The sequence below is a fragment of the Armigeres subalbatus genome, chromosome 2, assembly GCF_024139115.2.
Source record: "Armigeres subalbatus isolate Guangzhou_Male chromosome 2, GZ_Asu_2, whole genome shotgun sequence".
Lineage (NCBI taxonomy): Eukaryota > Metazoa > Arthropoda > Insecta > Diptera > Culicidae > Armigeres > Armigeres subalbatus.
This window is the reverse complement of record NC_085140.1, coordinates 236,943,987-237,070,577: the sequence shown is the minus strand read 5'-3', so window position 1 is coordinate 237,070,577 and position 126,591 is coordinate 236,943,987. Positions and strand designations below refer to the sequence as shown.

The 126,591-nt window shown below is 40.0% G+C and overlaps 3 protein-coding genes and 1 long non-coding RNA gene across 4 annotated transcripts; 1 reads left to right on the top strand and 3 right to left on the bottom strand.

Annotated features, from left to right (window-relative positions):
• Positions 1-20,778: 20,778 nt before the first annotated feature.
• LOC134211938 (ubiquitin-conjugating enzyme E2 R2-like) lies at positions 20,779-80,770 on the bottom strand. Its single transcript, XM_062689352.1, has 6 exons — positions 80,398-80,770; positions 57,409-57,709; positions 48,664-48,750; positions 48,373-48,605; positions 48,192-48,306; positions 20,779-22,161 (listed from the first exon to the last, which is right to left on the bottom strand). Exons 2-6 carry the CDS (start codon positions 57,583-57,585, stop codon positions 22,048-22,050), a joined length of 726 nt encoding a protein of 241 aa, XP_062545336.1. The 5' UTR covers positions 57,586-57,709; positions 80,398-80,770; the 3' UTR covers positions 20,779-22,047.
• On the top strand, positions 24,538-25,467 carry LOC134215840 (uncharacterized). Its single transcript, XM_062694946.1, has 2 exons — positions 24,538-24,727; positions 24,790-25,467. The coding sequence occupies exons 1-2, from the start codon at positions 24,569-24,571 to the stop codon at positions 25,465-25,467; spliced, it is 837 nt and encodes a 278-aa protein (XP_062550930.1). The 5' UTR covers positions 24,538-24,568.
• Positions 80,771-93,304: 12,534 nt separating the features above from the next.
• Positions 93,305-115,614, bottom strand: LOC134211949 (titin-like). Its single transcript, XM_062689361.1, is given in 18 exon segments — positions 93,305-95,931; positions 95,933-96,022; positions 96,025-96,143; positions 96,146-97,106; positions 97,193-97,267; positions 97,269-98,324; positions 98,326-98,480; positions 98,483-98,842; positions 98,845-99,090; positions 99,093-99,255; positions 99,257-99,506; positions 99,508-103,241; positions 103,243-103,270; positions 103,272-103,293; positions 103,351-103,448; positions 112,788-112,888; positions 112,957-113,109; positions 113,176-115,614. Coding segments are annotated over 18 exon segments (11,946 nt in total). The 5' UTR covers positions 115,084-115,614; the 3' UTR covers positions 93,305-93,504.
• Positions 115,615-117,815: 2,201 nt separating this feature from the next.
• Positions 117,816-118,648, bottom strand: LOC134216053 (uncharacterized). The gene is made up of 3 exons (XR_009980457.1): positions 118,548-118,648; positions 118,288-118,472; positions 117,816-118,226 (listed from the first exon to the last, which is right to left on the bottom strand). It is a non-coding gene; the product is annotated as an uncharacterized LOC134216053 (long non-coding RNA).
• Positions 118,649-126,591: the final 7,943 nt, after the last annotated feature.

The window sequence follows — 126,591 nt, the reverse complement described above, 5'->3', positions numbered from 1 at the left end:
ACTGATAATTGGAGTGATAAATCGAAGAAGTTGAAAAATTCACAAATTGACTAAAAGACTGCTCGAATGTTGACTACATGCATGAGTCATTCAAATAATGTTTATGTTTATTTTAAAGAAAACATTTTTTTCTTTAATCAGTAACGGAAACGGTCGTGATCCTCATGAGACAGCGAGCAAAACATATTATGATCAGACAGCAAACAAAAATATGATCATTTTAGTATAAAAACAGTCAGATAAATTAATCTCGTTTTTTTCTTATTGGCATATCCCTCATTGAGACATAAGCGCCTCAGAGCTTCATTCGACTCCGTTTATTCAGTATTTCTACATTTATTACAGCGAGGATTCTAAGCCAAGTTACCGTTTTTGTATTCGTATATCACGAGGCTAACACGATGAAACTTTTATGCCCAAGGAAGTCGAGAAAATTGCCAACCCGTAAATTTCCAACTACTTTGCCGAAGACAGCAAAGCTCTATGGCAGAAAATTGTAAAAAAGTTTGTATCGCAGCGCAACTTATGCAGGGATAATTCTAAATAATATACACCACTGAGTTTATTTTTTTTAACACGATACTTAGCACCGAACTCCCTCCCCCCTCCCCCCCATCCTTAGCCGTGCGGTAAAACGCGCGGCTACAAAGCAAGACCATGCTGAGGGTGGCTGGGCTCGATTCCCGGTGCCGATCTAGGCAATTTTCGGATTGGAAATTGTCTCGACTTCCCCGGGCATAACAGTATCATCGTGTTAGCCTCATGATATACGATTGCAGAAATGGTTACTTGGATTAGAAACCTCGCAGTTAATAACTGTGGAAGTGCTTAATGAACAATAAGCTGCGAGGCGGCAATTTCCCAGTGTGGTAATGTAATACCAATAAGAAGAAGAAGAGGACTTTTCCAAAAACACGAACTTCAAATTATGCATCACTTAGAGCAGAAATCATTTTAGCTGGCAGGAAAACAGGCTTGATATCGTTTTCATTGATTTTCCGTACATAGTTAGTTACTTTTGAATGTTTTCTGAAAATATAAATTAAAATAGATCACTCTTTCATAAAAAGTTAAAAATATATATAAAATAATATAAAACAATTATACTTAGTAGGGTATTGCAGGAACTATGCCCTTTAAATAGATGTCAATAAAAATTCTGCTGACAAAACCGCCATTATGTCGTCAAAGTCTATTCCCTTTTATCGTGCCTGTCATTTAATGGTTTGATTAATTTCCAATCCTGTCTACAAACATTGTTGACCCTAATCTCAAAGTTTCGTCCTTCTATTCAATGTCAACAGTGTAGCATGCGTATCACGTATGTCACCGACCCTAGTTCAATTCCATAAAATCGCATTCCTTGCGGCATGCCGTATATAATTCTAGACTCCATAATCCAGCGACTCATCAAGTCGATGCCTTTTGCAATGCTTATGCACTTCGTTTTGGAAGTGTCGTTTTACAGAGTCATCGCTTTATGGTTGTTCCCAGGGCAAGCTGTTCCCATGCTACCCGTCGCACGCTAGTGCCGACGGTGTGATTTATATAATGACTTCAGGTACCTCCAAATGGGAGCTCAAGTTAAGTTAAGAATTTTAATTAATAAACAGTCTAGTTTGAACGTTCGACGAGTGTGTAACGTTTTTAAAGATATCACCCGCCGAACAGTTAACCTGTTACATGGCGACCAGTGAACAAGTGGCCGAATCCGGCAATTAATAAAGTGATAAAGACTGGTGAGCCGGCAGGAACCGTCACCCTGCCGGCTGAAGAAAATGTACATAGTTGAGTGGCTAAAATGGATTAAAATGATGCCCAGTATGTCCCCAATTGCGGTTATCACACCATGTGTGTAATTTAGTTCTCGGGTCGAGATTTGCTGACGCAGGACACACAGAATACACAAGTGCATTCGCTACATAATATGTTGGACAAAACTTATTTTCAAAGCTAATGGAAATTTGAACGTGAGTGAACAGAGCAATTGAACCAAAGTTTGTGTACAAGTCGATACGTTTGATCTATAAGATTGAATCAGAAGCAACAATAACAAAAACCTACGATCATCGCCTCAGTAGGAGATCGGATTCATCAATCAAAATGCCTCGTGAGTCAACGCTTGGAAACACGAGACCAAACGTGGAGCTGCAGGTGGATCTAATTATCGAGTACAGCACAAATCGCGCAACATAATACATGCAGTTGGCGTGCCTCAATGAAGAGCAGAAGGACGTCATAGAATATAGGAAAAATTGTTTATCAGCTATAATAATTTTGTCATGGATAGCGACAACGTTGAAAAAAAAATCAAGAATGTTCAAATATATATATTTAATACTTTATTGATTTTGGATCTGTCCTTAATTATATGATTTTTTTTTCTATGCAGCATTAATTTTTCTACTATATATTTCGTAAGACGTAACGAATTATACAGAAGAAATAAAAACTGCTTTAGCAAAATTCATATTGAGACCTTTTCGCCTAAATTGATTAAATTACCAGTTCCATTTCTTAAAAACAAGAAAATGTTATTCATTGCAACATTCAAACACAGAAGCCTGATCAACTTCATGTGTACGAAGCAGTTACAAATGAAGAAGCATTTCTCTTACCTAAACTCGGTTTTGTATATTAAAACGTAGATTTCACAAAATTATCAGTTCGTTAGAAGAAAACTAAAAGGTATTTGAATGAATGTCTACCGATCTTCAGTAAATAATCCAAAGCATATTGGACAAAAGCATTATTATTATTTGTATAACACTACTTCAACTACAATTTAATTATTTAAAAATATTAGAGTTTTTTAGTGGAATGTACACTGAAAAGTGGAGATTATTATTGCACACCTTTCGAATTGATATTTTAAAAATTAAAATGATAGCATATTCTTAAATACTAATGAAACTTATCCTTTATTTTGAATCACACGAAATTGAGAATGCAATTCACCCATTATCAGATAGAATTATGGAAAACAACCACCAACAAAATATCATAACAAACATATTGCCATTGCCATTGTACCATGTGAAATCATTCTTTTTCGAAAGGAGGGATGAGCTTAAAATGTAAGAAAGAAAAATTTACTGAAGGAACAGGATTATAATCATTGTAATTTGTGAGAGGTATTTGAAGTCAAAATTAAAATGATCTTCAATCATTTTTCAGTAAAGGGTGGTGGTGTAGCATGCGTATCACGTATGTCACCGACCCTAGTTCAATTCCATAAAATCGCATTCCTTGCGGCATGCCGTATATAATTCTAGACTCCATAATCCAGCGACTCATCAAGTCGATGCCTTTTGTAATGCTTATGCACTTCGTTTTGGAAGTGTCGTTTTACAGAGTCATCGCTTTATGGTTGTTCCCAGGGCAAGCTGTTCCCATGCTACCCGTCGCACGCTAGTGCCGACGGTGTGATTTATATAATGACTTCAGGTACCTCCAAATGGGAGCTCAAGTTAAGTTAAGAATTTGAATTAATAAACAGTCTAGTTTGAACGTTCGACGAGTGTGTAACGTTTTTAAAAGATATCACCCGCCGAACAGTTAACCTGTTACAACAGGAGCGACAGCCAACCACGCGGAGGGGTCCTGAGCATGTATTAAAGGAAATCAACCTAATCAACCAATAAGCCTCGCTGCTCACAGACGTTGTTGTTTTTACCCTTTGTGCTTGCCCTGTCTGCTGATGCTGGTGGATAAGCTACCCTTTTGAGTGGCTTGATGCGAACCGTAATACAGCTCGTATTGAACTGCCATCGCTTGCATGTCCTTTCCACCCCGTCCGAACAGTGTCCCCTGATGTGTGCAGAGCTCAGGACGCCATACGTATACGTAATTGAGTGGTGAAACAATGCTCATAAAATCTATTATGCGAAATATCTCTTCCAGTTATATGTGGCATATCGTCTTTCCTCATTATGGTTCTTGATGACGTTTTAAGAGGTCTGCGCCATGCTTCGTGTAGAGGGCGGTAACCTAAGGCTATCCAGGGGTTGGACACCAGAAGGGTTGATAACGACGACTACGACAAGAGCGTGCTCGTACCTTATATTCGTTCTTGTTGATTTTTTTCTTTCTATTATAAACACAGTGTGCTTAGTTTGCATATATGTAAAAAATAAACTAACAAAAATGAAAAAGCATCCTGTAGCCGTATGTAAACGTAGCAAATTTTCATATATATATATATATATATATATATATATATATATATATATATATATATATATATAAGTTGGTGTAACAAAAGCACTACTTGCGATGAACAGAACATTATCATGTATGTAGTTTGTTATTATTTTTTTCATCCCAAAACGTAAACATAAAATTAGTATTTCCGTTAGTTCCGTTAGGATACGGCAGGCATGAAGAATGTTTTTTATAGAAGTCGATTTGAAAGCGAGCGGGGGTAATATTTGTGATGGTATAAATCGCACGACCTTCCTTCTGCCAAACAAGCGTATGAAGGGGGAATTTCTTCCCTCTCTGGTTCCCCCAGGGAAGTGGTCACATTTTGAGTGGTTCTAAAACCCAGGTTGCGACACATAAAACTTCATAATTTGGAATTTAATAAAATAAAATTCATTTGAAGAGCCTCTTGGCACATTGACCACTTCCAAAGGTTCCTTGGGACACATCCCTGGGGGAATCAGGTTTCCGGAATAATTACACCCAGATTTTGGAGGTCCAAACGTTCAGTTTTCTTATTCCAATATTTCAAAATAATGAATAAAAACGATTGCATCATTACTGGGAACCAGGGAATCAATATTCGGGCAACGCCTAACAATATACTCTTTGTCGTCAACAGAGTTTGTTACTGACAAACGCACCTCGCAACAAGCCTTTGTCAGAACCCGAACACAATATGACAAGAATCATTTAGCTTGCATGTTATGATTTTTCCGAGAATACGATGCTATTTTTTTTTTAGGGCCCTCCTTAGCCGTGAGGTAAGACGCGCGGCTACAAAGCAAGACCATGCTGAGGGTGGCTGGGTTCGATTCCCGGTGCCGGTCTAGGCAATTTTCGGATTGGAAATTATCTCGACTTCCCTGGGCATAAAAGTATCATCGTGTTAGCCTCATGATATACGAATGCAAAAATGGTAACCTGGCTTAGAAACCTCGCAGTTAATAACTGTGGAAGTGCTTAATGAACACTAAGCTGCGAGGCGGCTATGTCCCAGTGTGGGGATGTAATGCCAATAAGAAGAAGAAGAAGAAGAAGAAGAAGACGATGCTAATTTTGTAATCAGAGTTAGATTCTCGAATATTTCCATAAAACCAAAAACTATGACAGCCTAAAACCGAGATTTGCTGTAGAGATAATGCAAAATAACGGGTTTAAAAGTTATTATTATCTCCGACAAAAACAAAGCCCGGGCTGAAATGAGGTGGACAAAAAAGCTTTTTTTTTGTGAGTTTATCCCGTAGAAAGTACCTACTACCTACGGATGTTTAGTGTATTTCTAATTACTTACTTACTTGTGGGTCCTGTCCCCCTCCGGTGGTGCAAAGGGCCGACTTGAAAGATCTCCATCCTGAGCGATGTCCAGCTATCGCTTTGACCTGTTGCCAGGTTAGATTCCGGTCGACTTCTTTTATTTCTTTATTGAGACATTCGCCACCACCTGGGTCTGTGGTCTGTGTGTGTCTCTGGTGACAACGACGATAGAGCACGATGTTTGAGATCCAGTTTTGAGGCCACCAGGCCTGAATTATATACCGCAGGCATATGTAGAGTATTGACAAACACCTGCAGTCGTTGAGCGTTCTCCACTGATACACACCACGTTTCGCTAGCGTATAGCAGTACAGATTTCACGTTAGAGTTGAAAATTCGTATTTTGGTTCGTTCACTTATCTGCCTGTTTTTCCAGATATTTCTTAAACTCGCAAAGGCAGCCCTTGCTTTCTTGATCGCGCCATTTGGCCATTTGGCTACCAAGATATAGGAAGCTTTCAACATTCTCCACTGATTGCCTGGCTACTGTGAAACTGGAAAAGGTCACCGTGTTTACATCCAACGATTTGATTTTGTTGACGTTGATGACTGAACCTGCCGAAGAGGAGCGATCAGCAAGGTCGTTGTTACTCTGCATATCAGAACGTGCAACGTCATCAGCCAATTCGAAGTTGTTCAGGTGTTTAGGCTGCCATAGCAGCCCGTGGTTTATTTCACGGCCAATCGCACCTACCAGAATCTCGTCGATTACGATGAGGAACAGTAACGGTGATAGAATACACCAGCTACGACCGGGATGCACAAGACCACATTGTGCAGCATTCTACACGAGAAGGCCTCGTACTATACCTCGATGAGGCCGACGATTTTCTCAGGAACCCTCTTGCGTCTAAGGGCGCCTCACATATTCTCGTGATTGAGACGGTCGAATGCTTTTTCGTAGTCAATGAATACCAAGTAAAGGGACTCTTGAAATTCGTTGACCTGCTCCAGAATTGTACGGAGCGTGACAATTTGGTCTACACATGATCTTCCGGTACGGAATCCGGCCTGCTGCCGCCGGAGAGTCGCATAGATCTTCTTTTGATTCCAGCCTAAGATAACTTTGCATACAACTTTGAGAACGGTACACAGCAACATAATGCCTCGCCAGTTATCGCATACAGTCAGGTCACCCTTTTTGGGCACCTTCACTAAGATACCTTGCATCCAGTCGACCGGGAAAGTTGCAGTGTCCCAAATATTACGAAATAAACGATGCAGTAGTTGAGCGGATGTCATGGGCCCAACTTTGAGCATCTCGGCTGATATGCGATCGAACCATGGGGATTTATTCGATTTCATGCTTTGGCCATAGCCCGTCATGTGCAACGACCAACAAGGGAATTTGTTGACAGATAAAACCGAAGTTGCCAGGTAGAAGCGACACTTCGAGACTTTGTTGAATAGTGGAAGTGGCGGTGCATCGGTGAACAGAATAAATACGGCCGTCCAACGGTGTTGAACCGTCGCCCAACTCTCTCCTCCTGCCGACGAATCCGCGAAATGCGCAGGCGTATATTGCCGATAAGGAGGTTATTATCAGTCGTGATATCGGCATCGGTACTACGTTTATTCCGTACATCCCGAAGGTTCCGTTTCTAATTTCGGCTGATGCACATGTGGTCGATTTGATTTTCTGTAAAGCCGTCACGGGAAACCCACGTGACCTTGTGAACCGGTCGATGAGAGACGAGCGATCCCCCGATCACCATGCCGTTATTACCACAGAATTCTGCGAAAAGTTCTCCGTTTTCGCTCATTTATGTCATTTATGAGACTATGGCGTACCATAATGCGCTCATGGTTCGAGTTGGCGCATAACATTGGATTATAGTAAGGTTTCGGACTCGTGTTCTAAATCTGGCAGAGCAGAACTTGTCCCAACGGCGTTCTGTGTTCTCAGTCGAAGGATCTCAAGCTTCATGTAGCGTGCCTCATTGACAAGTTGTCCCAATTTACCCTGCTGGGCTAGGGTTAAAACGTTCCATGTTCCTATTCGTGTCCGCGCTAATAGTCGTCGCCGTAAAATCAGTCCGTATTCTTTCATTATCGGATTCTCGAACAAATTGATGTTTCGTGAGGTTGTTGGCCCAAGGGTCCCTATACACCGGGATGGGGCTGCCATCTTAGGTATAGCTTCCGGGGAAAAGCATTTCATACTCAGCCACTGGATGCCAGAACATACGCTGTTGGAGTCGTACCTCCTTGGTGAACAGACGCTCGATCATTAGGGCCAAATTTCTTTAAAGTCCCACCCAACACCAGGACTAGGCTAGTGCGCTTTGAGCGGCACACGGTCGCTTTGATAGGGCCTGCTTGCGGACACATGCAGCTTTTCATAGAAGTTCAACAGAGCCCACTGTCAAATTCCAGCACATCCTAGGCAGACCCCATAGGAGGCACCCTGATGTTAAAAGGACAACAGTTCCCAGTAGGGTGCCAATGAAAATGACATTTCCGAATTTCAAAATACGACATTGCTTACAAGTTTCATTACCCCAAAATATGACCCCATGCAAAATTTGAGCTCAATCGGACATTTAGGGGTGCCTAAAATTCATCAAAAATTAGAAATTTTTAAGTATGAAAATATTTCCAAGGGAGACCAAAGGAAGAGTGGAAAATCGAATTTTGTTGTTAATGCCAAATGACTTGAAAAGTATGAAACGTCTAGATCTGATGTTTAAAAAAAAATCTGGGGAAAATGGATTTTTTTCTCTTAAAACATTTTTGGGACTTTCACTTTCAGATGATGAAAATTTTTTTCATCGAATTTTAACACCGGACGACACGCAAACGTTTTCGTAGCCAAAAATATCCCCCTATGCAAAATTTGAGCTAAATCGGACATGATTTAGGGGTGCTCAAAATTAATCAAAACTCAATTTTTTTCTCGCAAGGGGAATTTTTTTTTTGTTTTTTTGATGCCAAAGGACTCAAAATGCATGAAATATTGAGAATTATTTTTTTTGAAAAAAAAATCAACTGTTTTGAGACTTTGAAAAAAAATTCTTATGACGAAAACAATTTTTCATCGAATTTAAAAACCAAAATTTCGACTACGTACGATGACAGAAAAAAATTATGTGAAATTCAAAAAATTCAAATGATTTATGTTCGTCAACTTTAAACTTGGTTTCTTGACAATCGCGTCTTGATCGTTTCTTTTTCTAGCCTGTAATTTTGGAATGTAGTGTCGCATGACCATCGTACAGTTTACCACAATTCGGACACTCAAAAAAATAGGCTAAAAATGGTACCTAAACGTATATTATTTATTTATTAAATTATACTCCTAGATTTTTTTTACTAAAGACACCGTGTGCTGTCGGTCGTGTTTCTACTCTCAAATACCCAACTTCCACACACAATCACGTTTTGTGCGATCTTCATTGAGCACATGACGATGACGATGATGGGGACGACGTTGAAAGTAGGGTTCTAGTGACTTCAGGAAAGCTACAAAAACTCTGAAATGTGTGGGAATGGGCGATTATTATGCTTATGAAGAGGATTTTTTCATCTCCACATTTTCCTGGCATATAGACCACCGCATCCGTTCTACCTGTCTCTCTTGAAACGGTAATAGTGCTTGAAATCTGTGCTTCTGCTCCCATTTTCCCATTTTTAAATCCGTATCCGAACCAGCGACTGGCGATGCACACTCCCAAGTGCTTCGGGTTATATTCTATCTTTCAGCCTTCACAGAGGCAAAGTTGCTTCTCTGTTTCAACAAGCCATTGTTAACCAGATAAAGAGCAGCAGGGAAAAAAAGCATGATGCTTATATTAGCTGGATTAAAAGAGATTTTTTCCTCCTTCCTGTTTCAGGATAAAGAGTGTTAGAGCGGGTTACTTCCGCAAGCATGCAAAAGACTAATTAGACAGAATGAACAAGACATTAATTAGTTGAAATCAACTTCAATTGTGATGCTGTTCATGGGTACTCTCGGAATAATTTGAATCCCATTAAAACATTTAATCAAAGTTTGGACAAATAGGTATTTGTTGACAGACCATTGTAGAATGGAGTATAATACAATCATCCTGTATCACACCAAACAATTAAATCATCGACAAACTAGCGCAATTCTGTACAATAATAAAAAGAAAACATCGACGAAGAGAAATCGATCTATACAGTTACGCCCCTATGAAACTAAGAGCGAGATTTCTCGCTTAACTTTTCAAAAGGACCTAAGTAACATTTTTCTCATGAATTAATTTGAGTACTGCAATCGAAAGCTTTCATGTTTTTCTATTGATTGCAATGCAAATTAATTCATGAAAAATGTTACTTAGGACCTTTTGAAAAGTTAAGCGAGATTTCTTTATAAATATAGGGGAGACTGGGTAGACTTGATCCCCTTTTCTGATTTCCGATGTATCACTGCCAAAAATAAATAAACATACGCGATTTCCACACATACTCTCTAAGGAATATAGTATTTAACTTTACTGATGTATGACAGTCCTTAAATATTTGTTGTTATTGATACACAATCGATTTTTAGAGTGATGTCAAAAATTCACTTTTAAAATATTCGGGGGAAATTGATCTCTCTCCAAGAACTTGCTTTGATAAAATTAGAAAGGTGCTCTCAGATTTCTTAAATATTTTTCCTTCAAAATACGCGCAATTTTCGAATTGCTGTGCGTATACATGAACGATTTTTGTTATTCAATTCGACAGCACATGCAATTTTAAAATTTGGGGAGACTTGATCCCCTTTCTATGATATCTACGCAAGAAATAATTTTTCCAGCCAACCCTTCATCAAATCTGTCAAATCTACAAAAAATTAGAAGCCTGAGAACAGATTTATATATTTTTTTAATTTTTTCGCCGAATTTTTGTATGGATGGTCTAATGGGGGATCAAATGTCCCCATATTGAGGCAATAACTTCAAATTCAAATATCCTAAAACTTTGATAGAATGTTGACATTTTCATCAGTACAAATCATTAAGCACATTGATGGCTTTGTGCTGTGAAAAAACGAAAGCATTTGGTCATTGTTATGAAAAGTTATTCAAATTTTGCATGGCCAATAAAAAAAATCTTTAGGAAGGTCAAAACATACAAACCGCCCTGCAGAATAAATAAGGTTGTCAATCCAAAAAATAACTCACCACATAAAGGTCATTTGTCTAGAGGATCTATACTAAAAAATACGCTAGAACAAAACTACTTTAGTTCTCGATGAAACAGGGGGTGATCAAGTCTCCCCGGGGATCAAGTCTACCCACCTTCCCCTACAATAACTTTACTATACGTCTTCTTATAGGCGGCAATAAAAAATTTGGGGTACGCATTTGGGTATTTTTCCCTACTTCAGCAATATTCAAAGGTGCAGTTGTTGTCATCGGAAAAAAATGGAGGTACTATCCACATGACGGAAATTACTTTGGAAGTCCGGAACCTTCAAAAAATCATGCAGGAAAATGTAATGCCATGCAAACAGAGCGATGTTTGTTGAACCATATCGATATTTTTAATAATTATTTGACAATAACAATTTAATAAAAAAAAAAGGCAAACTGTTTCCCATATAGCCTCTGGCAATGAGCATAAGGAAACGTCGGCAATTTCTTACATTACATTGGAACAAATAACGAATGAATATCTTCTTCTTCTTATTGGCATTACATCCCCACACTGAGACAGAGCCGCCTCGCAGCTTAGTGTTCATTAAGCACTTCCACAGTTATTGTGGGCCCTCCTTAGCCGTGCGGTAAGACGCGTGGCTACAAAGCAAGACCATGCTGAGGGTGGCTGGGTTCGATTCCCGGTGCCAGTCTAGGCAATTTTCGGATTGGAAATTGTCTCGACTTCCCTGGGCATAAAAGTATCATCGTGCTAGCCTCATGATATACGAATGCAAAAATGGTAACCTGGCTTAGAAACATCGCAGTTAATAACTGTGGAAGTGCTTAATGAACAATAAGCTGCGAGGCGGCTCCGTCCCAGTGTGGGAATGTAATGCCAATAAGAAGAAGAAGAAGACAGTTATTAACTGCAAGGTTTCAGTTATATTTATCGAGGATTCAATAGCAACACTATATTTGAGTGAATATCGTTGTGGAGTTAATTTAAAGTAGAAAATAATTTCCTTCACAAATCTCATTAGAAATAATGGGGACTGAATATCCTAAATTCGGTATCAGCCAAAAAGATCTTTCGGTCTTTCATTGCACTGAATCATTTATAAATCATTTTTTTACCAAATTGTACTATAATGGGATGTGCGAATCGCATATTAGGTAGGTACAAATAATAATGCAAGAAAAAAATATTTATTTTTAATTTATGAAGAAGAGTTTTTTAAGTGGGTCAAGTTGTATAGTCGACTCTCTACATCTCGATGTTCTATATCTCGATATCTCTCTCTCTCTCTCTCTCTCTCTCTCTCTCTCTATGTCGATGGTTTCATTGGTCTCTTCAATCTACATACATTTTGGCATTTTACATCTCGATAACCTCCCTATCTCGATATCTATCTATCTCGATGTGTTCTGATCATATTTTGTTCTGCATTTACTCTCCTTATTTCGATATGTTCAAAATTTTGGGTTACTAGACCATCTTTGGACCATAACAAACAGATCAACAACATGAAATGACATTTGTTTTGTTGTCGTTTTTCATAGCAACGACATTTTTTGGATCTAGTATACATTTCAATTTTCCTTCCATTCCTCAATCTCTCCCTATCTCGATGGTCCCTTCAATATCGAGATGTGGAGAGGCGACTGTAGTATGTTCCCGGACAGTGCCTACAGTTCTGTTCAGTCAACTACAGCATCAAATCGGGACAGTTCTGTGATCAAATGCTGGGACGGAACTTGCAAAGAAGAATAAATGTATGACAAAATATGACAGATCCATAGGTAGACTCTAATTCATGGCTACTAAGATAAATCACCGGATATTGTTATATATTAGGCCAATACAAATATTTAAAAACAATTATGTATCCCCCCTCTGATTTTTTTGCCCAAAAAAAAAATATTTTGGGGGTGCAACAAAATGAAATTAAGATTATTTTGAAAATTTTCAATACATTCTTTAACAAATCCGAGGCTGTTTTTTTTTATTTTAAAATTTACTTTTGATTATCCCGGCGTGAGCTTCCGGAGACCAGTAGGACATAATTTTAATTAAATTGCAACGGCCTTATTTAGACAGTAATGTCAAATTCGATTCACCCCTTGTTGATTTATAGATAACGTAAAAAGCAGGACAAGTAAAGTATCGTCATTTCACACGCTTTGAAGACAAAGAAGATCAGATCACGTGGACCCTCTCATAAGACGATTTAATACTATTCATTTGAACTACGAACATGGTAACCTTTAAGATACGTATTTCAATCTCAACAGTAAGAGCGTCTTAGAATAGTCAAATACGAGAATCTGTGTCCATTCAGAATCAATTATTAGATTCCCGGATTTTTTCCGGTTGAAGGGACGGACACTAAAATTATCAGATTTTATTAGAAAATAATCTTTAAGTTATTTTTATACATTGCATGACGGGAGGGCTAAATGAATTATCCATATCTGTCATATCTGAAACCGACAAGATAAAATTTAACAATTAATTCTTTCGATAGTTATTTGGTAATTTGGCTGGAATTTGCCATGGATTTCAAGTCGGTCCTTTACACCACCATGAGTGCTACGAATTGCTTCTGGTAGGTATCTACGAATTGCTCCTGGAACTCCTTCAGAATACTGAGATGATGTGATTACCTTGTATAATATATGTCGTGGCTAAGACTTTTTGAAACTCTCGAATAAAAACATCTCAAAACGAAGACAACACATGCAAGATTCATAATATCACAAACCATCAACTTTGGTATGGCTTAGAAGCTGTGCCATTCTAGCATTTCGGTATTTAAAAACCCAGATTAATCCACCTAGCGTGGGTGGTGCCTTTCTCGCATTTAGTTAAGACACCAACCTTATACGGGGTTTCTATGGTCCGATGTACCATTTTCTTCATAACTTTTAAACGCAATGACCGATCCTTATAAAATTCAATAGTGATCAACAAGGCTTTGTCCCCTGTCGAATGCAACTTGTTGCGAGGAAATCGGTTAAGGATTACTATATGAAAAGTGTTTATGTTTTACTTAGCTATTGTGCACACACATACACACACACACGGACAGACAGGAATGTGTTCAGTTCGTCGAGCTGAGTCGATTGATATAAAACACTACGGGTCTTCGAGTCTTCTATAAAAAGTTCGATTTTGGACTGAAATGATAGCCTTTCGGTACAACTTAGTTGTACGAGAAAGGCAAAAATCGTTCTTCCGATAAAGGCTACCGTTGTATGCATCAATCATATTGTATCAATGTACCGCTCATAAAAAAATCTACTCCTCCTTCTGGGGCTTTCATATTTTTTTTTATTTTGAGTGATAGATCTCACTTTATCCGTCTTCTTGTGAGATTTCAAACGTCACAGGAAGGTGATCAGAGTCAAAGTCAGCAAGAATTACCAATTGGTCACACAGCTGACTTGAATCTGTTAAAACTAAATCAATTGTCGAAGGATTTCGACAGGAAGATGGGTATGAAAATCATTCATCGTCGGTAAATTTTCCGAAACGAAATTTTATCTGCCAGCAGCGATGCTTGCAAAGGTAGATTTGTTTGAAAATTTTTAATTAGACGAACTGTTCGTAACCCGGTGAAAGGTAGGAGCAAAATTTGTTCGTTGAATGTGGTTGCTATGAATTGCTCGTCCGGCAAACGATTGCGGATTTTGAGCGTTTGTAATATTTTTAACCCGCGAACCTGGGTTTCTATTAGAATTTCCCGTCATCAATTTTGCACGGGAATTCAAAACTTTGTTGCGTAAAGTGGATTGATTTCGTCTGCAAAACCCTTGAGCATATGCGTGAGCTCTGCCAAGATGAAGTATATGGTTGCGTGAAGAGACTTAAGGAGATATGTTTGAAGGCGTAGAATTCTGTTTTAACTTTTAATGCTTGTAAAGACTGACTATGATGTTTCCTATGAAGTATTTTTGCTGGGAATGAGGGTTACATCCGGCTTGTGTAACCAGTTTTAGTCATAAGTTAGGTCTCGTACGGAAATCAGACGGAAACGAAATTCGCTTTTTATAATACATACCTTAGTTCTTCCTGTGGGGAAACACGGGCATGAAACGTGAAGAGGCAGACTATGATGCTTTTGGATTTTTAAGCGGAAGATGCTGCGTTAAATACTCAGTAAAAAGCTAGAAAACAGCTGTGTGAAGCTTACGCAAGAATTACAAACAAAATCATATATTTAAAGAAGAAAATATTATGAATCGTATAGAATACGGCGCACTTCAGTTGGTAAAAACTCAAATTCTCAAATCTTATCCACGATTCAAATCAAGCGTGAGGCAAACCTCACCCGACTCATGAGAGAATCGTCCATGATTAGACACGCGATTTACATCATTGCGTGATTTTTGCGTGTTCTTCTTCGTTAAATGAAAATAATGGATAACAAATCCATACCTGAAAATAAAATACGCTTCGATTATTACACTTTTTAGTGCGAAAACATTTTTCGGCGAATGAGCGAAACGATGCGATTCTGCGTGAAAAACTCATGCGCGATGCTCTCTCCTATATAAGAGAGCATGAGAGTAAATCGTCGATTTCCCCTCTTGGGAAAAAATGTAGCAAAAGGCAGTTTTTTTGAAAACCAAAGCGAAATACAGCCAAATGAAGCATCCGCCGGATATAATTATGTTTTCGCTATTGGATGATGTAGTTTTGAAACAAAAATACTTCTCCCATCCAGCTGGAAACTGCTTTTTCTCCTCGGTGGGTGGTTTTATTACTGAGGGGTGGTACGAGCACGTGGCTGTCTTTCTCGTCAATGACTGGATGACGGTAATTTGAGCCTTAAATACAGTCGACTCTCTACAACTCGATATCCTATATCTCGATATCTCTCCGAATATCGTTAGTTTTCTCGGTCCATTCAATCTACATGCAATTGGGCTTTCTCCATCTCGATATTCTCCCTATCTCGATATCTCACTATCTCGATATGGTGTGGTCATATTTTGCTCAGAATTCTCTCTCCCTATGTCTATGTGTTAAAAATTTCTAGGCTACTAGGCCGATGTGCTTTACTACAGGTGTGGTCCAAACCATAAAGTAGTATTTGTTCAACGAACATTCGCTCTTTTGAGAGAGAAACTCTCAGCTGGATTGCCGAAGATGGCCGATGGAGTAGAAGCATAAGTACTAGAACGCTAGTAGCGCTGTAGTCATTGAAAGCATTTTGCCAAAATATGCTCCCACAAGCCTAACTTCCCTAGTAGCACAGTTCAGATAGATTTGGTTGCAGCAACTCCAATATGACTGGATTTAGTCGCATATGAGTCACAGTGACTGATATGTGACAAATGTGCTACTTGGGTTGGCCGTTTATTATGCATCATGCTGTAGTACATGTTTGGTTTCATCATCAACATTGGCTTGAAACTTGTAGTACCGGTACTTTGGCTGCCAGATCAAAGTGACCTAGATGTTAGTCACGCGAACAGGAACGACATTAGCAATCGAATACTTATGCATCTACTGCCGATGGCGATCGAATGTGACGTCACGTCTAGCATACTCAGAACATTTTTCATATCAGGCGTGACGTTTCACTCGGCCCACCCGCTGTGGGTGGCAATGTTTACGTTATTTTTTCGACTAATACTTGCGGTACCTTTACTGAAGCACATCACTACTAGGCCATCTTTGGACAGTAACAAACACATCAAATTTACATATGGGAATATCCATAAAGTACGTCACGCAAAAATTGGAGATTTTTGCCCCCCCCCCTTCGTCACACTTTTTGTATTAAACCTCTAAAATTTTTGTATAAGTCGTCACGCTGCTCGGAACCCCCCCTCCCCCCTAGGAGCGTGACGTACTTTGTGGGTGGCCCCTATTCACATATGAGTTTTCAGAACATTATAAATTTTGTCCAAGATTGATTGTACCGAAACACACAAAAAATAGCAAATGACATTTTGTTTTAGTGTCGTTTTTCACGGAAATGAGCTTTTTTAAATCTAGTACCCATTTCAAATTTCCTTCCATTCCTCGATCTCTTCTTATCTCGATGGTCCCTTCAATATCGAGATGAAGAGAGGCGACTGCAGCATAACGAAAGGTGAACAAATCTAACAAAATAAAAGAACCTTAGAGATGAGCTAGGGTAAAGTGTCCAATAGTGGATCCCCGACCAACAGTGGACCCTTCAGCTATTTTTGCATTATTCAAGCACAATGTAAACATTTTGTTATGAAATTCCATCGGGAGAACCTACCCTACAGTCCTATGATTTGATTACATGCATTGGAAATGCTAGGGAAAGTAAAATTAGATGATTTTTTACAATTCTATAAAAAATAAACACGAAAGTGTCCATTATAGGAATATTTTGGGGGTCCATAATAGGGAAGAAGAACGTCCCGAAACGGAACATGAAAATCGAATGAAGTGTCGACTATAGGGAAGCAATTTCCTATTATGGACTCCCAGGGGGTCTACTATAGGGCGAATTGAGTTAGACATTGAAATGTTAAGGCCTCTTACGGTGTCATTCAGAATGGCTACCCTGCGGCTCACCAACACAATCTTACAATTACCCACCTCCTCACTGAGAATAGCACCGATCAAATTAGTTTTATTATAAAAAACCAAACCTGACCACCATTTAACAAGAAAAAGTATCAGAACTAAGTTTGAACCTAAACCTACTTATTGACAAAATAATCGAATCATTTGGTGCACATTTGGCGTCGATTCAATGAAAATAAAACTGAGCTTGAGCTTGAGCTTGATTGACTGCTCGTAGTTGCTACTCCATTATGACCAGATCAGCTGTTCTTGCATAGGGAACCAACAGATGTTTGCTTGGGACTAGCACACATCTTCAATGTACAAGTACTGGTGATCTCATTTGTTAGGTCATACTGGCGCCTGCCACGTCAGAATGCAAGTCAATGTAGGGAAAGGGGAGGAAATGATGATGCAATCACTCGTCCACTGCAAGCCGAATATACCTCTGCACTTGCCACGAGTTCATGCGGAATTTGTTGGATTTTTTGGGTTAGGCTCGAGAGGCAGAGGTCCGTCTTGGTTAACGAGCTGCCAATGTGATAGATAGGAGAAATCAACTGATGGAATTTCTAATTGGATGTAGGAAATGAGTTCTATAGTTCATTTCCAATTCTAGCAGATTACTGTTAGAATACTCAAGTTGAAGGTGTAGGAATAGTAATGGAAACGGTATGGTAGTCCATTTCCAGTTTTAGCGATTGCTAGAACATGAGAAATATAGAGAAAGATACAAAGTAGGAAAATGGAACGGACCTGCGTATGAGGCAAAAGCAGTAGCCATATGACTACCAAGCCCGTCATCGATTCAATGAAAATAAAACTGAGGGAAAAATTTTCCTCTTTCCACCGCACATGCCAACGACGTCGTCGGTTGCTCGTCGTCGGCAGCGTCGTATGCAAGCAGTCATTGATCATTACCTATCGCAGCAGGCAGTGATGTCAACATGAAATTCTGTGAAATCATAGTGAAAACATGTAAAATATCGAAAAAATAATAAATCTCCCTCCAACATGTTATCTATTAATGTCATAAATATATCATCATTATTATATTTTGGAACGTCTTGGAACGTCTTAAAAAGAAAACGCAATAAATTTCAATTTAAATAATTTTCAATTTTAATAAATTTCAATTATGCTATTGGTGTGTTTGAACAGCTGGCAACAATGTCACGAGATGTGAACATAAACAGCTAGCATCATGAAAAATTAAAACATAAATATCAACGTAAATCAAAGCTAATCTGTTGGTTTTCGGACACATTTCGTTAGTTTATGTCATAGTTAAACCGTATTGAGTAATCCTGCGTACAACTCAGACTGAACGAAAGGGGCAGCGAAGAAAGAGGGGAAAAAAGATTTAATCAAGGGGTCAGTGGGAGAGAGTTGACGCGAGCGGTTGTAAACGTGTAAGTTCTCGATATTCAACCTCAGCTCCGTGATGAAACGTGCTTGCAAACCCGTCGGACCACAACCAAGCCAATACCAAGTCTGCGAGTCCAACATCCGCTCCGGGAAACGGGCCAGCGAACCCGTCGGACGACAATCTAGCCTTCATACGACTGCGTGTCCAACCTTTCCTTCGAGAAACGGGCCTACGAACCCGTCGGACGCTTCCAAGCCACGTGTAAGTTGTCGATATCTAACCTCAGCTCCGTGGTGAAACGTGCCGGCAAACCCGTAGGAACCCTACCAAGTCTGCGAGACCCACATCCGCTCCGGAAAACGGGCCAGCGAACCCGTCACGCCAAGCAAGCCACCATATTTCTGCGTGTCCAACCTTTCCTTCGGGAAACGGGCCTACGAACCCGTCGTACGCCTACCAGCCACGTGCCAATTGACACGACCAACATCTGCTCCGGGAAACGGGCCAGCGAACCCGTCGGACGCCGACCAAGCCAACAGACCCGTCGAAAGAACCCAGCCACTTAACGAGTCTACGAACCCATTGAACGCCTCCGGCGACCTACTAGGTGTCGCCACATCCTCGCCGTCGCATGCATCCTGCCCCTTGTTCCGAGACAGCCAACTCTACAAACGCTTTCGGCGAACAACCAAGCGACGCCACGTGTTCACCGTCGGCTTCATCTTGGCCCTCCTTCCGGGCCAGCCAACCCATTGAACCCATTCCATCGTTCCGGGCGTATGAACCCGTGGAACGCCACCCAAGGTATGTCACCAGCGCATCTCCTTAGTCGCATGAATACACCATCAGGTACCCAACGTCAGTAAACGGCCGCACCGAATTCTAATCCTGCAGTGATGAACTCTTTAGATATTAAGAAAATCACTTAAATAAAGACTAAAAGAATTCTAATCCTTCCCAAAACTAACCCTACCAAATGAACCTACAATAAACAAAGTAAAATGTATTTAAAAAAATCTTTTAAATTAACCACTCAGCCCTAGGTAGCATGCCAGTCCGTTGACTTTCTTGTCGAGTCCGCTTCTGCAAGGTTTATGTGTCGTGTGTTCCCCCAAGCAGGTGTCGTGCCGACCCTGAGAAGTTATGAGCAAAGAGAGCTAGTGAGGGAGACGTAAGGACGTCCACTCCGCAGGCGTACGGACGTCATAGGAGAATAGTTACACACTATTGGGCATTTTACCCTATTATCAGGGAATCAATATTCGAGCAACGCCTAACAATATACCCTTTGTCATCAACAGAGTTTGTTACCGACAAACGCACTTCACAACAAGCCTTTATCAGAACCCGAACAAAATATGACAAGAATCATTTCCCTTGCATACTCTGATATTTCCGAGAATACGATGCTATTTTCGTAATCAAAGTTAGATATCGAATATTTTTTCTATAAAAGCAGAAACTGTGATAGAACAAAACCGAGATTTGTTGTAAAGATAATGCAAAATAACAGGATGAAAAGTTAGCAAAAAGATTGTCTTCTTTTTTGTCTCTGTCAAAAAAATCGGATCTTTGTCATTATTATCTCCGACAAAAACAAAGCTTTGTCGTTGGTCCTCTTTTATCGCTTGTTTCGCACCCGAGCAAAGTTTAAAATCAAAATTTGCACTTATGATGTCAATTTTTTGATTACTTTAGTTGATCTCGTTTTGTATGTATTAACGGTTAACACAGCAGAAATGAGAGCATATTTTTACTGTGAAATCATACTGAAAACAAATTTTGCTGTTAATGAAATCAACATGATTACTAAATTTGATATAATAAGATTCTTAATTTGATAACAAAATGAGTATTCAGTTAGATTATTTATATGAGCATTCATGTCAACAACATCATATTTTGTTTGCAGATTGCTTTTAATGTTTGCAAATAACACACTTTAGATATTCTACAGCATAATTTGATGTAAAGCTGCTACCATTATGAAACTGAGGAATGCATGCTGAGAACATGTTTCGATATCAATTTGTACTGAATAACAATTCAATTGACATCAAATTTTGTTTTCAATATAATCTCAACAGCAGAGCTAATAATCAATTTGCTCTCATTATGTTAACCAACTTTGCTCGGTTACGTACGTGCATTCAAGAAAAATTGATTCCCTGGATATTATATCATATTAATGTTCAAGCAGTGGAAAGTTCGGATTGTTTAGAACTAATTGATAGTTCCGAGCGTATGTAAAAATAAAATAATTTCTTGTATTTCTGGTTATGTAAAATCAATAAATCTAATCTAACTGTTTACAAAAACAAAAAATAAAAATTAAATTAAATTAAAGTACCGCTTGAACATGTTTTTTTTTGTTTCTTCATTTAATGATGCTGTACGCGCGATGCATTTTATTTAATACTACTCACTATGAGAAAAAAAGATCGAGATAAATTGGGCTGCTTGTATTTTGTTTTTTTTTTCCTATAACTTTTTTTTATGTTTTACAGTTTAACTTTTCAATATTACACCACTATTTATATTGCTTCGAAAATTCGCTGCATTTTACAAGTGAACGAAAACTATGTTTGATGCGTTGACATGGAAGAAATGATGCACAGAATGGCATAAACATTTATTATACAAAAACTGTATGAGTCGAGTTGCGCATTTCTGGGAAACAGTCCCATTTTTTATTCATTTGGCTTAGGTGTACTGCTATTTAGATCAATCCACTCAACATGAACTGTTTGACAGGGTTGTGGTATAGAGAATGTATTGCTGAAACCCACGATAAAAAACGTTTCTTCGAAAACGTAAGCAATCGTGTGTTTTACACATTTTCCAATGATAAGCTTCTGTCGCTTGTAATCAATCGACCCAATTCTAAACTCCATAATCGTTTCGATTATGGCTATTTTGTTTTGTTTTGATATTCCAAAAATCCTCGGCTCATTAGTATAGGATACTATAGGGTAAATCTGTATGTTGCAGAAGATATTTTTGGATACTGACATCCAATTGCAAAGCATTGCGACAAGTTGAGTTTTATCGTTTTAGTTTCGTTCTAGTTTCACATTCTCTTTCACTAACAATTTTAAATTTTGATTATGTACAAAAAAGTAATGTATGCTGCAAGTGAAACGTAAATTTGGGACAAAACGTAAACTAAATCGATTTTAAGTCATAGTTTTTTTTTCGGTTATTGTGATGCATTCAATAAACATAGAGCTCTACGAATGCGTTTATTCATGTCAAATTGTCAGTCGACTTAAATCGACGCTTACAAAACTTTAATCAATTTATCCAATGTATGTATAAACACAGAAATGATAAAATCGAATCTTTTTTTCTGATAAAAACGGTCTAAGCGAGCGATTTGCATTCAATCAACTATTCCATGATTTTTCAGTTTACCTTCAGTTTGTCTTCTCGGATCAATTTAAAGCAATTACAAATATATATAGTAAATTAAACTGAACCAATGCTACACGCTAAAGGGCTTAGCTGGTCTGTTATGACTCACCGTTACCGCTGTCATCGCCGTCGGCAAATGATTCGACCGAGTCTTGATCGTCGTCCTCGGTGTCCAGATCGTAATCGTCGTCATAGAAGTCAGTCATATCGAGCTGGAACGAAAAGCCAAACATTTGATCAGAAATGTCGATTTTTTTCATGAGGAAAATATTGAATTTTAAGGATAATCGTCTAAGTGACAGAGTAAATTTCTTCATAAATCGATATCACCAGTAAAAGCAGAAGTATTAGGTTCGATGCACACGTAGCGTCTTTTCAACCCAACGAACGCGCGTAATTGATGCTGAGGAGCAACATAATCTACATCATAGCAACATTTCCGTAGAGCGATGTAAAAAAGTCACCTTGTTATGTTGAATAAATAAAATTCTCATTCTTTAATCTCACGTCCTTGAAACAAGACGCGTTTCATTTTCGTCTTCCTGTATAACTCTATCAGGTTATGGGCCCAGAGTAGCAAGAAAAACCACTTGGAGTATTATACAAAGTGAGAATCCTTTTAGCGAAACATAAGATGTAGTGTGATCAGGTATTGAATCCTAAAGCAAAAGAAAAAGTCTCTCACTTATCATATCTGTATACATATACGATATGTAGCATACCGCGAGAGACTTGTTTCGCAAGCTGTCATGATAGAGAACTGATTCGGGATGCTATACCCCATGATAAATTTCTTTTATAAAGCTCCAAATGCGGGGAGCACTGGCTCTGATGATGCTTTTCAATTTGTTCTACACAGCTGTGCAGTAACCAACACGAAAGGAGCGAAAAAAAAAGCGAGAATCACCATTTTTCTGTCAGGGCTGCCTATCCGATTCTGTTTTTCCGCACTTGTATACAAGTTTGATAAATTTTTTATCATGGCTTGTTGAGATTCGGAACAGTTTTTACCTCTTATTTATCGTTGTTCGTTATATATTGAGAGCGATTTCTGCAAACCCTGAGTGTGATGAATGGGGAAACATTTTAAAAGTTTTTTTAGCTTAGCGTAGACTGACTGTACATAATATCAATGGTTGCTACTCCGTGATTGATCAGAGCTGGTGCTAATTGCCCTTCGATCTAAGTGAATAGTAGTTGGGGTTTACCATCTATTCTCGAAGTGCACGTTTCAGCAGCTCACACATTTTAATCAATAACGGCGCCGGCCAAGTCCTTACAGTTGGTTGGGAAAGGAAGGGAATGTAATGTGTGGTAATTGTTGCTACAGAATACCGAGAATACCTCTGCATCTTCACAATTACCACGGGAAGGATGTTTTGTTAGTCGGGTAGGGTAATAAGAAACATAGATCGGGATGCACCATGGAAAATGATGTGACCTATGCAACTTCTATTCTACGAATCAGTTCGGATATTTAAAATATTAGCCGTTCCTTACCTTGTTTAATTGTTCACCCTTTGCGAGGATAAACAATCTGTAGTAAGCTATGAATTATGAGAATGATCATAGAAACCCAATGCTATGAATAAAGCACTTTTGTTCTGAACACCAAGCAATCAAGTTGTGTTTTATTGAGTTCTTACATTTGGCGACGAGGACTTCAAGGAACGACTTTGCTTTGTTGGACGAACCCTGAGAAACATCAAGAGGAAATAAATTTCACCTATATATCCTTTCAAGATGTCTTCGGTAAGAAAAAAAAAGAACAGAACAGGTTCAGTGTTAGTGTATTAGCAAATCCAAATTGAGCAATTGTGATTCAGCTTCAGAATGGTTTCCTAATGCGAAAAGCCAGCTCATAATAGAAAAAAATTCATTCAGTATAGAGAACTACGAGTTCTAGTCTACTGCTATGGAAGTTTAAGCGAAACGAACTACGTATTCCAAATCGCTGTACGGGTTATAGGAAGTGCTAAGAGCTTCAGTCTAATCCTAGCAAGAAACGAAGGGAATTATAAAAAAAAAATCTAGTCCGTTTCTGATACCAAATAAAGGGGATATACGTTATCCTAGTCTATTTGGAGATACAGAGAGAAAAATTACAAACAGAAAAAGGTTACCATAGCAAAAGTAAAACAATCTCGAAGTCGGTCACAAGCTGCTCGAGATTTGTTTTTGCATAACACTTGATACGAAACCATGGAAACAGCAAAACCTGCATGGTTTGTTACACATGTGATAGACCTTCGTATATTGCAGTTAACGTATAATATCGTGCCATTCTGCGAACACGGACCCGGATCTACCAGTTCCCGTTGGGAGGAATGGCGAGATCAATTTGTGGCTTATTTGGATTTAAAGGAAGTACGTGACTGTGACGAAAAACATAAGGCACTATTATGTTTTGGTGGACCTGACATCAAGAAAATCGCCAAGTATGTCGTCGTTACTGACAATTTGATGGACAACCAATATCGTGCAACTATGGAAGCACTCGACAACTACTATTCACCACGTATGTCTCTACGCTATGAAAGGTTGAAGTTCCGACAAATGACTTTCAGTCCAAACGAGAGACTGGATCAGTTTGTAGTACGCTTGAAAACTCAAGCAGCAATGTGTAGCTTTGGTGATGAAGTAGATAGCATGGTTATGGACCAAATTGTTTATGCTACTCAAAATGACGACAAGCTGAGAGCTAAATATTTGGAATGTGACACAACACTGGACGAAATGTTGAAAATTGGGCGCACGTATGAAACTGTTAACCAACAGGTAAATTAAAAAAAAAAAATCTATGTTTATTTTACAACCTTCTTAGAAATATTTCAAAACAGGTCCACGAAATTCGATTCAAATCGCCTGATAACATTGAAGTCAATGCTATCCTGAACGCCGACAATGTACACAGAACGAAGAAATTGTCTTGCGTCAGATGTTCGGGAAATCATACGTCAGTAGATCCTTTATGCCCAGCTCGAGGATCACGATGCAACAGATGCAACAAATTAGGCCATTATGCACGCTGTTGTAGAGGGGCAAAGAAACCATTTCAAAGACAGCCCAAGTCGATTGAAGGACGGAAGCAAAGGTCAGATCAACAAAATCATGGAAGCTATGCAAATCCAAAACCGAAGTTCGTGCGGGAAGTTGATGATGTCACAAAAAGTGTGGAAATTCGAGAACTTTTTCACCTGAACGGAAAGCGTACAACAATCGCCGCAGTAGGTGGGGTCGATCTTCGACTTATCATCGATACAGGAGCCGATGAGGACGTGCTCGGCATAGACGATTGGACCACCTTGAAACGAGTTGGATTTGAAGCTTACGACATCAGAAAGGGAAGCGATAAAATATTTCAAGCCTACGGATCAAATAAACCGTTGATAGTCTTAGGAGAGGTAGACGCAATGATCGCAGTGGGAGAGCAATCCTGCCGGACAACCTTCTTTGTTATTCAAGATGGAAACATTCACTCCTCTCTGGACAAACGGCGGAACGTTTGGGAGTGGTGAAATTTCTGAGATCGCTAGGAAATGAAACGTTTCCATCTATCAAAGGTAAGGCAACATAATCAAAGTTTACTAAAAGATCTTGTTAACCACTGTTCCACAAATTGAATATTTAGGCATGTGTGCCTCTATAAAGATTGATAAATCCATACCCCCTGTAAGACAAGGCTATCGTCGTATTCCAATTCCATTGGAAGAGATCACCATACTAAAACTTAAAGAGTTAATGAGCCAAGATGTAATCGAGCGGGTGAATGAGGCGTGCGAATGGGTTTCCCCCATGCTCGTTAAACGCAAAAGTTCAAACGAGGTAAGGATCATTATTGATCTGCGTGAAGCTAATAAGGCCATAGTTCGGGAAGTACATCCGTTACCTACTATGGAACAGATGACTGCCAGGTTACGAGGCAGTAAGGTGTTTTCGAAATTCGACATTAAGCACGCATTCTATCAACTTATGTTGCGGGAAGATTGCCGCTATATAACTACATTTATTTCGCCATTAGGTAAGATTTGAATTATAACGGAATAATCCGAACAAATTTAAAGCACAACATTTTAATAGGTCTAATGCGATATAAACGGTTAGTTTTTGGTCTATCGGCAGCCCGGAGTTGTTTCAAAAGTGCATGGAAACCATTTTAGGAGATTTTCCATGGCTCATAATTTTCATCGACGATGTATTGATCCATGCTCCAGACGCTGAGACATTATCAGTCAGGGAAGCTTTGGTTAAAACCCGATTAAAAGAGCATAACGTGATTTTGAACCATGAAAAAACGATAGAATGTGCGAACGAATTAGAGTTTCTTGGATTCCATCTGTCTCCAGAGGGAGTTAAGATATCGTCAGAAAAATTGGAGGCAATCAAAAAGTTTCGTCAACCAAGATCCACCGAGGAAGTTCGAAGCTTCTTGGGACTTGCAACATTTGTAAATCGACACATACCACATTTTTCTTCTCTATCGAGTCCGCTTAACGCATTGACTCGAAAAGGAGTTCCTTTTATATGGACAAAGGAACACGAGAATGCATTCAACCAGCTGAAGAATTTGCTGAGCCGGTCTGATACACTAGCATTTTTTGATCCTACATTAGAGACATTTGTTGAAACCGACGCAAGTCCCGTAGGATTAGGTGCGGTTCTCTATCAGAAAACTGCAAATGGTTTGTTTAAAATAATCTGCTATGCCTCGAAGACACTTTCTGAAGTAGAGAGACGTTATGCACAGACGGAGAAAGAAGCACTAGCGCTGGTTTGGGCTCCGGAGAAATTTCATCATTATCTTTATGGGATGCCATTATGGATAATAACTGATCATAAGCCCCTGGTTTCAATTTTGGTGATAGAGTTAAGCCATCCGCAAGAATTGAGCGCTGGAAGCTTCGGCTGATGTCGTACAACTACAAAGTTCTGTACCGACCAGGGAAGTCAAACATTGCGGACACTCTTTCTCGATTGTGCCAAGATACCGGAACCGCTGACAAAAAGCTATGATGAGGAATGTGAAAGAGAAGTTCGTTTAATTTCAACAGACATTTGCCCTATAGCTATCTCGCTTGACGAAATTATCAAAGTTACTAAACATGACGTAGAGCTAACAGAGCTTCTGCAGTGGATGCCATACCCATCTCGCAGATGGCCGAAAACTCTAGCACGTTACAAATTAATCGCAAATGATCTGTCAACGGATGGAGACATTATCCTTAAAAATAAGAAATAAAATTATTCCACGTAGTCTGCAGATGAAGGTTTTGAATCTCGGACATGAACCTCATTTAGGAAGCTCAGCAATGAAGAAACGATTAAGAGAAAAAGTATGGTGGGTAAGGATTGACACTATGGTAGAGGAATACGTAAATTCATGTCAAGGTTGTCTTTTGGTTTCGGAACCGACTACTGAACCCATGGTTAGATCACCCTTACCGGATAGTCCTTGGAAAAAGTTAGCAATAGATTTCACAGAAGTGACAAACGGGGTGCATCTGCTAGTAGTAGTGGATTATTTTTCAAGATATCCTGAAATTGAAATTTTGACTTCAACAACCGCTAAAACAACGATTTTCAAACTAAGAACAATCTTTGCAAGATTTGGCTACCCTGATGAACTAGTGTGTGATAATGGGCCTCCTTTCGCATCTGAGGATTTCGCCAATTTCTGTAAAACTTTTGGAATAACTCTGACCCACTCAATTCCATATGCGCCGTTTCAAAATGGATTAGTAGAACGCCACAACAGAACCTTACTCAAAACTGTGAAAATCAGCATTGCAATGGGCAGGGATTGGAAAAATGATCTGTACGATTTTCTGTTAGCTTACCGCAACACACCACATACGATCACTAAACTATCACCAGCAAAACTTCTATTTGGACGGAATTTGAGGGATAAAGTACCTGATATTTTATTCAACGAAAGGCACGATATCAGGAAAGAAGTTACAGATGTGGATAGGAAAGAGAAGGAGAAAGGGAAGATTTATGGAGATCAGAGGAGGAAAGCAAAAAGTTCTACTGTCGATGTCGGCGATCATGTGGTAGTCAAGAATGTAATCAAACGAAATAAGCTCACTCCCACTTTCGATCCACAACCTCATGTTTTACTGAAGAAAACGGAACTCGTCTAACATTAAAAATCTTTCCACTGGGGTGGAATTCGACAGACACGTTAACCATGTAAAGAATTTCCAGCAGTCCATTCAACGATTTGAAACATGAAGACCATTTAGTAGATGCAAAGCAGGAACCTTCTACTTCAAATCAAGATACGCACGGACCTTCTACTTCGAATCAAGATACGCACGGATCTGAAAACCCTACCGAGTCCAAGAGTGGCCCGATACGCAACCGTATTACAAGAAAGCATCGACAACCAGAATATCTAAAAGATTATGTTACTAAATTAAATTGAATAATTTCATAAAATACTTTATATTGATTAGGGGAGGGATGTAGTAAGCTATGAATTATGAGAATGATCATAGAAACCCAATGCTATGAATAAAGCACTTTTGTTCTGAACGCCAAGCAATCAAGTTGTGTTTTATTGAGTTCTTACACAATCAATAGCTCAAAGTGAGCGATTGTGCATTTGAGTTTTGAGTAGAGCCCGCAACATATTTTTTTCAACGCGATGAAAATAGAAAAAGAATGGGCATGAAATTGAAAATAAGGAGAAAATTACGGCTGTTCAACCACATTGATAATTATCTGAAAGCCAATGTCAATCAGCAACCCTTATTAAATCTCAACTTGAGGGTAAATAAGAATGCACAGCCAGAAGTATTTTGATAATCTACATTTATTTTGATGTTTATTTTACATGTCGTGTGTGGGTTATGAGTATGTTTTTATTTAGTTTTTTTTAAACATTTATACCCTGTATGTATTATATTAATGCATTTGTAATAAATTGTTCAAAACCATGGCCAACAAATGTTGCCGTACTATCCAATTTAATTCCACTACTTGATTATAACTTTACATAAACGAATTATCAACAGTAAGGCTGTCATCAGTGTCTCGTACTTGAGTCGAATTGTGGTGAGCGGTAGTATAGTTTTCACGTACACTTAGTAAATAATAATAAGAAATACAAGATCAGCAATGAATTTTAAAACTTAACACCAAAACGGGTTTGCCATTTTTCCCTTTACTGTTTAAGATATTTTTAATATTTCTGTCCAATGTGATGCAGATTTTAAAAGCAAAAACTCAACAAAGTGATGACAAACCATCAGTTCATAAACAAACCGATTACCACAAGTGACATATGATGCGTGAAAATACAATTTGTACAACTTATTATTTCCCGACTTTTTACGATCCTGCGAAAGATTGTACCGCAAGAATGGGATAACAAATCGGGATCCATATAACTTCTTTACGCGGCAATGTGAGTTGTGTGCGAAAGTGCCATTTTCCGCTCCAGCCCCGTTCCGAACCGACACAATCGGGCAATAATGTTTCTGTCGGTGGTAAACAGTTTCTTGATGCCGACTGCAGTTCCCATGGGAGTCATTTCTCTTCGCATGATGCAAGCCCAGTCACGGTAAACATTATTCTTCGTTAACATGACTCCCTTCCATCATCGGCGACGACGATCGCAGCGGAGACCCTCGCGGCGTGTGCCATATGCCTCATTTATGGTTGCATTATTTGTAACTTGTTTCCGACTGATTCTTTCTTCCATTCTCTCCAGACGCTATACGAATGGAGGCGGATTGATGAAAGGCAGAAACTTATGATGATTACTCACATGTGTAACGTAAATGACATCAACATCAAAGATATCGAAAATACTCACAAGGTAGGTATTTCAAGTCTATGTTCGGACACATCAATGGAAACGGGAAAAAAAGACGAGTCAACATAATTTCATGAACCTAAACATGAACACTGAAAATAATATATCATGAACATATCTAAGATGCCTTATATTTATCTTCTCAATAGAGTCGCATTGTAAGGGAAAGAAGTTACATTTGATCGCTTGTTTTGTTTAGGATAGATATTGTCTATAAAAAGAGAACTATGTAGAGTATATTTATGGCTCAAACCCTGGCCTAATATACTGCGGTTGAACACATTTATCATTATAAAGCTCCATATATTGAAGTTCTAACCAAAATTATGCCACCAGACGGCTTGCTTACTTTTGTTCATTGCGTCAAGTAGTAAACAATAATTATCCACGATCTTCAGCGAAATAAATAACATATTGGCAAATTTTCACAAACATTCAGGTGGATGCCATTTCTTCCCATCAGGGACAGGTGATTGGTAATTTCAAACATTGGAAAGATAAAGATGAGTTACCACGGTGTCTCTACGGCGATTTTTTGTTTAAATCAGTATCTCTATAACACCCACCACACGAAAGTATATGTTCACCTCTTTCATGTACTGCCGTTCTACGCATAATTGTCCCATGTTACCTTTGATGAAAAAATCCAAACTCGAGTCAATTTGTCCCACCAATTCAAGAATCGATTCGATCATGAAATTGAACAAATAATTTTGGGATGTTATGAGCGTAGGCAACACTTTTCCAGGACATTAAATGAATCCCTACTTATATGAACGGTTTTTAGCCTCTATTATCATCAGACAACAACTTCATTTTTTCAGTGGGACAAATTGACTCGAGTTTGAAATTTTTCATCAAGGGTAACATGGGACAATTATGCGTAGAAGGGCAGTGTAGTGGGTAAACAAAAATCTTCTATCGGAGGATCTAGAACAATTTTATTTTTTTAAATTTTGTTAGTGCAAACTCCATATAAATATTTCCCAAGTAACATTGTCCACGCTTCTTGGATTTATTTAATTCTTATTGAGGATTTATGACAGCAATCATCATAGCTAGTTGCTCAGTCTTATTAGCGCTCTTATTGCTATCAATAAACCTCTCATAAATATGCTGAAAAAGCTTCAAACGTCAAATGCCTATTCAATTCATAAGCAGATACATGGTTGTGCTGAAGAGCGTAATAAATCCAATTTTCAACGCTCGAATAAAGCCACAATTTTTGGTCATAATGTGGTCAAATGAATTACCCCAATAAGTATATTTGCATTGCAAAGAGTTTATAATGGTGTTCAATAAACGCAACATTTTTCTCATAGAAATCAATGATAGCCATATTGGAAACGGAGAAGAGTTTCCAAATCAGTGAAATTTATCACTGAAGTTCCTTTTTGGAATATATTTTCGACGTTTACCACACCTTTTCGGATACCATTAACAAATTACAAATAATTTGGGCTAAGTTCCAATCGATTTAGTGGACATTTACGATACTGTGGCAATAACTATTTCCAATGTATTTCCCAGAACTACATTGTTTTGCCGGCGCATGTTTTTAATCTTAGTTTTTCACTAACTTTCACCACAAAATCCAACGCGCACCTCATTTCGATGGCAGTACATCGAAAAAACACCTGAAAAAATATAATATTTTCATATGTCATCCTCATCGTAATTCTAATGAACAATCCATTTTGTTATTATTTGCTTGCAAAGTTTTTTCTCTTTTTCTTTAAAGCAGCAACTGTCAATGCCGCAGCCAAATTCCCCTTTTTGCGGGTACCTTAAAAAGGTTTTCTAAATACTCTTATTATAGCTGTATAGTAGTTTTCGAGAATGGGCCACTTGGTCAAATTTTACTCTTATAGCAGTCATCAAAAGGCTATCATGTAATAGTGGGTTTTATTGATTATTTTTGTAATTTGATCTTGAAAACCAAATCTAGAGTGAAATAAAACTGGAAATGTTACTTGGGTTATTTATCACCACCCCCGATAGAACATTTTATAATTGCACTTACATAAAAGAGGAAAGCCTGTGCTAGTGCGTGTTTCAGAGATACTAATTTTTTTTAATGAAAATAACCCTCTTTAAGCAAATACACCTCGTTGCAGTATGGATCACACGCAATTTTATTTGCTTTGAACAAAGGCAGCATGCAAACGAAAGCAGAAAATCAGAACATCTCATTAAGCGTGGATGGTGATTATAGAATGAAGCATTCACCACACGTTTATCTACATACATTTATAAAAACCCGGGGGTCTGATGTTTTGGTTGTGTTTTCGTAGTGTAGATGCAGTCTCGTTTCTTCTGCTTGTCGTTTATGGAACTGTCAGTGTGGAACGCACCTATCTCTTTCTTTCCCATGATTCTTCTTATGGCTATCAATGCGGAATTTTCTATGTTGGCTACGAAATGAACTGTGGTGGAGGTATACAAGTGTCAGTACTCTGGCGTAATAGTTTTCGTACAGTGCCGAAACTCAAATTATGATTATTCAGCATAACTAAGCAAACGATCTACCATTATTTCAGCCCTATACGCGTTATGGTTCTTTCATCTCGTGCACTTGAAAAAACACGTGGTTTACAAAATGGCAGATTTCTGGCTTCATTGTATAATCACCTTAACACTAGCTTAGCTTAGACTGACTGTACCTACACTCAGAAATAAAGAAAACTGATGTTAGAATACAATTTAACCGATGTTGGCATTTTTTAAATTTAAACTATCAATAGATTGAAATTTATACTATTTAACATTGAAAGTTAACCTGTGAATGATTTATGTACACGCAAAGTATTATTTGTGATTGGCACCGAAATTTATTTGTACAAACGTGAACTGTTCCGGGAGAAATCGCGAAAAAAGATGATTAATTGCTCATTCGTACCTCCTAATATTGCCGGATAGATAAAATAAATAGTGTCAAACAGCTGAAAACCACATTTTCGAAGCCCATTACGGAAGTTGCGTGACAATGCTGACATATTCTGAATACGCCGAATTTTTCGCCGAAGATGGCAGTCAGACGCTGTACTACTTCACGGACATTGTAATGGAAATTCCTTCCTAAATTGGAAAGTTACCATATTCCTGAGGTAGTATGTTCTCTATTTCATAAAAAGGAATGAAATATGATTTATAAAATTTGATTACGTTTCAGAGAGATTGATGATTGTGAAAATCAAGGCATGAACACTACAGGATACGAGCACCTCGACGAGCACAAAGGACCGAGAGTTAATACGATGTTCAGAGTGGACATCAGTTTATCATCAAATTATGAAGCAAAGGAATTTACCAGGAAGAAATGCAAATACCCACCAAAAAAGTCATCAGCTGTTATAATTGTGGTTATGTGGTACAGTTTGGACTCTTTAGAGCCGAAAGATGGTTTTTTGAAACTTGCTTATATTATCGCCAATTAATCACCGGTATCCATACCGATATGATGATGATTGCTTTCTTAGAATTAGTATTATAATAAAATATATACATCTTTTTATTTTCGTGATTTTCCTTTTTCTTTGAAGCAAAACAAAACATACAACTGCAGAATCCATCTACAAGAGAAAAAAAACTGTCGCCTCATTAGTATACTTTGTCATAATAAATCAAAGTTATACTAAGCTCGTTTATATGGCAGTTATACGAAGTCGGGGTCAACCAGGCGAATAGCCAGTTAGAATGACTTTTAATCTATTTAGTATAGATTTTTCTCAGAGTGTACAGTGGTAGCTACATCTTATTCAGGATCGGATTTAGCCGGAAGGGGGCCCCGGGCCCGACAGTTTGTGAGGGTCCCAAAATGTACAAAAAAACTCAAAGGAGCAGCCCAATCGGGTTGTACGCAAAGGTGACGTAGGACTACGTAGCTATTCGAAATTGATGGTATATGCCATGATTATTTGTGTCTTTTTATTAACACTGAGCAAACTGCTCGGGGGACAACTGAATCAAGAAGTCGAATAGTTTCCTCCCAGTTAGATAGACTTTGAGTCTCCAACCGTGGAACTAACATGACTCATCGGTCTCATCGCTGCTGAAGCCACTCGACTGGTTTTCATTGGAGGATATCACAACCCTAGAAAACACCATCCTCCAAAATGTCCGGAATAAAGGAGAAATAAATAAAATCAAAAGTAGCGTCAAACCAAACCCAAATATATTTATTTGAAACGTTTGGTTTTCGCCCGCAATGGAATCGTACGTGGCAAAGCGAGGAGAATTTCAAGAATTAATTACAGGCAGTCCTCGATGATTTTTTGCAAAGCCTCCACCACTTGGAATAAATTTTCAGCATTGCCACTACTACCCACGCCTTCATACTGCTGTGTCTGCTCCGCTGCATCAAATTTTGTCGAACCGCTCTTTGCGAAATCCCGACCAAAATGGCTCGCGCGCGCCGGAAAGCAGCTTTCTTGTATTCTGTAAATTAAGCTCGTTAGCCTCGCCCCTTTGTGATCTGATATGGGTGTAAATATAATGTGCACTCATAACGATTAGAGTAGAGTGCAAGAGTGCGCGTGGGGTAAGGTAAGAGTACGTTTTCGATTTTTATCATGTATAATTGTGAACGATTTGAATAAACAACAAGGGAGATATGAAGTTAGATATTTTTTTGGTCATTTTGCTAAAAAAAATTGTGTTTCCGCAACTATTTTATTACCATATATACGTTCAATTAGGTGAACATTATACCATTTCCACAGATAAACAGACATAACACATTGAACATCCCCTCATCAAATTCATCGTCGTACATACACTAACGGCATCTGTTGTTTTCACTGAGTTGGACAAATCACGAATCAGATGGCGATAGTGAGCAAACGTCAAACTTGAGCAAATCCGATGCGCGCGCCACGAGTGATCGATTGGCCAACTAGAGATTGTTTGAATTGACCTGTAAATCAATAAACGATTAGAATTTCACAAGTGTTATGTCTGTTTGTCTGTGCCATTTCGATAACCTATTGTATAGAGTACTTTATGGTGCAGAACACCAATCGGGTTGGTTTTCCAAGAAGTCAAAACCATTACTTGAATAAATTTTTGGGACTGTGGGGTAAAAGTACGCAGGAACGGGTGGGGCAAGAGGACGCATGTGAATCTTCAAGTTTTGATGTCCAACCCGTATCTCCGGCCGAAATAAGACTACTTCCAAAGCGTAAAGATCCTCAACTAAGAAAAAAGGCACAGAAATCTATAATTATCACAAGTTCTCTTTTTAAAGATAAGTTATTTGGTGTTAGAAAAGACTTGGTGTTAGAAAGCGAACAAAGCACTGAAGCGAAAAAATAAAATTGTATTTGGACTTGTTGTACACCTAAACATAATATGAAAACACAATTTCATCTAAATGATAATTTCATTCGATCAAAAAAAGCATCCATTAATTACGCAACGCTTAGCTGGGATGGGTTGAGAGATGTATGACGATCCATATAATTTATACAAAAAGTGTAAGATAGGAGGGAGGGGTGATGAAATAGCAAAATTTCACGTTACGTGATTGGTGGTCTTTCTTTAAGGAAAATTCCTTTGTTTACGCTACGCGAAACTTGATACATTTTCATCTAGGTCTGTAGTTTTTTGTATATAAAAATAAACAATGGTTTTTCGTATGAAAGTGCACATTTCTAGGACCCCTCCCCCTTTAAGAGTTACGTAACCTTTAAACATTCCCTAATAAATGTTCATGTTCTTATTTGTGTTAATATATACTTAAAGCACATGATTGGATAAATGCGTACTCTTACCCCACCCGATGCGCACTTTAACCCCACCGGTGGGGTAAGAGTGCATTTTTCACTTGTCTTACAATAATGGTTCTACTAAACCGAATATCAATAATTTCAATATTTTTCCGCTGGGTAACATAAAGGAAGAGTATATAAATCATCGACATTGATTTGATATGCAGAAGCTTACTTCATAAGGGCCACATGATCGATTGAAAACTAAGTGCGTACTCTTGCCCCACTCTACTCTAATGAAAGGGCGGGGCTTATGGAATTACTTCATTAGATATAAGAAAGCTGCTTTTCGGCGCGCGTGACCCATTTTGATCGGGATTCCGCAGACAACGGACCGTTCGGAGAATGACAAATTCTAAGAATCCTATGAAATTTACTCGCAAGATTCTGAATTTGGTTATGAGATATTGGTTATCTAAGATCCGTATTTCTGCGAAGAATAACAACAGAAATTTGACTCAAGACGAAGTTTCTTCATATTACCAAAGATTATCTCTCGGCATCTGTCTGTCCGAGCGACGTTCACCGATGAGTGGTTGCTGTAGATAGTTTCCACTAAGGTGGCGTCTTCATTGATTATATACAAAAGCCACCATTTTATACAAAAGAAGGTTGATCCGACTATCCGAAATAAACTTACTTCAAAGTGCAAAACTCAATCGTAAATAGCGAATTTGATAGGTGACGCCAAACGCCGATGCCACCGAAACATTAGCATTAGCATTGTTACGGTGTAATTCGTAGATTGGACACTAGTGATACTCATGTTTTACTTTTGAGATCCTTATCTAGAATGCTATCAAGAAGAGGAGTGGTCCTTGATTCCAGTCTTAAGCAAAAATAACAAAAGCATGAGGATTACTACTCCTGGCCACGCCCATCTTCACCGTAACTGGGGAGAGGAAGGAAGTGTTGATGTGGTAGTTACTTAACGAGAGCCCACCGACTTAGCGACGCCCTCATACATGCCACGGAGTTGGATAATGAGAAAGGTATTCGTTGGGTCAGGATTTGCCTGTAGCTGGCAATGCAACCGTGGTAGATCTTACCCCGTAACACACCACGTAAAGGACCCAGCGTTACGGGTCCAAACGCCGATGCCACTGAAACAGTCCATTTTCGCAATTAAACCTTTCTTTTCAGAAAATGCTGGTAGAATCAATTTTCTTTCCCCAATGCGCCTTTCCAACTAACTGACACCACAATTTGTAATAAATTTTCAGCATTGCCGCTGGCGGAGCGGGATCGCCATAGTACTATTTTTATAGTCAACCCTTTCTTCATATGAAATGCTGATTCGTTGAGGTTGAATTATCTGCAGCAGGGTTGTTAACGTTAATCAACGATTAACGCCGTTGTCGATAAATTCCTCTTGGTTCGAAGTGACCGGCGTTTCGTTAAACTACTTGGATTGTAACGTTAACGTTAACGGGATGCGTTGAATCAACGTCAACGGACATCGATAACCTGCTCGTTAGTTTTTCTCCTAGGTCCTGCCCAAAAAACAATCAGACCGTTTCTAAACCAATGCGGTTTCCATGGGTCAAAGATTTTTTCATTATCAATCAAAGTTCACCACCAAAAAATCCAATGACAGTCATATTAATATTTCCATTCAGGACAGATCAAGTTTTGTCATGGAAAAACAATTTGCAATTGGAGCTAATGAGATGACGACTTGTACGTTTTCAGGTGGTCATTTAATATGTGCTCATCAAAAACAGCGGGTGCAGGGTGTAAGATGCATACATGGATAACAGAATTGACATTTCAGAGAAATGAAAACTCTATATTCAATATTACAGTTCTGCGAAATACATGAATACGAAAAAAGTGTATATAAACTGATACATTCATTGAAAATACTGAGTGAAAAAAATCTTTCACTGGGCATTTCGTTGTCATAAATACAATTTGATAGCTACATCTTTCATTAAATACAAAATCCGGATTTACTTATTAATGTTATGTTTTCAATCTAATTTAATAAAGTCCCATTGTTATCTTCTGTCATATTACCGTCATCATAGCTGAGTAATGATAGCTGTGGCAAATTGTTATATTATTGGCAATCAAATTTTATTTTTATGATCCTAAATCTATTTGTAAAATTCTTTTGCATATCAAAGCGCCTTATGTCAAAATTTTATATATATTGACAAACAAAAGCTCTTGCCAATAAAAGAACATCTGCAAAAGTTGCAGGTTAAAAACATGGATTTCGACAATTCATTAACGTGAAAAATAACGCAGCCGTTAACGTTGAATCAACGGAGAGCGTTAACGTTACCGTTGATTAACGTTTTATGAAGATTAACGAAAAAATCGTTAGTCGTTGAAATTAACGTTAACGGTTTAACGAAACGGCGTTAATCGTTAATTAACGTTAACAATCCTGATCTGCAGCAACACACTGAGGACCACCACCAATGTGTCCGTTTCCAGGATGTTATCGATCATTTAGTAATTTGCGTTCGATCGTCTAGCAGTTTGTCAATGATTCTTTCCAGAAGCTGAATTTCAAAATGTGTTGTATGGTGGACTTCTAGTGCGAAGGTTTTTCTACAACTCTGCCCAAGGGTTCGTTGATAGAATTCAACTAATAACGGAGTTATAGCGCTAGTTGCAGTAACTTAGACTAAATGATTGGAATTTTGTAATCATTTAGTCTAAGTTACTGAAACTATAGCTATAACTCCGTTACGAGTGGCATTCAAACAACGAACCATGAGGCAGAGTTGTAGAAAACCTTCGCACTAGAAGTCCACCATACAAAACATTTTGAAATTCAGCTTTTGGAATGAGTTATTGACAAACTACTAAATGATCGAATGCGAATTACTAAATGATCGATAACATCCTTGGTCCGCTCCGTTGCGATCGCTTTGATGCGTCCGCTGTACGTGAAATCTTGTTCAAACTCAGGATTAGATCAAAACTCGCAAGTGATTGATTCTTAATGTCTGTGCTAGTGATGCATGTACGCGATTGGTTGGTTAATTTCTAAACTTTTTATCAATTATCGATAATAAATAGTTAAAAATCGGTATTTTCATATAAATACAAAGAAGCGTTGACTCATCCTTGATCGAATGGTCCAAAAAAAATCAAAATCCATTGAGAAAAACGGCTGAGATATTAAAGTTCAAAGTCTATCATATTTTCGTGACGGTCCCCGATTTTCGCAATCGTAAAATGTACACCAATATAGAAAAGACAGACGTAGTTCTACGTCAAAAGGTTGGTTTTGGTTTATAAAATTTGTGGTTGTACCGAGGCCACGGCCCTCCGGACCTCCCTTACATCCGGCCCTCATCTCATTGAGCGTAAGCAACGGAGCGTTTGACATCAAATTCGCATGGTACACTGTGAAAATGTGAAAAAAAAACTTAATCGAAATGACCCAACCGTGCCTGCACTCATCTATGGAATCTATTGTCTATAGTTCCAACCAGCTCCCTGAAACGGCTGTCATCTGTTTACAATTTGATTGGTGCTAAAGTTGGTGCTCGCCGACCAACTGTTGCTTTAACTGCTGTGAATCGCAGAATTGTCCCATAGTAATAGGAAACCCAGCAAAGATGGGATAGATATGCGTTTCACGGCAGTTAAGCACTGAACACAGTGGCGCACGGGACAGTATTTTTTTTTATTTCAGGACATTTTAAACCTTCCGGGACTCGCATTGTTGTAAAAAGTAAAACACATTGTGGGATATCTGTGAAGTCAGTTGACCAATTTGCACCAAACCCATTGACGTAACTACAGGGGGGCTAGGGGGGGCTATAGCCCCACCTAGGATCTGGCTAGCCCTTCCTAGAAAATTTGTTACTTTGTATAAGTATTGCACATATCTAGTCCACTGATTATATACGGGGGTAAATGCAGAGAAAGGATTGTCTTCATTATCAAATCCCTCTCTTCGAAACACTACAGAAAGTTGAATCTATTCACTCAAGCTTTTGAACTTCGAGCAGTTGTTATAAGGCTTGCTCACGACAAAATCTGGACCCCTCAAAACACGTTATAACTTATGAAATACCAAAGGAAATACCTTATCATCAAGTAGTTTAAAAAATATATAAAAATATAGATTTTCAAGTTTTTCCAGGTTTTGTGAGTAATTGTTATTCAAATCGAGCGTATGATCTTAACCTTTCTAACTAATACCAATCCTAAAAGCTGCAGCGCGTTTTATTTATCACTGTAGGGTTCTTGAGAAAGGTTCGGTAAAACTTTCAGATTTCAAGTAGAGGTAACTAAAAGTTTAATAAGAAAGAACTTTGTATTCTTTCGGATAGATTTTAAAAACTTCCCCATACTATTTAATGCTCTGCAGCAATGAAACCAGTGAAAATGTCTCAGTAGGCATGAAACAGACCTACTGAGAGAAAAGATGTGTTAAATGTTCTTATGTGTAAACAAATGCCTCTATAAGTTAATTTGTTGTAATTTTTTTTAACTAAATTGAAGATTAACGACCAATAAGTTGTATTAGGATGTGAAACTGATTTTTTTAAATCATCCTAGAAGTTATTCTATCAGAAAAGAGAGGTTAGTTTCTTGTGGTCAGATCGCCGTTTGAAAGCTCGTAAGAATTGTCAGGCCACTGAATTGAAAGCTGGGGCAAAGAGTTTAACCAACTAATTTATCCAATATTTAATTTATAATGTATTCTAGGTTCGAATCAAATCAAAAAATCCTTTAAAAATCAGGATCGTAATTCACATTCTATTGAAGGCGAGCGAACCTACCAAGGATTTTGGAAATCCTACGAGATTTCTAGATTTTTGTAACAGGGCTGAGCGTTGATGAACATCATTTGAAATATTTAAGTCGTCTATTGATATCTGGTTGACCAACAATATACATCAGTTGAATCGAGCGAAAATGGTAAACTTTCTGTGTTATGAGTGTTAAAGGAAAAGTTTAAAAAGTTAGCCCCCTAGACTTTTTCATTAGTTACGCCAATGACAAACCACCATGTATTCCTCAAAAATTTAGGTCTTTATTAATTGAAACTTACTTGAAACTTGATTGGCTACAGCTCTTCGATGAACCTACGCCGAATGAAATATCCTTCGCCACTGGACTTCTGGCTTCCAGTCGCCCTGAACATTGAGCGCCGTCAGGTCCTCTTCAACTGCAAAAAGCCATCGTGTACGCGGCCTTCTGCGGAGCTTGCAGCCTCTTCCGGGTTCTCTACTAAATATTATCTTCGATTGACGATCTTCCGCCATACGAACAACGTGTCCAGCCCACCGTAGTCTGCCGTGTTATATAAGCTTAATAATATCCAGCCCTTTATACACCTGTTACAATTCGTGATTCATGCGACGCCGACAGATACCGTTCTTCTGTTTATCGCCGAATACTGTCCGCAGCACCTTACGCTCAAACACTCCGTTTCATGGCCGTATAAAGCCACCGGAAGAATCAGAGTAGTATACAGCGCAAAATTTGTCTTCGTTTGCAGACTACGGAACTTAAGCTGGTCACGAAGTCCGTAATAAGCCTCATTCGCAGCTGCAATACGCCTTTCAACCTCGCGGGTAACATCATTATCGCACGTCACCAATGCATTGATACACAAATTCTTCTATCACTTCAAATTTTTCACCATCCAGCACCATTTCACCACCACCACCACTAATGAACCCACGTTGATTGCCAGCGGCCATATACTTCATTCTGCCTATTGATCGTGAGTCCAATCCTCGCTGTCTCCCTCTTAAAAGGCACAAAAGCCTCTTCTACGGCACGGCGATCAATCCCGATAATATCGATATGCGATCTTGTGATAATGGTACCGCTTCTTTGCACACCAGCTCTCCTAATCGCTCCCTCGAGCGCTGTATTGAACAGTAGATTCGAGAGTACATCACCTTGTTTTAATCCATCTATGGTAACGAATGATGTCAATATTTCATCCCTACCCTTACACTTGATTTCGATCCGTCCAACGTTATACGAATCAGCCGTATGAGTTTCACCGGAAAATAATGTTCAAGCATAATTTGCCATAATTCATTTCATTTTTCTGAATCGTACGCTGCCTTGAAATCAATAAACAGATGATGTGTCTGCAAGATGTACTCCCGGAATTTATCTGCATCAATTCCGTACATTGATTTAAATTGACATAGGCTCGAAAAATTCTTACGATTTTTGTACTGCGATGCTGCTCCATCAGACATGAAATATATCTTTTTGACTTCTTTATGCTTATCAACGCGTAAAAAGTTAATCATTTTTTCAATGAACAAGTTTACGGATACTGAATCGTGTCTTAAATCTTCGGAAATCATAATAAAACTTAAGTGTTCAATTTGCGTACTTCCATTAAAATAAATAACGAATGGATGAATTGTAGCTTGTTGTACGTTCCAGTGATGGGACTGCACTTCATCTTGCAATACAAAGCTGTAATTTTCAGAAAATCACAAATGACTAAAAATTCACCATTTTGTAATGTATTTTTCGTATTTTTAAAAAGCTGGATTGTTCTGTGAAATCGTGAGGGATTAAACTTTCTAATTTCAACCAAAAATATGACACAAACTCATCTACAGGTTTTACAATAGTTTCTATGTCACACCTATCCGTGGTCACCCATTGCTCAAATGATAACTGATCAATATATTTTTCTTCAAACTCAGCGAATAAAGTATTTTCCAATGATGAAGAATCTGGACAATCCGAACAAGATCGTAGATAGCAATTTGATGTTGTATTTTCACACAAAAGACTACCAGTTAACATTTTAATATCCTTTGTTAAATTGATTCTTTTCAAACTATGTAAAATAAGATTAATATTCTCATGGGTTGTGCACACACACACATTATGTGTTCCTGAATTGGAAAGAAGCTTACATTGCCTTGGCCGAAGGCTTGCAAATGAGGAAAAACCTATTTCAATATTATCGTGAATTTCCTTGAAGCGTGTGTACGCTTCTTTCAAAGTCGTCATCATTAATCGTTTTTGGATTGCTTGACGCTTTCCATCTTTTTTACTGATACATAATCTTTTTGACCAGGCATAGCTCGACTTACTTCATCATCTTCAAAATATTGACTACTATTTCTTTTGTTAATGCAGTACTAGACCTAGTATTTTTGGTTGAAAGACAGTTATTCTTCAATTGTTTTGCCTCTTTTACTGTATTTCTATTGGTTTTGAACTCATCAATGGCATCCTGAATAGACCACGAACTTGTCAGCATCGACAAAATCAATAATTTTTCTTTCCTTGTCGTGGCTGCATTCGAGAACCTTTCCTTCATATTTATAATTACCTCATCGTAGTCTGTATTTTCCACATCATCAGGTCCTAATTTGAAGAGGTTTCTTCGTACAGCTTCGTTTATTTCACGGTATTTTTTCTCCGGGTAATAAACGTAGTCCATCTTACTCCATTTAATCGGAGTCACTTTTATCCCAGCTATGCCCTCGTTAAAGCGTTCGATGTTGACCTTTTGGATACACTCATCTTCCGATTGATTTGTTGAAACAGATTTCGCTGATGGTACGGTGGCAAGGCTCTCAGCACTTAATACTTCTGGTAATTCCTCAGTTGTTGTCGATACATCTGGCAATTCCTCAGTTGCTGTCGTTTTCGAACTTCCTGCGCTCTGCTCAACCGATGATATACAGATTGCTCTTTTGTCAACGTTTAGACGGCAGGACGTGCAAATGCGTAAATTTGTATTCAATGTGGACATTTCAGTTTATCTATGGTGCTTTCGGTGAGATTTCGTAACTCTTTTGAACACTTTTTTTCCATCAAACGGCCTACAACAGTTGAGAAAGCGGCTACTCATGTTGTTCGTAATATTTCAATAAACAAAATCACTTTTAAGTTTTTACTGACTAGTTTGGTGTCATTTGCTTGACTGAAGAAAAAATTACTATAAGATCTTTTAGCAACCTTAGTAGTAGTAATTTTTTGCTTTTTCGTGAGCATTGTCATGGTATGTACCTATCATGCATTTGTTGTTGTTGAAGATACCCGTTTCCTCCCGATCATAAAGTCTATTCTCTAAGAGGTATATTTTTGCAGGTAAACTATAGACGTACACGTGTATATAAATCTTTGATTTTGCAGCTTTTGTCTTAAAAATAACATTTCTGATATGTTTCTATCAACGTTATTATCAACAGGTTTCAACACTATTAAAAGAATTTTTCGCCAGTCACGTGCAATGAAAATTATGACACTATTAATACTTTTGATCACAACACTGGATCGTGTCTAAGTTTCTTATAGATGCTATGAATAATTAAATCAAAATATCATGAAAACAACTTGTTTAAATCACGTCCCTTAACAATAAAATCTGCATCAAACTGCAATTCTCGAAATAACTTACACAGAAAAAAATTTTTTTTTACTAAATGTGAAAATTGTGAAATGTTTGAAATGTCATAACTTTTTTGTTTATTAGTTTACCATCACCAAATTTTTATGGTAGATAGCTAATATAATGGACCGTTTTCCCTAAAAAAATTACGTTCGAAAAAAGATAGGGTTTTGAGATATTTGAGTTTTTGTGACAAAAATGATATTTTTAAAGGCAAAAATTTTTTTTTTTTTTACTGTGCACATTTTCTTAAGAATCACCATTTAGTTGTCTAACTTTGCTGAAAAAATCATAACAATCGAACATTCCGTTTTTGCTGTGCAGCTTTTTAAATATTTTTGAACCATTTTTACATACACCCTTTTGAAAAGTTAGTCGTGACTCAATATGAAGATTTGATATCGAAAAATGACGATTTAGATGAAATTGAAAAACTGTGCAGAGTTTCAAATATTTTCGAAATGGTCGCTCAGGATCGACTGACATGCCCCCGTGGAATGCCTCTCTATAAGAATTCCTGTGAAATTGTTGGGGGTTGGTTTATACTCCAAGTTTTTTTAATTCTCTTCTCATCTAGGAGTTTTAGGGATTCCCTTATCCAGAAGTTAAGAATGAATAATAAGTATCTCAGAATTTCTGGATGAGAAACTCCTAGAAAATTTCCTTTATCAGAGCAGGAATTCTCTGATATGATCTTTTTTGTTGGCAAATTGCTGTATCGCAGCTTGGTGTTTATCAAGCACTTCTATAGTTTTAAACTGCGAGGTTCCTAAATAGATTCACTATTTTCGCATAACATAACTAACACGATGATGCTCATAGGCATATGGAAGTACAACAAACTTACACCGTACCATGAAATGGATCTATTCCACATGGCCTCGCTAAGAGAGGAATAATTCAGGATTTTTGATAGCTTTTTCGCTAGCTATTACAAACCCCTCCAAATTCATTAGAATTCCTGGATAACCCCACCCCAGTACCTGTCGATGACACGTAAGATGATTCAGCAGAATTTTAATTATTTATTATGTATCTTAGTGTGGAAGCTTTTCAAACCGGGTCTTCCACGAAAGGCTGAATCACATAAGGCTGAAAACTCGTAAGGCTGAACACGAAAGGCTGAAAAGTAAAAATCTCACATAAGGCTGAAATAACAAAAGGCTGAAACTCGAAAGGCTGAAAAATCGTGAGAAAAAAATATTAGTGGAAGAATTCACATTTGACGTTAAAAGGAGCACAAACTAAAATGATCCGCAACCTTCTTGTGACTTTTTGTTGTCTTTCAATTTATATACAGAATTCTTATATTGTAGTCTATACAGCTCATAAAATTTTGAGGTACTGTCGTCGGGGGTGACAATGGGTCAAATGGGGGTGAGAATGGGTCACTGAATGAATGCTTGTAGAATGCATTGAATGTATCTGAGGGCAAGAAGACTAAAATATAAGAGACCTTTTTGAACGATTTTTCTCTACGACCTCCAGACTGCCGGTGAGAGCGATGACCCATTCTCACCCCCAGACCCATTGTCACTCCTGATGGCGGTAACATAGAAGGGAACAAGACTTAATTGTTCTTGGTTCTTGTATTTAGTTTTTGATTCTTGCTAGATTGCTTTCTATTTTTTTCTTTATTCTTCTCTCTTCTTCCTTCTTCTTTTTCCTTTTTTATTCTTCCTTCTTTCTTGCAACTCCTGTTTTCTTCTTCCTCCATTTTCCTTCCTTTTTCCTTCTTCTTTCTTTTTTTCTTCATTCTTGTTTTTTCTTCTTTCTTCCTTCTTCATTCTTCCATCTTTATCCTTCCTTCTTCCTTGTTTCTTCTTGCATCACCGTTATTTCTTCTTTCATCTTTATCTTACTTTTTCCTTCTTCTTTCTTCTATGTTCTTTCTTCAATCTTTCATCTTTTTTCCTTCTCCCTTCTTTCGTCTTCTTTCTCTCTCCTTCCGTCTTCTGCCTTCTGCTTTCCTCCTTCCTTCGTCTCTGTGAAATTTTTATTCTTTATTCTTTATTCCTCATTCTTTATTCTTTATACTTTATTCTTTATTCTTTATTCTTTATTCTTTATTCTTTATTTTTTATTCTTTATTCTTTATTCTTTATTCTTTATTCTTTATTCTTTATTCTTTATTCTTTATTCTTTATTCTTTATTCTTTATTCTTTATTTTTTATTCTTTATTCTTTATTCTTTATTCTTTATTCTTTATTCTTTATTCTTTATTCTTTATTCTTTATTCTTTATTCTTTGTTCTTTATTCTTATTTATTCATTATTCTCTATTCTTTATCAATTATTCACTATCCAACCACTCAACATAGTTGGTACAACATATCGTATGGTTGGGATTCATTTCATCCCATCAATTTCAGCCTTTCGATACGTTTCAGCCTTCTGATACTTTCAGCCTTTTGAGACTTTTAGCCTTTCAGGATTTCAGCCTTTTGAGTTCAGCCTTATGAGCATTCAGCCTTATGTGTTTCAGCCTTTCGTAGGACACCCTTTCAAACCACATATAAGTAAGCTTGAGGAGGTAACCGAAGAGTATATTCGTCCAAATCAAATAGATAATTTATAACAATCGTTGACAATTAATTCTTGGCCAAGTAAATCAAAATTATTTGAAGCTCTGAACGAGCTAGCACTTCCTAAAGAAAACTTTGATATACCGTCAGTGGGGGTGAGATTGGGCAAAAAAAGAAAAATATCCAATAATAATAAAAAGTGTGAGTAAGAAGAATGCATTATATACTCATTTGGCTTATTCCACGCTAATGCGTTACTCGGCATTGAACTTAATCTAAAAATAAACTGATTGATCTGTTTGTGCCCAATTTTTCAAAAAAAAAAAAATGGTCGTTATTAAATTATATTTTTTAACGTTTGCTTATTTGGTAGACTAATTTGCCATAAGGCGTAACGGAACTGAACACATATTTTCCAATACATGTTTCTTGAACCGAAAGAGTTGCGGTTTTACTTATCTTGTCTTCAGTACATTCAAAGTTAATTGCCTATATGCCGGGTATTAACCCTTTCCTTCCCATGGTAGCTGTAGAGCTCCATCAAATTTTACACCTTCCAACATTCATCGAATTATTTCAACAACAAAAAGCAGTAATTGACACAACTTTATAGTTTTATTAGGCTACAAATAGAATCAATTTTGTGTAAAAATAGTGAAACTATTGAAAACAATCAAGTAACTATTGATTTACAATCAAAAACTATTTTTTTCGTTTTCCTCTAATTTTAGCTATGGCAAACAACTTTTGTTCTAGCATTTTTTTCATAGGCGATTCCTTCCTATTGAAATCTTTGGAAAAAGTCGTGGGAAAGAGAGGGTTAAGCCACCCGGAGTGGAAATTAATTACTATATGTCTGAAACTCGATTATGCATATGCAGAACATGTGATAGAGTTAGTTCGGAAAAGGTATTGGAGGGTAACCGCTCCTTCAGTGGGTTTGATCCCCATACGCTAGACAGGTGCTTTTCCCGACTAAGTTACGAAGGACCTCCGTCGTCCTCCGTAGCTTAGGGGTACTGATGAAACCAAATTCCCAGCATTGGTTTCATCAGTACCCGCTAAGCTGCGGAGGTCGACGGAGGTCTTTCGTAGCTTAGTAGGGAAAAGCACCTGTCTAGCGTACTAGGTCGTGGATTAAAGCACACCGAAAGGGCGATTACCTCCAATACCTTTTCCGAAGTAAATCTATCACATGTTGTACATATACATAATCGAGTTTCAGTCATAGTAATTAATTTCCACTCCGGGTGACCTAATACCCGGCATATAGTCAATTAACTTTGAATGTAGTGAACTCGAGTGGCGATCTCTCTTCGCTTATGTGATCGGGTCGGGATCTGACGACCAACTGGCACAACCTCACACAATCCTACTTCATTGAGCAAGTGTGTAGGAGCTGGACAATACGAAATACTCATCCTACTTGGGTGGCATGTGTACAAAATACATATGAGAGAGTTAGTTCTGACAATTTATTGCAAGAGTTCGCCTGGTGGCCCGGTACTGGGAATTTGGTTTTACCAGTACCCGCTAAGCTGCGGAGGACGACGGAGGTCCTTCGTAGCTTAGTAGGGAAAGGGCGGTGGTAGCGAAGGGGCGGTTACCCTCCAATACCTTTTCCGAACTAAATCTGTCACATGTTGTGCATATGCATAATCGAGTTTCAGACATATATTGTCTTGCCCACCATCTACAAATTTACTCGAAAAGCCGCTTTCACTTGAAATTCTGTCTTAAGAATCGATTACGTTTTTTTACTTACCTGGGGTTCTTGACTGCTAGGTTTCGTTTTGGATTTGATACAATATTCTTCTAATGTGGTAGGTACGATGATACCTTCTTTTTCTGCCTCAGCCTTAGCGGCTTGGGCTTGTTTCCTAAAATAATAAATGTCAACATGTTAATAAAACTCTGTTTTTGGAGATCTCGAAGATTTGACATACCTAATTATATTGGGATACTCATTGTCTTTGCCCTGTGAGTCCCGCCATCTCCGGTACATGACCGAGGCATCTACATTAGCTGGAGAGAAGGTGTTTGGCTCGTTGAGCAGTGAGATCACGGAGAGCAGGATGGTTCTAACGTTTTGAGTGGGGTTCCACCTTTCACAAGGTAGTTCGCCGCTTTGTGGATCATCGACCGGCGGATGTAGGATGGAGATGCAGAGGTCACCATTCTGGGTCGAATGCAGAACATGAGATTCAATGTGGTGACAGAATAAATATTATAATTACCTCATATACATTCGGATGCCATACTTTTGTCAAAAAACGTATTGATGGAGGAGAATACGGATAATCGGGGGGAAATTTCATGTGAGCCTGCGAAAAGACAAGAAAAAATAATGATTAATACTTATAATATCAGACACGCATTCCAACTGGAATTTGCCCTGCTTTTCAACCTAGTATTCTATTAGTATTTCCTCAATCATTAATTGAAAGCTTTCTTAGCCCGCCATTGCATAAGTATGAATCTTGTGTGGCAAGTACAATGGATACACTATTCCCCAGGGTGTCGAGAAAGTTTCCAACCCGAAAACATCCTAGACCGGACCGAGAATCGAACTCGCCATCTCCGGATTGGCAATCCTACGCTTTTGCTCGCATGATACGAATAGGTTCAAGGGAAAACATCATGAATCATCCGCAACAACATTATATTAAGGACTTCCGGCATTAATAACAGTACAAAACATGGAGCTGCGTCGTGACTGGAAATCACAAATACTTTACTTCTTCTAAAGCTTTTTAGGGAAAAGGGAAAATTGCCACATGTTTTGAGCAAGTGTTAGTGACACTACTCAGTGTTGTACTACCACAGTTATAATTTTTACGGTGGACGAAAAGAAAAACAAACGACACGCTATCGGTGGTATTTGATCTTGCATCTTAATTGTCATTGTTGCGGTAGCTCTTAACTTCAATAAGTTCTGGCCATTTGAAATGGGCGTCCACAATGACAAGAACAACTGTCTCTTCACCAGCTCAGCATAATCTAATCTTCAGTTCATGATATGGACGGGATTGGCCATGACGAAAGAGTTCTTCCACATAGTCTTCATTATCTGAATCAATATTTGGACAATTCACAAATCATTTTCAGCGAATGATACTAGGGAAAATACCTATTCTTGGCAGTCTAAGACATTCGCCAAATTGAATGATAAAATAATGAATAATTACACTAAAACACAGGTATAGTTCAACTGGTATACATTCGTATGCTCTTCCTTTGATGATTGGTGTTCACTTAATATAATATCTTTTACCACAAACTTAGTAAATTTAGTATAAAGTAACAGGTCAACGTTTCTTCTATTGGCATAGCAATTTCTATTATCAGCAATGATTTTGCTCCCTTCAGCAACTAGACATGGAAGTAGAAAACTAGTAATGTATTGGTGCCAGATGCTGGTTGTTTATATCCTCTAGTAGTAAAATTCATTTTTAATAATCGGCTGCACGCTCATCTCGCTTCACTCAATTTTGGAAGAAATTTTATTAATTATCAAACTGGCTTAAAACAAAAACATGAATTTTAGCCTTGGCATCAATTTTATGTCACGTGAAATATAGGCAAAACATTTAAACACATTGTAAACAAATTTTACCCTTATGCGGCAACAAAAAACAGACGTGAATGGCAGATAGGGTACCCGTGTACCCAGATATTGACAATTTCATAACTTTTACCATTTTAACCTATTTGAATAATGTTGGCCATTTTGGAGAAGGGAACTTACATACTTTTCGTCCACTGCCAAGATTTAAATCTTTTTTTGTCTTTGTAATGCCTTAGAGTCTTCACGCGTAAGCAAAAGTCTATCAACCAGTTTCAAATATACAACTTGCTCTTTACGGTCCTTAGATTTGAAGGTCCTTACATTATATGTTTGTTTCATCAAAATAATCATGGGGGTTGTGTACAACGACGTAAACCATGTAAAACCAAATCTATACACATAAGATTGAGCTGGAGCCACCTCATTTGTACACTACGTTTCACAGTTGAATAATAGATAATACCCTAAAAGTAGGCAATTATTTATGGTTGAAATGCGCTATGTAGGAACGGGAATGGTTATGATTTTTTTGATGAGCTTGGAAAGTATTAAAGTTGCAAAAGGAAAATGGTTATGTCAGCCACATAAGGCTTAAAATACTACGGTGTGGCTATTACTTTTGATATAATTCATGGTCTGAGTAAAAATCTGAATAGAAGCATTTGTATTCTAACACTTTTTTAAAATAAATGCCAACGCCGGATATTTTGTTCGTAGTTTTGCTAAAATAAAAAATCACATGGAATTGTGCGTGGTATTTTTTTAGCGTGTGTTTGATATGCTCACAAACACATTCTCTCGCTCTATTCCGAAGTGCGCTGCTGCCAAAGAAAACGAACAGTCCCAATTTTATTTAGTGAAACATAGAGCAAATATTGGATAAATTTGCTATTTGTGGTGATAATCAAGTGGTAATAAAGTGTAAAAAGTAGTTTACGTACCTAATTTGTCGTAACATACACGATAAAGAGAAGAAACAGGCGATCCAAAAAAGTAAGTAACAGTTTGCTTTTCGTCTGCTGCTTTCTTTGGCAATGCAATAATGGCAAGGATTTCGTAGGTGCAAATTTGTTCCGGTGATTAATTCGTCAAATCTTGCTACTTTTACACAAACAACTTATTCAAATGAAAGCCTAGACTTGAAATTGTGTGATTGAATCAAATTTATGTTCATAAATAGTGTATGTTTGCTGGAAAACGCAAATATTGTTGAGGGTGCCAACAAATGTCGCACCCTGCCAAAGCCGTATTCTACCCTACTACAGCTCAGGTGATTGTAATGAATGCGGAATGACGATTCGATTCGTAAGAATCGGACAACTAATTGATTCACAAAGTGTTTCGTGTTGTTTGTAGAATGATGCAACTTCATTGGAATGTTTCATGGAAGGCTTTACTTGGATATCAAATGGAGGACCATTTGAATATTGACACCCTTTTCAGTTTTTTACTTGATCGATTGATTGGTGATCGGAAGAACTGATACTAGTTCGGGTTTAATGCGAATATCTTGTTCAATTTGCAAACATTCAAAAACATTATCTCTATTGAATTTCAAATGTTGCCCAATTTACCAAGAAAGAACGCCAACGTAACCAAAACTTCCAGTCTTTAGGAATTCATTGCTTTGCCGAAATGGCCGAAATTCAGGTTGATTTGCCGAAATGGTCGTTTGACCGAATAAGTCAGCCGGCTGAAAATGGCGTTTGATCGTTATGGTTGTTTGACACAAAGGCCCATTTGGCCGAATGGATCATGGCCTTTCAGCCAGACGGCCATTTCGGTCAAATGACCTTTTCGGCTGAAGGACCATTTCGGCGTACGATATTTTCGGTCAAATGACCAATTTGGCCAAACGACTTTCTCGGTCGTATGTCCAATTTCGACATTTTCGGCCAGATGGGTTTTGGTCTAATGATTTATTCGACCAAATACTTTTTGGACAAATAGCCCTTCCCATCGTTTGGTAATTCGGCGAAAAGCCATTTGTTCGAATGCCGTTTGGCATAATAACATAACACAGTAAGCCCCATTGGGAATTGAACAGAACGTTTGTCCAAAACGATTGTTGGGTCAAAAATGGTTTAACCAAAAATTTAATTTGGGTGAAAGCAATATACAGCTGAAAGGGACAATCAGCCCATCTAGTTATGTGGCTAACAAAAATGTTTGCCCTAGTAGGCTGAAACAGCTGTTTGATCGTTTGGCCAAAAATGTGACTCTGCCAAATAAATCATTTAGTCAAAAATGCCGTTGCCGGAATGGTTGTTTTGCAGAAACAGACTTTTGGCACGAAAATGACCTTTTTGCAAAACACCTGACTCCGCAGGTTGAGGGGTTCTGAGTCTCCAAGACACGTGGATTCCTTTTCGAAAATGTCATATCAGTTTGTCCATTTCGAAATATGCACATATGCACAGCCAAGATATTTAACAAAAAAATATTTTCGTACGGCCGAGTTGCCGAATAATATGAAATTAACTGTGGCTCTATCTGCCAAACAACCATTTCGGCCAATTGATCTATTCAGCCAACGTTTTTTTTTCAGCCGAAGGAATTGTTCAGTATGTACCTGTATGTACCTTTCGACCAAATGACATTTTCGGTGAAAAATCTTTAGGCTAGATGGGCTTCGGCAAAACGGTTTGTTCGGTCAAAGGACATATTCGGCCGAACAACATTTGGCTTTCGGCCAAATGACTCTTCTCCGTTCAAATATTCTATTTGTTGGAGCCTCCTTCAGGCCTCGAGTAGGTCTTCCACTATAACTTCACGGACTGTACTGCACTGGGGTTTCTTCCTGGATGGAATGCCGAAAGGACTTCTGGTTGCCCTCAGTAAATGAAAACTGGAACACTTTACTGTCACTAAATATCTATTCGGATGATATTACTACTAGCTTATACAATTCAAAACTAAAACATTCGATGCAAATGCACTGCTTTTATAGTAAAGTTAATGTTCTAGAAAGTTAATTAAGTTGAACAGAAATACGCGCTGGCTGTTGCTAGATGTTGCAGCCATGGTAACGACGTGCGTGCTGCGATGTGCTGCTCCCTGGGTTTCGACTTTTCGTTTCAATGAGACCAAACCAATCATTTTTCGGGCCATTCATTGTTTATGTTGAGAATCATCTTTCACCTTTTAATATTGTCTCTAGAATTATCCTTGGAAGATGAACGAAAATCTTGCCCATTAGATGAAAATCCTTTTTCGTTTCATCATTTTTATCACTCACTCACTTTTAGCGAGAATTATCGCAAAACAATTACAAAATTGTATGGCCGCGCCGGGATTCGAACCCAGAATAGTAACAATAATAGCCGTAGGGATGCGCTAGCTGTAGCCCCACCACCACGATATTTGTATGAAAGCAATAAGTTATTTGTTCCTAACTACCATTTGTATTGATGATACCACGAGAAGACTCGTATATGAAAGCAAGAGAGCAAACCAACGTTTGTCGGTAATCCATTTGAGAGAAAAATGGTTATCATTCTCCAGGCTGTTTTTCTTTCCCGAAAAGCGATTTCTCCCCGAAAATGTTCGTGAGGGAGCATCCTGTGCTCCTGAGATTAATAGAGCATTACGAACCTTGGTTGCTCCCGTTGCTGTCTTCTCTGATGGTTTTACGATATCGCATATCCGGTGAACAAGATTGGTTCCGATGTTGTTCATTGTGGTTTTACCAATGTGCAGCAGCGTTATCAGTAAGCAGGTAATGCTTCGTTCTAAACACTATTTCAACGAGAAATTCTTTGGGTTTCAACAGTAAATCTTTCGGAATTTGCACTCGAAGTTCTTCTTAGTTTTTTCGAGTAAATCATTGATATATTCACGAAAAATTCAGTGGATTTTCAACGCGATGAGTTGGGGATATATATCGACAAGTTTTGAGGACTTCTTTGAATTTAAATCGGCGTGGAAATTTATAGATCAGCGGCGTGACAAATATGAAAACGGCGGCGTGCCGATGAAAAATTGTCGGCGGCGGCGGCGTGGCGTGGCGGCGCACATCTCTATCCGTGACTCGCCCGATGTAAAAAGTACAACACCTTTGAAAAAAGCACGCTTGTAGTTCTAAAGAGCGGCGGGACTCCGTAAGTGAACCAGGACCATGCGGATCATGGAAGGTTAAGAAAGGATCTCATATATATATATTCCTTATTCTGGTCGAATTGGCCTACAAGAAAATAAGAGATCACATTCATTCTTATAGCGGACACACACCTGTTGCCCAAAAGGGAAACTCATTCGCCTTTGCGTTACTTCGAGCTTCTGAAGAAGAGACGAAATCTACGATTTCCTTACTTCGTGAAAATGCCTTTTTTTAAAGAATGAATTGTCTGTGTCTGTGCGCTTGTTGACTCAACACACAGAACACAGTGAACAAGCGCACAAACACAGACAACCTCAGCATTACGAATGCCAGCATACTTCACACATCCAAAAACAATAAGTGTAGAGCCTACAGACAGACACAAACGCCATCACAACACAGTTCGATACAAACAGAATAGAAGTGGTGCCAAAAAGTACTACAGTTCCTGGTGTCCGGATAAATTCAAATTCCGCAGCCCCTACCGAACATTACTAGATTGCTTTGAGAATAGGTCGTATGTACAAAAGAGAGACTCTCTTTGTTCACGCTCTCTTTCGCTAATAGATCGGCAAGTTTAGCATTTTCTGCAACATTTTCACTTTAGCACGCTAGACAAAGCTATTGTCTTTAGATATCTGCCAAAAAATCCAACGTAAATTTGTACATAGCTTTGTAATAATCGAAAGAGAATGGAACCGAAGAGAGGCTCTCTTTTGCACATACGACCTATTCTCAAAGCACTCTAGATTAGAGGGGGCGATGTAAGTAAAATTTTACATAAAGTTGTGACAAAACGTTCTATGCTAAGCCAATGTAACAATAAAACGGGACTTTAAGTTAGTAAGTAATCCTGAACATACACAACATACAACATAAACCATTACCAGTCCTTGATAAAGGTACAATATATGTAACCGAAACGTCGGATAAAATTGTTAAACCCGTTTTTGAGCATAAGAAGACTGAAAGCCAACCTCAAATAAATCAAAATTTGTATCAGTTTGCAATACGTTTTGCCTTTCTATAATAGGTACCGTCAAATGGGGGGAAGATGATCATTGAGGTGAAGATGATCATTTGATGTGTCAGTCAAAAGTGCCAAATTTTTTTATGAAACAACAATATTCTCCGTTTAAGTAATGTTACCGATGTCGATTATAATCATGAAAATGTATTTTGTGGAAGAGAGAGATAGTCATAAATGACGCTATTTTCGTTTCAAATATTGTCTTCGTAGACTTCTTTACGTAGTAAATTCAACATGCATACAAACATATAACCTAGTGCAGAGGTTCCCAAACTGTGGGTCGCTGTTCAGTGGTGGGTCGCGAAAGACAAATCTTAATTCATAATTTTGTTGCTATTTTGACCCACAAATCTATTCCATATTCTGAATTAGGGTCTAAGTAATGATTGGTTGATTAAAGAACAACAAACCTGACGAGGTCAAGGGCCTTTTTTTGTTATACGATATTTGGGCAAGTAGTAAGAAGTCCTATACAATCCAAATTTAAGCTCCGAATCCAATCCAAAACCAACCCTAATCCAATTCGAATCCAATCCAAATCGAAATCTATTTAAAATCCAATCCAAATCTAATTCAAATCCAATTCTAATCAAATCGAAATCCAATTCAAATCCAATCTGAATAAATTTCAAATCCCATCCAAATCCAACCCAAATTTAATTCAAATCCCATCTTAATCCAATCCACATATAATTAAAAAAATTGACAAAATTTTGACAAATACAATGATGGGATGAAAAGCAATTTATTATTATTTGTCCAATCCTACGCGAACTCATTTTTATCTAATTTCAAAAAATCAATGCATTTAATTACCTGGTGGGTCGCAAGCAATATGGGATTCTGATAGGTGGGTCGCATATCTATAAGTTTGGGAACCTCTGACCTAGTGTATTTTAACTACTACTGCATAATTATTTTAGTAGAGCTGTCTTGATCAACTTCACCCCAAACCAGATTACTCAAAAATGTGTGATAATTTAATTTATTTTAATAAATGCGAAAGCATTTCAGAAAACTAAAGTTGTTGATTATTGCAACGTATAGCAGTACATGTTTTGAAAATATTTGTTTCGATTTAAAATGTAAACACACATTGTTATTGCATGTTTTGTCTTAAAAATGATCATCTTCCCCGAGGTTGACGGTACTAAGTATTTTTTTTATATTTCAGCACTTGTGAGCGGACTATTTCTGTTATCTTGTATCGTCACTCATTATGATACGTGCACATAAAAAATGGGAAGCACACTTAATTGGTGACAGCGTCTAAATTTGAATGAATCCGCGGAAATGGAATTCGCGCCGTTTGTGGACTGGGACATACATATGTGACAACAGCCTGAAAATTCATATAACAAAATTATAGTAATTATGCAAGTCCAGTTTGCAGTATATGTATCGTATTCAGGAAGTCATAAAACATGTGCAAAACCATAAAGTTCATGGACTAATTGTTCGAAGGAAACAAGTGCAAATTATAAATTCCTGTCTTAAGACTAGCGAGAAATTCAGTATATCATTGCAAATAAATATCGACAAAATTGATGTACCTACTATTGACTTATAAAACTTCTATCGACATGATATACCACCGCTGAACACGCAACAGAAAAAGCAGCGATTCACGACCGGAGAGGAAGCATGAATGGCTACAGCAACGTCGACAAGGTTATCTGTCCTGTACAATTTTCGCTTCCAAATGCTGAATAGACAAGTTTGCCAACAGAACGTGAGAGTGAGAGAGTGTGTAATAGACAAACATGTTCCAACATACAGCAACAGCAGTCTGAATGTGCCCAACCAAGTGTGAATGCAAGCCGACCTAGGCACGGAGAGCTATATCTCATTGAATTGTCAATACATATTAACTAACAGCAGTCAGAAATTGATGGTGCGATTGGCTCGCTACGCTGACCAATTATACAAATCGGAAGTTGAAACAACTGAATGAACCAATCACTAATGTAATATCTATTCGTCTGGGATTATTTTTAGGACTAATATGTAGTAGTTACGAGATAGCGGTTGATTACCCTCTCTGTTGCATTGCCAAGCGCCACTAATCGACTTTTCTGCATCATCTCGTGCTGCACGATGTTTGACGGCACTCGAAGTTCAAGGAACAAGGAAGAAAATTTTCACCGAACGACACATAATAGTTTGATTGGTATTTTAAAACTATTTCACATAACGAAACCCTTTCTAAGTTTGGCCAAAAACCAAATTGAACCGATTGACAAAAAATAGTCATTGGCTAAATTAGTGGAGAATAGAAATAGTACCTTGAAATATCCGCCTTGGTATAGGGTGTCTGGTGGACCGAAGATTGCAACCTCCCACTCGAACAAATTGTCCTCATTCAGCAATTTGACTCGGAAACCCTCGACCGGTTCTTCCTGGAGGCTTTTGTACTCCAACGATAAAGCCCGAACTGCTGAACTGGACGGCTGCGAAGACATGTTTCTCTGGATCGGGCGTTCCTGCTCCTCCTCGCTGCCTCGCCTTGGTTCGCGATTCTTCACTCAGTCACGCTGTTGTCGCCGAGCTGAGCTTGAACAGCAGCGATGAGTCGGTATACGGTATCTGCGAAATAAAAAGTACAAACAAAAATTGCACATCATCAGCAGGAACAAAAGAATCTTTCGAGCTGTTATTCGCTAACTAGGATGAGAACGATTTTGGCCCGATTTGCATCAAATAAAAACAAAGAAAGGAAAGCCTTGTCACAAATATTTTTGCTCGGCATTGAAAATGGAAAAACAGCAAAAGAGGATTGTGCGAACGATGTGATTTTGTCTGAGATTCAACCTGTTTTACATTCTAATTTCCAACGCACTTTTGTTACGTTTGGAATTGGGACGTAAAACTGTATATAGTTAGATTGTAGTTATTTTGAAGTTCACATTAATATGTGGTCCAAGGCTACAGCAATTCAAGTATTCCGTTGGCCGGATATGCACCTAATCAACACAAAGCCAACGCTGATAAGATACATAAATTGGCACGCGCGTATGTTTGATCAGGTATACTCTTGACTACTGGGCAATTTCGAAATACAAATGTGTAGTTCAACTAAATAACTTAAAATAATACTATTGTATCCATATGGTTTCATTTTCTTTTTGAAAACCTTTTCAGTCAGATATTATAGGAGTTAATTAATAACTATAATTGGCTATTGAGTTGTAATATATTTATCTTAATAATACTCTTTAATACCTTTTGTTACTTAATATTCCATTCATCTGAACCAGAGTTGTTAATCGTTAATATTTATTATTAACGCCGATAAAGCTGATTGTGTTTAACGTTATCAGTTGCAACGATAACGATGAAGCAACTCAATAGTGCTGTCCAATGAGCAGCTCGAAGTAGCTAGAAGTTGTTCCCGTCCTGCTTGTTCTTTTTTGTCAACAAATGGGCATGAGCAGGACAGGGAGAAACTTCCGAGCTGCTTCAAGCTCTCATTGGACAGCACTAATAATAATTATCGGATTTCGATAATTTAACGTAAGCGAATAAAGCTGGTGTATAATGTTGATAGAAATCGAGAATTGTACAAACAAGCAGCAGCTGGTTTCTTACCCACAGCCACTGCCAGCATACGGATGCTAACGTAGCATGTAGTTAATCGTCTTAAATTAGCATGGCGAAAGACATCTAACGCGGGTGTTCTCAAATGTTTTTTTTTTTTTTTTTTCGAGAGTTTACCAGCTGTAGTCTTAATAGACTGGTATCTCGGCTGGGCTCTCCATGTGATACACAATACTAGCAGACGACTCAAGCTATGTTGCTCACTAGGTCACTGCGGCCTGGGTTTGTATTGTGATCATACCGATACATTATTCTTTCTATCTACAGTCTGTCAATTATAAACCGAACAAATAATGGAAGCTCAACATGTACATAGATGTTTTCTGAATAAGTAGTTAACATGTAAATTTAATTATTAGTTACTTGGAGCCGACATTCAATACCTAATAGTAGTCTATGTTGACAACGGGTGGTACTGTTGCCATTTCCAAGTAACAATTTCGAATAAAGATGTAATGATATCATTCTGGTAGGGTAGTTTCAAAATAGATTAATTTAAGTACTATTGTAATAAATGGACACATTGAAGAGCTTCCCTTATTTTAACACGGTTGAGTATCGGATGTTTGTCAATACGTCGTCGAGTTAATTGTATCCTATCAGTCACAGTAATGTCATATGTTAAAGTTTCAGTAGTCTAATAGTGATCATTATACAAAATTTCTGTCCAGTTGTTCCGTAATTGCTTTTTTGGTCAAGTTCTATTCCCTTTTCTAATATTCAAACCTTTATTATTTATTAAAATAATGAGGTCTAAAATTCAGTTATTCAGATTCAGGGTATACAATATTCAACGCATCATATGGTCTATCCTCATTTCCGTAAGTGGTCAAGTTATTAGTCTTGTAGCAATAATAGTGGTACTAGTTATTCTCTATCTTGTGAGTGCAATGGTCTCAATTAACTATTCTAAACAGAACTCTGTCTCTTGTCTTTCTGTCCACCGATGGTCATGTATTTATTTTCGTTTTCTATTGTTTATTTGATATCTTTAAATTTCAGTCATTTATTTTACTATCGGTCATTTATTTTATTATAAGGTAAAGGTCAGCGAATTTGTCTTAATACGAGAAACACTAAGTCATGTCCCCTATATATCCGCTAATTTTTCTAACTAACCTAATAGAAGGAAAAGAGAAACAGTTTTTTTTTGCGTTGATCCATGCAGCTAGAGACACTAAAAAAAAAGATTATCGAGAAGATATAATAGATACATTCACTATCTCCAATGCCAAATTAGTAAATCTACAAATTCTACTTTTCACTACTAAAATTCTACTTCAGCTATACGGGTACAAAATGAATTATTGTTAGCTACTACTACAAGTATAAATAGATGTATGCTATTTGGATAAGCGTTTGTTTCAGGGTCTTGTTAGTATTAGAGTTATGTTAGTTAGACCCCTACTAAGCCCTGCCGGCACCTCCAAATTTAATAATAGGCAGTTGTTGTTAGATCGTGCGACACTAACTATTAGTTAACTTGGAGGCATGGTACCTCAAGTGTTTGGTATAACTGTTGACCTTATTTAAGTAAGATGTGATAAAAGTTTCTCTACGGAGCTTATTTTCAAACCATTACCATTAAAATAACGATATTCTTGTGAAGGAGATATAAAAATGGAAAAATATCCTATTTTTTTTTTAATTTGGTGTTGAACTTAACCTTTGTTTGAAAAAGCACTCTATTAAACAACAAAAATAAAAATAAAATAAAAATCTTTTTAAGACACTTGAAATATCAACGTCAAGCCCCTTATCCATGGACAGGGAACGCGGGTGTTCTCAAATGTAGGATTTTTTCACGAAAAAATATTTGGTACCAGTCATGTAGGAAGAAGTTTGCTACTACCCCTATTTGGGAGGCGTTGGTTAGTTTTCAATGAAGGTGCTAAATTTCAGCTTAATAACCTTCTATAACCCAAATTTTTGTTTTCGTTCAAAATCTATATTTTCTCAATTTTTAGACGATTCATCCCAAGGGCAACTGCGAGTTGTGGTGCCTACCTAGGATGTGGTGAGGTTTGACAGTGGGTTGTTAGTTGAACTTCTATAAAAAGCAGGCTCCACCAAAGCGACCGTGTGCCGCTCAAAGCGCACAAGCCCAAGTCCTGGTGTTAGGTGGGACGCTAAACAGACTTGACACGACGATTCTTTGACGAGACAAGAGGTTTGCGCAGGCCCAATAAGCCACACATTACGAACGTAATAATACGACTCGATATAATCGGCAAAGACCCAGGCGGCAAATAAAGGATCACGATTGGAAGCTTGGAACATGAACTGAACAAACTGCTAGGTTTCGCAGGTTGCGGCAGGATAATTTAAGATCAGCGCCGTAGCGTGAGGTTGGCCGGGTTGGCCCCCGCCAAGGGCGCCAGGCTTTAGGGGGGCGCCAAAATCCAGAATTTCATTATGGGAAATTATGGAAAAATATTCTCAAATTCACTGGTTCAAAGTAATTCAGTTTAACCCTTTATAAGGCAGTGGCAACTATATTATATGTTTTTCTATTTATTAACAAGAGCTCTAATTATCATTTTCTATGTAGTGGCTTTATTGGCTACCTAGTAATCCCCCAGATGAATTTGAGCCATAAAAAAAATTAAAGGTCAATTTGAGAACAGTTTTTTACGAACAGATCGTAAGCTTCGAGTGGAAGAAGGATTTCCATTTATAATTCGACAAAGACAAAGATATATGTTTTCTCGTTGGTATTAATTATTTTGAATCCCCTGTGTTAGATTATGGCGTAATTAGCGTGAAAAAAGTTTTGCCTTTCTGTATATTTGGTTTTTACATGTTTGACGAAATTGTGTCTTTTCCCCAAGGGTCCCCCCTTGGGAACAAAAGTGCAAAAAAAAATTTTCACTTATAATGCGTTTTCCGACTCGGACTCTTCATTAAGAAATTTAACGTGCATTGATTTGACTGGTTTTACGTAAAATCTAATTTTTAAAAATCTTTTATTTATTTTTGTTGTTGGCTGTTTTCCCGCTTGCCGGGCAGTGGCAACTATATTGCCACCAATTTTTCAATGTTTCTGAACTGTTTAATGTATAACAAACATACATTTGAGTTTAATACCATGTCAGCATTATGTCCTATTGTTGTTTTTGTTAATTTATTGTTTAGATTCGTCTGCCTTATAAAGGGTTGAAGCTTTTATCAAACTATTTCCATCAGGGACTACATCCGTAAGTAACCGTTGGAATTATTTCCGGAAGGCCCTTTTATGTTAATATCTGATACAAGTATCACATCGTCGGCCCAGAGTGCATGATCACCTTAATTTGGGAGATTTGTATCATCGCCTTCACTGTATTATTCATCATTTACCTGATAGAAAAGGAAGTTAAATTGAAAGATAGAAAAGGCCATTGGAAAAATACATGGAATAAACTTCTGGGAAGGAGCTCTAGATTAGGACTGCAATACGCTAAAAGAGAAACACAGAGTTGACTGTAAAAACGCGTAAATTAAATTCATATGCCTATATATTTTTTGTTCGCGATTGAGAAATATGATCCGTTTTCCAATGATAGATATACGGAAGTAGTGATAAGGAGTTAGTGTGAATTTGGGATACAATCTCCCATTTGATGCAGACAAACTATTAAGGTTCGAAAACGGACCATTGCGATCGCATTTGATCTAGTGACTTTGACGATTCCATTAGAACAGAAATTTGTATGAGTTCAATGGTAAAAAAAACAAACAAAGTCGTTAAATATTCGATGAGCAGTGATTATTTGAATCTGAGTTTTTCTCGTGGGTCAATATAAACTAGTAAAACTTTAAACAAGGATGAGTATTTGAAATGACGACACACATCAAACGGCATGATAAATACGAGGATCGGAATCTAGGAATTTCAGTAATGAAGATAACTGACCAAATTCAACGTTGAAATTTATTGGTCCAACAAAATCAACCAGTGCCACCAAACCGATAGACCCATTCCAGAAATCTATATATCTTGGTCAGAATAGGCCCAGAGTTGGTTTTTTCTTGATACGGTTTTGTCCAATCGCTATTAATACCTTCTACCAATTCACTCCAAAGTTGAATTTTATTGAAAGGTCAGTAGTTCTTTCAAACCACCGACCAAGCCACTCTACAGTTGGAGTTCATCAATAGGTCTAATGGCGATTCCGAAGGTCCTTTAATCCACTCCAATGTATAGTTCTTTCTGATGCGACTGGGTCCGATAGCGACCCAGCCACCAACCGGCAGTTGGATTTTATTGGCCTAGCTTGATCCACTGCAAGTGCGTACATTCACGACAAAAATATAACCGATTTTTATTTTGCCATGGATCCACGCAATAATGGATCTAATGGATCTAGTCTTTTTATTAGCGTCGTTGAAATCGTAAAATTCATAGAAAATAGATTTCTAAAAACGTTCTGGCCTTTTACTAAACCTTACCTTTGGAATAATGCACTATGCAGATTAAAGAGGCTTAAGGAATTAATGACGTAAAAGTTCATCAAGTCTACATTGCAGAAAAAAATCTTTGTTTTAAACATGCGAGAAAGAAAGGGGCGCTCAATAACAGTTTCGCCAAGGGCGCTGGGAGTTCACGCTACGGCTCTGTTTAAGATGAATTTCATCCCCGCTACTTCGACGTCGCGGCGCTGCAGGAAGTTTGCTGGATATAGAAAGTGTGGAAAGCGTGCATCGAGCGGCTATTTTCTACAAAAGCTGTGGCACCACCAACGAGCTGGGAATTGGCTTCATAGTGCTTGGCAAGATGCGGCACCGCAAGGATGTACAAGCTGAGAATAAAAGGCCGTTTCATCAACTATATCATCAACACCGTGCACTGCCCACACGAAGGGAGACCCAACGTCCAGAAAGAAGCGTTCTATGCACAGCTGGAGCGAACACACGATGGATGCCCACTGCGGGACGTCAAAATCGTCATCGGCGACATGAACGCTCAGGTAGGAAGGGAGGAAATGTATAGGCCGGTCATCGGACCCGATAGTCTGCATACCGTATCGAACAACAACGGCCAACGATACATAAACTTTGCAGCATCCCGCGGAATGGTAGTTCGGAACACTTTCTTCCCCCGCAAGAACTTCCACAAGACCACATGGAAATCACCTAATCAAGAAACGAACAACAAATCGACCACGTTCTAATCGACGGCAAATTCTTCTCCGACATCACGAACGTCCGCACTTATCTTAGTGCGAATATTGAATCCGACCACTACCTCGTTGCAGTATGTCTGCGCTCAAAACTTTCGACGATATATAACGGGTGGTCACTAAAAAACGGGAATTTCAATACTTCAATACTTTTCTATGAGAGCATTAATGCTTTCAGAGAAATATTTCATTATGTAAATGAATCCTTAGAACATTCAGAAAATTGTCACTCACACACTTTTACTCCAACATGTTCAGTTGTTTTAAACATGCCGTCAAAACATGGAGGATGCGCGCCGCATTCTACAATTTAATCAAGCGATTAAAGATCGTAGTAAAAGTACACAGTGGACAGTTGTGAAAGTGAAAATGTTTCGAAAACTGATACAGGATTGTAAGTATACCGAGCTCCATTTTATTCAAAGGAGATTTGAAGGCCAAAGACACGAAGCAACTCATCAATAGGATCAGAAGCATCAGCCGGAGATGGCCGCCGTCCAACGGTCATGTGATACCTGTAAGATTAAACAACGCCACATGGCGGACCACGGACCATATGCTTTTATTAATTAATCTAAGGGCCGATTTCTACACCTCCGCTTAGTGCTTAAACCAGGTTTAAACGTATGGGTAAGCACCGCTTAAGAGTTAAACGGAGGTGAAGAAAACGGCCCTAAGTTTAAAGACTAAGGCCAACTCTTTATATAACGTATATCAGATTGAACTGTACTTCTTTGTAGTGTTGGTATAATTGTAACGAAGAAGTATGTCCTTACAACCGTTCAGCAGCTTAAGCGCCACTCCCAGTACTAGGGAGGCTGCTGACGTACGTTTGAGTCCGGCTGAGACACTTATCCTTAGGCGAGTTAAGTGGTTCAAACACTCTCGTTCACTTCAACTACCCAAACCCGAAGCAAGTAAATTGGGAACCCTTCGGACCAAATGAAAAATATCATTCATCAAACCGATCAAATATTAAAAAAAACTTACACCATCTAAACAAAGCATCTAGAAGTAACAAACTCAAAACCAGGTATATTAATTGTGCATCTCATTTTAGGGGTTTACAATTGCCGGATGGGCGATCTTACTATCTATCCTACCTCGATTCTATTCTAAACGTGGCTCTGGTTGAGAACCTCCCACGACGCGTCGAAATGGTGTGGTGATTTCGTTGGCGTACGCATGAAATTCAATTCGGTTGGAGCCGATCTTGCCGTCACACGGTCGAGCAGTGAGTCGCTAAGCCCCAGAAAAGACGCGCGTAGCGATTTCGAGCTCACGAGTACTCCCGTAGTTCAAATGGTTCGCCAATGAACGCGTGAACCGCACCGAAAGTGTCTTCCGACTTGATACGACAGCACGTGTGGTCAGTCCCTTCGCTGAGTACACATAGGCACCCCACGTTGAGTAGGGATTCCTATTCAACGGGATAATTAGGCCGATATTCACAAAAGGGTAATCGTTCTAGTTTACCTAAGCTGATTGGGATATTATCTACCAATCCCTTACTAGGTTTTCACAACTATCTAACTAGTATTAGAATTAAATGCTGCGAACTGGTTGATAACAATTTACCGAATTCGCTTCACTCAGCTTTCAAATTGCACGTTAAAGTACGTCTGCATTGAACTAAGCACTCTGGCCAAATGGCGCAATAATCCGATACAGGATTCTATTGTATCCCTATGAGTATAGAATTTCCAATCATTGTTTGGATTAAAGAAAATCTACTCGGGTGATTTCCAGGTAGGTACAAAAGACTTAAAATTTAGATAATACATTCGATTACTCAGTGCAAACCATATCGCTAGAGTCCCATCGGATGAACATAAAATCGTCGTACTTTTTGTTTCTATGAGACGAAATCAAAGGTGAAAAATATCTTTTGGAAGATCTATTAATTACGTAACGCAAAATTTTACTTTTTCAACCCCTTACTTCGTACTTTTTGCCAGAAGGATTCAGACTATATAAAAATCTCATTTTGACCAAAAATGTTACAAACAAACGGTTCATTTGAATGGCGCTGAGAGTACAGGCAGTGAAAGTCAAGGCAGCGGAGGAGATGACTACGCCAGTTCAGCGGACGATGGAAGCCAACTAGCCCCCACCTTGAGGGAAGTATCCATCCAACAGCTAAAGACCAATAAAGCAGTTGGTAAGGATGGTATCGGAGCTGAGCTCATCAAGATGGGCCCGGAAAAGCTAGCCACTTGCCTGCACAAACTGAACAGCTACCGGAGGAGTGGAAGGAAGGGGTTATATGCCCGAGCGATCACCATCCTTAATGCCGCCTACAAAGTGATATCCCAGATCATCTTCCGACGTATGTCACCATTAGTGAAGATGCTGGGTTATTAGGCTGAAGGTCATTAGGCCGAATGGGCATTAGGCCGAACGGTCATTAGGCCGAATGGCCATTAGGCCGAATGAGAACTGGGGAGTGAGAAGTGAGTAGTGCGATGTGAGGATGAAGTCGAACGGAAGAAGAACGGAAGAAGAAAAAAGGAAAAAGGAGGAAAAAGGAAGAAGAGAGTAGGAAGAAGGAAGAAAGAAGAAGGAAGAAGGAATAAGGAAGAAAGATGAAAGAAAGAAGAAGAATGCAGGAAAACGGGAGAAAGAAGGAAGAAGGAAGAAGGAAAAAGGAAGAAGGAAGGCGGAAGAAAAAAGAAAGAAGAAAGAAGAAGGAAGACGGAAGAAAAAAGAAAGAAGGAAGAAGAAATAATGAAGAAGGAAGAAGGAACAAGGAAGCGAAAAGAAGAAAAAATGAAGAAGGAAAAAAAGAAGAAGGAAGAAGAAAGAAAGAAGAAAGAAGAAGGAAGACGGAAGAAAAAAGAAAGAAGGAAGAAGAAATAATGAAGAAGGAAGAAGGAACAAGGAAGCGAAAAGAAGAAAAAAGGAAGAAGGAAAAAAAGAAGAAGGAAGAAGAAAGAAAGAAGAAAGAAGAAGGAAGAAAGAAGAAATAAAAAGGAAGGAGGAAGAAAGAAGAAGAATGAAGGATGAAGGAAGAAGAAAGAAGGAAGAAAGAAGAAGGAAGAAGGAAGAAAGAAGAAGGAAGAAGCAAAAAGGAAGAAGGAAGAGAAAAGAAGAAAGAAGGAAGTAGGAAAAAATAAGAAAGAAGAAGGAAAAAGGAAGAAGGGAAAAGGAATGAGGAAAAAAAAAAGGAAGAAAGAAGGAAGAAAGAAGAAAGGATAATGAAGAAGGAAGATGGAAGAAGGGAGAAGGAAGAAGGGTGAGGAAAGAACTTCTCATTTTTCACTTTTTGCTTCTTTTTGCTAATTCGGCCTAATGAGGAGTTCAGTGCGTGATCTCTCTTGTTCCGGACAGCAGAACGATCGAGCGGTCGGTCGAATTATTGTGTTCTGCATTGCGCGGCCGGTAATAAAATTAATCAGTTCAGTGCGTGTTCTATCATGTTTCGGACAGCAGAACGATCGAGCGGTCCGCCGAATTATTGTGTTCTGCATTGCGCGGCCGGTAATAAAATTAATCAGTTCAGTGCGTGATCTCTCTTGTTCCGGACAGCAGAACGATCGAGCGGTCGGCCGAATTATTGTGTTCTGCATTGCGCGGCCGGTAATAAAATTAATCAGTTCAGTGCGTGATCTCTCTTATTCCGGACAGCAGAACGATCGAGCGGTCCGCCGAATTATTGTGTTCTGCATTGCGCGGCCGGTAATAAAATTAATCAGTGCAGTGCGTGATCTCTCTTGTTCCGGACAGCAGAACGATCGAGCGGTCGGTCGAATTATTGTGTTCTGCATTGCGCGGCCGGTAATAAAATTAATCAGTTCAGTGCGTGATCTCTCTTGTTCCGGACAGCAGAACGATCGAGCGGTCGGTCGAATTATTGTGTTCTGCATTGCGCGGCCGGTAATAAAATTAATCAGTTCAGTGCGTGATCTCTCTTGTTTCGAGGCGGGCTTGGTAGTCATAAGGCTACTACTTCTGCCTCAAACTCAGGAGGTCGTGGGTTCAATCCCAGGTCCGTTCCATTCTCCTACTTTGTATCTTTCTCTCTATTTCTCATGTTCTAGCAATCGCTAGAACTGGAAATGGACTTCCATACCGTTTCCATTACAATTCCTATACCTTCAACTTGAGTATTCTATCAGTAATCTGCTAGAATTGGAAATGAACTATAGAGTTCGTTTCCTACATCCAATTAGAAATTCCATCAGTTACCTTCTCCTATCTATCACATTGGCAGCTCGTTAACAAGACGGACCTCTGCCTCTCCAACCTAACCCAGAAATTCCAACAAATTCCGCATGAACTCGTGGCAAGTGCAGAGGTATATTCGGCTTGCAGTGGGCGAGTGATTGCATCATCATTTCCTCCCCTTCCCTACATTGACTTGCATTCTGACGTGGCAGGCGCCAGTATGACCTAACAAATGAGATCACCAGTACTTGTACATTGAAGATGTGTGCTAGTCCCAAGCAAACATCTGTTGGTTCCCTGTGCAAGAACAGCTGATCTGGTCATAATGGAGTAGCAACTACGAGCAGTCAATCAAGCTCAAGCTCAAGCTCAAGCTTTTTGCTAATTCGGCCTAATGACCTTCGGCTAAATGGCCTGACACCATTAGTGAATGAGTTCGTGGGAAGTTATCAAGCCGGCTTCGTTGACGGCCGCTCGACAACGGACCAGATCTTTACTGTACGGCAAATCCTTCAAAAATGCCGTGAACGCACCATCTGTTTGTTGATTTCAAGGCGGCATACGACAGTATAGACCGCGTAGAGCTATGGAAAATTATGGACGAGAACAGCTTCCCTGGGAAGCTTACCAAACTGATCAAAGCAACGATGGATGGTGTACAAAACTGTGTGAAGATTTCGGGCGAACACTCCAGTTCGTTCGAATCGCGCCGGGGACTAAGACAAGGTGATGGACTTTCCGGTTCATGGTTCATGGTTATGGAAGCCGGTTTTTTTCGGTTCTATCTGATTCCCGATTAATTCCCGGTTCTCCCGGTTTTCCCGGTTCAGTGGCCACCTTGGGCTATCAGTTTGAGTCGTTGTAGCAATCATCGGATGTACTTCTTCTTCTACGTTGGCATTAAATCCCTCACTGAGACAGAGCCACCTCGCCGCTTAGTGTTCATTAAGCACTTCCACAGTTATTAACTGCGAGGTTTCTAAGCCAGGTTACCATTTTTGCATTCGTATATCATGAGGCTAACACGATGATACTTTTATGCCCAGGGAAGTTGAGACAATTTCCAATCCGAAAATTGTCTAGACCGGCACCGGGAATCGAACCCAGCCACCCTTAGCATGGTCTTGCTTTGTAGCCGCGCATCTTACCGCACGGCTAAGGAGGGCCCCCACCCGATAATGCATAACATAATTATAACAAGGGTAGTTATTTATTTCAGAAAAATATTGTTTTATTTTATTTTATTGGTGTATAAGGGGGCCAGGGGCCAAGTCACCGATGTGAATTTGGAATTCATATAGTCCATGAAACACCAGGAACTCAAGGATAGTGCTTCACAACATCTTTACCCATGGGGGTTTTAAGTTTTGCGGGATATATTCATAGTATATCGCTGTCTAAAGAGTTGGGGATAGTTTTATAATGAATATTTAAGCTGTGGAGAAATGTCAGTTATTATATATGATTATATGTTTTACCTTTAGTTGTAATAAAAATCAGTAGCGTTTGAATCATTAGAACCTTTCACCAAGCAATCATCAAAAATTTTTTACTCACAGTTTTAACCACTACATATTCTGAACTTGATTTCGAGAAAACGCCGAATACCATCATTGTGGGCTACGATAGTCCTCAGTCCTCGACAGCATCGGAATTGCCTCCAAACAAGATTCGACAGTTCATGAGCTTCAATTTGATGATGGTCTTAGGAAGTCTTATGATTGATCTCCACGTCTATGTTTCTATTGTCAATATTTTCGTATCCCCAGTCATAATTAGTTACATCGTCATATCAAATGTTTAGTCATATCGTCTTACAATGTTTAATTCTCCTATCATTTTGTCTGTCTTAGTTATTACATGTTTCCTACGTTATTCAGTTTAAATCTATACTATTTGTAGATTATGTTGCGTTTACGTATAGCTGTCAGTAAATTGTCTCCATTTGTTTATCACTAAAGGTCAGCTTTGCTTAGACGAAAAACCTAGTTAAAGCGTTAAGCGAAGATGAAGAAAAAGTCCCTAAGTTGTCTAATTGTCCTAAAGCCTTAAAAGCAAGCGTAACTATAATTGTGTGCGTCGTGGTCAGAGCTATAGATTCACTTCTCGCCGGCAAAGTAAGGCTTCATCACGCCCATTCCCTATTAATTAGTAAAAATTATCGAGAATGAAGCCATTAGATTGTTTGCATACCATCGTTATAATATTACAGTATTTTTAATTATGGTTCTTCAAAGTGACCCATAACAAAATAAAAAGGCGCCACGTTCCTAGTTTTGATAAAACTTCTACTCAGTGAATCCAACAGTCAATTCTCTATCACCGTCGATAAACTTGATCACACACAATAAAAATAAGTACATATCTAGCAAGAATTAAGGACGGCTACGACTCATCATAATCAGGGAACGCTTCAGAAAAGTATTGCAGAAAACAAAAGATCTACCACCATTATCACTGAGGGATAGGGTCTGCCTGACTGCACTACCATTCAAGGCTCCAAGACTCGACGTCCGTTGGATCACATCCATAAGATCAGTGCGTAAATGCCAATTATAACGCGGCATTAAACAAAAATATTCAACATGTGATACCATCACGACAGGATATGTCTTTGGTTGCCAAACCCACCCACCGCGGCAAGGTAACATATCCAAGGAAAGGGATATTTATTTCAGAAAAATATTGAAACAAAATGTATCATGAATCTGTCTGGTTAGTTGTTGAAATAACAAAAATTATATTAGAAATCCCTCTAGCCGTAACACAATCAAATTAGAGGTAGATACCTTCATATCAACATTATAATAAACTTTGATGTAATTATCCTGTAGAAAAATCTAGTTTCAAGATAATTGCCTACATCACGTATAAAAATCTGGTACGGTCCAACGAAGCATTTCCACCCATAATCTGCCGTCGGACGCATAAATGTCACATGTTACAAACGAGAAAAATGAGAAAAACGCATTTGAAGTTTCAAAATGCATTCATCCTATTATCGCAAAATTTCGCTTTTTTATTGACTTTAACGCAATAAACTATAGAAGAATATTCATATTCGTTGGGCCGGACTGAAACATTGCCAAAAACAACTACTTTTTCCATGTTTTTTCTATCAAACCCCGAATGTGACACTTATGCCGCGAAATTCACTGGTCAGGCGAAAAATGTACGCATATTTGTCACACCGTGAACTGAGAGATAGTTGTTGTTAATTTGTTTTTACATTTAGCGAGCGGCGATTGTATTTCTTAAGTGTGATTTTTTGCTGTCGGTAGAAGTGGAACCGGAAATGGAATATCCAATACAGACAATCCAGTGGCGCGGAATCGGAAGAGGACTTCCTCGGGCTCGATTTAAAAAAAGAAACAGGTGATATTTTTCTGTTTGCGGAGCCGGCAAACGTTCCATTATCGGTCCAAGAGGTTGAACACCCGGTTTTTAGCGGCAGTGGCGTAGTTTCCTTGCCCTGGACAAGGACATGCACTACATATTCAACGTCCAAAGGAATCACGACTGTCTTATCGAGATGATGGTTACAAAGTGCTACCAGATGAAGAAGTTTTTTCTGTGGATTTGCAAAAAGTTCTCAATTATTTGTAAGTTATGAACTTATTTTCAAGGTCATACGGCTTCCACGGTTAAATTGCTTCAAGAGCATTATTTTGTCATAAAGGCTGTTGGTCTTAAATAAGCGCTTTGCGCCTGTTGGTCCCTACATACGAGCATTCCCATTGTCTGCGTGCATTTGGTCCGAGCCAGTCGCACAGCCAACGAAATCCTTAGCTGTTTCCTCAAAGTTTCCTCAAACGCTGACCTGAAGACAATTATCTTTTGGTTGGATTATTGTTGTTCGCAAAATAAGAACTGAAATTTATTCCATCACATGACCCTACTCATAAACAGTAATGAAATTCAGGTCGAGCGCATATTGTTGGAGAACTTTGAATCGGGACATACGTTGAAGGCCGCTGACTCTTTCCAAGCGGCGTTTGATTCCAAAATGCGCCATGAACGTGTCGTCAGTTATGAAAATTTCAAGTCTATGGTTGGCAATGCAAAGAACAATGTTGACGTACTTGATATGCAAGCAACTGACTTCTACAAAGCTCACCGTTTTGGAGTATGCGATAAACCACTGTAAGCCACGCCCGTACCTGGATTCCATGCGAAAAGTGGTGTTTGAAAAAAAGTCGTTATGAACAGTAAAGACCTTAAATACTGCGAGTTGTTTTCCAAGAAGCAATGTAAGTTGGTTGTAAAGGATTCATCCTCTTTTGATACAAATGTACGTTGGCAATATGCTCCTCAAGGAATTTAAGAAAAGAAAACTTCTTTAATGAAAGTAGTTCAACCTGTTGTTACCGAAGAGGAAAAATCGTTTTTCATTGATCGTCCGATGAAGCAAGAAGGTTCTGATTAATTTTTGTTCTTGTTTCATACGTTGAATAAAATTTATCGCCATAACATGTCACAATAATTGAGTTTTACAAGGAAACGGGTTTGCTGAAGGGTTCCTCTTTATCACATTTTTATGGTTCTTGAATATTTTAGTTAGATCACAGTTTGATTCTCTACTTCACGTTATACTTGGAGAGGTTCTAGACAATATAATACCTCCCCTCTTCTGCCATGGACAACCGCCCATATAAATTCTGAAAGTAGGGAAAGACCTTGCATACTTACCAGCCACCCTTCTAAACTATCCACGTGGATTGTAGATGACCCTAAAAGCATGCACTCTGAAAAAATATTCACGTCATATTTACCTGAAAACAAATGTGGTTCTCATTCACCATACTTTTCATGTGAGAGTGACCTGAATGACATGTAACCTGAACAAAACTTAGTTTCCTTAAGTTACGTGATTTTTCAGGTGAATCTGACTGGATCTTCAGTACTAATGACGTGAAGCTTGAAAGTAGTTACGTGTTTCATCAGGTGAACCTGACATGATTTCTCCGTACTAGTTACGTGAACTTTTAGTGATAGTTACATGGCAGCAGATAACCACTACATGTTTTGAAATGTATTGGGCATTGGCAATATAGTGATTTTGGAATAAATGTAAAACTGATCAGCGACTGCCCATAAATAGGAGACCTTTTCGCCCCCTCCCCCCTGCCTATTCTGCGTCTCGTATAAGGTGATCATTGGAAAGGAAATGCCGTCATTTAGTGCGCTTCGGAGTTATCGCATAAACACTGTTGAAGAAAAAATCGAATTTACCGGCGGATGTCGAATGATGTTTATCAGAATTGTTGAGAAATGATGTCAATGAGTATCGCTGAGAATTTGAAACCACTTTCTTGCTCGAAAATAGCTAATATTATTGCTGCGGATTAAACGAAAAGTTAATTTTTTCTGAACATTTTTTTAATTCGAGAATGTTTGAAAAAAAAAATTCTTCTAAAAATTTCACGTAACACTCGTCGTTTGTTCGAGACAGATCAGTTACGTGATTTTTCACGTGAATATGACGTGATGATTTTTTAGAGTGTGGTATATTTTATGGACGGTCCTCAGGACACATCACGCAGTGCTATGTGTCCTTTTATGAGATTTTTATATCTCTTTTTTTTTAGTGTGACAAGTATGCGTATATTTATCCCGGTGTGACAAGTATGCGTCCATTTGTTCGAATGTGACAAATTGACTTATGATTTTTTTCGAGTTTTCTAGAATAAAACGTATGTGTTGACAAAATATTTCAAAAATACGTATCAAATTATGACGATAAACATCAAAACCTCAAAAATGTTAAAATGTAACATGTGACATTTATGCGTCCAACGGCAGTAATGTAGGCAATTAACTTTGTATTTTTAGAAAAATAGAGAAAATAGATGAAGGGGCTATAGCCCCCTTAGCCATCTTGGCTAGTTACGCCAATGTTGAAAAGAGTCGTCTCCTTAGATGCAAAAACTAACTCGTCTTAGTTCCACTTCAACATTATACTAAACATTTCAACATTATTCAACATCTATTCATAATTCTAAGATACATTTTGTTGGAGAAGTATCTACCAAAAGATTTGAGCACTAGAATGAATCAGAGGCGCCTCGTCCATACGTTCTACCTGTTCATGGAACAGGTAACCATTTTTAGTTCAGAAGTAGGAAACTAATGTCCTTACAATTAATTTCTAAGCTATTAATTATTAGGGCAAATAATTACCCAGTAAAATTTTTAAACAAAGTTTCACGTAATACTTCCAATGATGGTTTAATATCTAACGAAACAAAATATTGCGTAGACAGATCAACTCAACGCCACATGCTTGGCGTACAGTAACAGTCGCATTGCACCTGAATAGGGTTTCTTACCCCATTCCCGGCCTAACTTGTATACGACTGCATTATTTAATTGATATTTATGACAGGAAGCAACTTTTCCTGAATTTTGTGGGCTGTATAATATTGCATTGATGTTCACTTCTGATTAAAAAATAGCTATCCGTGCTAAATATCGTTCAAAAAAGCTTTTATTTGATTTTAATTAACGAGGTGCAGCACTCATTTCAGTCATAGCGATTTAATTTCCGGCCCACTTCCAAACCAGTTCCCGGCCTAAGCAAAATTTCGCTCAATCTCTCAACATTTCACTCTCTTTCTCTCTCGGGACGGTAGAAAATGCGACGTAAACAAAAATATGCACGTTCCACGACAACAAGATGCCAGATGGTATTATTCATAATCATTTTTATTCGGTTGAGAAGATGATATTTACTCATCCAAATTTCTTCCTAATACTTAAAAACAATATTTTTTTCACCTTTTGAAATCGAGAGAATTATAAATAACATGATAGCGTCCACGTATTAGACAATTTTCCTATTAACAATGAAAGATCATTTTCATACTCCTGGGCGTTTTGGCAGCACGGTACGGCAAGAAATTCTTGGACCGAGGTGATTTTTTGTTCGGTTTGAGGATACATTTTAAAATGTATTCTAATGTGTTTAAATAAGTTCTAGTGAAACGAAAAATTATGAAGAATTGAAGCGCGTGTGTTTAGAATTATGGTGTAGTGATTAACAGCTTCAAGCAATGGTTGTATAGAGCACTGTGACGATTTTCAGGTAGGTGTTTATTTGATGATACCGTTTTGTAAAAGTGAAAAGAATCACTCCGGCTCAGTGGTGTGGCATCGGAGAGCGAAATTTTGAAATATACATTTTTGTTTTCTACAATTGGATTAATTAGGAGTAAAACAAGTGGTTGAAAAATATTGAGTATTGTGAAAAATAAATGGGAGACTTTAAAAAAATTATCAATCATGAACCTACGGCTTTCAAACAGTATAAATCATTAGTTTTCTGTGCAGTGAGCCGGGAACCGGGTCCATAGGCCCAAGTAGTGATTTACCCTAGAAAGCTTTTGCCAGTCGTACGATTCATGATAAAGAACCAACAGCAGCGCTGCCAGAAGTCAAATGTAAAGTCTTGCGCCATTACAAAAGTTTTGAAATAATTTCCTCCTTGGTATGCTCACTCGTTCACCGCGCACAGAGAACCAGCGTGAGCGTTGCCAGCTTTCTTCGTTTCCTCACATCATCCTCTTTCGAATGCGAAGCAGTGTTTGGATGCAAGTAGAGATGTCGCAAATTAATCGATTACTTCGATTAATCGATTCATCGTTGGGATAATCGATTAATTTTGAATCGATTATTACCCAACGATTAATCGATTCAATAATCGAGAGGAATCGTGAGTAATCGATTAGTTACTAATCGATTAATCAGAATTTTACGACATCATAAGGATGTCGAAAATTAATTGATTATTTCGATTAATCGATTCATCGTTGTGATAATCGATTAATTTTGAATCGATTACTATACAATGATTAATCGATTCAATAATCGACAAGAATCAAGAGTAATCGATTAGTAACTAATCGATTAATCGGGATTTTACGACATCTCTAGATGCAAGTTCTGCTATGTTGCGCAGGAGTCCAACCCGTTCGACGCGCTGCGAGAACAATCAACGACGCTACGTACCTTCGGTTAGACTCGTTAGACTCGGTCGAAGTGTCAGGCTGTGCTTTGCCGAAAGGCGCACCGCGCACGCTTTCGTTCATTATTCGATGATTGGGAACGGTTTGTTTTTCTTTTTTCTCCTGATAATTATGCATCATAAACAACTCAGCATCAAGAACAATAATAAATTAATGTTTGAGTTTTCGAAAGAGACATCAAAATTTTAATATTATAAAATATTATAAAATTGAATTATTTCGGGACCAATTTGCGATTTGGGCGTAACTTATTTTGTAAACAAACATTGGAAGGGGAATTCCTACTAAAACAAGCATATTATGAGGAAACCACAGTATGGATCCGACAGATTAAGCTTTCCTCTACCGGATAAGGGAATTAGTTTAGGATGGAAACGCTTGCATTCTCCGGAATCCATGAAGCAATGTTTGTTTTCAAAATAAGATACGCCCAAATCGCAAAGCAGTCCCGATTTAATGTTTTTTTCCCAAATAATCAAAATCAATCAAGATAGAGAAAAAGGCATAGTTTTCACAAAATTTGAAAAACTATACTCGAAAACATTTCAGTGGACTGATGTTTGGTTAGGTTGCACAAGAAAAGGTTGTAATATTAGATTAAATACACAACTTTCATTCGAAACCACTCAGCTTGATGCATATTTTTTTTAGCAGGCTGATAGAACAGGTGTACCAAAAGTTCACGAGACGCCCCTGGAATGAATTATTAACATGACCAGCCTTTATATAAAATGATTTGTTCAAGCAAAAGCGTTCAAGATGCGAGAGCGACATCGCAATAAACGACACGGGACAACTAAGCTCCACACGGCAGTGCAATAATGCACCGAATCGGGGACCTCATAAACTGTTCTATACAACGCAGAGTTTTTACCCTCTCTTGCATTATATGCCGCTGAAAATAAGCTCCTAATAATTCGATGGCAAAAAAATAAAAATCAAACAAAATTAAAATATTCAAGCTAAATTTTACTATTTTGGTCGAGCATGGGTCAACGAGTGGTAATCACTAATGATACTAAAAGATTTAAATGGAATTAGGTATTGTTCCCGCTTATCATTTTAGTACCGCCAGGGGGGACTTGGCCGGTACCCACTGCATTTTTCTTCCCTTTCCACAAACAATTACCATCCTTTGTGATATTTCAACGGAATCTTATTGGGAATTCTAAAAAAGCAGACAATCAAGTTAGATTACCATGTAATATGTGCACATTTAGCACAGGTGATGCATCACAATCGTGTATATACAGGAGTATGCACTATAAGATGTAATTGACCGGAAGATTAGATAAGCATTTCCCCCTAAATGAGAAATTCGACATTAATGAGACTAAATTGGGGTTGTCCAAAATGTGTACATTTGGGGGTTCAAAATATGTTGCACTGCCCAAAACAAAGAATATTTTTCATTTCAGAAAATTATAATTCTTAGCGATTTATCAACACTTGATATTCGATACGCCATTGGAAGCACCGCAACCGCTGCACTAGGCACGGTGCCCCCGGATCAGAGAAACGACTGGTATGACGGCGAATGTGAGCAGTTAGTTGAGGAGAAGAATGCAGCATGGGCGATATTGCTGCAACACCGCACGAGGGCGAACGAGGCACGATATAAACGGGCGCGGAACAGACAAAACTCGATTTTTCGGAGGAAAAAGCGCCAGCAGGAAGATCAAGACCGTGAAGAGACGGAGGAACTGTACCGCGCTAATAACGCACGAAAGTTCTATGAGAAGTTGAACCGTTCACGTAAGGGCCACGTGCCACAGCCCGATATGTGTAAGGACATAAACGGGAACCTTCTTAGAAACGAGCGTGAGGTGATCCAAAGGAGGCGGCAGCACTACTAAGAGCACCTGACTGGCGATATGGTAGACAACGGTGGCAATATGGTAATGAACTATGCCTATTCTGCGTCTCGTATGAGGTGAGGCGTTTCGAATGAAGTGAGAATTGTCGATACCTCCCCCTCACGTGAGACGTGTCGAAGTCGACAATTCTTGAGTCATACGAGACGCAAAATAAGCACAAATGGCTTCCGGCTCCGAATCTCCAGGAAATCCAGGAGGAGATCGGCCGGCTAAAAAACAACAAAGCCGCAGGAGTTGACCAAATACCAGGAGAGCTGTTTATATACGGTGGTGAGGCAGGAGTGGATGGAAGGTGTCGTGTAGCAACTACCTCGCAATCACATTGCTGAACGACGCCAACAAGGTACCCTCCCATATTTTGTTGACCCCGACTAACACCATTCGCAAGAGAGTTCGTGAGGCAGTACCAGGCGAGATTTATTGGTGAACGCTCTACCCCATACCAGGTGTTCGTCGTACGTCAGGTATTGCAGAAATGCCGCGAATACAACGTGTCATCTATTTATCGACTACAAAGCCGCATATGATACAACCGATCGGGATCTGCTATGGCAGCTAATGCACGAAAACAGATTTCCGGATAAACTGATACGGTTGATCAAGGCGACGATGGATCGGGTGGCGTGCGTAGTTCGAGTTCCAGGGGTGCTCTCAAGTCCCTTTGAAACGCGCAGAGGGTTACGACAAAGTGATGGTCTTTCGTGTCTGCTATTCAACATCGCTTTGGAGGGAGTAATACGAAGGGCAGGGATCAGGGTTTGAATCCAAAGGAGAATGAGCAAATCTCTCACTTATCATGTCTGTATACACTCTCGATAGGTAGCATACCGTGAGAGACGTTTTTCGGTAGCTGTTACGATAATGAACTGATTCGGGGGGCTACAACCCATTATATTTTTTTTTCAATAAGCTCCAATTGCGGGGGCACCGGTTCTGATGATGCATTTCAATTTGTTTTACACAGCTGGTCGAAAAAATATGGTCCCCAACATGACATGAGCGAGAACAAAGCGTTTCATCGAACCCCATCGTTAGGGGCCGCCTATTCGAATCAGTTTTTTCCAACTTGTATTATACAAATGCGATAGCGTCGTTTTCATGGCTTGTTACCATCTATGGTGGGGTGCAGATGGCGGACGGTTCGTGGAGGATGCGAACAAACCACGAATTGCAACATCCGGTGGGCCGGACACGTAGCCAGAATGTCGGACAAAAATCCGGTAAAAAAAAGATTCTCAACAATGATCCCACGGGAACAAGAAGGCGAGGTGCAGAGCAGGCAAGGTGGATCGATCAAGTAGAAGACGATTTGCGGACTCTTCGCAGACTGCGTGGCTGTCGACGTACAGCCATGGACCGTCCTGAATGAAGACGATAGTTATGTACTGCAGAAACCACCCCGACCTTAGGCTAAATAAATAAATAATAAACGAAAGACCCATCTCCTTGCCATAGTATTCTGCGCCATCACCATCACCTTGCCATAGTTCAGCAATGGGATCGCGCGATAGCGCAATCCAGTGTATCACTCTTTTCAATACACGACACTTGCATCCATTCCAGCAGTAAAACCTCATCCTCTCAAACCTTTGCATTGAAAAAAAAACAGTGTTCTGGTCCGGATGTAAAAGTATGAACCTGAAAGTCTTCCCTACACAAATAAAACAGTTGGAATTATTTAATCACAAATTAATTCGCCAATGAATCGACCAATATCAAGATTTTCAATTCGTTCAAATCGTCTTGGGCTTCCAGGTGTTTATTAATAGAATATCTGAACAATTTCATGAAAAAAGAAATTAGTGAACATTTCGAACTTTCATACAACGTTGAAGGTAATCTACAAGATTGAACTTGTATACTGGATACACAGAGAGCTTTCAATGTTTGCGGATGTAATCGTAATTTAATGTATATAAAGATTGACAGGCATAGTAAAACTATATGACCAAACGAGTCGGGTGAATTTTAAACCACCTTCTTCGATAGGAAGACAAATTCGCAGGTGAGTTGAGTAGTACTTCACTTGGTACTAATATTCCGTTGCCCAATAAATGAGTATGATATTATCTCTAAAACCACCCGCATAAATTCCATTGTTTATCTTTTTTTATTATTTGCCGTAAGCAAAACAGTTATATCATAAATACAAAAATGTAATATAAATTGCCTTACACAAAAACCTCTTTCAAATTACAAACCTCAAGAAGCAAGATAATAAAAAGTTACTGGTTACCAGCCCTGGTATTACAAAATTTGTTTAAAAAATGACCTAATAGTTTGTCTTTGTTGCAGCTTATGTAATTCCGCATAGAAAAATCAAGCCAAACTCTCAATTGCGTATCTAAATAAAAGTATATTGCCTAAAATACACATTTCGCAAATATTCTACGATTGGAGCACCGAAACGAATAAAAACCAGATAAAAACAATGGCGGACATCTTACCTGCTGCTGCTGCCTTGAATAACACAATAATTACTGGGTTTGTCAGGGGGAAATCCTTTCCGATATTGCTTCTATGCAGTTCGAAAGTAACCACCGACGCTTCAACTAACCAATTTGGCCTTCACCGAGCAAAATTCACAAATTTCCGCTGGTCACTGTTTCACAACACATCCGCTCAGCGAACGAGAAAAAAGAACTTGGCACTACTCTGTGGAGCACTACTTTGGCCTTCCCACTTCCAGCACGCAATCGACTCCCAACGAGAGAAATTAAATCGAACAAAATCCACTTGCAATTTGGAAACTTAACCACGGAAATTTTAGACAACTACGTCTTTCCCGAAATAAACTAATCGCACAATGGGTATGTTCAGCTATATCCCAGAAATGGATTCACAAAAGACAGCACTTCCTCACCAGAAAAGGACGACGATTGAATGTTGCGATAAAACTCGATACTTTATTTTGACAACAAAGAGATTTTCTTCCACACACGAACACTCACTGACAGCTGACACGGGCAACGATTTGCTCAAGAGCATTCGATGCAAGAGGTTACCGAAACACAACAGGAGTCACATAAGCGTTACAAGCGTTATGTGTTATGTGTTATAATGCTATTATAATATCAAGACAAAATTTTCAAAACGACTTATCTGCTTTTGTAAACAAAGATTCAAACGACGTTTTGACGAATCTGATAGCTCACCCACGCAAACCAACACCATAAACAGGTAGCGAAAACCTTCACCTACCCATTGGTGGTGTTGGTTTGCGGGAGAGCTATCAGATTCGTCAAATCGTCGTTTGAATCTTTGTTTACAAAAGCAGATAAGTCGTTTTGAAAATTTTGTCTTGATATAATATATCAATACCAAAATTTCAAATCGACTTATCTGCTTTTGTAAACAAAGATTCAAACGTCGATTTGACAAAACTGATAGCACTCATACGCACACCAACACCATTAGCACGTAGGTGAAGACTTCTGCTAACTATTGGTGGTGTTGGTTTGCGTGGGAGTGCAATGCGATTCGTCGAATCGACGTTTGAATCTTTGTTCACAAAAGCAGATAAGTTGCTTTGAAAATTTGGTATAAGCCATTTTATAGAAAGCTCAAATGACAGGAGACCAAATACTAATATTTACATTTTACAAGGAACATTTGCGAAAATGAAATGAAATGATGATGATGATGACGAAATGATGATGGTTTACGTGCAAATTTACCAAAACAAAGACCGAGCCCTCCACTCAAAATTTTGATCAGCTGTTCGAATCTGTCTCATAAAATGGCTTATTGATATATACCCAGTCTCTACACGAAAGAAATAAACTGTCCAATAGTGAGTTCAATTCACCTTATACTTACCTTAATTGCCTTACCTTAAAAGCCTTAATTGAGTATACCCCAATTGGGGTCGAAGTACCCGGATAAAAATGTACTATTGGTTCAATTAATTGAATTACCATACGGTACGGTATACAATAGGATACATTGTTTCTTGATGGTTGCACAGATTGTATTAACACTAAGGATACAATACATCAACATATTTCTCTAATATAACAATATTTGCAATTGTTTTTGAAACGTTTTCGTACATAAGGTTCATTCATTGATAACTTTTGACACGTTTCTTTACATTGCATAAAAACTATTTAACAATATTTGCCTCATAGCGCCAAATATGCATTTTTTCCCTTTAAATTGCATTGTTGAACAGTAAAGCTGTCACAACGAATTATTGGCAGTGGCTGATTTTCTACCCGCCGCTGTCACATCCAGGCGCTATAGTATATGGACAGAATAGCCAGCATGAGTTAACCGCCAGAAATTTGTATGGTGAAAGACATCTAACGCGGGTTTTCTCAAAATTAGAAACTTTTCATGAAAACTATTTGGTATACCGGTTATGAAGGATGATGTCCGCTACTACGCCTACCAAATATTTCTTTCGATTAAGGTGCTTAATTTTTAGAAATCGAACCTTAGATGCCTTTCGTCATACTGATTTCAGAAAGTTAGCTCCTAGTGTGCCGCTGTAAGCACGCTCAAAGCAGGCAATGAATCGCCTGCGTTTACCCATAAATGGGTACTTTTTTGTGCTATATCTCTCTCTCTGCAGAAAAAATTAACCCATTTTTGAAGTTCAACGGCATAACTCATTAATAAGACGATCCCCACCGATGTGTATCCAAATGAGTGTCTAGGTTAGGAACGAAATGCGTTCATATTTTATTTATGCACTTGTTCTCGCACCGGTTGTTTCTATCAAGGTTGTTGAAGTGCAGTCATGCTTCTCACCGGTGGTGAATATCCGGTTGCTATTGAGGCAAACACGGAAATAAATAAAATCAGGGAAAAATTATTATTTATTTTCAAATCTTTCAGAACGCGCTCCAACTTTTGTAATATAAATATGTGCGTAATGCATTTTGAGATTATCAGATTAGCTAGACACACATCTGCTAGATGGCGCTAGCTTATATGCAATAATTTAGTGAGGTGGATATCTCGAGATCTATAAGACGAAAGATTTTGTCTTCTACAAAGTTGATCGGGTAGCCATAACATTTATGATGGAGACTAGTTTAGTTTGGAATTTATACTCATAGCGACGCTAGTGCATGAGAAATAACCTGTTAGGTTAAATATTTCTAAATCCGTTAGAGTTGGAAAGTGGCCATCTTATACAAAGTTATCCGAATTATCTGTTAGGTTGATTATTATGTAAGATTTAAGAGGGTAGTCAAACCAGAAATTTTGTTTGAAACCACCAATACTCGTTGGCGCTCGAGCTGAGTCGAATCGAGTCAAGTACGAGACACTGAAGATGGCCTTACTGTAGAAGTCGAAATAAGTATCTGTCAAAGGCACAACCAAGGGGTGGAATTAAATGGAATTGTACGAACTCGTCTTATGGCAAGTAACTTTGTAGAATACGGCAATATTCTGAAAATTCCAGATTTTGAGATATTTAACTTATCAGTTTATTTCTTATGCACTAGCGCCACTAAGCGATTATGTTTAAAACTAAACTTGCTTGCATCATGACGGTTTTCACCACCCGAACAACTTTGTGGAATACGGCAATATTCTAAAAATTTCAGATTTCGAAATATTTATCCTAGCAGGTTATTTCTTATACACTAGCGCCACCAAGCGGTTATATCTCAATCTAAACCTGCGTTGGTCATAATGGTTTTGACCACCCGAACAACTTTGTAGAAGGCGGCAATATTCTAAAAATTACATATTTTGAGATACCTGACCTATCAGGTTATTTCCAATACACTAGCGCCGCCAAGCGGTTGTATTATTAACTAAACTTGCTTTCGTCATGTTGGTTTTAATCATCCAAACAACTTTGTAGAAGACGGCAATATTCTTAAGATTTCAACTATCGAAATATCTAACCTTTTAGGTTATTTCAATTCACTAGCGCCGCCAAGCAGTTTGTATTTCAAATTAAACTTGTTTTCGTCATGATGGTTTTGACCTCCCGAACAATTTTGTAGAAGACGCCAATATTCTAAAAATTCCAGATTTCGAGATATCTAACCTATCAGGTTATTTCATATGCACTAGCGCCGCCAATCAGTTGAAATCCAAACTAAACTGACCTCCATCACAATGGTTTTGATGATGAATAACCGAACCATTTTTCAGAAGGCGGCGCATTTTTTATTTATGCGTTTCTCTTTATTTCCGTGTGATGGTTTGGCAACGGTTGGAGCGGGTCGCCAAATTTGCCAACTCGCTATTCACCGAAGGTTGCGTTTACATTTCCCAAACCCGTTTACCAAACCAACGACCGGTGCGAGTTCGCGTCATGATAGAGGTTGCTATTTTGGCTTTATTTACGCACTGGTGGGGATCGTCTAAGTTATGCCGCCGAACTTCTGAAAATCGGTTAATTTTTCTGCAGGGAGAAATATATAGCACATAAAAGTATCCATTAATTGGTAAATTGAATATCTCCGTGTAGAGCACGGAAAAATATCTTTATCTCTTTCGTTCTTCATAAATTTTGACGTTTACTGGCCTTGTTGTTTTCTTTTTTTTGCAGCGACAAAGAGACATACAGTAATACACAATAATATTCTAGATCCAGTTGAAAACCGAACGGAGCTCTAGCGACAATAGCATTTTCTCCCATTTCCGGATGTCGCAACTGCATCGCGAGTGATGCGCATGATAGCGCACGACTATGGCATAGATGCGCACTAATCGCGATGCAGTTGCGACATCCGGAAATGTGAGAAAATGCGATTGTCGCGAGAGCTCAGTTCGGTTTTTGTATTGTGCTTCCAGTTGAAAATCGAAGTGAGCTCTCGCAACGAATGAGTTTTTCCTTATTTCCTGATGTCGCAACTGCATCGCGACTAGTGCGCATCTATACTACCGCCATGCGCCATGATGCGCACTAGTCGCGATGTAGTTGCGAGAAAAGGAAAAGGGAGAAAACTCGATTGTCGCGAGAGCTCACTTCGGTTTCAACTGGAAGTACAATATTTGGTGGTATTTGGTGTGTATTATTTTGACAGATCAAAGTGACATTTGGAAAACTCAAATATCTATTAATTGCACCAAAGTATTTAACGCACTTTTGAAATGTGTGACAGCACTCCAAAATGAAAGGAATATCACTATCCATCATAGTGATGGTAAAGTTGGACATTCAATAGATTGAACAGTTAAATTGAGCGTGTTGATTAAAAAAGAAGAAAAATAAAGCAGAAAAATTATGGAAAAGAAAGAAAGTAGAGCGAAGAAGAAAGAAGAACCAACGTAGAACAAAGAAAAGAGAAGAAAAAGAAGTAAGAAGCAAGAAAGAAGGAGGAAGAATGAAGAAGGAAAAAGAAAAAACTCTAATTTTTCACGATTTGCTTCTTACTTCTCATTCGGCCTAATGATCGTTGGGCCTAATGACCATTCGGCCTAATGGCCTGACATCGATCATCGGCAGTATAGATAAATGATATATGGTTGCAACCACACTCAGTATATCATATATTACATAGCAGAATCAGGGGCAGCAGGGACTATGTCCAAGGGCTTGACGATCCCTCCCCAGGCCATCTGCGAGTTGTGGCGCCTGCCTAGGATGTGGTGGGGTTTGACAGTGGACCCTGTTAAACCTCTATAAAAAGCTGCATGAATCCGCAAGTAGGCTCCGCCAAAGCGACCGTGTGCCGCTCAAAGCGCTGGTGTTAGGTGGGACGCTAAACAGCCCTGACACGACGGCCCTCCGACGAGACAGGAGGTTTGCGCAGGCCCAATAAGCCGCTTTTAAAAACAACTATTACGAACGACATAGAAGATAATACGACTCGATACAATCGGCAACGACCTAGGCGACGAATAAAGGATCACGATTGGAAGCTTGGAACATGGAACTGCATGTCGCTAGGCTTCGCAGGTTGCATTAGGGGCCATCCACAAAGTACGTCACGCTCCTAGGGGGGAGGGGGGGTTTCGAGCTGCGTGACGACCCATACAAAAATTTTAGTGGTTTCATACAAAAAGTGTGACGAAGGGGGGAGGGGGGGTTGAAAATCACCTATTTTTGCGTGACGTACTTTATGGATCTTCCCTTACATCCCCGCAACTTCGATGTCGTAGCGCTGCAGGAAATCTGCTGGACAGGACAGAAAGTGTGGAAAAGCGGGCATCGAGCGGCTACGTTCTACCAAAGCTGTGGCACCACCAACGAGCTGAGAACCGGCTTCATAGTGCTGGGAAAGATGCGCCAACGCGTGATTGGGTGGCAGCCAATCAACGCAAGGATGTGCAAGCTGAGGATAAAAGGCCGTTTCTTCAACTATAGCATCATCAACGTGCACTGCCCACACGAAGGGAGATCCGACGACGAGAAAGAAGCGTTCTATGTGCAGCTGGAGCAGACATACGATGGATGCCCACTGCGGGACGTCAAAATCGTCATCGGTGACATGAACGCTCAGGTAGGAAGGGATAAAATGTATAGACCGGTCATCGGACCGGATAGTCTGCATACCGTATCGAACGACAACGGCCAACGATGCATAAACTTTGCAGCCTCCCGCGGAATGGTAGTCCGAAGCACTTTCTTCCCCCGCAAGAATATCCACAAGGCCACATGGAAATCACCTAATCAAGTAACGGAAAACCAATTCGACCACGTTCTAATCGACGGTAAATTCTTCTCCGACATCACGAACGTACGCACTTACCGCAGTGCGAATATTGAATCCGACCACTACTCGTTGCAGTATGTCTGCGCTCAAAACTCTCGACGGTGATCAACACGCGTCGCAGTCGTCCGCCGCGGCTAAACATTGGGCGGCTACAAGACGGTAGACTAGCCCAAGACTACGCGCAGCAGCTGGAAGTGGCACTCCCAACGGAAGAGTAGTTAGGCGCAGCATCTCTTGAAGATGGCTGGAGAGATATTCGATCCGCCATTGGAAGCACCGCAACCGCTGCACTAGGCACGGTGGCTCCGGATCAGAGAAACGACTGGTATGACGGCGAATGTGAGCAGTTAGTTGAGGAGAAGAATGCAGCATGGGCGAGATTACTGCAACACCGCACGAGGGCGAACGAGGCACGATACAAACGGGCGCGGAACAGACAAAACTCGATTTTCCGGAGGAAAAAGCGCCAGCAGGAAGATCGAGACCGTGAAGAGACGGAGGAACTGTACCGCGCTAATAACGCACGAAAGCTCTAAGAGAAGATGAACCGTTCACGTAAGGGCCACGTGTCACAGCCCGATATGTGTAAGGACATAAACGGGAACCTTCTTACGAACGAGCGTGAGGTGATCCAAAGGTGGCGGCAGCACTACGAAGAGCATCTGAATGGCGATATGGCAGACAACGGTGGCGGTATGGTAATGAACCTAGGAGCACGCGCGCAGGACATGCGACTTCCGGCTCCGAATCTCCAGGCCGGCCGGCTGAAAACAACAAAGCCCCTGCAGTTGACCAACTACCAGGAGAGCTGTTTAAACACGGTGGTGAGGCACTAGCTAGAGCGCTGCACTGGGTGATTACCAAGGTTTGGGAAGATGAGGTTCTGCCGCAGGAGTGGATGGAAGGTGTCGTGTGTCCCATCTACAAAAAGGGCGATAAGCTGGATTGTAGCAACTACCGCGCAATCACATTGCTGAACGCCGCCTACAAGGTACTCTCCCAAATTTGATGCCGCCGACTAACACCAATTGCAAGAGAGTTCGTGGGGCAGTACCAGGTGGGATTTATGGGTGAACGCTCTACCACAGACCAGGTGTTCGCCATACGTCAGGTATTGCAGAAATGCCGCGAATACAACGTGCCCACACATCATCTATTTATCGACTTCAAAGCCGCATATGATACAATCGATCGGGACCAGCTATGGCAGCTAATGCACGAAAACGGATTTCCGGATAAACTGATACGGTTGATCAAGGCGACGATGGATCGGGTGATGTGCGTAGTTCGAGTTTCAGGGGCATTCTCGAGTCCCTTCGAAACGCGTAGAGGGTTACGGCAAGGTGATGGTCGTTCGTGTCTGCTATTCAACATCGCTTTGGAGGGAGTAATACGAAGGGCAGGGATTGACACGAGTGGTACGATTTTTACGAAGTCCGTCCAGTTATTTGGTTTCGCCGACGACATTGATATCATGGCACGTAAGGATGGAGGAAGCCTACATCAGACTGAAAAGTGAAGCTAAACGGATTGGACTAGTCATCAATACGTCGAAGACGAAGTACATGATAGGAAGAGACTCAAGAGAGGTCAATGTAAGCCACCCACCACGAGTATTTGTGTACTTGGGCTCACTGGTGACCGCCGATAACGATACCAGCAGAGAAATTCGGAGGCGCATAGTGGCTGGAAATCGTACGTACTTTGGACTCCGTAAGACGCTCCGATCGAATAGAGTTCGCCGCCGTACCAAACTAACTATCTACAAAACGCTTATAAGACCGGTTGTTCTCTACGGACACGAAACCTAGACGATGCTCGTGGAGGACCAACGCGCACTGGGAGTTTTTGAAAGGAAAGTGTTGCGTACCATCTATGGTGGGGTGCAGATGGCGGACGGTACGTGGAGGAGGCGAATGAACCACGAGTTGCATCAGCTGTTGGGAGAACCATCCATCGTTCACACCGCGAAAATTGGAAGAATGCGGTGGGCCGGGCACGTAGCCAGAATGTCGGACAGTAATCCGGTGAAAATGGTTCTCGACAACGATCCAACGGGAACAAGAAGGCAAGGTGCACAGCGGGCAAGGTGGATCGATCAGGTGGAGGACGATTTGCGGACCCTCCGCAGACTGCGTGGTTGGCGAAGTGCAGCCATGGACCGAGCTGAATGGAGAAGACTTTTATGTGCAGCACAGGCCACTCCAGCCTTAGTCTGATAATAAATAAAAATTGTTTTTATTGTGATAAAAACAAAACAACATAATTTCAGCACAATTGACGTAATATTTACGAAACTATAGTTAACGAGCATCCTATTCAACTACTACAATGTGAAAATCGACCAACAGGTAATTTTTGAAAAAAAATTGTAATCAATTTTGTTTTGACACGGTGCTTAACCCCTCCATAATAGGTCGTTTTACCCTCTTCTTCTTCTTTTCTTCTTATTGGCATTACATCCCCACACTGGGACAGAGCCGCCTCGCAGCTTAGTGTTCATTAAGCACTTCCACAGTTATTAACTGCGAGGTTTCTAAGCCAAGTTTACCATTTTTGCATTCGTATATCATGAGGCTAACACGATGATACTTTTATGCCCAGGGAAGTCGAGACAATTTCCAATTCGAAAATTGCCTAGACCGGCACCGGGAATCGAACCCAGCCACCCTCAGCATGGTATTGCTTTGTAGCCGTGCGTCTTACCGCACGGCTAAGGAGGGTCCAGGTCGTTTTACCCTAGTTACGAAATTTCTTGAGATTCAGCAGCTGATTGGAGCATGAATGTATGTAAACAATCGTTAAGTCATGTAGAGTCTAGCGCATTTGTGCGCCCTCGTGCAGCGTGGAAAGAAAAATTCGAAGAGCGGGAAATGTTTGACAGCCAAGTAACTGCAAAATAATTTTGTTTATGGGAGTGATTTCAAAATATCCCTCTACTCGCTTGAGCGCAGAAAAGCGGCTCTATCCGCAGCACCCAGGCTACTGCTAATAATTCATTACCAACAGTTTCTGCACCGACAAACAGCCGTAACTCTTCAAACAAACTGTTGGAAAAATTATCGTCATTAGCTTTTCAGAAAACACTACTGCCATCTGTTATCAGAATCGCGAGAAACACAGTCGGCCATGATTATTTCTCATTTGACGTTTGCTCCTAACGCGTACACCTATATCAATCATCATCATCATCGTCATCACCACAGAAAACATTCAGCAGCATATACACTAATCAAATGTCAAAGCGATTGAACACTATATCGTCTATAACGGTAGAGTGATCATAGCGCTACCCCATAAAACATCCTACCGACTTTTCCCCCGACTTAGTCGGTTTTCGTCGGTCGGATCGGCCTACTTTGCATCCGACTAATCGGTTGTTTGTTGCACAGACGCTTATGGGAGCTTTACAGGGGCGTTTAGTGATTAAACAATACATTAAATCGGCCGACTAAATCAATAGATTTGAAGCAATTTAGTCGGTAGACTAATCGGCTAGCATAGTCGACGGCAGAAAAGCAATCAGGCCGATAAAATCGACCGATGAAAATCTGAAGAATTGGATGATTAATGAACTGATTCAATCAAATAATGAAATGCTGCCGACGAAAAAAAGTCTCGAAAAAAAAGCAAGTAAATTGCTCGATTAGTAATTGTATTCTAATGGACAGTAGACGATTCCCGATGAAATCGGTTGTTTTTGGTCTACCAAAATAAGTTATTAATCGGATATTTAAAACCGAAAGCAAGCATAACCCGACGAAATAGGGTGATTTATTTGTATTTGTTTGATCGATATTATATGATTTAGTAAGTGATGAACTTATTTTGAAAATAAATTTATTTATTATTTATTCAGACTAAGGCCAAAGTGGCCTTTGCAGTACACATAAAAGTCGTCTATATTCGGCTCGGTCCACGGCTACACGTCGCCAACCACACAGTCTACGGAGGGTCTGCAAGTCATCTTCCTCCTGCCCGCTGCGCAACTCGCCTTCTTGTGCCCGTTGGATCGTTGTCGAGAACCATTTTCACCGGATTACTGTCCGACATTCTGGTTATGTGCCCGGCCCACCGCAGTCTTCCGATTTTTGCAGTGCGAACGATTGATGGTTCTCCCAACAGCTGTTGCAACTCGTGGTTCATTCGTCTCCTCCACGCATCGTCCCCCATTTGCATCCCACCCTAGATGGTACGCAGCACTTTCCTTTCAAAAACTCCAAATGAATATTAATCACTATGAAATAGAGTATAAAAAATTAATTTGAGAGCATTTTTCTTCAGAAAGCAAGAAAAGCCGTAGATCCCGGCCCATGTCTTGATGGGTATACGATATGTAGGGTCCAGGAGTTATCTTTCTGGAGTTGATAGCTGCCATTCGTGAGGAAATAGGCTATCGGAAAATGAAGGTAACTAGAAATACAGTCAAACCTCCATGAGTCGATATTGAAGGGACCATCGACTCATAGAAATATCGAGATGTAGAATAGAAAATCCTTGGAAAGCTCTTTGGAGGGACCATCACAGTAACCTAGAAAATATTTTTTAGTATGGAATAATTTGCTTCCATGAGTCGATATCGAGTCATAGAACATCGACTCATGGAGGTTTAACTGTAGTTGGTTTAAAATACTTGAATATTTCAAAAACGCGTTAAAAGTTTAGTTCACCTTTTAGATAATTATCCTTGCAACAGGTTGCATTTGAAGAGGATTTCTGTCCTATTTCTATTGATTATGGGTTGGATCGGAAAATGAGAAAAGCATCATTACCGCCAGGTGGATAGTTTAGAGTTTTGAAGAATTAAACTTAAAAAAAGATAGAAATCTGATCACTTTTAGCTCATTCCCACCAGACAGATTCCTGACTTAAGATTGGAAGGGCTTCGAAAATTGTTCCATTCAGCCTCCATAATCTGCCTTTATTCGTGTTTTGCTGAAATAAAAAATGTATTTGGTCATAGCTTCAGAGTTCATAATCTGATCCGATCATTTCACCATGTAGTGAAGAACCGGTTTATTACTAATTTTACAATAAAGTAATATAAAAGAATGTAGTTTGACCAAAGACTCTTAGGGCCAATTTGTTCACCTCCGGTTTAACTCTAAAGCGGTATTTACCCCGCTTAAACCTGGTTTAGTGACTAAGCGGGGGTGAAGAAATTGATCCTTAGTCAATAGTCCAGTCCGACCAATATTCAATGGAAACCAAAAATTTCCGTCGAAATTTATTGCGAGTTAACGATAAGTGCCAAAAATGAACTTTTTGCACACACACATACATACACACACTACGCATTTTGGAAATAACATGTTAGATATTCTCTTTCTAACTAATTTTAATAATTATATTTTGTGCAATGATCTCAACTGCTTCACTTGTAAACAATACACTAAACAGATGTAATTTATCAACTATTACCCCGATTAAATCGGCTATATAAACACTACTTGATCCATCGATTGATACGTCAATCTAAATAATGTCTAAGAGCCACCCGACTAAATAGGTTGTCCATGCATATGATTTGGTCAGCACCAGATTTAGTTGGCATTCATGATGGTTGATTTTCACTACACCCGATTTCGTCGGTGAATAAACAGTTGATTTCGTCGACACCTTGATTGGCACCCGATTTCGTCGGAGATAAAAACAGTTGTTTTCCTCGGCACCCGACTTCGTCGGTGTATCAGGAAATTTTCCATCTGTCAAATGTTTTATGGGGTAGTGGCAAAACTCCAACGAGGCCTGGATGCCCTGACAGAGTATCTCACCAGCTGGAAGATCTGTATCAACGCGGCGAAGACCCAGGTCATTATTTTCCCCCACTCTAAACCACATAAACATGTTTCGCCTAGGGACTGTAAAATCATCCTCAATGGCACGACTGTGGAATGGGCCAATGAGGCCGACTACCTTGGCTTGACCCTCTACAGCAAGCTTATCTTCAGGCAACAGGTTGACAAGACGGTGACAAAGTGTAACGTCTTGTTGAAACTACTGTATCCTTTGATTAACCGTCGGTCGTCATTGTCCCTGAAAAATAAGCTTGCTGTCTACAAGCAAATCATCTTCCCTATGATCGAATACGATATCCCGGTCTGGGAGAGCTGCGCTAAAACCCACCACCTCAAACTTCAACGAGTCCAAAACAAATTCCTGAGGATGATCCTCAACACCCCTCCCAGGACAAGAGCATCCGAGGTCCACCGTCTGGCTGGGATAAAAATCTCACATGAACGCTTTGATGAGTGTAAAGAAAAGTTTAGGGTCCGTTGCTTGCATTTGGATCAGGCTCCAATTAGGGCGCCAGTTCCAATCTATCATTTTTTTAATTAAATTTTTTTAATTTCATAACGCCTCCTAAAGGCCGTCATGAAATATTATATTTTAAAACTCAATATAACAATATATAAAAAAAAACTAATCAGAATTGGAGGGCCAAGCCGACCGATCACTGTATATGTAAAAAATAATTGTAGAACAAAAAAAAATGATTAAATAAAGAAGAATTTTACTACTACTGCTGCATTTCATTACGAAACAGGAACCTACGGAACCTAAAGTAAGATCTCGGTCCGACTTTATCTAAGGAGATTTTAGTGGCGTACGGACGTGTTTCCAAACAGACATAAGGCTTAATAAAGCGAACCTTCAATGAATTTTAGGAATTTGTAATTGAAATCCATTTGGATATGTATCTCGAATAAAAACACAACGGAAGTTTCATTCGTATATTTATTTTATTTCAAAAGCGAAGCCATAAAATTTGTATAACATATATTAGTTTAACAAATAAAAAAGTATCCATCAAGCACAGAATATTTTGTCATATTTATTCACTTTATCAATATAAAGTAAGCATCAACAAGCAGCTATTAATGCGTTAGGCAATTCGTCAGGATTGTCGAAATAATAACGGAATCATCTTCTATCGTGCATGTAGTATGTATGCTGCTTAGTTACTTTCGAAATCTTATGATTATCATTAATGGCATGGGCGGGGCATCGGCCGTCGTTCTGTTGAACATACTGCATCTTGTACGAACTTGTTCCGTGGAATTTGTTATCATCTCCGAACGAAATGCTGGATGCATTGGACTTCGTGGAGCTCTTCGTCGTGTTCAACGCAGCATGGTAGTCACGCAAAACTTTAGTTTGTTGCATGTTGCCTGAATGCTGTCCGATGGTGCTGCTGCTAGTGGTGACATTGGTCGACGTGTTCAACGTAGGCGGAGGACAGGGTTGCAGTTTTGCGCGAGAGTTGATCGTTCCAGATTCTATGGTTTTCAAATAGTTCTGCATTCGAGAGTCTGCAGACTCTTTTTCGCGACGGTGCAATGAACTGTAGCTGGTTCGATTCGTTGTAGAATACATGGCACTGTCGTTCAGGTTAGAGATGCTCTTCCGCTGGATGGACCCTGAAACGCTCATACTACTAGCGTTCGATGGGTGAACATTGGATTGCTGTTGTCGACATAATATAGAATTACCGGCATTTTCCGATGAAAACGTACTCTTTCGATTGTAGAGCTTCTCGTCACCATGAGTGGCGGAGTCATGAGACATAATCTGGGAGATTTGCTTCGAGTCTGTTCGCTTCGTTTCACTACTTTCTGTCTTCGATGATTTCGTCACAGATGTTGATCCGGAATGTGTTATATTATCTACAGACTTGCTATGTGCCCCATTGACTGTTGAGGCTATATTGCTGCCCTTACCCTCATTACTTGTCACATGAACCAATTTTCCCCCTATAATCTTGGACGTTGTTGAATGCTTGGAAATGCTCGAATTTTCCTCTCCGAGATGAATACTGGAACTACCACGTTGTTGGTTTCGACCCGTCTTATGCGAATTATCTGTGCTATCAGAAGAATCCTTAACATATACCAGTTTACCACCTACGAGCTTCGTACTTTGGCTGCTACTGGAATGCTGACTTATATTACTATTAGAGGAAGATTTGATGACCTGCTTGGAAACAGCACTACGTTTATCTGATTGAACATCGTGTGTATTGGAGACCTTCTCAGTTATGGTTCTAGTGACCCATTTTCCTCCCACCAGTTTCTTTACTTGCACCTGAGTGGTACCATCATCAACTACTGTTCTTCCACCTTTATCAACACCATTCCTGTACTGGTCCTGCTGAGCACTCGATCCATGTATTATATTGTTCTTCGAACGTTCTTTTCCGGTGATGGTTTTCGTGGAGTCGTAGCCTTGCAATGACACTTTTCCATCGAATCCAGACGATCGTTTCTCATTGAACGATTTATCAACCTTAACCACTCCATCCTCAACAACCTTCTCGAGTCCTGACTGATGGGCGACTGTTTTGTCCGTGACGACATTTCCATCGATAATTACACGCTGACTTGCTGAAGAAGCGCTCGATCCTGAATAATGCTCGTGCGATGTAGCACGTCCTGCAGGTGTACCATGTGAATCGTCCGATGAGAAGACAATATTCTGAATGGTAGACGACGTTTTATGGTCTGATGTCTTGCCAGATATATGTTGTTGTGACGATATCTTCTGCTGTACATCCGATTGCGGCACAACATTTTTCGATGTATGAAGTTGATGATGTCCGTGGTGTTCATGGAGTTCGCCAGAATGAATAACCTTCTGGGATGTGGTCGACGATGAATAAGCAGTTGATGTAGACGTTTTTCCACTGGTAAGATGTTGCGAGGATACATTATTATGGTGATTGTCAGTTCCTTGCCTAGTGCTTTTGATCGTTTCAGACGTAATATTTACATCATGAGGGCCATGTCCAAGAGGAACTCCAAACGTTGTGTCCGATGTATGAATAATATGCTGACCTGTAGACGATTTTGATGTTTTGTGCGTTGCATGTTGTTCCTGAATGTTCGTACCCTGAATTATATTTTTCATTGATTGAGTATGCGCTGACGAAGTTCCTCTCATCGAAGTCTTTTCAACTGTTCCAGAATGAATGCGTTCTTGAGTATCTTTAGATATAGTCTGTCCGTCAACATTCTGAATTGTTCTCGAATCGATAATGTTCTGAGCCAGATGCTGCTGATTCACATCAGCTTGGTGGATGTGCGAAGTTGAAGAAGTGATTTGTTTCTGGTGCCGTTCGGATGCAAGCGACAGACTAGTATTGTCTTTTGTTTCAGATGTAGTTATTGTTTTACCTGTAGGTTTCGGCTTGTCGCCTTTGAGAATCGTTGTCACCGTTTGAGTGGTTACCATTACAGCACCATCCAAAATACCATTCTCATGAACCTCTTTAATCTCCGCTTCTTTACGCTGTTTCTGTTCTTTGTACTGCTTCAATGAATGGAACTCGCCTTCTATATAAAGATTGTCTTGAGGTTTTCACTTGTTTTGGCCTCTCAGCTGGTTGATAGCCCGGTTTTTCCATAGGCCTTTCAAACTCACCTTCTGGTTTAAGGTTGTCTCCATGGCGTATCGGTTTTGTCTTTCTCCCGGTTGATATTTCGGCTTATCAGGTACTTGGAAGGTACCTTCCGGTTTCAAATTATCTTCAGGTCGAACCTGTTTAGGGCGGTCGGCGGGCTTGAATTGTAATTTTCAGGACGTTCAAACTCTCCTTCGGTGCGAAGGTTATCTCCATGGCGAATAGGTTTCTGTCTCTCTCCTGGTTGATACTTTGGCTTTTCCGGTGTTTCAAATGACCCCTCTGGTCTCAAGTTGTCTTCTGGGCGCACTTGTATCGGACGTTCTGCAGGTCGGAATGCAGATTTTTCAGGACGCTCGAAATTGCCTTCAGGCTTCAGGTTATCACCATGGCGAATGGGCTTTTGTCTCTCACCTGGCTGATACACCGGTTTCTCGGGAGATTCGAATGTACCTTCGGGCTTCAGATTGTCTTCTGGGCGAATTTGTTTTGGACGCTCAGCTGGCTGGTATGGTGCCTTCTCAGGACGTTCGAATGCTCCTTCTGGTTTTAGATTATCGCCGTGACGAATTGGTTTTTGACGCTCTCCAGGCTGGAATTTCGGCTTCTCAGGAGATTCAAATGAACCTTCCGGTTTCAGATTATCTTTAGGAATTACTTGCTTAGGCCGTTCTGCAGGGCGGAACTGAGTCTTTTGAGGAGTGGTAAATTCTCCTTCCGGTTTAAGGTTGTCTTCAGGCTTTATAGGTTTTGGTCGCTCACCAGCTATATAAACTGTTTTTTCCGTGCGATCAAATGTTCCTTCTAGATGTAAGTTATCTTCATGGCGAACAATTTGCGATCGCTCTACCTTACCCAGATGTACAGGCTGGGGACGTTCAAATTCACCCTCAGGTCGCAAGTTATCTAATGGACGTACTTGCTTCGGCCTTTCAGCAGGCTGGAAACCGGGTTTTGCAGGGCGTTCAAAAGACCCTTCAGGTTTCAAATTATCTTCCGGTTTAACCTGTTTTGGTCTCTCAGCTGGTCGATATTCAGTTTTCTCAGGAGTGGTAAAATCACCTTCTGGTCTGAGATTATCGTCCGGTTTAATCGGTTTCGGACGTTCACCAGCAATGTAAACAGACTTTTCAGTTCTCTCGAAAACCCTTCCATATGCAAATTATCTTCATGTTTAACTATTTGAGATCTTTCAACCTTGCCGATTGTTACATGTTGTGGTCTCTCGAATTCGCCTTCCGGTTTGAGATTATCTTCTGGGCGAACCTGTTTAGGCCGCTCAGCAGGGTCGGAATGGAGCCTTCTCAGGTCTCTCAAAATCTCCTTCAGGTCTGAGATTGTCATCATGGCGAATGGGCTTCTGTATCTCTCCTGGTTGATATTTTGGTTTGTCATGTGACTCGAATGCTCCTTCTGGTCTCAGATTATCTTCTGGTCGAATCTGTTTTGGTCGCTCAGCTGGTCTAAATGGAGCTTTTTCAGGACGTTCAAAGCCTCCTTCCGGTTTGAGATTGTCCTCTGGACGAACTTGTTTTGGACGCTCTGCTGGACGGAACGGAGCCTTTTCAGGCCGTTCGAAATCACCCTCTGTTCTGAGATTATCGTCGTGACGAATGGGCTTCTGCCTTTCACCTGGCTGATATTTTGGTTTTTCAGGCGACTCGAATGCTCCTTCAGGTTTGAGATTGTCCTCTGGTCGAATCTGCTTCGGACGCTCAGCTGGTCTAAATGGAACCTTCTCAGGGCGCTCGAAATCTCCTTCCGTTCTAAGATTGTCATCGTGGCGGATGGGTTTTTGTCTCTCACCAGGTTGATATTTTGATTTTTCTGGTGACTCAAATGCTCCTTCGGGTCTTAGATTGTCTTCCGGACGAACTTGTTTTGGACGCTCTGCTGGACGGAATGGAGCCTTTTCAGGCCGTTCGAAATCTCCCTCTGTTTTGAGATTATCGTCGTGACGAATAGGCTTCTGTCTTTCACCTGGTTGGTATTTTGGTTTTTCAGGTGACTCGAATGCTCCTTCAGGTTTGAGATTGTCCTCTGGTCGAATCTGTTTCGGGCGCTCAGCTGGTCTAAATGGAACCTTCTCAGGACGTTCGAAATCTCCTTCCGTTCTTAGGTTATCATCATGACGGATAGGTTTCTGTCTCTCACCTGGTTGGTATTTGGGCTTCTCGGGTGTTTCGAAAGCTCCTTCTGGTTTAAGATTGTCCTCTGGACGAACCTGTTTTGGTCGCTCAGCTGGTCGGAATGGTGACTTCTCGGGTCTTTCAAAATCTCCTTCTGGTTTGAGATTGTCATCATGACGTATCGGCTTCTGCCTTTCACCTGGTTCGTATTTTTGGCCTTTCAGGGAGACTCAAAGCGCCTTCTGGTCTAAGATTGTCCTCTGGTCTAATCTGTTTCGGGCGTTCAGCTGGCTTAAATGGAACCTTCACTGGACGCTCAAAATCTCCTTCCGTTCTAAGATTGTCATCGGGGCGTATGGGTTTTTGTCTTTCCCTGGTTGATATTTTGGCTTCTCAGGTGATTCAAATGCTCCTTCTGGTCTGAGGTTGTCTTCTGGACGAACTTGTTTTGGACGCTCAGCTGGTCGGAATGGTGACTTCTCCGGTCTTTCGAAGTCTCCTTCCGGTTTGAGATTGTCGTCGTGACGGATAGGTTTCTGTCTCTCGCCTGGTTGGTATTTCGGTTTCTCAGGCGTTTCGAAAGTTCCTTCAGGTTTAAGATTGTCCTCTGGACGAATCTGTTTTGGCCGCTCAGCAGGTCGGAATGGAGCCTTTTCAGGACGCTCAAAGCCGCCTTCAGGTCTCAAGTTGTCGTCGTGTTTAATTGGTTTAGAACGTTCACCAGCCACATAAATAGTTTTTCGGTTCTTTCAAAGGTTCCTTCAAGGAATAAGTTATCTTCGTGACGGATTACTTGTGATCGTTCTGCTTGATGATAAACTGATGGCTTAGGACGTTCAAAATCTCCCTCAGGTCTGAGATTGTCCTCAGGACGCACCTGTTTTGGACGCTCTGCAGGTCGGAATGGAGCTTTCTCAGGGCGTTCAAAGTCTCCTTCTGGCTTAAGGTTATCATCATGACGGATAGGTTTCTGTCTCTCTCTGGTTGATATTTCGGCTTCTCAGGAGATTCAAATGTACCTTCTGGTCGAAGATTGTCCTCCGGTCTAACCTGTTTCGGACGTTCAGCTGGTCGGAATGGAGCCTTCTCAGGGCGTTCAAATTCGCCTTCTGGTTTGAGATTGTCATCGTGACGTATAGGCTTCTGTCTCTCCTGGTTGATATTTCGGCTTCTCGGGAGATTCAAATGCTCCTTCTGTTCTCAAATTATCCTCTGGTCTGACCTGCTTTGGACGTTCAGCTGGACGGAATGGAGCCTTCTCTGGACGTTCAAAGTCGCCTTCCGGTCTTAGGTTGTCGTCGTGTTTAATAGGTTTCGAACGCTCACCAGCCACATAAACGGTTTTTTCAGTTCGCTCAAATGATCCTTCAAGGAATAGATTATCTTCGCGCCGGATAACTTGATCGCTCTGCTTGATGGTAAACTGATGGTTGAGGGCGTTCAAAATCTCCCTCAGGTCTAAGATTGTCCTCTGATCTGACCTGTTTCGGACGCTCAGCTGGTCGGAATGGAGCCTTCTCAGGACGTTCAAAGTCGCCTTCCGGTTTGAGATTATCATCGTGACGTATAGGCTTTTGTCTCTCCCCTGGTTGGTATTTCGGCTTCTCAGGAGATTCGAATGCTCCTTCTGGCCTAAGATTGTCTTCTGGTCTGATCTGTTTTGGACGTTCAGCTGGTCGAAATGGAGCCTTCTCAGGACGTTCAAAGTCGCCTTCCGGTCTGAGATTATCATCGTGACGGATAGGTTTCTGTCTCTCCCCTGGTTGGTATTTCGGCTTCTCGGGAGATTCGAACGCTCCTTCTGGTCTAAGATTGTCCTCTGGTCTGACCTGTTTCGGACGCTCAGCTGGTCGGAATGGAGCCTTCTCAGGACGTTCAAAGTCGCCTTCCGGCTTGAGATTATCATCGTGACGTATAGGCTTTTGTCTCTCCCCTGGTTGGTATTTCGGCTTCTCGGGAGATTCGAATGCTCCTTCTGGTCTAAGATTGTCTTCTGGTCTGATCTGTTTTGGACGTTCAGCTGGTCGGAATGGAGCCTTCTCTGGACGTTCGAAGTCGCCTTCCGGTCTCAAGTTGTCGTCATGTCTAATAGGTTTTGAACGTTCACCAGATACATAAATAGTTTTTTCGGTTCTCTCGAACGACCCTTCAAGGAAAAGATTATCTTCACGTCGAATAACTTGCGATCGCTCTGCTTGATGGTAAACTGATGGTTGAGGGCGTTCAAAATCCCCCTCAGGTCTCAGATTGTCCTCTGGTCGAATCTGTTTCGGACGCTCAGCTGGTCTAAATGGACTCTTCTCAGGACGTTCGAAATCTCCTTCCGGTCTGAGGTTATCATCATGACGGATGGGCTTCTGTCTCTCACCGGGTTGGTATTTTGGCTTTTCGGGCGATTCAAATGCGCCTTCTGGTCTCAGATTGTCCTCTGGTCGAATCTGTTTCGGACGCTCAGCTGGTCTAAATGGACTCTTCTCAGGACGCTCGAAATCTCCTTCCGGTCTGAGATTGTCATCATGTCTAATTGGCTTTTGTCTCTCACCTGGTTGATATTTTGGCTTTTCGGGCGATTCAAATGCGCCTTCTGGTCTCAGATTGTCCTCAGGTCGGATCTGCTTCGGACGCTCAGCTGGTCTAAATGGACTCTTCTCAGGACGCTCGAAATCTCCTTCCGGTCTGAGGTTATCATCATGACGGATGGGCTTTTGTCTCTCACCGGGTTGGTATTTTGGCTTTTCGGGAGATTCAAATGCGCCTTCTGGTCTCAGATTGTCCTCTGGTCGGATCTGCTTCGGACGCTCAGCTGGTCTAAATGGACTCTTCTCAGGACGTTCGAAATCTCCTTCCGGTCTGAGGTTATCATCATGACGGATGGGCTTCTGCCTCTCACCGGGTTGGTATTTTGGCTTGTCAGGAGACTCAAATGCGCCTTCTGGTCTCAGATTGTCCTCTGGTCGGAACTGCTTCGGACGCTCAGCTGGTCTAAATGGACTCTTTTCGGGACGCTCGAAATCTCCTTCCGGTTTGAGATTGTCATCATGTCTAATTGGTTTTTGCCTCTCGCCCGGTTGATATTTTGGCTTTTCGGGCGACTCAAAAGCGCCTTCTGGTCGTAGATTGTCCTCTGGTCGGATCTGCTTCGGACGCTCAGCTGGTCTAAATGGACTCTTCTCAGGACGCTCGAAATCTCCTTCCGGTTTGAGATTGTCATCATGTCTAATTGGCTTTTGTCTCTCACCGGGTTGATATTTTGGCTTGTCAGGAGACTCGAAGGCGCCTTCTGGTCTCAGATTGTCCTCTGGTCGGATCTGCTTCGGACGCTCAGCTGGTCTAAATGGACTCTTCTCAGGACGCTCGAAATCTCCTTCCGGTCTTAGGTTATCATCATGACGGATGGGCTTCTGCCTCTCACCGGGCTGGTATTTTGGCTTGTCAGGAGACTCAAATGCTCCTTCTGGTCTCAGATTGTCCTCTGGTCGGATCTGCTTCGGACGCTCAGCTGGTCTAAATGGACTCTTTTCAGGACGCTCGAAATCTCCTTCCGGTCTGAGATTGTCATCATGTCTAATTGGTTTTTGCCTCTCGCCCGGTTGATATTTTGGCTTTTCCGGTGACTCAAAAGCGCCTTCTGGTCTCAGATTGTCTTCTGGACGTATCTGCTTCGGACGCTCAGCTGGTCTAAATGGACTCTTCTCAGGACGCTCGAAATCTCCTTCCGGTCTGAGGTTATCATCATGACGGATGGGCTTCTGCCTCTCACCGGGCTGATATTTTGGCTTGTCAGGAGACTCAAATGCTCCTTCTGGTCTCAGGTTGTCCTCAGGTCGGATCTGCTTCGGACGCTCAGCTGGTCTAAATGGACTCTTTTCAGGACGCTCAAAATGTCCTTCCGGGTTGAGATTGTCATCATGTCTAATTGGTTTTTGCCTCTCGCCCGGTTGATATTTTGGCTTTTCCGGTGACTCAAAAGCGCCTTCTGGTCTCAGATTGTCTTCTGGACGTATCTGCTTCGGACGCTCAGCTGGTCTAAATGGACTCTTCTCAGGACGTTCGAAATCTCCTTCCGGTCTGAGGTTATCATCATGACGGATGGGCTTCTGCCTCTCACCGGGCTGGTATTTTGGCTTGTCAGGAGACTCAAATGCGCCTTCTGGTCTCAGATTGTCCTCTGGTCGAATCTGCTTCGGACGCTCAGCTGGTCTAAATGGACTCTTCTCAGGACGTTCGAAATCTCCTTCCGGTCTGAGATTGTCATCATGTCGAATTGGCTTTTGTCTCTCACCAGGTTGATATTTTGGTTTGTCGGGAGACTCGAAGGCACCTTCTGGTCTCAGATTATCTTCTGGGCGTATCTGCTTCGGACGCTCAGCTGGTCTGAATGGACTCTTCTCAGGACGCTCGAAATCTCCTTCCGGTCTGAGATTGTCATCATGTCGAATTGGCTTTTGTCTCTCACCGGGTTGGTATTTTGGCTTGTCAGGAGACTCAAAGGCGCCTTCTGGTCTCAGATTGTCTTCTGGTCGGATCTGCTTCGGACGCTCAGCTGGTCTAAATGGACTTTTCTCAGGACGCTCGAAATCTCCTTCAGGTCGGAGATTGTCATCATGTCGAATTGGTTTTTGTCTCTCGCCTGGCTGATATTTGGGCTTGTCGGGAGACTCGAATGCTCCTTCTGGTCTCAGATTGTCCTCTGGTCGAATCTGTTTCGGGCGTTCGGCTGGCCTAAATGGACTCTTCTCAGGGCGCTCAAAATCTCCTTCCGGTCGAAGGTTGTCATCATGGCGGATTGGCTTTTGTCTTTCACCAGGCTGATATTTTGGCTTTTCAGGAGTTTCAAATATTCCCTCGGTTCGTAAATTATCCTCTGGACGAATTTGTTTAGGTCTCTCTGCCGGTTGGAAAGACGTTTTCTCTGGTCTCACAAAATCACCTTCCGGTTTCAAGTTATCTTCATGACGGATGGGCTGTTGTCTTTCAATTACAACGCTGGATTGTTTCAGTCTTGCAATGTCAACATTTTCAAAATCTTCTTTGGTCCACGTGAGTCTCCGGTTGGAGACGTTCTGTTCAGTGCTGCTTCGCTCAATGGATGAAGACTCCACGCGACTTAGATAATCCTCGGCGTCTTCTTTTTGTCCAAGTCCGACGTCGAACGAACGTGCTCTTCATTAACTTGAGAGGATTCTGGAAAAAATGGTACTTGAAACACAAATTTAAATTACATGAATATTAGAGAACTACCTTGCTGATAGAAGTTTTCTGTAGTACTAACAGTAGCAAGCTTTGATGACGACGTTTTCTGAGTTGTTCCACTACCGCAGTTGAAGCAATTGTGACGACTGGAAATGCAAAAAAGCAAACATTAGTTGAATAAGCGACTCTTATTGTACACACCAAACTATAAAATTATCAAAGTGTGTGACTAGATAGATTTAATTTTCCTTGCTGAATGCTGCAAAATGCATCAACGAGGAAGTCCAATTGTAAATCTTATTGTAGGTAATTACTTATTATTTAGCATACAGCTTTAGAACTCTGCCTACTATCTGATATTATAACGTCAGCATTCATAATTACAATGATTGGATGCTTATTTTCAACGCTGCATACATTGATGCTTTTAGTCTAGTTAAAGTGCGCTGACTCCACCCCTCTGTCTATCGATCAGCTGTATTTAATCCTCTAAAAACTCATGTGTTTCAAGTTAGAAATTTAATAACCAAAAAATAATAAATAATAATTAATTGTGCAATTGGGCAGAAGTTGCGGACCAAAAACAAAATGGTGCCGACAACCGACCACCTTCCCCTATCATAATACTCCTGGAGCAGTTTTCTCGGAAATAGCCATATCTTTGCCTATTCCTGACAAATTCTCTAACTTCAGCCAGAATTGGATGATAAATTAGTTCAAGTTTCTGGCATGAAACATGATGAAAACACAAATACATGACAAGCAGATGAATACATGTATTTCAACATACTCTCGCAACACATTTCCAATGTCCGCAGTTTAATCTAGGATTAAGGTTAAGGATAACAAAAATGAAGGAATTTCTGGGCTTGATGGTTTCGGTTTCATTAAAACCAGAGTTTTTTTAACAAAATTATTAAATTAAATCAAATTCAAATCCAATACAAATCCAATTCAAATACAATTCAAATTGAATCCAAATCCTATTAAAATCCAATCCGAATACAATCCAAATCCAATCTAAACCAATCCTAATCCAAATCCATTCCAACCCCATTTAATCCAATCCAAATTTAATCAAAATACAGTCCAAGTCCAAAGTTAAGTACAAATCTAAGTACAGTCCAAATGAAATTCAAATCCAATCCAAATCGACTCCAATCTCAATGCAATTCAAATCCAATCCAAATTCAATTCAAATCAAATCCAAATCAAATCCAAATCCAATCCAAATCTAATTCAAATCCAATCCAAATAAAATTTAAATCCCATCCAAATCCTATCAAAACCAAACCAAATTCAATCCAAATTCAATCTAAATCCAGTCCAAGTCAAACCAATCCAAATCTTCTCCAAATGCAATTCAAATTTAATCCAAAGCCAATTCAAACTCAATCCAAATCCAAATCCAATCCATATCCAATCAAAATCCTACCCAAACCAATCCAAATTAAATCCAATTGTAATCCAAATTCAATATAAATCCAAACGAAGTCCAACCAATCCAAATAAAATCCAAATTCAGTACAAATCAAATTCAAATCCAATTCAAATCTACTCCAATCTCAATGCAATCCAAACAAAAATCAATCTGAGTCCAATCCAAATCAAATCCAAATCCAATTCAAATCCAATATAAATTCAAATCCACATCCAATCCAAATCCCATCAAAACCAAACCAAATTCAATCCAATCCAAATCCAAATACAATTCAAATTCAATCTAAATCCAATCTAATTATTATTATTATTTATTCAGACTAAGGCCGAAGTGGCCTGTGCGGTATATAAGAGTCTTCTCCATTCGGCTCGGTCCATGGCTGGCTACACGTCGCCAACCACGCAGTCTACGGAGGGTCCGCAAGTCATCTTCCACCTGATCGATCCACCTTGCCCGCTGCGCACCTCGCCTTCTTGTGCCCGTCGGATCGTTGTCGAGAACCATTTTCACCGGGTTACTGTCCGACATTCTGGCTACGTGCCCGGCCCATCGCAGTCGTCCGATTTTCACGGTGTGAACGATGGATGGTTCTCCCAACAGCTGATGCAATTCGTGGTTCATTCGCCTCCTCCACGTACCGTCCGCCATCTGCACCCCACCATAGATGGTACGCATCACTTTCCTTTCGAAAACTCCAAGTGCGCGTTGGTCCTCCACGAGCATCGTCCAGGTCTCGTGTCCGTAGAGGACTACCGGTCTAATGAGCGTTTTGTAGATTGTCAGTTTGGTACGGCGGCGAACTCTATTCGATCGGAGCGTCTTGCGGAGTCCAAAGTACGTACGATTTCCAGCCACTATGCGTCTCCGAATTTCTCTGCTGGTGTCATTTTCGGCAGTCACCAGTGAGCCCAAGTACACAAATTCTTCTACCTCGATTTCGTCACCACCGATGCAAATTCGCGGTGGGTGGCTCAGATTGACTTCTCTTGAGCATCTGACTATCATGTACTTCGTCTTCGACGTGTTGATGACTAGTCCGATCCGCTTAGCTTCCCTCTTCAGTCTGATGTAGGCTTCCTCCATCTTCTCAAAGTTACGTGCCATAATATCTATGTCGTCGGCGAAACCAAATAGCTGGACGGACTTATTGAAAATTGTACCACTCGTGTTAATCCCTGCTCTTCGTATTACCTTCCAAAGCGATGTTGAATAGCAAACACGAAAGACCATCACCTTGCCGTAACCCTCTGCGGGTTTCGAAGGGACTCGAGAATGCCCCTGAAACTCGAACTACGCACATCACCCGATCCATCGTCGCCTTGATCAACCGTATCAGTTTATCCGGAAAACCGTGTTCGTGCATTAGCTGCCATAGCTGGTCCCGATCGATTGTATCATATGCGGCTTTGAAGTCGATGAATAGATGATGTGTGGGCACGTTGTATTCGCGGCATTTCTGCAGTACTTGGCGAATGGCGAACACCTGGTCCGTGGTGGAGCGTTCGCCCATAAAACCCCGCCTGGTACTGCCCCACGAACTCCCTTGCAGTTGGTGCTAGTCGACGGCATAAAATTTGGGAGAGTACCTTGTAGGCGGCGTTCAGCAATGTGATTGCGCGGTAGTTGCTACAATCCAGCTTATCGCCCTTTTGTAGATGGGACACACGACACCTTCCATCCACTCCTGCGGCAAAACTTCCTCCTCCCAAATCTTGGTAATGACCCAGTGCAGCGCTCTAGCCAGTGCCTCACCACCGTGTTTAAATAGCTCTCCTGGTAGTTGGTCAACCCCAGGGGCTTTGTTGTTCTTCAGCCGGCCAATCTCCTCCTGGATTTCCTGGAGATCCGGAGCCGGGAAAATTATGTCCTGCGCGCGTTCTCCCAGGTCCATCACCATACCGCCATCTTCGTCTGCCACATCGCCATTCAGGTGTTCTTCGTAGTGCTGCCGCCACCTTTGGATCACCTCACGCTCGTTCGTAAGAAGGTTCCCGTTTATGTCCTTACACATATCAGGCTGTGGCACGTGGCCCTTACGTGAACGGTTTAACTTCTCATAGAACTTTCGTGTGTTATTAGCGCGGTACAGTTGCTCCGTTTCTTCACGGTCTCGATCTTCCTGCTGGCGCTTTTTCCTCCGGAAAATCGAGTTTTGTCTGTTCCGCGCCTGTTTATATCGTGCCTCGTTCGCCCTCGTGCGGTGTTGCAGCAATCTCGCCCATGCTGCATTCTTCTCTTCCACTAACTGCTCACATTCGCCGTCATACCAGTCGTTTCTCTGATCCGGGGCACCGTGCCAAGTGCAGCGGTTGCGGTGCTACCAATGGCGGATCGAATATCTCTCCAGCCATCTTCAAGAGACGCTGCGCCTAGCTGCTCTTCCGTTGGGAGTGCCACTTCCAGCTGCTGCGCGTATTCTTGGGCTAGTCTACCGTCTCGTAGCCGCCCGATATTAAGCCGCGGCGTCCGACTTCGACGCGTGTTGTACACCGTTTTTGAGCGCAGGCATACTGCAACGAGGTAGTGGTCGGATTCAATATTCGCACTGCGGTAAGTGCGGACGTTCGTGATGTCGGAGAAGAATTTACCGTCGATTAGAACGTGGTCGATTTGGTTTTCCGTTTCTTGGTTAGGTGATTTCCATGTGGCCTTGTGGATATTTTTGCGGGAAAAAAGGTGCTTCGGACTACCATTCCGCGGGAGGCTGCGAAGTTTATGCATCGTTGGCCGTTTTCATTCGATACGGTGTGCAGACTATCCGGTCCGATGACCGGTCTATACATTTCCTCCCTTCCTACCTGTGCGTTCATGTCACCGATGACGATTTTAACGTCCCGCAGTGGGCATCCATCGTATGTCTGCTCCAGCTGTGCGTAGAACGCTTCTTTCTCGTCGTCGGGTCTCCCTTCGTGGGCAGTGCACGTTGATGATGCTATAGTTGAAGAAACGGCCTTTAATCCTCAGCTTGCACATCCTTGCGTTGATTGGCTGCCACCCAATCACGCGTTGGCGCATCTTACCCAGCACTATGAAGCCGGTTCCCAGCTCGTTGGTGGTGCCACAGCTTTGGTGAAGGTAGCCGCTGGATGCCCGCTTCTCCACACTTTCTGTCCAGTCCAGCAAATCTCCTGCAGCGCCACGACGTCGAAGTTGCGGGATGTAATTCATCGTAGATCATCCTGTCGCAACCTGCGAAACCTAGCGACTTGCAATTCCATGTTCCAAGCTTCCAATCGTGATCCTGTATTCGTCGCCTAGGTCTTTGCCGATTATATCGAGTCGCATTATCTCTTATATTGTTCGTAATGATTGGTTTTCTAGGCGGCTTATTGGGCCTGCGCAAACCTCCTGTCTCGTCGGAGGGCCGTCGTGTCAGGGCTGTTTAGCGTCCCACCTAACACCAGGACTTGGGCTTGTGCGCTTTGAGCGGCACACGGTCGCTTTGGTGGGGCCTACTTGCGGATACATGCAGCTTTTTATAGAGGTTTAACAGGGCCCACTGTCAAACCCCACCACATCCTAGGCAAGCCCCACAACTCGCAGATGGCCTGGGGAGGGATCGTCAAGCCCTTGGACATAGTCCCTGCTGCCCTGGTAATCCAATCTAAATCAAATCTAAATCAATCTAAAATTAAGTCCAAGTCCAACCAATCTAAATCCAATCAAAAGGAAATCCAAATCCAATACAAATACAATACAAATCCAATCCAAATCCAATCCAAATTCAATCCAAATCCAATCAACATCCAATCCAAATCATTCTTCTTCTTCTTCTTCTTCTTATTGGCATTACATCCCACACTGGGTCAGAGCCGCCTCGAAGCTTGTTCATTAAGCACTTCTACAGTTATTAACTGCGAGGTTTCTAAGCCAGGTTACCATTTTTGCATTCGTATATCATGAGGCTAGCACGATAATACTTTTATGCCCAGGGAAGTCGAGACAATTTCCAATCCGAAAATTGCGTAGACCGGCACCAGGAATCGAACCCAACCACCCTCAGCATGGTTTTGCTTTGTAGCTGCACGTCTTACCGCACGGCTAAGGAGGGCCCCTGATCCAAATCATATTCAAACCAAACCAAATTTAATCCAATCCAATCCAAATTCAATACAAATCAAACTCAAATCCAATCGAAATCGACTCCAATGTCAATGCAGTTCAAATCCATTAAAAAAACAATCCGAATCCAATCAAAATCCAATCCAAATCTGATCCAAATCCAATCCAAATCTGATCCAAATCCAATTTAAATCTAATCCAAATCTAATGCAAATGCAAATCCAATTCAAATCCAATCCCAGACCAAATTCATATACAATCCAATTCAAATTCAATCTAAATCCAGTCGAAGTCCAACCAATCCAAATTCAATACAAATCAAATTCAAATCGACTCCAATCTCAATGCAATCAAAAATCAATCCAAATCCAATTCAAATACAATCCAAATCCAATTCAAATTCAATCCAAATCCAATCCAAATCCAATCCAATCTAAATTCGATGCAAATCCAATCCAAACCTAATCCAAATCCAATCAAAAACTAATCGAAATCTAATCCAAATCCAATTCAAAACCCCATCCACATCCAATCCAAATCCTATCCAAACCAAACCAAATTCAATCCTTTCCTTTTTGTTCACTTCCTTTTCCGTCAGGTGCGTGATGAGAAAGGATGCGAAGGCGATGGCACAAATCTCCCAAATTGGGTGAACGTGCCCTGGAGCCGGCGTTCTAATACCTGTCTAGTGTCTAGCGTACTGGTTTTGTAGGGTCAAACCTCACCGAAGAAAGTGGTTACCCTCCAATACATTTTTCGAACTAAATCTTTTACATGCAGTGAAATTGCACAAATCGAGTTTCAGACATAGTACTAAAATTGTGTTTCTGGACCTTAGGGGCCCCATACACGCTCCGACATGTTGTACTACTTTGACTCCGCCCCCAGGAAATTTCCTGGGTCGGGTGGAGTCAAAGTTGTACAACATTAGTTTTAGCAAAGATTTTAATTTTAAAGTAAATCGGAAGACTGCGGTTGGCCGGGTACGTAGTCAGAATATCGGACAGTAATCCGGTGAAAATGGTTCTCGACAACGATCCTACGAAAACAAGGAGGCGAAGACTTTTGTGTACTGCAGAGGCCACTCCGGCCTTAGTCTGAGCTTTGAGCTTGAGCTTGATTGACTGTCCGTAGTTGCTACTCCATTATGACCAGATCAGCTGTTCTTGCACAGGGAACCAACAGATGTTTGCTTGGGACTAGCACACATCTTCAATGTACAAGTGCTGGTGATCTCATTTGTTAGGTCATACTGGCGCCTGCCACGTCAGAATGCAAGTCAATGTAGGGAAGGGGAAGGAAATGAGAATACAATCACTCGCTCACTCTAAGCCGCATATACCTCCGCACCTGCCACGAGTTCAAGCGGAATTTGTTGTAATTTTTGGGTTAGGTTTGAGAGGCAGAGGTCCGTCTTGGTTAACAAGCTACCAATGTGATAGATAGAAGAAAGCAACTGATGGAATTTCTAATTGGATGAAACTAGCTCTATAGTTCAATTCTAGCAGATTACTGTTAGAATACTCAAGTTTTAAGGTATAGGAATTGTAATGGAAACGGTATGGAAGTCCATTTCCAGTTCTAGCGATTGCTAGAACATGAGAAATAAAGAGAAAGATACAAAGTAGGAGAATGGAACGGACCTGGGGTTGAAGCCACGACCTTCTGCGTATGAGGCAGAAGCAGTAGGCACATGACTACCAAGCCCGTTATACTGCAGAGGCCACTCCGGCCTTAGTCTGGTAATAAAAAAAAAGAAGCGTTGAAATGGAAGATACGGTGCGCTTCAACGCGCCGATATGAAGGCAACGATGTGCCACGCGTTGCTGTGTTAAAATAGTTCGACCGCCATCCGTTGTAGTGCTTTAGTCATGATCGCCTGTTTTTAGCAAAAGTGGACTATATTGTTAATATAGAATATTTGGTTACAGCCTATGGTCCAATGCACCGAGTTCATCATTGACGTTTGAGACGGGCGCTGTTTACTAAGAATGAATACTTTTTCATTCATCGAGTTCATGCAAGTGTTCATTTTTAGTAAACAGCGCCCGTCTCAAACGTCATTGTGTTCATTCGGTGCATTGGACCATTCAGATTACACAATTTATCATATTACTAAATATTGTGTTAAAGTGGAAACAAATATCCTGAGCCAGCTATTCCAATATGAGCGTTTGATTAGCTCTTGGGCTTCCACTCAGCACAAACGGTATTGGAGTAGTTTGGATTCATGTCGACAAACAAAATTGTATATCCGAGAACCATCTCCGGTAGTAGCAAACTATTTAGCTAATCTGTCTAAACAGAATTGCAGTGTCTTAGTCAAGGCCTTGACAGGTCACTGCCGATTCATACCGTGCAAATTCATATTTCGGACGCTTAATGGATTTGTGAGATTGACACGGGCTAATCACACAAACTATTAACTAATTCCTTTTGAACACAATCAAATCCAAAACGTAAGGGTCACATCATATGAATGTCTGTTTAATATTCAGTCCTCTCAGTCTAGAACATTTACTATCATTGGAAACTTGAGATTCCTGTTGAAATCTAACTTCGGACACTTGCACGCACTGATTCATTTTTTGGGACATTTTAAACTAGAACTTCGGACAGCAAATTAAAATAAATCCGGGAGATAAAGTTTTTATTTTCCTCCATAATCTGTCATGTACGACATTTAAATAAAATAACTATGGTTGAAGTGTATTAATATTGAATTTAAACATGCTGTATTTTGAATGAGCTCAATGGCACATTTCTAGAGAAATATTTCAAAAATACTCCCATATAAATTCTGGTGTCCGAAGTTTGAATGCGTCCGAAATATAAGTTTACACGGTATTTGTTTACAGCCTATTCCGACTATGCCATTTATCATAATAATATTGTGTTAAAATGGAAAAAAATAATGTAAGGGGATTGGCATCAAGTTATTATTTATCATAGCTATTATAGCCTATTCGGATTACGCCATTTATGATAATAAATAAAAGTTAAACCCAGCCACCCTTTAGCATACAGTGCAAGTGCTAAAAGTGCTAGAAAATCGTACCTTGGAAACAATCGTAGCCTTAGCTTTGAAGATAACACGTGCAACATTTTGAATATATTCAATGTTGCCATGGTACTTTCGAAACCACGATTATTGACCAATTTTAAAGCGTTCCTAGAACTTGGTGATAAAAACCAAAATACATTACAGGGCAATTAATATGTATCTTAATATAACTAAGAAAGATAACATTTATAAAATCATTACCAGACATACTACGAATTCCATCGGAGGATAAACTAGCCCCAGTTTACGCAGTATAATATTTATATGAGGTCCCAAATTGTAGCAAACAACCTTCATTACATCATTATGTTTCCACTGCACGTATTAAACCAGCCTTATTCCACCGGTTCAGTTGCAGCCGGCTCGACCACATAGGATACGGCCGAGTGCAAAAAAAACGAAGAATGAGTAAACAAAACAGAAAACCTAAATGATGACGACATGGCCTGTAAACGATCTGCGATGATGACGACGATGATGTCATGCAGCCGATCGCACTGAAAATGTAAATTAACAACACAAGTAGACTCGGTATCTATAAACCGCCAACGCCACAGTTTGTCTGATCAACACCCAGTTTGCAACGGTCCACCAATGATCATACCGAACATGACCAAAATGGAACATCACCAACGTCATGCAAATCACGCAAACTCACAGCTCACCAACGCTTACAGCGCCCCCAGCGGTCTAGTTCTTCCGAGTCTACCCCCGTCGATGTACAGAGGCGATCTCAATTGACCATTTATGGGAGTGTTATACTGTGCGCTGTAGTTGACTGGCAAAACAGGTTTCGCTTTGGTGCCCGAGGCTTCGGCACTCGTTGGCGTCGTCGAGTCAGAGCGTGGATGTTATTCATTGAGGTACGTTTCTCGGTGAATTCATTTGCGTGGTCGTTCGTCGGTCATAAATACTCACCCACAGGTACAGATCTCACAGATGCATTGCTCCTTGACAACTTTCTCGGATTGGCGATTCAGCTTATTAAGATCACTTCTATCTTTGATGATGACTTTATCCTGAAATTAATGCAATGAAGTTCAGACATGGCTCACGTCTTCTCATTGGCCTAGCGTGAAGTACTTACAACTGTGTCTATAGACTGTAGGTTCTTTACTCGCTCCGACTCATTCAATTCGGTGCGACCCCTGCTTTCTTCAAGGTAACTTATTTTTTCCAGCACATCTGTGTGCTTTTTCTGATCTACTGTCGTCCATTGCTTAGTTTTCGCATCATAAACCTGCACATTAGAATGTTATTGTTAGAAACTATGAATGGAACTAAAAATCAACATTATAGCACATACCTTGGTTAATTGGATCGTTGTTGTAATGTTCGCCAGTTCGGGGCGTTCCACCTCAAGTTCGTGAACGATTTCCTCGGGAATAGAAACAGTGATGTCCTTTTCGAGGATGGTTTTCTGGTCAACCAGCTCCCAACGTTTCGTTTTCGGATTAAACAGTTTCGCTTCGAAAGATGTTCGCGTGACATTTGTTACGTCATCCTGAATATCCTGGATAATCACATCCTTGGGGACAATTTTCTGGTCGATCAGATTAAGGCGTCTCACCTTCTCGTCGTAGGTCTTGCGCTTCAGGATGGAGGAGTTAGATTCGCGCTGCTCGTAGAAATCGGTGACCTTCTTGCGGGAGCTACTTTTCTCGTCCATTTTCTCAAAATGGGAAGAACTTTCGTACGTTTTAGTGCTTTCAGCATGCTGATTCAGGTGTGAGGAAGTGTCTTGAGATGATTCTGTGGCTAATTGCGTGCTTTGAATCGTATTTCCCAAAGAGTCATGCGCTGAAGACAAACTGCTGATTGTATGCGCGGAGACGTCTCTAGTTAACATGTTATTGTCTACTTGCTGACTTGAGTCTTGGATTTTATAATTTTCTAGAGACGTGGAATCTATTACAGAACTCTTTAAGTTTGTGTTTTGATGAGCACTGGTAGATTTATTGGAACTCGATGAGATCTTCTGGTCTGATGCGGATGTAGACATGTACGTAGATGAGCTGGACGTGGCATGTTTAGAATCATGAGTGCTAGAGCTGCTTTGAATCACGTTTTCACCGGAGGGTCCAATATATGTACCACCACTAGTTTGGAATGTTGACGACGAAAATCCTTGGGCAGACTTTGACGATGACTTCGTGTTGGTGATTTTATTACCGGCAGAATCATAGATGATCTCTGTTGTTGGAGCATTTTTCTCCGCCATAGAGTAGCTCTGACTGTCGGCATAGTGCTTTCCGCCTGAACCATCAACGTGATAAGTGCTAGATTGTTGTAAAATGGAATGATCTCCTCCCAAGTCCCTTAACTGACTCCCGATTGTCAGCTTTGTGTCTTTTGCATTGGAATCTGACTTTAACATTTTTATATCGGCACTGTCCGAATGGAATGTTGAAGAATCCAGGATCGTATTCGACGTGGATGACGATTGTGTTTTCGATGATGTCATGTTGCTTGATTTCATTAACGAACTACTCGTTTGCTGCGCGCTAGAAGAACTTTGATCACTTATCATTTTTTCACTACTGCTCATCGAAGACTGATGCGTTTTTATGGCACTGTTATTAACTGTGGAACTGGAGCTGCCACTTTGCACCATTTTGCTACTGGACATGCTTTTTGATACACTCGATACGTTCCCACTGATATGGCTTTTCGTCGAACCTTGAATGTCTGATATTGTTGCTTTCGCTACTTCGTCGAAATTGGTCAAAGCTTCGCGTAGTTCTTTGTCACTTTTGGAACTATCACTGACTTTTTGAACGGTTGAAATACGTTTTGTTGAGTCAACCGTGTCACTGGCTATATACTTTATTTCTTGAATTATATTATCGATTTGTTTCGACCCAATCTGACTTTTCGATTCACTGAACTTGTGACCCTGTTGCGATTCTTTTACACTTGTGCCCCCGCCCATGCTGGTCTTTGATTCACCCATTTTTTGCGACATATCGTGTGCACCACTAACTGCCACATGTTCAATCACATTTTTACTAGTTGAACTGGACGACGCTTTTTGCGTTTTACTGCTACTGCTAGTGCTGCTGCTAGTATATGTCGTGGAAGAACCTTGCTGATGTACATCCGTACCAGTTGTACTGAGCTCCGTTCCACCAGCTACAGAGTGAACCATTTTTTCAGAGTCAATCAAACTCTGACTCTTCAACTTATCCCGTTCATCACGCTTTTTAATTCCCATCTTGTAAACACTTTTACCCCAATCGTTTTAATCGATTTGTAATCACTTATGTAAATTTTTCTCAGATGTATTCAATTAATTTAAACACTTATAGCTCAGCACTTTGCATCACATGCCATGCATCCGCATCAAGTAGGCACTTGCTAATCTATTCAGAAAATTCTCCGCCTCCGCTGTTATTTGCTTTTTCACCCGCAACTTCTCTCAGATTGCTATGATGAGGTAATTCGTTTCAGTTGCTCCACAAAAACGCCACAAAAGTATCACTTTTTCCTCAATCTTCTTAGTAGAAGGTAATTTATAGGTACACTACACTAGCTGCGCGAACCGTCACGGCAAGTCCGGAGAGAGATCACTTGTTCACTGTTCCACGAGTACGACTCAACTAAGCGGAGTTTTCGAAATTCATTCAATTAAATATCAACCCGCGAACTCGGTGACTGTCGCGCGAAGGTCTTTTCAATCTACGGACGGACCCAACCCGAGAACAGATCCGCGCGAGAGACTGCTTGATCGAATGAGTGGGAACGTTCGACACCTACGTACTTTGCGTGTGGTGACAGCGATTAAGCTCTTCTTTCGTTTTAAGGCATGGAGTGACTGCTTTACAAGTTTTGATCAGCGCCAGCGCACTAGCGTCGACCGATTCTGCCGGTGACTCAAATCGAACTGAAAACTGTCCACTTAGGTCCGAAGCGGCACCGGCGCCGCGTAAAACGTCGCGAAAATGAACCCTCCGTATTCTCTCCATGCTCAGTCGCGTGATTCTCGATCAAATAGTCAACAGGTTCATCAACCGATCTCGCGAAATACTCAACCAAGCGCGCGCTCGCACATCGCATCTCGCTAACAAAAGTCATTCCACCCACAGACTCCGAGACTCCCAATCGATTCATGCCGGGAAGAGATAAAACACGAAACTTTTCACCTCTAAAAGGAAAAATAGCTTCACCGCTCGGTGTCGTTTATACTCTCTTTGGAAGTCGGCTGCGCGGCGGTAATTTATTGCACATTACTCAGCTTGTCGCGGCGATGTCGCCGTTGAGCCGACATGTAGGTAGTACAGGCTATGCATTATTCGTGGATCTATAAATAGAGACTTGCGTAAACGAACCTTTTATCCAGTAGTCTGTATTGATACGAAAGTATCGGTCCGGGAAGAAATGGCTTTCTAAATGCACAATACGGTAAATAATGTGTTTGCACAGTGAAAAACATATCTGACACTTCAGCAATTGATTCATGTTAGGGTTTTTAGCAAAAAATGTTAGGGATTGATTCTTTTCATTAATATATGCCAAAAGAAAATATTTTCTCTGTTTTTTGTCTTCCTCATACACGTTGGAAGTGTTTGTATAAGGCTGTAGAATCACACTCAAAAAATAAAATCACAATCGGAAATCTGGAAATTTGCTTCAATGCATCAAAATTATTGTAAAATAATCTGATGGAATCAATGGAATCTATCTCCATAAAGTGCTATTTTCTTGCTCATTTGTTTTTGCATTTCTTGTATTCTCGTATACGGAAAAAAGGTTATACACTCAGGAAAATCGACACATACTTTATGGCAAAAATCCATGTATTTTGAAATATGGATATCATGCGTCGGCACTTACTTATTTGCATACAAATTCACACATGAATACTATGACCCACATGGATAGTATGTGTGCACACTCATGCAATGCATGTGGGCGCATGAAATATATGTGTCGAAAATATGATATCCATTTCGCTACCCCCATTGCAAAAATCCATGTGTGAACTCATGAATATAATGCGGAGTTTTTTGTGAGTGTAGGACCGGTCCAAAACCGAACTTTTGATAGAAGACTTGGAGACCCATAGTGTTATATACCAATCGTCCCAGCTCGACAAATTGAGCTAATGTCTGTATGTGCGTATATGTATGTATGTGAGTGTGAGACACACTTAGCATCATCCAATTTGCTTGCAACAAGTTACATTAGACGCAGAATCCAGTTCTATTGTTTGCTATTGAAAAAAGAGTTTGATCAATAATTGCGTTCCGGAGTTATTGGCAACACTTTGCTTTTTTTGCTAAGAGTCCCAACTTGAAAAAAAAAAACCTGATTGATCCACCTAGCGTTGTTAGTGTCTTTCTCGTACATTAGATATACTAAAAAAAAAAATGAGTGAGAACTTCTTAGCATGTTTTTTTGTATATAAATCGTATTTTGGACATAACTTTTGATCCCATCGTCCGATCTGGCCAATTTCCAATAGGAAACAATGGGACAGGATTCCCCGTCGAATGCAACTTATTACAAACAAATTGGATCAAGATAAGTGCCTAAAAGATGAGTGAGTTTTATTTTGCGCACATACATACACACACGCACACACATACACACAGACAGACATCATCTCAATTCGTCGAGCTGAGTCGATTGGTATAAAACACTATCACTCAAGAAAAAAAGACCATTCGATTCATGTGCCAACCCACATGGATTTTTGCAATGGGGTTGTACTCATGAAGGGTATGTGTAGAGCCAATGAATTATCACCAAAAAGTGTTTCTATCAAATACATAGTTTATCAAAATGAAATCCATAAAGTTGACACATACTTTAAAAAAGGTCAGTTTATGGAATACATGCGTAGGAAAAATGATTTCCATTTGCTGGATTTTTGCGTTTGTTATTAATTATTCTTGAATTTCCAATTTCTAAATCAAACCACAAATCGCTTATTACGTTGGAAAATTTTATTGCTGATATGATTTTACATAAAAACTGTTATCGATTCATAATAGCGGCAGCAGCGAATTGTTCGATGGCTGAAGCAGCGAGTACTTTTGCGAAGCGTTGGATGCTGATATTGTCTTCATAAAAAAGAAAATACTTGGTAGTTGTTCGTTGAATTGTCCATTTCCCGCATGTTCTCTGTGATGTTCTGTCTATGTTTGACTTTCCGTCGAGCTTGCTGCTGCTGGACTCCGATTCTTGATGATGTGAAGTACGGCCGGTATTGATATTATTCATCTCACACGGATGCATTGCTGCTGAAGTAGAACACCAAGATCGGGAACTAAAGTGTGTGAAGTACGTTTTCTTCGCTAAAGTAGGAGGTTCAGATGATGAATCCGATGGACTTTCTTGGATTACACGCAGCACCTATAATTATAATGTTCGATTTCAACACTTTTTTATATTATTTTATACATGAAATACTTACCAATTCAAGCAAAGGAACGAATTAGCCACGGAACAGGGTCTCCAGTTAGCCTATATCTTCAACGCACTCAATTTGGTTGCTTCAGCCTCAGGAATTACATTTTTCGCGGAACGCCATTTTTTCCCAGCTTGTGATCATCGACTTGATGAGCATATTTCATTGTCGCCGAGTTAGTCGGTGAATGCCTGAAGGACACTCAATGATTCATTTTAATCAGGTCTTTACGGACCTTGCTCAATGATAATATTTAATTTACTTACCAACTTTAACTTTGGGTTCAGAATATAGCACCAACTCGCGCATTTTTCAGCTAATGGAAAATGTTAGCAACCGCAGCTAAAATCTTTATCCGCAATTTTTTGACTTGGTGACAACAGATCTGTTGGTCGGTGAATTCAGTGGCTCATTCAGTGAGACATTCTTTTCAAGGTCACAACATATACAAAGTATGTGTCACAAGAATGCTAGGTATGAGGAACATATAAAATGAATGAGAGACGTTGCACATACATTTAAGGGGTCAATTTTCTTGCGTGTATAGGTCTCCGGACCTACTATCACAAAATCGTCTTGGAAGTGAATGTATAGCCGTTACACTTTGGTGTACGAAAAAGGCAAAAAATTCGATTTTTTTACTGATTGCTGCAATTCATTCATATACCCGCAAATAGATATAAATTGATGAAAAAAGTGGAATCTGTCCCCTTAAAGTGCAATATTGACATCTCTTATGTGTTTTTTTTGCCTTTCTCGTATACAAAGTATAGAGTAAACTGGGGTAATATGCACCCCCGGGGCAAAACGACCTTTTGGATGATTAATTATTTTAGAGCGTCTTAGGGGAAATGCTACAAGGTTAAAAGACTATTATTCTTCCATTTACTTCCACTATTTACTTTTTATGTATCAACAAACAGATACGTATTTCGTTTCCTACTTGGAAACTTCTTCAGTGTTTGTTATCGACTTTGTTGATACATAAAAAGTAAATAGTGGAAGTAAATGGAAGAATAATAGTCTTTTGACCTTTTGGAGTTTTTGCGGTATTCCAGAGATATTTTCTAGAATGTTTACTACTGAACTGGTAGTTCGAGATCCGAACTACATGCGCTGTAGTAAATCCTCTTGAAAAATTGCCGATAATGTATTCAAAAATGCCAAATGGTCGTTTTGCCCCGGGAGTGCATATTACCCCAGTTTCCCCTACGTAAAAGCTATATGATTGCTCCAAAAAAACATACTTTTTGTTGAAAGCTCGGAGACCCATAGTGTTATATACCAATCAACTCAGCTCGACGCATTGAGGTGATGTCTGTGTGTCTTTCCCTTAACTGATTTCTTCGCAACAGATTGCATTCAAAGCAGTATCTTTCCCTATCATTTCCTATTGAAAATCGGCCGGATCGAATTATGGACTAGGAAGTTATGGCCAAAATACTTTTTCTCATAAAAAAGCGCGTAAAAAAGTCTAGCTCACTTTTTTGCACTAACCCTCAAGGGATTTCTTCGCAATACGCATTCGACGCAGAATCGTGCCCTATTATTTCCTATTGAAAATTGGCCTGATCAGATTGGACAGGGATTGAAAACCCAAGCAGCACACTTGTTATAAACGAGTTGCTGTCACTTATATACGACCAAATCCAGTCATATATGAGTTGTTGCAAATAAATTGGTTTAAATTGTGCTACTCGGGAAGAGAATAAAAAGTCTCTCACCTTTCATCTTTGTATACATAGGGTAAGACGGTATAATGCGCCCCACCTGGCCAAAACGCCCCCCTTTGATTTCTAGAAAACTATAACTAATTAAGGGTTAAAATCAGTTGGTACCTATAAGTATTTGTAAACCCACCATACTATGTGAATACTTCCACAATTTTTGTATTACGAAATGAAAATAATAGCAAAATACAAAAAGTTACAGTTTTGATGTAACTTTTCATGTTTGTTTGCTCAACATTCTGGAGCGACTCTGGCATACTGTCCGCAAAACTTGTACTGGAACACTCAGTTGGGCAACAAAATAACTTTTCTCAGTGGTTAATAAGATATAAAATTGCTTCCATCTTCAAAAATGTAACGATTTTCGAAAACATGTTTCACTGGCCAAAACCCCCCAGTGTAGGCAGGACGATATGCCCTTACCAACTGGACACAAGCGCAGCGAGCCTGCAGCAGTTGCTTCCAAATTGTATGGAAAATATTGAAATGTAATTCACACCTGCTTAAATGGACTTATGTTGGTTTTTTAATGTCAAGCGCAGGGTTGTTAATCGATAAATTATCGTCGTTAATTTAACGCCAACTTCGATAACGATACCGGTTGAACGATGATGCTTCGTTGAAATAGAGGTAATAAACTATAGAGGACGCTTGTCGCTGTCGTCACTGGCGAAACATCTTTTGCTGGCGAGGATAGGGCACTAAATGTCAACAAGGGAAAAATCAGAACGTTTTGACAGATAGGTACCCAACATGTTTGGGGACGATTACAAAGGGAACCGCAGCGACAATCGTCCTCTATAGTTTATTACCTCTATTTTCGTTGACGATAAAGTGAGCGTTGAATCAACGTTATCGTTATCGAGTATTCGTTGATTTATCGATAATTATCGAGTTAACTGTAACAGGTACTACAGTTAAAAGTACAAATATTCAGTAGTTGTGTTTGCAATATCTGTTTTAAATATTGTATCGCCTTAGGGGCTGTTCATATACCACGTGGACAGGTTTTGGTCAGTTTTAGATACCCGCCTCTCCCAGCGTGGACATCCGTTCATTTAAATCTTGGATCGTGGACATTGGCCATACACATCCTCCCCTCTAAACTGTCCACGTGGAATGCGCATCAGTCGACAGCGTGTTCGAAAGTAAACAAGAGTAAGGGTGAATGTCTATACACAGGATTTTGTTTTTACACGATTTTTTTCGCTCGTATTTTGATCGTGTGACTTCAATTTGCCAATTGCAAACTCTTCGCAACATGTTTCAAAAAATCCGGAATAAATCAAAGAAAAATCACATGGTAATTAATATACGTTAAACATTTAGGATGAGTGGAAAATTGAGAAAATGTAAATCGCGTAAAAACAAAATCCAGTGTACTTAATGTTTAATCTAGCATTATTAACAAAACTTCTATTTGAAGATCCGGAACATCCGGTAATACGATTATTTTATGACTCAGTGTAGACCAATCTCCTTAGCCTTACCGAATCATATTTAATAGGTGACAAGGATAACCCACCAATATATCAAGAGTATATTAACTCGGTACTGGTGCTCTATGCCTGGAATGCAGCACTACAGATAGGTGCATCAAATAAATTTCTAGTACTAAGATATATTATATAGCCGAGGGATTCCGGTTCCAGCTAAATATTCTTGACAAAGGAAAGTCATTATGTGCACTCAGTAAATCCGCCTGGGTAGTGCAAATTTCCGCTATCTTTTTATCGGAACACCTATGCTGCATAGTGAAAAAATAAATCACTCAACCACCAACAGAACACCTTCTTTCCTTTTGTTTCATAGAGTAGCTGGCATTAAGCAATAATTCTAGAGTGCCCGCTTCAATTAACTCTGGTCAACCAGCTGCAAACATTATTTTCCGTTCTCGGTTTCTGTCAAAATTTTACACCAACTTTGTTTGCGTAATCTAGTAACCCCATTATCGCCAAATTATCGAGTTAACTTACGTTAAATTATCGAACTCCGATAATAATTCAGTTGATTCATCGTTATCGTAGCAACCGATAACGTTGATTGCAATCAACTTTATCGGCGATAACGATAAATTAACGATTAACAACCCTGAGTCAAGCGCATAAGGATGTGTGGCCTTTTTATTATGGGATTGATGAAATACTAATGAAGGGCTATGGAACGTCTTTGGTTGAGGTGGGGCGTATTGCCCAGGCACCATTTAAAATTAATTTTTTCACGACTTTTCAAAAAAGCTTTATTACGTGTAATCTGTAATATTTTTATATGACTACTCACGGGCAATGCATTTGCGACTTCCTGGACTACCAAATAACACAAAGTTTGCCTAAATTGCGTTGAAAAGTAAAAAAGTTATTAAGAAGTTGCCTTAGGGGGGGCATATTATACCGTCTTACCCTATACGATATATAGCATACCGCGAGAAACTTTTTTCTCAAGCTGTCATGATAAATAACTGATTCGGGAGACTATACCTCATGATAAATTTCTTTTTGTTTTACACATCTGTGCGATTTTTTTTCGGTTTCGGTCGACGAAGAGCTGAGACTCCGTGTCATTTGGCGCCCCAGACAGGATCGATTTCGACAGAAGTAGAGCTGGATCTCCGGGTTGCTTGGCGCCTGGTAGCCGAGGATGTGGAGCTTGCCGTGGGGCCCACATAGAGACTAGTTACCACCGTAGATTATCCGTTCGATGCGCAACTTCGCTGACGGCACGGTGAAAAGTTTTCTTAACTCAGGCGATTGCACGAGGGGCCAGTCTGTAGATGAACCTTTCGAAATGGTGGTTTTCGATTTGGTGCGGGGACCGAGATGGATGAGGTCGGTTCCGTGATGGGCCCGAAGGACCACGTGGCAACGAATGTCGGAGCTGCTCACTTCCCTAGTGTTTCTACGTGGTTCTCAAACTGGGTGGGGATGGATATACCTCTTCAAAAAAAGTCGGTCCGGCAAAGTTCATACGCTGGGCTCCGAACCGTCACTAGGGATCACACAGAACTAGGGCCAACACTCTCACACGGATGGAGGCACTGCCGCTTTCAAAGTCGCTTTCGCTCAGTCGGTGGAGTCACCCTGTCTCGCGCTTCGAGGAGGGAATCGGTTACGAAATGTGATACTTTCCATCGGAAACCAGTATTCTGGTTTTCTCTAGATTAATAACACGTTTAACTTTTTATTTTGGTCACGTTAGCCAAAGTTGACCGTTTTCTCGAACGTGGAAGATGACTTCTACGCGTGGGCAGTGACTGGGGATCCTGGTTACCTAACGCTAGAAGTCATATCCTGCTAGAGTCTCTAGCGGAACTGAACGTAGTTCTCCTGAACGAAGAACAAGTGTCAACGTTCAGAGGATCGAGCGGTGAGTCATGCATCGATATGACCTTATGCAACGCAGGATAGACGGTGAAGCCTGAATGAAGGGTTCACGAGGGTTCACGATGTGATCATCAGAAAATACGTTTTATAGTTAGCTATAGGGGCCCTCCTTAGTCGTGCGGTAAGATGCGCGGCTACAAAGCAAGACCATGCTGAGGGTGGCTGGGTTCGATTCCCAGTGCCGGTCAAGATAATTTTCGGCTTGGAAATTGTCTCGACTTCCCTGGGCATAAAAGTATCATCGTGCTAGCCTCATGATATACGAATGCAGAAATGGTAACTTGGCTTAGAAACCTCGCGGTTAATAACTGTGGAAGTGCTTAATGAACACTAAGCTGCGAGGCGGCAATGTCCCAGTGGGGGATGTAGTGCCAACGAAGAAGAAGAAGAAGTTAGCTATACCACTAACAAAACTACAAGACGGGTCAGTAAATCTGATTTAGGATAGCGGAACTACTGGAAGAATCAATCATCATCATCTGAGACGAGACCTGCAAAGACGGCTTCTTTTTCCTTGTTTTGACACTTCTTCTTCTTTTCATCACAGTTGATCATCGATTCTCAACTGTTTCCTTGAGTGTTTCACCTAAATCCCGGGTAGAATCTTGTGAGCACAATAAAAGTGTTTGTGATTTACGGATTTGTAAACTTATTTTTATAAAGATTTTCCTATCGGAAATAAAACACGTATTCATAACAGTTCAATATTAAGCTGTCCGGCTTTTCTAGCATACTTTTCAAAGTGAAAAAGTACTCGTAAAACAAAATCATTCGGAATACTTTTTGAGGGATACCAATACTTTTACACAAAAAGGTGCTGGTTGCATCTGACAATTCGTGACAGCGCTTGCTGGTTGCAGATGAAGTTACATTTTTTCCTCTTTGCAAGTCCCGTCCCAGATCATCATCATCATTTTATGCCTAACATCCATTACGCCTAACGAACATTATGCCTAACGTCCGTTATGCCTCAAGTTCATTATGCCTAACGTACATATGCTTAACGTCATGATACCTAACGAACATATGTCTTACGAGGTGTACCTAGTGATGGCTATGACTAATAGCACACATCCTGAGAAATCCCCGGAGATGTTAGTCAGGATCGTCGAAGGTTTGTTTCCTAAGCATGACACATCGGACTGGCCCGCTACACCGTACGTGGTGTGGACGTGGTTCCGCTAGTGACTAACGATGCGCTTATCGTCGCTGCAAGAAAATTTAAGCGGAAAAAAGCACCAGGTCCGGATGGTATTCCAAACATGGTACTGAAGCATCCAATACCTGCTTATCTTTATTAAAGTGGGGGGATGTAATGGCAATGTAGAAGAAGATGAAGAAGAATAAGCATTGATTACCCGGTCGAAGTTTGTCGATAGGGACTCTCCACCGTGGAAGACAACCGTGATATATGTCTTTCTCCCGCCTTTTCGTCCAGCTTTTGCCTTTCAACACATTTTAATATAATTTTTAAGGGTGTAGTTTTAACTAATTTGTGAGGTTAAATGTTCTGTACCGTCATCTGGGGGAAAGATGATCATTTTTAAAACAAAACATGCAATAACAATGTGTGTTTACATTTTAAATCGAAACAAATATTTTCAAAACATGTACTGCTATACGTTGCAATAATCAACAAATTTAGTTTCCTGAAATGCGTTTGCATTTATTAAAACAAATTAAATTATCATACATTTTTTGAATAATCTGGTTTGGCGTGGAGTTGATCAAGACAACTCTACTAAAATCATTATGACCTAGCCGTCAAAATACAATAGGTTATTTGTATGAATGTTGAATTTACTACGTAAAGAAGTCTACGAAGTCAATATTTAAAACGAAAATAGCGTCATTTATGACTATCTCTCTCTTTCTTCCACGAAATTCACTTTCATGATTATAATAGAAAAATTCGGATTTTCTACATTCAGGTAACATTACTTGAACGGATAATATGGTTGACCTATTAGACTACCGTTTCATAAAAAATAGGCACTTTTGACTGACACATCAAATGATCATCTTCGCCTCAATGATCATCTTCCCCCCATATGACGGTACTCTGCCGTAATCTGAAAAAGTGACGTATACGCCATTTTACAACATACATGTTTTCCATTTTTCTGTTAAAGAGTACAATGAGTACTACTCATTAAAACCATTTTTGGAAAATGGCGTATAGGGTAAGACGGTATAATATGCCCCCCCTAAGGCAACCCCTCGATAACTTTTTACTTTTCAACGCAATTTATGCAAACTTTGTGTTATTTGGTAGTTCAGGAAGTCGCTAATGCATTGCCCGTAAGTAGTCATATACAAATATTACAGATAACACGTAATAAAACTTTTTTGAAAACTCGTAAAAAATGGATTTCAAAAAGTGCCTGGACAATACGCCCCACCTTAACCAAAGACGTTTCATAGCCCTTCATTAGTATTTTATCAATCACATAATAAAAAGGTTACAAATTCTTATGTGTTTGACAGTAAAAAACCAACATAAGTCCATTTAAGCAGGTTGGAATTACATTTCAATATTGTCCATAGGGGCCTTCCTTAGCCGTGCGGTAAGACGCGCGGCTACAAAGCAAGACCATGCTGAGGGTGGCTGGGTTCGATTCCCGGTGCCGGTCTAGGCAATTTTCGGATTGGAAATTGTCTCGACTTCCCTGGGCATAAAAGTATCATCGTGCTAGCCTCATGATATACGAATGCAAAAATGGTAACCTGGCTTAGAAACCTCGCAGTTAATAACTGTGGAAGTGCTTAATGAACACTAAGCTGCGAGGCGGCTCTGTCCCAGTGTGGGGATGTAATGCCAATAAGAAGAAGAAGAAGAAGAAGATCGTCCATACAATTTGGAAGCAACTGATGTAAGCTCGCCGCGCTTGTGTCCAATTGGTAAGGGAATATTGTCCTGCCTACACTGGGGCGTTTTGACCAGTGAAACATGTTTTTGGAAAACGTTACATTTTTGAAGATGGAAGCAATTTTATATTATATTAACCACTGAGAAAAGTTATTTTGTAGCCCAACTAAGTGTTCAAGTGCAAGTTTTGCGTTACATCAAGTTACATCAAAACTGTGACTTTTTGTATTTTGCAAATATTTTCATTATGTAATACAAAAATATTCCCATATTCACATAGGATGATGGTTTTACAAATATTTATAGGCACCAACTGAATTTGACCCTTAGT

Bases quoted from the DNA above. Each gene is read 5' to 3' on its own strand.
- LOC134215840 (XM_062694946.1), top strand. From the start codon at position 24,569: ATGTGTAGCTTTGGTGATGAAGTAGATAGCATGGTTATGGACCAAATT. The intron at 24,728-24,789 runs GTAAATTAAAAA...ATTTCAAAACAG, and splicing joins ATGAAACTGTTAACCAACAG to GTCCACGAAATTCGATTCAA.
- LOC134211938 (XM_062689352.1), bottom strand. From the start codon at position 57,585: ATGTCTTCGCAGCCGTCCAGTTCAGCAGTTCGGGCTTTATCGTTGGAG. The intron at 48,751-57,408 runs GTACTATTTCTA...GTCTTTTCGCAG, and splicing joins ACCAAGGCGGATATTTCAAG to GCTCACATGAAATTTCCCCC. The intron at 48,307-48,372 runs GTATGTCAAATC...TTATTATTTTAG, and splicing joins GAGTATCCCAATATAATTAG to GAAACAAGCCCAAGCCGCTA.